This window comes from Ranitomeya imitator, chromosome 6 (assembly GCF_032444005.1).
Source record: "Ranitomeya imitator isolate aRanImi1 chromosome 6, aRanImi1.pri, whole genome shotgun sequence".
NCBI lineage: Eukaryota > Metazoa > Chordata > Amphibia > Anura > Dendrobatidae > Ranitomeya > Ranitomeya imitator.
In genome coordinates, this window is record NC_091287.1 from 565,063,764 (window position 1) to 565,207,942 (window position 144,179).

At 45.5% G+C, this 144,179-nt stretch overlaps 3 protein-coding genes across 3 annotated transcripts; all 3 read right to left on the reverse strand.

The window, feature by feature from the left end:
• Positions 1-4,285: 4,285 nt before the first annotated feature.
• On the reverse strand, positions 4,286-67,123 carry LOC138643204 (zinc finger protein 585A-like). The gene is made up of 6 exons (XM_069732051.1): positions 67,044-67,123; positions 66,902-66,971; positions 62,108-62,205; positions 49,609-49,720; positions 46,638-47,912; positions 4,286-5,525 (listed from the first exon to the last, which is right to left on the reverse strand). The coding sequence occupies exons 2-6, from the start codon at positions 66,930-66,932 to the stop codon at positions 4,345-4,347; spliced, it is 2,697 nt and encodes an 898-aa protein (XP_069588152.1). The 5' UTR covers positions 66,933-66,971; positions 67,044-67,123; the 3' UTR covers positions 4,286-4,344.
• Positions 67,124-92,505: 25,382 nt separating this feature from the next.
• Positions 92,506-103,521, reverse strand: LOC138643506 (repetin-like). The gene is made up of 2 exons (XM_069732405.1): positions 103,437-103,521; positions 92,506-94,328 (listed from the first exon to the last, which is right to left on the reverse strand). Exons 1-2 carry the CDS (start codon positions 103,519-103,521, stop codon positions 92,506-92,508), a joined length of 1,908 nt encoding a protein of 635 aa, XP_069588506.1.
• Positions 103,522-114,419: 10,898 nt separating this feature from the next.
• LOC138643200 (zinc finger protein 84-like) lies at positions 114,420-136,285 on the reverse strand. The gene is made up of 5 exons (XM_069732047.1): positions 136,216-136,285; positions 135,313-135,399; positions 134,924-135,000; positions 118,299-118,413; positions 114,420-117,084 (listed from the first exon to the last, which is right to left on the reverse strand). Exons 2-5 carry the CDS (start codon positions 135,341-135,343, stop codon positions 115,694-115,696), a joined length of 1,614 nt encoding a protein of 537 aa, XP_069588148.1. The 5' UTR covers positions 135,344-135,399; positions 136,216-136,285; the 3' UTR covers positions 114,420-115,693.
• Between the last annotated feature and the right edge of the window lie 7,894 nt (positions 136,286-144,179).

Here is a 144,179-nt window from a genome sequence, read left to right on the forward strand (position 1 = left end):
CATTACCCTGGAGGTCCCTCCCAACGCCAACATTTTATGATCTCCCCCAAACCAAACAGGACCTGAAGGTTTTGCAATGACAGCCAATACGTCTTTTAACTGACCTGAGATATAAGAGAATATCCTCTCCATACAGGTGACCATCCAGCAGCTGTCGATTGTCCACTATAGCTGACAACTTGCTGTATCAGCCACGATCAGTGTTGTCACCGCCCAAATCTGTTTAACCCCTTAGATGCTGCTGTCAATAATGACTACATCATATAAATGGTTAACAGAGTGTGGGGGCTTCCTCTTTATCCAAATTGGTGCCCTCAGACCATGATTGTGTGGTCCTGATGTTTGTGATGGTAATTCATGACCAAATAGCGGCCTTAGAGTCTGACGGCTGTAGTAACCTTTTCAGAAGTTAGCGGCATTAAGACGGTAGAAATACACATTTTCATTTCTGTCATGCCACTTTGCATTAATTCCTGAAAATCACCTGAAGGGTTAATAAACTACCTGACAGCAGTTTTCAATATGTCATGGGGTGCTGTTTATAAAATGGTATAACTTTGGGGGGGGTTTCCCAATATATGGGACCCCTAAAAGTATTTCAAACATGGATAGGTCGCTAAAACATAAATTTTGTAAATTTCCTTGAAAAAATGAAAAATTACTGCTACATTTTTAAACCTCCTATAATGCTAATAAAATAAAAGAACATTTTATAAATGATGCTGATGTAAAGCCGACATGAGATAAATGTTATTTATTAATGTTTTGTTGTGGTATGACTATCTGGATTAAAGGGATAATCATTCAGAGTTTGAAAATTGCTAATTTTTTAACATTTTTCTAAGATTTTTTGATATTTTTTTTCTAAATAAACACAAAACATATTGACCAAAATTTACCATTGTCAAGTATAATGTATCACGAAAAAAACAATCTTAAAATCACTTGGATTTGTTGTAGCGTCCCAGAGTTATTACCACATAAAGTGACACTGGTCAGATTTCAAAAATGTGTCTCGGTCACTAAAGGGTTAAATGAAATCTCTAAATTTGATCCATATCCCATGCCCAGGGCAGACAAATTAATTGACAAACTTTGTAATGCCAGATACATAACAACTCTGGATCTTACCAAGGGTTATTGGCAAATTCCTTTAACCTTCGTCCGGCTGACTAGGTACAATTGTAACTATTCCGTTTTAAAATTGCAATAAATTTTTTCGAAAAGCCGTAGAGGGCTGAAATTTCGTGACATCTCTGCAGTTTTGGTCCAGAATATATTGGCCAAATATCAGTGGAGGTAAATATGAAGGTACAATTGTACTTCTGCAGCCTGTTAACGTTGTGAAATTATGCAGCCTGACGAAGGTTACCAAAGTGGGCCAAGGTAAAAAAACGCTTTTTCGACCCCAGAGGGTTTGTACCAATACAAGAACATACCATTTGGTCTACACAGAGGGACCACAACCTTTTGGAGATTGATGGATTTAATTTTGAGGCTACGTAAGAGTTACCCAGCAGCTCACCTAGATCATGTGGTTGTCGTCAATGCAGACTGGGGAATCCATCTGTGTAAATTGCAAGCCGTACTAGATGTGATCAGTGTGGCAAGTCTCACAATAAATCCAGAAAAATGTGCCTTAAGGCCTGAGGAGGTCAAGTACCTGGGGATTGTAATTGGCAGGAGCTTGATCAAACCTTCTGACTCCATAGCTAGAGTGTAGGGTGCTTGAGACATCATTTGTAGACTGCCTCAGTATATACCAGTATTCACATGTAGATATACAGCTTTAATTCGACCGTAGGAGGCAGGTATGAAGATTCCACAAGAAGGTTTATTTTCCAGCTGAATTCTTGTAGGTATGCACACATCTGGGTAAAGACTTTTCTGACCAGGAACTGCAAACACAAACTATAACTGGAGAAGAGCCATCGTAAAGCATGACTGCTTAGCTGTAAAGTGGGCACTGGAATCTGAAGTATAACCTTTTGGGTAGGAGATGTAAGGCTGTGTGAGATCATGCCCCGCTGATGTGGATAAAACAGAATAAAAAAAAAATACTAGGGCGACAAGGTGGTTTCTCTTGCTGCAAAATGTTTATTTCTACATAGAACATAGACCAGGAAAATGCAAACACTTTTTCATATGCAAATTGCCTCTTCTGAGAAAGAGAGGACTTAAACTCTATAGCGCCACCTGTTGTTGTAGCGATCCTACAAGTCACAATCAACCCTTTAACGAGTCGTGCAATATGATTTACGATAAAAGCCAAATCAGTATCTCAATTCGCAGACACGGTGTTTCGGGCTGTTGGCCCTCATCAGTGCGAAGCATGAGAACTGATTTGGCTAGGTGAGAGGCTCTGGACTGGGGTCTAAGGGGTAACGTTTCTCCTTATGGAGAGTGACATACCATCTCTGGCTTGTCAAGGTAAGGAGGCTTATTCGCCGTGCAATGCTCCTCCAGTTTTTCAAGAATTCATTGTTTGATGACCCAAAATGCCCAGACATTTGGTCTGGAGATACGATACGATACGATACACTTTATTGATCCCGTGGGAAATTATGGTATCACAGCAGCATGACTTAAATCATAAAAATCATAAAGGAATTACATAGTTGACATGACAGTAGAGTTGACAGAAGAACATTATACATTAGAATAGGACATACACAACGAGTGAACTGAAATGTAGAGAAATAAGTAGACATTCACCTTGGTGGTTTAACCCTAGTGTTATTGTTGTACATTCCCATGGCAGTTGGCACAAACGAAGAGGTGGGGGATATGTCGGCTGCTGACAGCGAGGAAACTGGACAGAGTGTGTAACTCTCCAGGAAAATTAAGCTAGGCGAGATCTTAAAAGCCGGGAAGTACTGGTTGATGCTTAGGTGCTGAGCCGTTTTATTCATGGTAGTTCCGGGACGGTTTTTATTGGAGTGATGAGGATTTGATAGTGGGAATCTTCACTCCTACTCCAGTACGGGCTTTGCTGGCGGCTTAGCCAGCTCAGCTAAGAGAGGTTGTCTCATTATAGACACAGAAAAGGCTGAAGGAAAAGCTTCAGAGACACACAGTCTCCGGACTGAGATTGTGTTTCTGCACTGCGGTTAAATGTGCTAGACGCTGAGTTTCTGGAAAGACAAGCCCTATAAGCAGGAGTCAAAAATATAATGTGTTGTTAGCGCCTGGCTGGGCAACGCATTTTCGTGGCTTTATTGTTTGCTGCATTTTGGCTGAAAATTAAAGCCCCACGTTTCCTTTATATGGACTGTTTCCATCTATGTCACGACCATGGTGTCCTACAATGCTCCTAGCATGTTACAATATATATTCCAAATGTAGGAATTGGAGGTGTATATACTGTACGCTCCCCAATATCCGGCCTAGTAGTGAAAGCAGCCGTGGTCTCATCAATCGTCAGCCAATTGTGTAATTGTATTGACGACTGGAGTCGGATGAGTGCTAAAACTCTAATAAGGGCTGTATATTGTAGATATACATTTTTTGGTTATTTTTATATAGAACCTTTTTATGAAAATCTTTTAACAAAGATTGAAGGTATTAATGTACAGCTGAATGGGGATATGACAGCAATATTATGTCTCTGCTGTCTAGCATAAAAGATCAATGGTTGTTTCCTGTTATTTGTACCCGGTGAAAGTGTTAAATCAACTCCGAAATGTGTTGTCAAATAAATGCCAACCTTTTAACATATCATGGATTATCGATTGTTTGGCAATGGCCTTATTACACGTCATATTTTGCTTCCAATTCCTTACTTTTTTACTGTCAACTCTAGATTCTCCTGCAAAGTAGATGGGTGACTCAGTGGTTAGCATTGTTGCTTGCAGTGCTGGGGTCTTGGGTTACAATTTCACCAAGGACATCATCTGCAAAGAGTTTGTATGTTCTCCCCAGATTTGCCTGAGTTTTCTATCAGTGCTGCAGTTTCTTCCCACATTGAATTGAAATTGTGAGCCCCAAATGGGGAAAATAATGACAATGTCTGTACAGCGATGTGAAATTAATGGTGCTATATAAGGGAGTAAAAAAAAAAAAATACAGCAATAAGTAAGGTTGGTAGGGATATTTCAACCTCTGTGCTTACAAAAGTAAACAAGGCTCTTCTTTTCAGCCAAAATAATTTTCTCCGAGAATCCTGGTCTCAGCTGACGTCAGGTGATTATAATTTGGGTATTTGGAAGATCGAGACTATTTCTTCAAAAATATCTTTTGCTTATAGCATTTCCCCAATCCCAAAAAGAATACAGTTTCTTATCAATAAATTATATTTGTTTTAAAATTTATTTGTGAAACATTTCCACACATAGATCAAAGCGGCTATTCTGTGTGACTTTTTTGATGCTTACTAAGACCTGAGCTATCTTTAAAGCATTTTTCACACGCTGAACATGAATACGGCTTGTCTCCTGTGTGAATTCTCTCATGTATAATGAGACCAGATTTATCTGTAAAGCATTTTCCACATAGTGAGCATGAATACGGTTTCTCTCCTTTGTGACTTCTTTCATGTCTAACAAGATTTTGTTTACTTGTAAAGCATTTCCTACAAAGTGAACAGAAGTATGGCTTCTCTCCTGTGTGTGTTCTCTCATGACTAACAAGATTTGATTTACTTACAAAACATTTTCCACATTGTGAACAGGTATATGGCTTCTCTGCTGTGTGGCTTCTCTCATGTATTCTAAGACTAGTTCTATCTGTAAAGCGTTTTCCACATTCTGAACATGAATATGGCTTCGCTCCTGAATGAATTCTGTTGTGAGAAACAAGACAGGACTTTTCTTTAAAACATTTCCCACATAACGGACATGAATATGGCCTCTCTCCAGTGTGAGTTTTCTGATGTGTAATAAGATTAGATTGATTTTTAAAACATTTTCCACATTCTGAACATGAATTTGGCTTCTCTCTTGTGTGAATTTTCTGATGATTAAGAAGAATTGATTTTGTTGAAAAAAGTTTCCCACATTCAGTACATGAATATGGCTTCTCTCCTGTATGCGTTCTCTCATGTACGGAAAGACTTGAATGATATACAAAACGTCTTCCACATATGGAACATGGAAACGGCTTTTCTCCTGTGTGGCTTCTCTCGTGTATACTAAGATTTGTTCTATCTTTAAAGCACATCCCACATTCTGAACATGAATACGGCGTTTCTCCTGTGTGAAGTCTTCCATGTGAAATAAGACTTGTTTTATCTTTATAGCTCTTCCCACATTCTGAACATGAATATGGCTTCTCTCCTGTGTGGATTTTTTGATGTGTAATAAGATTTGACTTCTTGATAAAACACTTACCACATTCAGAACATGAATATGGTTTTTCTCCTGTGTGAATTTTCTGATGTGTGACCAGATTAAATTTATTTAGAAAACATATACCACATTCAGAACATGAATACGGCTTCTCACCTGTATGAATTCTCTCATGTCTAATGAGATCTGATTTAGTTATAAAACATTTCCCACATACTGAACATGGAAACGGCTTCTCCCCTGTGTGGCTTCTCTCATGTATAACAAGACTTGTTCTATTTGTAAAGGACTTTCCACATTCAGCACATGAATATGGATTCTTTTCTGTGTGAATTTTCTTGTGATTAACAAGAATTTTTTGAGTAGTAAAACATTTCCCACATTCAGAACATGAATACGACTTCTTTCCTGTGTGACTTTGCTCATGTATAAGAAGATGTGATTTATCTTTAAAGCATCTCTGACATTTTGAGCAGCTGTACAGTTTCTTCCCTGTGACAATTCTAGGTTCTTCATTATTAGAGGAAATCTCTGTATTGTGAAGTCCTGGATGTACGAGGTTTGCTCCTGAGGAAGGCTGAATGATATCTTCATCTTCTTCTTTATAATTTAGCGATAACACAACGATTTCCTCCGAAATCCTACTGGAAATTTCTGTTAAGATTAAAGATATATTTGTCAAATCTGTTTAAAGTAACAAAGCAAAAATCTGTATTTAAGTGTGAATCATACAGATGATCCCACTAATAATAAATCATAACAAAGCAAAAAAAGTGGAAGTTAATACATAACTTTTAATACTATAAAGTTAGTTAAAAATAGTCACCCAAGTGAACACATAAGACACAGGGGCCACGTCTCAACCATATATAATGGATATCAGAGACTGATGAGCCCTAGACAGGGTAAAAAAGTTACCAACCGTAATTTCGGAACCTATATTTCTGAGACCGGGTTCATGAAAGCTGTGTCAAAGCATCTAAGAGACAACAGCAATCCCCATACACTCAGATACGTATATCAACAATGGACAGTTAAGAACAAGTACTGCATAAAGTGCTAACTGTAACTTTAAGAAAAATAACCGGAACGGTCTCACCAATTCCATCAGGTGGGCACAGGAGCACCGGGTGTTTCTTAATCAGATGTACATCCGGAACAGAAGGAGATGACAATCCCTATGTCAATCCCTATGGGGCTACCGGTAAGCTATCCCCAAAGCTCCTGCCCTTACAAGGGCAGTCCACAGCTAACCCTGTATACATATGCCCTGCACTCTCCCTCTCTTGTCGTCCCGACGCGTTTCTTCCAAGCTCAAGTCATCAGGGGACCTGCTTGTATAAGGAGATAATGCTATGTGCTAGTAGAAGAGGGACAAAAAGTCCTGCCACCCTCTATGCTGTCCTGCAAGGAGTGGACATGGCAAGGGCCATTCTTAAATAGAGACCAAAGTGTGAGACCACGGCTATGTTCGACTTCATCATCATATCTTGGCAATAATAATTTAGGAGTAGGTGGCCTATTCCATAAGTGCTAGATTATATTGTGTATTCTATTCACTTTCTGCGGCACTTATTACACATAACTATAATCTTAAGTTGCGGTACTTTTTGTATTTCACCATATATAGTCTTGTCTAGGCTATTGCGTTATGATTATGTTCTAATAACGCACCATCCGGCACTTAATTTTAACAACTATGTATATAGCTTTTGTCGGACTGCGGTGTCTACATTTTCCGCACCATATTTTCCCCATCTTCTTGGGTTATTTACTATTGTATCCCTTTCATATTGAACACTTCAGCATATGTATACAGGGTTAGCTGTGGACTGCCCTTGTAAGGGCAGGAGCTTTGGGGATAGCTTACCGGTAGCCCCATAGGGATTGACATAGGGATTGCCATCTCCTTCTGTTCCGGATGTACATCTGATTAAGAAACACCCGGTGCTCCTGTGCCCACCTGATGGAATTGGTGAGACCGTTCCTGTTATTTTTCTTAAAGTTACAGTTAGTACTTTATGCAGTACTTGTTCTTAACTGTCCATTGTTGATATACGTATCTGAGTGTATGGGGATTGCTGTTGTCTCTTAAATGCTTTGACACAGCTTTCATGAACCCTGTCTCAGAAATATAGGTTCCGAAATTACGGTCGGTAACTTTTTTACCCTGTCTAGGGCTCATCAGTCTCTGATATCCATTATATATGGTTGAGACGTGGCCCCTGTGTCTTATGTGTTCACTTGGGTGACTATTTCTAACTAACTTTATAGTATTAAAAGTTATATCAAATCTGTTTAAACCATAAAACAGACAAAACTTATAAAACAATCATATTATGGGGATCATCAATTATTGGACAACCACTTATTAATTCCCTCAATATGTGGCGTAAAATAATATATACTTACCTACCAAACTAGCGCTGCTCTTCCAATCTGAGCCATGTTATCCCTTGCCAGTCTCGTGACCGCTGCAAGCATTGAACAGACAGCTGATTGAAAGCAGCCTTCAAAATTACAGTGCCTTGCGAAAGTATTCGGCCCCCTGGAACTTTTCAACCTTTTCCCACATATCAGGCTTCAAACAAAGACACCAAATGTAAGTTGTTGGTGAAGAATCAACAACAAGTGGAACACAATTGTGAAGTTGAACGAAATTTATTGGTTATTTTAAATTTTTGTGGAAATTCAAAAACTGTAAAGTGGGGCGTGCAATATTATTCGGCCCCTTTAATGTAATACTTTGTTGCGCCATACCTTTGCGATTACAGCTGCAAGTTGCTTGAGGTTTGTCTCTATCAGTTCTGTACATGGAGAGCCTGAAATTCTCGCCCATTCTTCCTTGGCAAACAGCTCGAGCTCAGTGAGATTTGATGGAGATCGTTTGTGAACAGCAGTTTTCAGCTCTTTCCACAGATTCTCGATTGGATTGAGGTCTGGACTCTGACTTGGCCATTCTAACACCTGGATACGTTTATTTGTGAACCATTCCATTGTAGATTTTGCTTTATGTTTGGGATCATTGTCTTGTTGGAAGACAAATCTCCGTCCCAGTTTCAGGTCTTTTGCAGACTCCAACAGGTTTTCTTCAAGAATGGTCCTGTATTTGGTTCCATCCATCTTCCCATCAATTTTAACCATCTTCCCTGTCCCTGCTGAAGAAAGCAGGCCCAAACCATGATGCTGCCACCACCATGTTTGACAGTGGGGATGGTGTGTTCAGGGTGATGAGCTGTGTTGCCTTTATGCCAAACATATCGTTTGTCATTGTTGCCATAAAGTTTGATTTTGGTTTCATGTGACCAGAGCACCTTCTTCCACATGTTTGGTGTCTCCCAGGTGGCTTGTTGCAAACGTTAAACAACACTTTTTATGGATATCTCTGAGAAATGGCTTTCTTCTTGCTACTCTTCCATAAAGGCCAGATTTGTGCAGTGTACGACTGATTGTTGTCCTATGGACAGACTGTCCCACCTCAGCTGTAGATCTCTGCAGTTCATCCAGAGTGATCATGGGCCTCTTGGCTGCATCTCTGATCAGTCTTCTCCTTGTTTGAGATGAAAGTTTAGAGGGACGGCCGGGTCTTGGTAGATTTGCAGTGGTATGATGCGCCTTCCATTTCAATATGATCGCTTGCACAGTGCTGCTTGGGATGTTTAAAGTTTTGGAAATCATTTTGTATCCAAATCCAGCTTTAAACTTCTCCACAACAGTATCATGGACCTGCCTGTTGTGTTCCTTGGTCTTCATGATGTTCTCTGTGCTTCACACAGAACCCTGAGACTATCACAGAGCAGGAGCATTTATAAGGAGACTTGATTACACACAGGTGGATTATATTTATCATCATTAGGCATTTAGGACAACACTGGATCATTCAGAGATCCACAATGAACTTCTGGAGTGAGTTTGCTGCACTGAAAGTAAAGGGGCCGAATAATATTGCACGCCCCACTTTTCAGTTTTTGAATTTCCACCCAAAAGTAAAATAACCAATAAATTTCATTCAACTTCACAATTGTGTTCCACTTGTCGTTGATTCGTCACCAAAAATTTACATTTGGTATCTTTATGTTTGAAGCACGATATGTGGGAAAAGGTTGAAAAGTCACAGGGGGCCGAATACTTTTGCAAGGCACTGTACGTCTGAGCAAAAGAAACTGCTCAGACAGTTGTGAAGGCTTCAGCTGCCGATCGTCTGCAGCTATAATGTGACATTGTTAGGGGACACAGCACAGAGTGAAGACGCAGTGCTGATCGAGGCGGTAAGCATACTTTTGTTTTTTTTATTTATACAGCACACTAAGACAAATAATAAAAGGGGCGTCCAAAAGTGAACAACTCCTTTAACTACTCCAGACCAACAAAAGACTTTAAACCTCCAGGAACAATGTGTAAAGTTACAGAGTAAAAATGCCACTGTCAATTCAAATCGCTGTTATGAGCCTCGCCCCCATAAAAATACAAAACAAAAATTTCTAATATATAAATATATTTGTTACAGAGGGGGAAACAAGTTTCCAGACATTAGTGTTCCCATATGGTCATTAAAGAAAAAACAAAAACGCATGACAGTCACATAAAAGTGAAGTCCGAAGTATCACGCAAAAAAAAAAAAAAAAAAAAAAAAAAAAAACTATTACTTGTATAAACAAGCGAGAAAATGTTTTTATTGTTCTTTAACCCCTTCCCGACCTTTGACGCATACGCTGCGTCATGAAAGTCGGTGCCATTCCGACCCATGACGCAGCATATGCGTCATGGAAAGATCGCGTCCCTGCAGGCCGGGTGAAAGGGTTAACTCCCATTTCACCCGATCTGCAGGGACAGGGGGAGTGGTAGTTTAGCCCAGGGGAGGTGGCTTCACCCCCTCGTGGCTACGATCGCTCTGATTGGCTGTTGAAAGTGAAACTGCCAATCAGAGCGATTTGTAATATTTCACCTAAAAAACTGGTGAAATATTACAATCCAGCCATGGCCGATGCTGCAATATCATCGGCCATGGCTGGAAACACTTATGTGCACCCACCCCACCCCTCCGATCGCCCCCCCAGCCCCCCGATCTGTGGTCCGCTCCCCTCCGTCCTGTGCTCCGCTCCCCCGTCCTCCTGTCCGCTTCCCCCGTGCACCAATCACACCCCCCGCGCTCCAATCAAACCCCCCCGCACTCCGATCCCCCCCCCGCACACAGCGACCCCCCCCGTGCTCCGATCCACCCCCCCCCGCACAGCGATCCCCCACCCCGTGCTCCAATCCTCCCCCGTGCTCCAATCCTCCCTCCCGTGTTCCGATCCACCCCCCCCATGCTCCGATCCACCCCCCCGTGCTCCGACGCCCCCCCCGTGCCCTGATCTCCCCCCCCTTATACTTACCTGGCCGCCCGAGGTCCGTCCGTCTTCTTTCCTGCGCGCCGCCATCTTCCAAAATGGCGGGCGCATGTGCAGTGCGCCCGCCGAATCTGCCGGCCGGCAGATTCGTTCCAGAGTGAATTTTGATCACTGAGATATAACCTATCTCAGTGATCAAAATAAAAAAAAATAGTAAATGACCCCCCCCCTGTCACCCCCATAGATAGGGACAATAAAAAAATAAAGAATTTTTTTTTTTTTCACTAAGGTTGGGGTAAGAACTAGGGTTAGGGTTAGGGGTAGGGTTTCGGTATGTGCACACATATTCTGGTCCTATGCGGATTTTTCCGCAGCGGATTTGAAAAATCCACAGTGCTAAACCGCTGCCGATTTATCGTGGATTTACCGCGGTTTTTCTGCGCATTTCACTGCGGTTTTACAATTGCGATTTTCTATTGGAGCAGTTGTAAAACCGCTGCGGAATCCGCAGAAAGAAGTGACATGCTGCGGAATGTAAACCGCTGCGTTTCCGTGCAGTTTTTCCGCAGCATGTGTACAGCGATTTTTGTTTCCCGTAGGTTTACATTGAACTGTAAACTCATGGGAAACTGCTGCGGATCCGCAGCGTTTTCCGCAGCGTGTGCACATACCTTTAGAATTAGGCTATGTGCACACGGTGCGGATTTGGCTGAGGATTCGCAGCAGTGTTCCATCAGGTTTACAGTACCATGTAAACATATGAAAAACCAAATCCGCTGTGCCCATGGTGCGGGAAAATACCACGCGGAAACGCTGCGTTGTATTCTCCGCAGCATGCCAATTCTTTGTGCGGATTCCGCGGCGTTTTACACCTGTTCCTCAATAGGAATCCGCAGGTGAAATCCGCACAAAAAACACTGGAAATCCGCGGAAAATCCGCAGGTAAAACGTAGTGCCTTTTACCCGCGGATTTTTCAAAAATGGTGCTGAAAAATCTCATACGAATCCGCAACGTTGGCACATAGCCTTAGGGTTGGGTTGGAATTAGGGTTGTGGTTAGGGGTGTGTTGGGGTTAGGGGTGTGTTGGGGTTAGGGTTGTGATTAGGGTTATGGCTACAGTTGGGATTAGAGTTAGGGGTGTGTTGGGGTTAGTGTTGGAGGTAGAATTGAGGGGTTTCCACTGTTTAGGCACTTCAGGGGGTCTCCAAACGCAACATGGCGCCACCATTGATTCCAGCCAATCTTGTATTCAAAAATTCAAATGGTGCTCCCTCACTTCCGAACAGTGGTTTACCCCCACATATGGGGTACCGGCATACTCAGGACAAACTGCGCAACAATTACTGGGGTCCAATTTCTCCTGTTACCCTTGAGAAAATAAAAAATTGCTTGCTAAAACATCATTTTTGAGGAAAGAAAAATGATTTTTTATTTTCACGGCTCTGTGTTATGAACTTCTGTGAAGCACTTGGGGGTTCAAAGTGCTCACCTCACATCTAGATAAGTTCCTTTCGGGGTCTAGTTTCCAAAATGGGGACACTTGTGGGGGGTTTCTACTGTTTAGCCACATCAGGGGCTCTGCAAACGCAACGTGATGCCCACAGAGCATTCCATCAAAGTCTGCATTTCAAAACGTCACTACTTCACTTCCGAGCCCCAGCATGTGCCTAAACAGTGGTTTACCCCCACATATGGGGTATCAGCGTACTCAGGAGAAACTGGACAACAACTTTTGGGGTCAAATTTCTCCTGTTACCCTTGGGAAAATAAAAAAATGCGGGCTAAAATTCATTTTTGAGAAAATAATTTTTTTATTTTATTTTCATGGCTCTGCGTTATAAACTTCTGTGAAGCACTGGAGGGTTCAAAGTGCTCACTACACATCTAGATTAGTTCCTTTGGGGGTCTAGTTTCCAAAATGGGGTAATTTGTGGGGGATCTCCAATGTTTAGGCACACAGGGGCTCTCCAAACGCGACATGGTGTCCGCTAATGATTGGAGATAATTTTCCATTTAAAAAGCCAAATGGCGTGCCTTCCCTTCTGAGCCCTGCCGTGCGCCCAAACAGTGGTTTACCCCCACATATGGGGTATCTGCATACTCAGGACAAACTGGACAACAACATTTGTGGTCCAATTTCTCCTATTACCATTGGCAAAATAGGAAATTCCAGGCTAAAAAATCATTTTTGAGAAAAGAAAAATTATTTTTTATTTTCATGGCTCTGCATTATAAACTTCTGTGAAGCACCTGGGGGTTTAAAGTGCTCAGTATGCATCTAGGTAAGTTCCTTGGGGGGTCTAGTTTCCAAAATGGGGTCACTTGTGGGGGAGCTCCATTGCATAGGCACACAGGGGCTCTCCAAATGCGACATGGTGTCCGCTAACAATTGGAGCTAATTTTCCATTCAAAAAGTTAAAAGGCGCACCTTCCCTTCCGAGCCCTGCCGCCGTGTGCCCAAACAGTGGTTTACCCCCACATATGAGGTATCGGCGTACTCGGGAGAAATTGCTCAACAAATTTTAGGATCCATTTTATCCTGTTGCCCATGTGAAAATGAAAAAATTGAGGCGAAAATAAATTTTTTGTGAAAAAAAAGTACTTTTTCATTTTTACGGATCAATTTGTGAAGCACCTGAGGGTTTAAAGTGCTCACTAGGCATCTAGATAAGTTCCTTGGGGGGTCCAGTTTCCAAAATGGGGTCACTTGTGGGGGAGCTCCAATGTTTAAGCACACAGGGTCTCTCCAAACGCGACATGGTGTCCGCTAACTATGGAGATAATTTTTCATTCAAAAAGTCAAATGGCGCTCCTTCCCTTCCGAGCCTTACCATGTGCCCAAACAGCGGTTTACCCCCACATGTGAAGTATCGGTGTACTCAGGAGAAATTGCCAAACAAATTTTAGGATCCATTTTATCCTGTTGTCCATGTGAAAATGAAAAAATTGAGGCTAAAAAACTTTTTTTATGAAAAAAAAGTACTTTTTCATTTTTACGGATCAATTTGTGAAGAATCTGGGGGTTTAAAGGGCTCACTATGCATCTAGATAAGTTCCTTGGGGCGTCTAGTTTCCAAAATGGGGTCACTTGTGGGGGAGCTCCAATTTTTAGGCACACGGGGGCTCTCCAAATGTGACATGGTGTCCGCTAAAGAGTGCAGCCAATTTTTCATTCAAAAAGTCAAATGGCGCTCCTTCCCTTCCAAGCCCTGCCGTGCGCCCAAACAGTGGTTTACCCCCACATATGAGGTATCAGCGTACTCAAGACAAATTGGACAACAACTTACGTGGTTCAGTTTCTCCTTTTACATTGGGAAAATAAAAAAATTGTTGCTGAAAAATCATTTTTGTGACTAAAAAGTTAAATGTTCATTTTTTCCTTCCATGTTGCTTCTGCTGCTGTGAAGCACCTGAAGGGTTAATAAACTTCTTGAATGTGGTTTTGTGCACCTTGAGGGGTGCAGTTTTTAGAATGGTGTCACTTTTGGGTATTTTCAGCCATATAGACCCCTCAAACTGACTTCAAATGTGAGGTGGTCCCTAAAAAAAATGGTTTTGTAAATTTCGTTGTAAAAATGAGAAATCGCTGGTCAAATTTTAACCCTTATAACTTCCTAGCAAAAAAAAATTTTGTTTCCAAAATTGTGCTGATGTAAAGTAGACGTGTGGGAAATGTTATTTATTAACTATTTTGTGTCACATAACTCTCTGGTTTAACAGAATACAAATTCAAAATGTGAAAATTGCGAAATTTTCAAAATTTTCGCCAAATTTCCGTTTTTATCACAAATAAACACAGAATTTATTGACCTAAATTTACCACTAACATGAAGCCCAATATGTCACGAAAAAACAATCTCAGAACCGCTAGGATCCATTGAAGCGTTCCTGAGTTATTACCTCATAAAGGGACACTGGTCAGAATTGCAAAAAACGGCAAGGTCTTTAAGGTCAAAATAGGCTGGGTCATGAAGGGGTTAAAACACAAGTATGAAAGGAGTTCACTTTCCAAGTTCATCATTACCTACCTGCGGAGTCATCAGGAATTCCTTCTTTCCCTTCGTTCATACTCGGTGGATCAATCATCATCTCTTCGGCTTCTTCTTTAACCTCCACTGTTATAATAGTCAGATCTTCCCCCTGATACACCAGGTGTAACAAGTCAGTACAATAAGACAGAAAGATGGAGAAATATAACAGATCAGCATAAGTGCAATGGAAGAGGGCTGGAAATACGTGTCACCCCCTTCTTTAAAGGATTTGTTTTTGGCCGGGTATCACTTATCACCACAACTTCATTGGGACAAAAAGTAAAAGACAGACAAATGGGCATCTATTTACCCAAAACAGGTAATCACATGATCACCTCTGCTACGCCGGTGATTGGCATGGCTTGTAAGCGCTGCACCGCTCCGCTCCTCCCAGGGTCTCACCGTCTCGCTTGGCTGCCTCTTGCAGACCTTCCAGTGCTACTACTACCTCTTATTTCTGAGAGTCCCCACCTGGCTATAGGGAGGCACGGCCGGGCTCTGCAGGAATTGATAATCACGGTGTCCTGCAGAGTTCTGCTTCCCAGGCCTATCCCCTGCCAGCCGGTGGAATATTAGGCAGCTTCTCCCTTCACTCCTTGCCTGAGCTTTGCTCCTCTTGCCATTTGCTATAGAGCTCTGTCATGGTGTTGTATTGGTCTGACCTCATGCTTGTTTAATCATCTTGTCTGATCTCTGGGTTCCTGACCTTGGCTTTGTACTCTGACCCTGTGCTGCCTGACCACGTTTTTGCCTTGGCTGTCTGTACCTTGTGTTCTGCCTCTGATCCCTTCGGTCAGCTGCTGCAGGTCTGGGAAATGTCCTGGTTGGCACCTGGTAGCTACTTGATGGCCAAATCTCTCCTCACCATCAGAGGCTCTAATGAAAGCAGGTAGCTACTTAGTCACCCCCACAATGACTGACAATCCCCTACCTCCACCCCCCACAAAATATACAGTGGGTACGTGAAGTATTCAGACCCCTTTAAAATTTTTCACTTTGTTTCAATGCAGCCATTTGGTAAATTCAAAAAAAGTTTATTTTTCCATCATTAATGTGCACTCTGCTCCCCATCTACACTGAAAAAAAAAAAAAAAAAAAAAGTAGAAATTTTTGCAAATTTATTAAAAAAGAAAAAACCAAATCTCCCATGGTCATAAGTCTTCAGCCCCTTTGCTCAGTATTGAGGAGAAGCCCCTTTTGGGCTAGTGCAGCCATGAGTCTTCTTGGGAATGATGCCACAAGTTTTCCCTCCTGGATTTGGGGATCCTCGGCCATTCTTCCTTGCAGATCCTCTCCAGGTCCATCAGGTTGGATGGTGAACGTTGCTGGACGCCATTTTCAGGTCTCTCCAGAGATGCTCCATTGGGTTTAGGTCCGGGCTCTGGTTGGGTCGGTCAGGAATGGTCACAGAGTTGTTCTGAAGCCGCTCCTTTGTTATTTTAGCTGTGTGCTTAGGGTCATTGAACCTTCCGCCACGGCTGAGGTCCAGAGCCCTCTGGAAGAGGTTTTCATCCAGGATATCTCTGTACTTGGCCGCATTCATGTTTCCTTCAGTGACAACCAGTCGTCCTGTCCCTGCAGCTGAAGAACACCCCCATAGCATGATGCTGCCACCACCATGCTTCACTGTGGGGATTGTATTGGGCAGGTGATGAGCAGTGCCTGGTTTTCTCCACACATACTGCTTAGAATTATCACCAAAAAGGTCTATCCCTGCCTCATCAGGACAGAAAATCATATTTCTCATAGTCTGGGAGTCCTTAATGTGTTTTTTAGCAAACTCTATGCGGCTTTCATGTCTTGCACTGAGGAGAGGCTTCTGTCGGGCCACTCTGCCATAAAGGCCTGACTGGTGGAGGCTGCAGTGATGGTTGACTTTGTGGAACTTTCTCCCATCTCCCTACTGCATCTCTGGAGCTCAGCCACAGTGATCTTGAGGTTCTTCTTTACCTCTCTCACAAGGCTCTTCTCCCACCATTGCTCAGTTTGGCTGGACAGCCAGGTCTAGGAAGACTTCTGGTGGTCCCAAACTTCTTCTATTTAAGGATTATGGAGGCCACTGTGCTCTTAGGAACCTTGAGTGCTGCAGAAATTCTGTGGTAACCTTGGCCAGATCTGTGCCTTGTCACAATTCTGTCTCTGAGCTCCTCGGCCAGTTCCTTTGACCTCATGATTCTCATTTGGTCTGACATGCACTGTGAGCTGTGAGGTCTTATATAGAAAGTGTGCGCTTTTCCTAATCAAGTCCTATCAGTTTATTTACAAAGCTGGACTCCAATGAAGCAGTAGAACCATCTCAAGGAGGATCACAAGGAAATGGACAGCATGGGACCTAAATATGAGTGTCTGAGCAAAGGGTCTGAAGACTTATGACTGATATTTCAGTTTTTCTTTTTTAATATATTTGCAAAAATTTCTACATTTGTTATTTTTCAGTAAAGATGGGGTGCAGAGTGAACATTAATGAGAAAAAAAAATGAACTTTTTTGAATTTACCAAATGGCTGCAATGAAACAAAGAGTGAAAAATTTCCGTACCCACTGTATAGTGCCTTGGAAAAAGTATTTACACCCTGTGAACTTTTCCACTTTTTCCTCATGTTACACGCACAAAGTTAAATGAATTCTATCGGGATAACATAGGGTACTTAGCAACATCATTTTGATTAAAAAAAAAAAAACAAAAAGCGTAAAAACGATTCCACTCTGGTATTAAAGCCTTACCAAATGTCTAATTAGGCAAATGTGGCTAAGGGCGGAGCAGGACCGAGACTCCAAATAATGGACACTCAGTAATGGCGGCCACAAACAATGTCCAGCTCAAAGCAGCAGGTACTTGTGAAGTGTGAAGGAAATGATGCCGGGTTTTCTAAACATTTTACAAATCTAAAGCTGAGAATTGTGAGATGCATTAGTATTCAGCCCCCTGTAGTCTGATGCCCCTTAATGAAATCCTGAGTGACCAATTGTTACGTGTTCATGTCCACGATAAAGATTTGTGTATGTTATCTGGTTTATATTGGAGTGGTGTGCGCATTTACAGCAGCGCTGTCTCTCTTTTTTTAATATTGACATTGCACCCCCATTTAAACAGCGGTGCTCCAGTTGGTCTTTATATATTACAATCACCTCCAGAAGTCACATCATTCGTACATGGAGTCCACCTGAGAGCGATTTCTTCTTATTATCACTCCAACTGTTCTGTGAAAAATGCAAAACGAAAACCAAGGAGCCCAACAGACGGGTCAGGGATAAAGTTAAGAAAAAGAGTGCAGTGTGACGTTTTCACAGTGCGTGCGATCAGATTCTCGCAGCCATTCGCCGCATAACGCCATTGTTTTCGCATGCCGATTCTGCATAAGAAAATAATCGCAGATCTGCACTGTCCCAAAGAATAACACTGGGCCAAGTGCACTGGTGAAATTAATAGGCTCTCGTGAGTGAGCCCCAAGTCGTGCACTCCACAAATCTGGCCTTTATGGAAGACTGGCAAGAAGAAAGCCATAGCAAGTATTGTAGGGTGCACAGCGAGCGTGTGGAAGAAAGGGCTCTGGTCAAAGCAGAACTTTATGGCTAAATGCAAAATGCTGTGCGTTGGAAATCCAACACTGCACATCGTCCCCGTCACACATGGAGGAGACTTTTCTTCAGCAGGGGCAGGGAAGCTGGTCAGAGATGATGGGAAGATGGATGGAGCTAAATACAGGTAAATCCTGGGGAAAACCTGTTAGAGGCTGCAAAAGACCCGAGACTGGGATGTAGGTTCACCTTCCAGCAGAACAATGACCCTAAACATCCTGCCAGAGCTACAATGGAGGGTTCAGGACAGAGCATATTCCTGTGTGAGCGGCCCAGTCACCGACCAAACCCAAATCCCAGAGAATGTGTGACAAGACGTGAAAATTACTGATCACCGACGTCTCCATCCGATGTCACCGAGCGACTGTGCAAAGAGGAAGGGGCAAAATGTCACCTCTAGATGAGAAAATCAGGAGAGACAGACCCCAATAGTAACTGAAGCAAAATGGGGTCCTGCAAAGGTTTGACTTGGGGGCTGAATACAAATGCACGGAACAATGTTCAAATTAATTTTTTCACAATAAATAGAAAACTTCGTATCATTTCCTTTACACATCACAAATACTTGCACTATAAAATTGACAAATTTTATTGATCTGAACACACATTTTATCATTATTGAATACATCTGTGGCTTTATACAGTGCCTTGTAAAAGTATTCGCCCCCCTGGATCTTTTCAACCTTTTCCCACATATCATGCTTCAAACATAAAGATACCAAATGTAAATATTTGGTGAAGAATCAATAACAAGTGGAACACAATTGTGAAGTTGAACGAAATTTATTGGTTATTTAAAATCTTTGTGGAAATTCAAAAACTGAAAAGTGGGGCGTGCAATATTATTCGGCCCCTTTACTTTCAGTGCAGAAGTTCATTGTGGATCTCTGAATGATCCAATGTTGTCCTAAATGCCTAATGATGATACATATAATCCACCTGTGTGTAATCAAGTCTCCATATAAATGCACCTGCTCTGTGATCGTCTCAGGTTCTGTGTGAAGCACAGAGAGCATCATGAAGACCAAGGAACACAACAGGCAGGTCCGTGATACTGTTGTGGAGAAGTTTAAAGCCGGATTTGGATACAAAATGATTTCCAAAACTTTAAACATCCCAAGGAGCACTGTGCAAGCGATCATATTGAGATGGAAGGAGTATCATACCACTGCAAATCTACCAAGACCCGGCCGTCCCTCTAAACTTTCATCTCAGACAAGGAGAAGACTGATCAGAGATGCAGCCAAGAGGCCGATGATCACTCTGGATGAACTGCATAGATCTACAGCTGAGGTGGGACAGTCTGTCCATAGGACAACAATCAGTCGTACACTGTACAAATCTGGCCTTTATGGAAGAGTGGCAAGAAGAAAGCCATTTCTCAAAGATATCCATAAAAAGTGTTGTTAAAGTTTGGAACAAGCCACCTGGGAGACACCAAACATGTGGAAGAAGGTGCTCTGGTCAGATGAAACCAAAATCGAACTTTTTGGCAACAATGCAAAACGATATGTTTGGTGTAAAGGCAACACAGCTCATCACCCTGAACACACCATCCCCACTGTCAAACATGGTGGTGGCAGCATCATGGTTCGGGCCTGCTTTTCTTCAGCAGGGACAGGGAAGATGGATAAAATTGACGGGAAGATGGATGGAGCCAAATACAGGACTATTCTTGAAGAAAACCTGTTGGATTCTGCAAAAGACCTGAGACTGGGACGGAGATTTGTCTTCCAACAAGACAATAATCCCAAACATAAAGCAAAATCTACAATGGAATGGTTCACAAATAAACGTATCCAGGTGTTAGAATGGCCAAGTCACAGTCCAGACCTCAATCCAATGGAGAATCTGTGGAAAGAGCTGAAAACTTCTGTTCACAAACGATCTCCATCAAACCTCACTGAGCTCGAGCTGTTTGCCAAGGAAGAACGGGCAAGAATTTCAGTCTCTGGATGTAAAAAACTGATAGAGACAAACCCCAAGAGACTTGTAATCGCAGCAAAAGGGGCGCAACAAAGTATTAAGGTAAAGGGGACGAATAATATTGCACGCCCCACTTTCCAGTTTTTGAATTTCCTCAAAAATTTAAAATAACCAATAAATTTCGTTCAACTTCACAATTGTGTTCCACTTGTTGTTGATTCTTCACCAAAAATTTACATTTGGCATCTTTATGTTTGAAGCCTGATATGTGGGAAAAGGTTGGAAAGTTCCAGGGGGCCGAATACTTTTGCAATGTACTGTACGTGTGGCCTGCGCTCCCCGTGCTGAGGAGGCCTCTTCCGTCTCGCTTTGGGTATTATATTGTATTGTTTATTACCATTTTATGTAACATTCCAAGAAATATTACGTTTTTACACTTAACCAATGGTCTGCATGCTCCTACTTGTTAGAGCAGGGGTCCCCAACTCCAGGCCTCGAGGGCCGCCAACAGTCAGGTTTTCAGGATTTCTTTAGTATTGCATCGGTGGTAATGTGATCATCTGCACAGGTGATGATTCCAACCCCTGTGCAATACTAAGGAAATCCTGAAAACCTGACTGTTGGCGGCCCTCGAGGCCTGGAGTTGGGGACCACTGTGTTAGAGGATTACAATAATTTATGACACGTACGATTACAAGAACAAAAAACCCCGTCCAGACACTAGAGCTCAGCCCCCTACCTGATGACTCTCCTCTGCACGGTCCGGGGTACACGGAGGACGGGGACTTCTCTCTGGGGGGCTTCTCCTGGATCCATCTGGGGGAGACACAGACACTCAGTGGTGGAGTCCATGGAGACCCGTCTATCACACACTTCTCTCATCACCTCCCGTTCCTCGGTTATCGGGGTCTTATAGCAATGTAGAGCTTCTAAGGCTATGTGCACACGTTGCAGATTTGACTGCGGAATTTTCTGTGCAGATTCTGCATTTCTTAACAAAAAACACAGGTCAGAATCTGCTCCCTTTTTTGGCCTGTGCACATGTTGCAGATTTTTGTGCGGATTTCTTCCTTTTTTTCCCCCTGCAGATTTCTATTATGGAATGTTCCGGCCTTATATATTCAGCACCACAGTGAAGGTCAACTCAAAAGGATTCCTGCGCATAAATGTCTGGGCGCTATGTAATGTATGAGAGGGTTAATAGTCCCCCAATATTTGGTTTTGCGATGATATGATCATTAACATTAAAATATATTAACCATCGCATGCACTGATAAAGCGACTATACGGCAGAGGCTGCGTCATCTGCAGCGGGGGAGGAAGGGGCAATGTAAGAACCACCGGAAAAAGTTTTTATAAATCTCCACTGTACCGATTCCAATGGAAACAGCAGAATGATAATAATGATAATAATAACTATATAGATAACTAGATAAATATAATAAATATAATAATAAATAATAATAATAATGAGTCTGCTCACCTGGCCACTGCATGGATTCCTAAGGTCCAGGAACAGGATAAAGGCAGGGTGGACCCACGGAGAAAACTACGACCGTGTAGTGAAATTTCGCTATTAATGAGCCACTTAATTGTCGTGATTAAGATGCAAGTTGAAGCGCGTTGGTCTCTGTGCTGCGCCGCTGAGCAATGTGCTGTCGAGGGTTCAGTGGCTCATTAATAGCAGGACGGCGCTATTCTCGCTGCAGCCACCGGCCTATTACCGATTCCTCCACCACATCCACAAGCAAGGACTCGTACATTGTGGAAACCAGTAAAAGATGGAACTCCACAACCAGTGATCCGTGCGCTGTGACCAGAGATAAAGATCAAATGGGAGGAAACGTCCCATGTACGAGATCTGATGTCCTGGATGTCGGGAAAACTGGCGCCAAGGAAAGTATCAACCACGGAACGTCCGGAGAAAACTCTGTACGATGAATTCTGCTACACAGAAGATTCCGCCCTACATGACATAACGGGGGCTCAGGACGTCACCGCCTACAAGTCTCCTCTCACCTGGAGATGTGCGAGGCTGACCGGCCTCTATCACGGCGTCCTCGTAACGATCCTGGTGTCCCTCTAGATCCTCCAACTCCTCCATGGAGAGACAGACGGCGACGTCCTGACACAGGAACCTGACAATGATAGTGTCATTACCCAGAATCCTCCACACCACTGACCTCCCACAGGCCCCATGTATCTCCAGTGCCCCCCACACCGCTGACCTCCCACATCCCCCATGTATCTCCAGTGCCCCCACACCGCTGACCTCCCACAGCCCCCATGTATCTCCAGTGCACCCCACACCGCTGACCCCCCACAGCCTCCATGTATCTCAATTGCCCCCCACACCGCTGACCCCCCACAGCCCCATGTATCTCCAGTGCCCCCCACACCGCTGACCCCCCACAGCCTCCATGTATCTCCAGTGCCCCCCACACCGCTGACCTCCCACAGCCTCCATGTATCTCCAGTGCCCCCCACACCGCTGACCTCCCACAGCCCCCATGTATCTCCAGTGCCCCCACACCGCTGACCTCCCACAGCCCCCATGTATCGCCAGTGCCCCCCACACCTCTGACCTCCCACAGCCTCCATGTATCTCCAGTGCCCCCCACACCGCTGACCTCCCACAGCCTCCATGTATCTCCAGTGCCCCCACACCGCTGACCTCCCACAGCCTCCATGTATCTCCAGTGCCCCCCACACCGCTGACCCCCCACAGCCCCCATGTATCTCCAGTGCCCCCCACACCACTGACCTCCCACAGCCTCCATGTATCTCCAGTGCCCCCCACACCGCTGACCTCCCACAGCCTCCATGTATCTCCAGTGCCCCCCACACCGCTGACCCCCCACAGCCCCCATGTATCTCCAGTGCCCCCCACACCGCTGACCCCCCACAGCCCCCATGTATCTCCAGTGCCCCCACACCGCTGACCCCCCACAGCCCCCATGTATCTCCAGTGCCCCCCACACCGCTGACCCCCCACAGCCCCCATGTATCTCCAGTGCCCCCCACACCGCTGACCTCCCACAGCCCCCATGTATCTCCAGTGCCCCCCACACCGCTGACCTCCCACAGCCTCCATGTATCTCCAGTGCCCCCCACACCTCTGACCTCCCACAGCCTCCATGTATCTCCAGTGCCCCCCACACCGCTGACCCCCCACAGCCCCCATGTATCTCCAGTGCCCCCCACAGCCCCCATGTATCTCCAGTGCCCCCCACACCGCTGACCCCCCACAGCCCCCATGTATCTCCAGTGCCCCCCACACCGCTGACCCCCCACAGCCCCCATGTATCTCCAGTGCCCCCCACACCGCTGACCTCCCACAGCCTCCATGTATCTCCAGTGCCCCCCACACCGCTGACCTCCCACAGCCCCCATGTATCTCCAGTGCCCCCCACACCGCTGACCTCCCACAGCCCCCCATGTATCTCCAGTGCCCCCCACACCGCTGACCTCCCACAGCCCCCCATGTATCTCCAGTGCCCCCCACACCGCTGACCCCCCACAGCCCCCATGTATCTCCAGTGCCCCCCACACCGCTGACCTCCCACAGCCTCCATGTATCTCCAGTGCCCCCCACACCGCTGACCTCCCACAGCCCCCCATGTATCTCCAGTGCCCCCCACACCTCTGACCTCCCACAGCCTCCATGTATCTCCAGTGCCCCCCACACCGCTGACCCCCCACAGCCCCCATGTATCTCCAGTGCCCCCCACAGCCCCCATGTATCTCCAGTGCCCCCCACACCGCTGACCCCCCACAGCCCCCATGTATCTCCAGTGCCCCCCACACCGCTGACCTCCCACAGCCCCCATGTATCTCCAGTGCCCCCCACACCGCTGACCTCCCACAGCCTCCATGTATCTCCAGTGCCCCCCACACCGCTGACCTCCCACAGCCCCCATGTATCTCCAGTGCCCCCCACACCGCTGACCCCCCACAGCCCCCATGTATCTCCAGTGCCCCCCACACCGCTGACCTCCCACAGCCCCCATGTATCTCCAGTGCCCCCCACACCGCTGACCTCCCACAGCCCCCATGTATCTCCAGTGCCCCCCACACCGCTGACCTCCCACAGCCCCCCATGTATCTCCAGTGCCCCCCACACCGCTGACCTCCCACAGCCCCCCATGTATCTCCAGTGCCCCCCACACCGCTGACCCCCCACAGCCCCCATGTATCTCCAGTGCCCCCCACACCGCTGACCTCCCACAGCCCCCATGTATCTCCAGTGCCCCCCACACCGCTGACCTCCCACAGCCTCCATGTATCTCCAGTGCCCCCCACACCGCTGACCTCCCACAGCCCCCATGTATCTCCAGTGCCCCCCACACCGCTGACCTCCCACAGCCCCCATGTATCTCCAGTGCCCCCCACACCGCTGACCCCCCACAGCCCCCATGTATCTCCAGTGCCCCCCACACCGCTGACCCCCCACAGCCCCCATGTATCTCCAGTGCCCCCCACACCGCTGACCTCCCACAGCCCCCATGTATCTCCAGTGCCCCCCACACCGCTGACCTCCCACAGCCCCCCATGTATCTCCAGTGCCCCCCACACCGCTGACCCCCCACAGCCTCCATGTATCTCCAGTGCCCCCCACACCGCTGACCTCCCACAGCCTCCATATATCTCCAGTGCCCCCCACACCACTGACCTCCCACAGCCCCCATGTATCTCCAGTGCCCCCCACACCGCTGACCCCCCACAGCCTCCATGTATCTCCAGTGCCCCCCACACCGCTGACCTCCCACAGCCTCCATATATCTCCAGTGCCCCCCACACCACTGACCTCCCACAGCCCCCCATGTATCTCCAGTGCCCCCCACACCGCTGACCCCCCACAGCCTCCATGTATCTCCAGTGCCCCCCACACCGCTGACCTCCCACAGCCTCCATATATCTCCAGTGCCCCCCACACCACTGACCTCCACAGCCTCCATGTATCTCCAGTGCCCCCCACACCGCTGACCTCCCACAGCCTCCACGTATCTCCCGCCATTACCTCTTCCTTCTGCTTCTTCTCTGTAGATTTTTCTGTCTGATTTGCAGCTTGTAGTCTAAACAACTGAAGGACCTGTGATGATGTCATCACCATACGACCAGTCACGTGAGGGGGCGGAGCTCAGCACTGACATTGTAAGTGGTGGATGAAGGAGCTTTGTGGTGACCACGTGACCTGAGGGGGAGGAGCTTGTGCTGTGAGGAGAAATGATGGAGCGGAGGATTCTCTTCACCCTCAGAGAACAAGGACATGCTGGGAGTTGTAGTGTTTAGTTCCTTCCTGGGACGTGCTGGGAGTTGTAGTGTTTAGTTCCTTCCCGGGACGTGCTGGGAGTTGTAGTGTTTAGTTTCTTCCTGGGACATGCTGGGAGTTGTAGTGTTTGGTTCCTTCCTGGGACGTGCTGGGAGTTGTAGTGTTTGGTTCCTTCCTGGGACGTGCTGGGAGTTGTAGTGTTTAGTTCCTTCCTGGGACGTGCTGGGAGTTGTAGTGTTTAGTTCCTTCCTGGGACGTGCTGGGAGTTGTAGTGTTTAGTTCCTTCCCGGGACGTGCTGGGAGTTGTAGTGTTTAGTGTCTTCCTGGGACGTGCTGGGAGTTGTAGTGTTTGGTTCCTTCCTGGGACGTGCTGGGAGTTGTAGTGTTTGGTCCCTTCCTGGGACGTGCTGGGAGTTGTAGTGTTTAGTTCCTTCCGGGGACGTGCTGGGAGTTGTAGTGTTTAGTGTCTTCCTGGGACGTGCTGGGAGTTGTAGTGTTTGGTTCCTTCCTGGGACGTGCTGGGAGTTGTAGTGTTTGGTTCCTTCCGGGGACATGCTGGGAGTTGTAGTGTTTAGTTCCTTCCTGGGACGTGCTGGGAGTTGTAGTGTTTAGTTCCTTCCCGGGACGTGCTGGGAGTTGTAGTGTTTAGTTCCTTCCCGGGACGTGCTGGGAGTTGTAGTGTTTAGTGTCTTCCGGGGACGTGCTGGGAGTTGTAGTGTTTAGTGCCTTCCCGGGACGTGCTGGGAGTTGTAGTGTTTAGTTCCTTCCCGGGACGTGCTGGGAGTTGTAGTGTTTAGTTCCTTCCCGGGACGTGCTGGGAGTTGTAGTGTTTAGTTCCTTCCTGGGACGTGCTGGGAGTTGTAGTGTTTAGTTCCTTCCTGGGACGTGCTGGGAGTTGTAGTGTTTAGTTCCTTCCTGGGACGTGCTGGGAGTTGTAGTGTTTAGTTCCTTCCTGGGACGTGCTGGGAGTTGTAGTGTTTAGTTTCTTCCTGGGACGTGCTGGGAGTTGTAGTGTTTAGTTCCTTCCTGGGACGTGCTGGGAGTTGTAGTGTTTAGTTTCTTCCTGGGACGTGCTGGGAGTTGTAGTGTTTAGTTTCTTCCTGGGACGTGCTGGGAGTTGTAGTGTTTGGTTCCTTCCTGGGACGTGCTGGGAGTTGTAGTGTTTAGTTTCTTCCTGGGACGTGCTGGGAGTTGTAGTGTTTGGTTCCTTCCTGGGACGTGCTGGGAGTTGTAGTGTTTAGTTCCTTCCTGGGACGTGCTGGGAGTTGTAGTGTTTAGTTCCTTCCTGGGACGTGCTGGGAGTTGTAGTGTTTAGTTCCTTCCCGGGACGTGCTGGGAGTTGTAGTGTTTAGTTCCTTCCCGGGACGTGCTGGGAGTTGTAGTGTTTAGTTCCTTCCCGGGACGTGCTGGGAGTTGTAGTGTTTAGTTCCTTCCTGGGACGTGCTGGGAGTTGTAGTGTTTAGTTCCTTCCTGGGACGTGCTGGGAGTTGTAGTGTTTAGTGTCTTCCCGGGACGTGCTGGGAGTTGTAGTGTTTAGTTCCTTCCCGGGACGTGCTGGGAGTTGTAGTGTTTAGTTCCATCCTGGGACGTGCTGGGAGTTGTAGTGTTTAGTTCCATCCTGGGACGTGCTGGGAGTTGTAGTGTTTGGTTCCTTCCTGGGACGTGCTGGGAGTTGTAGTGTTTAGTGTCTTCCCGGGACGTGCTGGGAGTTGTAGTGTTTAGTTCCTTCCCGGGACGTGCTGGGAGTTGTAGTGTTTAGTTCCATCCTGGGACGTGCTGGGAGTTGTAGTGTTTAGTTCCATCCTGGGACGTGCTGGGAGTTGTAGTGTTTAGTGTCTTCCCGGGACGTGCTGGGAGTTGTAGTGTTTAGTCCCTTCCTGGGACGTGCTGGGAGTTGTAGTGTTTGGTTCCTTCCTGGGACGTGTTGGGAGTTGTAGTGTTTAGTTCCATCCTGGGACGTGCTGGGAGTTGTAGTGTTTAGTTCCATCCTGGGACGTGCTGGGAGTTGTAGTGTTTAGTTCCATCCTGGGACGTGCTGGGAGTTGTAGTGTTTGGTTCCTTCCTGGGACGTGCTGGGAGTTGTAGTGTTTAGTTCCTTCCTGGGACGTGCTGGGAGTTGTAGTGTTTAGTTCCATCCTGGGACGTGCTGGGAGTTGTAGTGTTTAGTTCCTTCCCGGGACGTGCTGGGAGTTGTAGTGTTTGGTTCCTTCCCGGGACGTGCTGGGAGTTGTAGTGTTTGGTTTCTTCCTGGGACGTGCTGGGAGTTGTAGTGTTTAGTTCCTTCCTGGGACGTGCTGGGAGTTGTAGTGTTCAGTTCCTTCCCGGGACGTGCTGGGAGTTGTAGTGTTTGGTTTCTTCCTGGGAGATGCTGGGAGTTGTAGTGTTTAGCTCCTTTCTGGGACGTGCTGGGAGTTGTAGTGTTTAGTTCCTTCCTGGGACGTGCTGGGAGTTGTAGTGTTTAGTTTGTCCCTGGGACGTGCTGGGAGTTGTAGTGTTTAGTTCTTTCCTTTATTGTCTCCTGTTATCACATAATATCAGTCTGAACATGATGGGAGTTGTAGTTCTCTTATACAATCTCCCTGTAATGTGTGATCACAGCTCGGACATGCTGGGACTTGTAGTTCCCTCGGTTTGAAGCTTGAACGGCACATGGCTGCATTTGTAGGGCAGCATGTGGCTCAGTGGTTAGCACAGCAGCCTTGCAGCACTGGAGTCCTGGGTTCAAACCCCACCAAGGACAACATCTGCAAGGAGTTTGTATGTTCTTCCCGTTTTTGCGTGGGTTTCCTCTGGGTTCTCTGGTTTCCTCCCACATTCCAAAGACACACTGATAGGGAATTTAGATTGTGAGCCCCAACAGTGACAGTGATGATAATGTGTGCAAACTGTAAAGCGCTGCGGAATATGTTAGCGCTATATAAAGATTATTATTTTCAGCTGGTTCTGCCCCGACCCCTTCGCTCCCAGTGCGGTAACTGGAAATATTGTAAAAAGATGAGAAGCCGAGTCTGATCCTATATGTGCTGCTGGGGTCCGTGCAGCCGCAGATCATCACCGACCTCCAACATCTTGACGGCTTCACTTCCAGCTGCTGTTGTCCTGACCCCGGAGCTCCGCAACCTGCTCCAGGGTCCGCCACCTGCCTCGAGCTCTGCCTCCTGCTTCAGGGTGAGCCACCAGCTACGCAATCCACCCTGAACTTCGCCACCTGCACCGAGTTCTGCCACCAGCTACGCAATCCACCCCGAGCTCCTCCACCTGCTCCAAGGTCCGCCACCAGCTACGCAACCTGTACCGACCTCCCAACATCCTGACAGCTTCACTGCCAGCAGCTCCTGTCCTGACCCCCAAGCTCCACAACCTGCAGTGACCTCTGCCACCTGCTCCATGATCGGCCACCTGCACTGAGCTCCACCACCTGCTCCAAGCGCCGCCTCCTGCCCCCGGGCTCCAGAACCCAGCTCCTAGCTCCACCACCAGCTACAGAGCCCTCACCTACCTCATGACGGCGTCACTGCCATCTGCTCCTGTCCTGACCCCCGAGCTCCACAACCTGCCGTGAGCTCTGCCACCTACTCCAAGATCCGCCACCTGCCCTGAGCTTCACCACCTGCTCCAAGGTCCGCCACGTGCACTGAGCTCCACCACCTGCTCCAAGGGCCGCCACCTGCCCTGGGCTCCACAACCCAGCCCCTAGCTCCACCACCAGCTACAGAACCCTCACCAACATCATGACGGCATCACTGCCAGCTGCTCCTGTCCTGACTCCCGAGCTCCGCAACCTGCTCTATGGGCTACCCTGAGCTCCGCCACCAGCTACGCAATCCGCACCAACCTTCTAAAATCCTGGCAGCTTCACTTCCAGACGCTCCTGGAGCTGGCGGGATGGTGGACCCTGACTGACCCCCTGAACACTGAAGATAACCCACGTCTCCACCGGCTTTGTTTTTCCGATCACAGATTTCATTTCGCAGGTTGTCACTGGACGCCATCGCGAGGATCACACAGAATTACACTGTTCTATGGCCTAATTGTTTCAGAGACAAAAATAGTTGACTCAATTTTATTTTGTGGTGCGGAAACTAATCTGGGGCTTAAATTTGCTGTTTGTCTCTAATTTTCTAGATCTAGAGGAGACTTTAATGACTTCTGACACCGTTCATGCTGCTTATAGAAACGTTGCATCTTTATTTTCTCCTCATTATTGCATTAATAGCTCGTCTATTAAAGCATCGATTTAGGCTATTGAGTCTTCAGTATTTTATCATCTTACAGCAGGGGTGGGGAACCTCAGGCCCCAGGGCCATTTACGGCCCTCGACCTACGATTCAAGGAATAAGACTGTACAGTATCCAAACCTTCCATCTACAGTCATGGCCAAAAGTATTGACACCCCTGCAATTCTGTCAGATAATACTCAGTTTCTTCTTGAAAATGATTGCAATCACAAATTCTTTGGTATTATTATCTTCATTTAATTTGTCTTAAATGAAAAAACACAAAAAGAATTGTCCTAAAGCCAAATTGGATATAATTCCACACCAAACATAAAAAAGAGGGTGGACAAAAGTATTGGCACTGTTCGAAAAATCATGTGATGCTTCTGTAATTAGTGTAATTAACAGCACCTGTAACTTACCTGTGGCACCTAACAGGTGTTGGCAATAACTAAATCACACTTGCAGCCAGTTGACATGGATTAAAGTTGACTCAACCGCTGTCCTGTGTCCTTGTGTACCACATTGAGCATGGAGAAAAGAAAGAAGACCAAAGAACTGTCTGAGGACTTGAGAAACCAAATTGTGAGGAAGCATGAGCAATCTCAAGGCTACAAGTCCACCTCCAAAGACCTGAATGTTCCTGTGTCTACCGTGCGCAGTGTCATCAAGAAGTGTAAAGCCCATGGCACTGTGGCTAACCTCCCTAGATGTGGACGGAAAAGAAAAATTGACAAGAGATTTCAACGCAAGATTGTGCGGATGTTGGATAAAGAACCTCGACTAACATCCAAACAAGTACAAGCTGCCCTGCAGTCCGAGGGTACAACAGTGTCAACCCGTACTATCCGTCGGCGTCTGAATGAAAAGGGACTGTATGGTAGGAGACCCAGGAAGACCCCACTTCTTACCCCGAGACATAAAAAAGCCAGGCTGGAGTTTGCCAAAACTTACCTAAAAAAGCCTAAAACGTTTTGGAAGAATGTTCTCTGGTCAGATGAGACAAAAGTAGAGCTTTTTGGGCAAAGGCATCAACATAGAGTTTACAGGAGAAAAAAAAGAGGCATTCAAAGAAAAGAACACGGTCCCTACAGTCAAACATGGCGGAGGTTCCCTGATGTTTTGGGGTTGCTTTGCTGCCTCTGGCACTGGATTGCTTGACCGTGTGCATGGCATAATGAAGTCTGAAGACTACCAACAAATTTTGCAGCATAATGTAGGGCCCAGTGTGAGAAAGCTGGGTCTCCCTCAGAGGTCATGGGTCTTCCAGCAGGACAATGACCCAAAACACACTTCAAAAAGCACTAGAAAATGGTTTGTGAAAAAGCACTGGAGACTTCTAAGGTGGCCAGCAATGAGTCCAGACCTGAACCCCATAGAACACCTGTGGAGAGATCTAAAAATGGCAGTTTGGAGAAGGCACCCTTCAAATATCAGGGACCTGGAGCAGTTTGCCAAAGAAGAATGGTCTAAAATTCCAGCAGAGCATTGTAAGAAACTCATTGATGGTTACCGGAAGCGGTTGGTCGCAGTTATTTTGGCTAAAGGTTGTGCAACCAAGTATTAGGCTGAGGGTGCCAATACTTTTGTCTGGCCCATTTTTGGAGTTTTGTGTGAAATGATCAATGTTTTGCTTCATTCTATTTTGTGTTTTTTCATTTACGACAAATTAAATGAAGATAATACCAAATAATTTGTGTTTGCAATCATTTTCAGGAAGAAACTGAGTATTATCTGACAGAATTGCAGGGGTGTCAATACTTTTGACCATGACTGTACAATACGCCCGAGTACCACATACAGAAGAACTGCCCATTCGAAAAGCAAAAGAATCATTTTTAGGCAAGTCAGTGTGGTATTAGGCGCTCGGTATTATGAAGCATCTTCCTCTCAAAACCCAAACTTTCTGTCAACAACCTCAACTGAACCAGAACTAATATCAAAATGCAAACTGAACGATTTTGTTGGAAATTTAGATCTGCCCAAGACTAAGGCTGTGCTCTGAGCTACAGCAGTGGAATCTCCTAGCGGACGATGATCCGATTTCTTTGTTCCACAACCATGATAAAGATCTTGTCCAATACTTTTTTTTATGGTGGGCGATCTTCTGGCATGCATTAATAGTTTAATGTAAGCTCGAAAGATAATTCATAATCCAGAGGAATGGAGGCGCTTCATCGATTCGTCCAAAACAAGCCTCAAAGTCGTCCTGCTGCATAATGGCAATGCGCTACCTTCAATTCCAGATGGTTATGCAGTCCACATGAAAGAGGACTGCATAACTCCCATAAGCAGCGCTGGCTTCTCCCCCCTTTTTTTTTACTTTGATGTTGGTTTGTGGCTGACCACCACTGCTGCCGTGCGCGCTGGGTTATGTACGCCATTCTTTCTATGTTTTTTGTGATTGACCCAAGCTGCTGTACACACATACAGCAGCCCTGCACTTGGCTTTGTTTGATTGTACACCTGTGTACAAGCCTGTCTCACCCTTCATCTGTGGTGCTGGTTAGGCAGTGTGGAGGTTGTACCTGAAATGTCTATGTCCAGACCTGGTCGACCTTTATCTGTGCTTGCTTTTTCTGGCGCTGTGGGAGTGATTCAGAAATGCTTCAGGTACAGCTTGCATTTAATGTGGTCTTGCTTTTAATACATTTCGGAAGCCGTAATGGCACAGCGAATATAAAAAACATAGAGTAGGACTGCCCCATTATGAGAATGCCGTGAATTGGCGGGGTGACTCAAAGAATTGATCAATTGTTTGCTAAATGTCTCATTTTGAAATACAGTTAGAAATCAATATGTGCATTTGCACTTTATGTTTTGCATTCCGACCGTTAGCAGCGCTGGCTTCTCCCCTTTTTTACTTTGATCTATTAGTATACCCAAGTCTTTTTCACGCGTGCTGTTTCTTATTTCTATTTCTTCCAATCTATAGATGTAATTTTCATTTTTCTTGCCCTGATGTAGAATCTTGCATTTCTTCCTGTTAAATACCATTCTATTAGTCACTGTACATTGTTCAAGCAGATCTAGATCCTTTGGAATCTTTTCTCTGTCTTCTCTAGTGTTAGCTATCCCTCCTAGCTTTGCATCATCTGTAAATTTGATTAGTTTACCTTTAGTTTCCTTATCTAGATCATTTATAAAAATGTTTAACAACACTGGGGCCAGGACAGAACCCTGTGGTACCCCACTTGAAACAGTCTTCCAATTGGATGTGCAACCATTTGTTAACACTCTTTGAATGCGATCACTGAGCCAGTTATGAATCCACCTAACCGCAGGCTTGTCAATCCCATACGTGGTCATTTTTTCAATAAGGATAGTGTGACATACTTATTCAAATGTTTTGCTGAAGTCGAGATATACTGTAAAACATTTTCCTGATCCATCCAGTCAATGATTCCATCATGGAAGGAAATTAGATCATTCTGTCATGACTTGTTCGCTACAAACCCATCCTGGCTCTGGTTAATTACTGTCATCTTATCCAAGTACTTGCATACATGCTGTTTAATAGTTTGTTCACAGATCTTTTCTGGTATAGAAGTAAGGCTCACTGACCTGTAATTTCCAGGCTCCATCTTCTTTCCTTTTTTGAAGATAGGGACATTTGCCCTTCTCCAATCTTCTGGTACTTCTCCTGTTCTCCAGGATTTTTCAAAGATTCTGGCCAGTAGTCCTGCAATTTCCTCTGCTACCTCTTTCAGTACCCTACCCCGAAACACAGTGTCTGCAAATTGAGATTCTGGTTTGGCTTTTATCCTAAGTCATGTGATAAGACTCGTTAAAGGGTCGACTGACTGTTAGGATTGCTACTTCCAATTGGTGGCACTAGAGTTCTAGTCCTTTTCCTCTCTGAAGAGACAATTTGCATATTTCCCAGAGGAGCATTGCGGCTTTAAGTCTCCTCATCTCGACATGCTTAACATGTCACTCTCCACAAGGAGAAACGATACTTCTTGGTACCCTAGGATGTAATTCATCTGGACCAGAAGGTGTAAATTCATTTCAATTAGCTAAGTGTTCCCACACCATCTTTCCATTTATAGACTTTTATTCCTTCAATAACACCATGAAGATCAATTGATGTTAACATTGCTTTCTTAGGGAACATATGTGCAAAATAGGAAAAGTTTGTTCTTCTCAACATAATTTCTGACCAATTCACCCTTTTCATCATGCAAAAATCCTATAGCATCTTTGCCTTTTCTTGTGCTTTTGACATAACCCCAAATTCTTTTTTTATTGCTTATGGTCTCCCTTGCAAGCCTCACTTCTTTACTGGCTTTGGCTCGTCTAACGCTTGCCCTGCATTCCCTGCAGACAGCATTATATTCTTTAGATATGCTCCCTCTTCAATTTGATCTACATTTTTTTTTCCTTTTTAACAAGTGATTAAGTTCTGTGTTCAACCATCCTGGTCTCTTTAAATGCTTCCAATTGTTCCTTCTTTTCGGGATTGTTACTGATTGTACAGTGAAAATTTCATTTTCTACCCTATTTGAGTCAATTAAAATCTGCCTTTCTGAAGTCCAACCTTAAAGTTTGAGTCCTCGCTGCTCTTTCTCCTCTTGTAATCAAAAATTTGAGGATATTATGATTGCTCCCTCCAAAATTCCCATCCACCTTGACTTCCTCAACCATTTCCTCACTGTTGGTAAGAATTAGCTCCAAGATGGCAGATCCTCTCGTTCTCTCTTCTACCTTTTGAAAGATAAAGTTGTCAGCAAGAGAAGATAAGAATTTTATGGACCCGGTACTTTTGCCTGAGAGATTCCCAACAAATTTTAACCTCATGATTATGATGTCGTATGTCGTACTTTTTTGAGAACAGAGACGTCCGATGAAAAAAAAAAAGTTCATCCATATCTTCAGTCTGTCCAGGTGGCCTATAGTAAACACCTACAATAGTGTCCTTTCTGTTCTTCTCTTCTTGAATTCTTACTCAAACAGTTTATACAAAGCTACCAGTCTCTGAAGCTTGGATCTCTGGAGATGTTTTCCTAACATACAATGCAACACCCTTCTCACTTCGTTAATGCTGTTTCTAATAGATAAGTTGTAGCCTTCAAGGTTTGTGATCCAAGCATGTGTATCACCCCAACAAGCTTCAGTGATGCCTATAACATCATATCTCTCTTCCTGTATTAGCAACTACAATTCTCCTTATTAGTTTCCCATGCTCTGTGCAATTGTATAGACACATTTTAGTTTGTAGTCGGTTTCTCTTGCCCCCCTGTTTAAAATCAGAAGTTGTTTTGTTCTTTATGTCCACTTCTAATAGCAAGATTCTCAAAAGAATTCATTAGCTGCATATTTTTTTCTGGCCATACATTTCCCATCCCATATTGCTCTAGTTTAAAGCTCCCCTGATAAGTGTAGAAAGTAGTCTACCAAATATGTGATAGACGCCTTGCTACACTCAGCAAGAGAGCTTTAAAGGGACACTGTCACCTGAATTTGGAGGGAACAATCTTCAGCCATGGAGGCGGGGTTTTGGTTTTTTTTATTCACCCTTTCCTTACCCGCTGGCTGCATGCTGTCTGCAATATTGGATTGAAGTTCATTCTCTGTCCTCCATAGTACACGCCTGCGCAAGGCAAGATTGCATGCATGTACTATGGAGGACAGAGAATGAACTTCAATCCAATATTGCAGCCAGCATGCAGCTAGCGGGTAAGGAAAGGGCGAATCAAAAACCCCAAAACCCCGCCTCCATGGCTGAAGATTGTTCCCTCCAAATTCAGGTGACAGTGTCCCTTTAATCTAGAGCAAAATGGGATGAGAAATATAAGGCCAGAAAAAAATGTGCAGTTAACATCACCATCTCCAAGCTTTAGCCACAAACCTCTTTCGTTGGGCAGAGAAGATGGTCCTTTCAGTTTCATCTATAAACCTGAAGAGGTTTCTAAATAGGGTTGCAGATTTTCTCAGCACAAAGGAAGTACAGACATCAGAATGGGTACTGAACTGGAAACAGTTTAATCGGATAATCAATCACTGAGGTATCTCGCAATTAGACCCATTTGCCCCACGGGAAAATGCAAAAGTTCAGAAATTTTTCTCCTTAAATCTTGGAAACAGCTCAGCGGCAATAGATGCTTTGTCCCAGATACGGAACATGAGTTTGGCGCATGCTTTTCCTCCAATTCTGGCAATGCTGAGAAAAAATTGAAGTCTCCATCCATGTTCCCATAAACTTTGATTAGCATCACTGACGGTACCAAGATTTTCAGTGAAGTTAGCAAGATGGCTATGCAGAAAATGTACCTTGATGCTCATGTTGCAACCAAACATTACGTAACACTCCAAGATTTTTCAGACAATTTCAGTGTAATTGTATGCTTGTGTATTTCCAAGATAGTCCACAATAAGGTCTTTCAATGATAACCAAGCATTCTTTTAGAGTTCTGACATTGTCGCGATGAAATGTTCATCTTTGAGGAACTGCCGAATCAGTGGACAGTAAAACACACTGGCTTTTGTCTTTTCAAATGACACGCTAAGAGTTGATAAAATGAGAAACTTGAAAGTTTCCTTCAATTTGCAAAACTTTATCAAATGGCTTCATGTGTTCCTACGGGTATTGCCGTTTCCTCTCAAACTCCAAAGACATATTAAATTTAGATTGGGAGCTCCAGTGGGGACAGTGATGTTGTGTACAGTGCTGTGGATTAATGATGATTAGTGTTGAGCGATACCTTCCTGTCACGATTCCCCTGACCGCTGTCACCAATGGGTCAGGATTCACACCGTGACCGTCACCCCTACGTCACGGGTTGGGGTGCTTTAGGCCAACAGACGGCTATCACATGTGCAGGGGGGCTTATCTTAGTTATCCCTCCACTCCACGATGTGATGAAAAACCACACACAAGGCTATTGACCTCTTAGTTTACAGCAGGGGCTTATTCTAGGTATCCCACTGCTTTTCTATATACCACGAACTGCAGGGATTTATGTATATCTCACTTACAGTACCACTTAACACTTGCAGCTCTCTGGCGCCCCCCTTACTCTCAGGTCAGATTAGGTACTGCACCCTGGGTAATTAGTCGCCAGAAAGGCTGCCTGCTATGTACTGGCTATTGGGCACGCTGCAGCGACGCGATAACTACTCCCACTTAGGCAGGATCAATAATTATCAATGCCGCAGTCGCTTCAGCGTAACCCAAAAGTCAGCACACTCTCGCTGCCACCAGCTTCGATTAAACGGGTCCGAAGCTAACCCAACACAGTAGCGTAATTCTCTTCAAGAGACAGGGTACGGTTTTTAGAGCATGGAGAATGAACTAACATATAATAGTATATCCCATTAAAAAATTAGGCAGTGCTTTATCAAAAATATTTTATAAAGCTGTTACAAATGAGACAATTGTAAATATGTACAAGGGTAATTATAACATAAAGGGAATAAATGAGAAAAAGTAACTCACATGTTCAAAGCATGACAGGCAACCATACGTCCCAGCTCATTTGGACGTGTGCAGGGCTCTTCCAGGAGAAGACAAGAAATCAAGCAGAAAATGACTCCTCAGAGCCTGCCAGACACTTAAAGGGACACCTGAATTTGGAGGGAACAATCTTCAGCCATGGAGGCGGGGTTTTTGATTCACCCTTTCCTTACCCGCTGGCTGCATGCTGGCTGCAATATTGGATTGAAGTTCATTCTCTGTCCTCCGTAGTACATGCCTGCACAAGGTAATCTCCAAATTCAGGTGACAGTGTCCCTTTAAAACATTAAGGCTGTGACATCACAGAAAGGCTGGCTTATCCAGACCCTCCTCTCTCTACATTCTGAGTAAACTTTAAACTATTTCCTCTGATTTCTATAACTTCACTACAAAACATGTCAGAGTCCTAACATACTCCTCATTCATCTTGGATTAACGTGAGCATTCTAATGAGATCAAATATGTCCTATCTGGGATACATATTTACAGAGAAAACCCTACTTCTTTACCAGATGGAGTTAGAAGCCCGAGTTTCATGGGATGTGTAGATACACCGAGTGGAAATACGAATATATATTTTCATGTTCCTAACGTAAACATGGTGCATAATATCGTCCAAAAACCAAACAAAGAATATTTCATGAATTTGGAGCCACTTTTCCAGTTTTAACTAGTGCAGGTGGGAGGGGTGAGGGACTTTCTCGTCCGAGCCTGGAATTTATGACCCCAGGGCAATAAAACCCCCTTCTAGCATACAGTCCGTAGCCCTGAGAGAAACAAGGAGTCAGCTAGGGAAGGGGGGGTTTAGCCCACCTCATGAGCTGAAGAGCAACTAAACTTATATGATATTTCATACCATATCGTGACACTTCCGATATCCAGAAGTATCTGTATCGGATTGGATCGGCCGATATCCCAAAAATATCGGATATCACCGATACGGATACCCGATACCAATGCAAGTCAATGGAACACAAATAGCGGAATGTAAATAAGCCTTTTCTGTCCTTCTACATCCTGTTCCGGAGGGGGGGGCGAAGAGTGTGGGAGGTGCGTGGGCGGACACTGTGAGTGTCTGTGGGCGGGGTCTGTGCGGGCCTGCCGTGGCTCTGTGCGGGCTGCCGGGGCTCTGTGCGTGCCTGCCGGGAGCTCTGTGCGGGCTGCCGGGGGCTCTGTGCAGGCCTGCCGGGGCTCTGTGCGGGTCTATCCATATATCTGGCTGCCTTCACACATCAGGTTTTTGCCGTCAGGCACAATCTGGCGAGTTTTGAAAAAAAAACGGATCCGGCGGAAAAGAACGGATCCAGCAGAAAAAACAGATCCATTTTTTTTCACAACTCGCCGGATTGTGCCTGACGGCAAAAACCTGATGTGTGAAGGCAGCCAGATATATGGATAGATACATCTATGTATCTATAGATATATCTATGTATAAATATATCTATAGATATATCCATAGATATATAATACAAAGGCCGATGTTTCTAAGGCTACTTTCACACTTACGTTTTTAGCAATCTGTTTTGGGAAAAACCGGATCCTGCAAATGTGCTCGCAGGATGCGTTTTTTACCCTTAGACTTGTATTAGCGACGGATGGTCACACATCGCGTCCGTCATGGAATGGATCCGTTGTGCTTTGGCGGACCGTCGGCACGAAAAAAACGTTCAAGTGAACTTTTCTTGTCCATCGCATCCACCATTTTCTAGCACGCATGTGCGGCTGAAACCCCGCCCCATCCTCCCCGGACTTCAGAATGGGCAGCATAGTAACATAGTAAGGCCGAAAAAAGACATTTGTCCATCCAGTTCAGCCTATATTCCATCATAATAAATCCCCAGATCTACGTCCTTCTACAGAACCTAATAATTGTATGATACAATATTGTTCTGCTCCAGGAAGACATCCAGGCCTCTCTTGAACCCCTCGACTGAGTTCGCCATCACCACCTCCTCAGGCAAGCAATTCCAGATTCTCACTGCCCTAACAGTAAAGAATCCTCTTCTATGTTGGTGGAAAAACCTTCTCTCCTCCAGACGCAAAGAATGCCCCCTTGTGCCCGTCACCTTCCTTGGTATAAACAGATCCTCAGCGAGATATTTGTATTGTCCCCTTATATACTTATACATGGTTATTAGATCGCCCCTCAGTCGTCTTTTTTCTAGACTAAATAATCCTAATTTCGCTAATCTATCTGGGTATTGTAGTTCTCCCATCCCTTTTATTAATTTTGTTGCCCTCCTTTGTACTCTCTCTAGTTCCATTATATCCTTCCTGAGCACCGGTGCCCAGAACTGGACACAGTACTCCATGTGCGGTCTAACTAGGGATTTGTACAGAGGCAGTATAATGCTCTCATCATGTGTATCCAGACCTCTTTTAATGCACCCCATGATCCGGTTTGCCTTGGCAGCTGCTGCCTGGCACTGGCTGCTCCAGGTAAGTTTATCATTAACTAGGATCCCCAAGTCCTTCTCCCTGTCAGATTTACCCAGTGGTTTCCCATTCAGTGTGTAATGGTGATATTGATTCCTTCTTCCCATGTGTATAACCTTACATTTATCATTGTTAAACCTCATCTGCCACCTTTCAGCCCAAGTTTCCAACTTATCCAGATCCATCTGTAGCAGAATACTATCTTCTCTTGTATTAACTGCTTTACATAGTTTTGTATCATCTGCAAATATCGATATTTTACTGTGTAAACCTTCTACCAGATCATTAATGAATATGTTGAAGAGAACAGGTCCCAATACTGACCCCTGCGGTACCCCACTGGTCACAGCGACCCAGTTAGAGACTATACCATTTATAACCACCCTCTGCTTTCTATCACTAAGCCAGTTACTAACCCATTTACACACATTTTCCCCCAGACCAAGCATTCTCATTTTGTGTACCAACCTCTTGTGCGGCACGGTATCAAACACTTTGGAAAAATCGAGATATACCACGTCCAATGACTCACCGTGGTCCAGCCTATAGCTTACCTCTTCATAAAAACTGATTAGATTGGTTTGACAGGAGCGATTTCTCATAAACCCATGCTGATATGGAGTTAAACAGTTATTCTCATTGAGATAATCCAGAATAACATCCCTCAGAAACCCTTCAAATATTTTACCAACAATAGGTTAGACTTACTGGCCTATAATTTCCAGGTTCACTTTTAGAGCCCTTTTTGAATATTGGCACCACATTTGCTATGCGCCAGTCCTGCGGAACAGACCCTGTCGCTATAGAGTCCCTAAAAATAAGAAATAATGGTTTATCTATTACATTACTTAGTTCTCTTAGTACTCGTGGGTGTATGCCATCCGGACCCGGAGATTTATCCATTTTAATCTTATTTAGCCGGTTTCGCACCTCTTCTTGGGTTAGATTGGTGACCCTTAATATAGGGTTTTCATTGTTTCTTGGGATTTCACCTAGCATTTCATTTTCCACCGTGAATACCGTGGAGAAGAAGGTGTTTAATATGTTAGCTTTTTCCTCGTCATCTACAACCATTCTTTCCTCACTATTTTTTAAGGGGCCTACATTTTCAGTTTTTATTCTTTTACTATTGATATAGTTGAAGAACAGTTTGGGATTAGTTTTACTCTCCTTAGCAATGTGCTTCTCTGTTTCCTTTTTGGCAGCTTTAATTAGTTTTTTAGATAAAGTATTTTTCTCCCTATAGTTTTTTAGAGCTTCAATGGTGCCATCCTGCTTTAGTAGTGCAAATGCTTTCTTTTTACTGTTAATTGCCTGTCTTATTTCTTTGTTTAGCCACATTGGGTTTTTCCTATTTCTAATCCTTTTATTCCCACAAGGTATAAACCGCTTACACTGCCTATTTAGGATGTTCTTAAACATTTCCCATTTATTATCTGTATTCTCATTTCTGAGGATATTGTCCCAGTCTACCAGATTAAGGGCATCTCTAAGCTGGTCAAACTTTGCCTTCCTAAAGTTCAGTGTTTTTTTGACTCCCTGACAAGTCTCCCTAGTGAAAGACAGGTGAAACTGTACAATATTGTGGTCGCTATTTCCTAGATGCCCGACCACCTGCAGATTTGTTATTCTGTCAGGTCTATTAGATAGTATTAGGTCTAAAAGTGCTGCTCCTCTGGTTGGATTCTGCACCAATTGTGAAAGATAATTTTTCTTGGTTATTAGCAGAAACCTGTTGCCTTTATGGGTTTCACAGGTTTCTGTTTCCCAGTTAATATCCGGGTAGTTAAAGTCCCCCATAACCAGGACCTCATTATGGGTTGCAGCTTCATCTATCTGCTTTAGAAGTAGACTTTCCATGGTTTCTGTTATATTTGGGGGTTTGTAACAGACCCCAATGAGAATTTTGTTACCATTTTTCCCTCCATGAATTTCAACCCATATGGACTCGACATCCTCATTCCCTTCGCTAATATCCTCCCTTAAAGTGGACTTTAGACAAGACTTTACATAGAGACAAACCCCTCCTCCTCTCCGATTTTTACGATCCTTTCTAAACAGACTGTAACCCTGTAAGTTAACTGCCCAGTCATAGCTTTCATCTAACCATGTCTCGGTTATTCCCACTATGTCAAAGTTACCTGTAGATATTTCTGCTTCTAGTTCTTCCATCTTGTTTGTCAGGCTTCTGGCGTTTGCGAGCATGCAGTTTAGAGGATTTTGTTTTGTTCCAATCTCCTCGCTGTGGATTGTTTTAGAAATGTTCTTACCTCCCTTCTGAGTATGTTTTCCTGGGTCTTCTTTGTTCAAGTCTAATGTTTTTCTTCCCGTCCCCTCTTCTTCTAGTTTAACGCCCTCCTGATGAGTGTAGCGAGTCTTCTGGCGAATGTGTGATTCCCAGGTTTGTTGAGGTGTAGTCCGTCTCTGGCGAGGAGTCCATCGTACAAGTAATTCACACCGTGGTCCAGGAATCCGAATCCTTGTTGTCTGCACCATCGTCTTAGCCAGTTGTTTGCATCAAGGATCCTGTTCCATCTCCTGGTGCCATGCCCGTCTACTGGAAGGATAGAAGAAAAAAAACTACCTGTGCATCCAGTTCCTTTACTTTCTTGCCCAACTCTTCAAAGTCTTTGCAGATTGTCGGTAGGTCCTTCCTTGCCGTGTCATTGGTGCCAACATGTATCAGAAGAAATGGGTGGACGTCCTTGGAGCTGAAGAGCTTTGGTATCCTATCGGTCACATCCTTGATCATCGCACCTGGAAGGCAGCATACTTCTCTTGCAGTTATGTCCGGTCTGCAGATGGCTGCTTCTGTGCCTCTCAGTAGTGAGTCTCCCACCACCACCACTCTTCGTTGCTTCTTGGCTGTACTTTTTGCTGTCACTTGTTGCTGTGTGCCCTTTTCTTTTTTGCTTGCTGGTATTGCTTCATCCTTAGGTGTGCCATCTTCATCCTCTACAAAGATTTGATATCGGTTCTTCAGTTGTGTGGTTGGTGATTTCTCCATGGTCTTCTTGCTTCTTTTGGTCATATGCTTCCACTCATCTGCTTTTGGAGGTTCTCTGACACTTTTTTCACCTTCTGTGACCAGTAGAGATGCTTCTGTTCTGTCTAGAAAGTCTTCATTCTCTTTGATGAGTTTCAAAGTTGCTATTCTTTCTTCCAGACCCCGCACCTTTTCTTCTAAAAGGGCCACTAGTCTACACTTCTGACAGGTGAAATTGGATTCTTCTTCTGGTCGATCTGTGAACATGTAGCACATGCTGCAGCTCACCATGTAGGTTGTCACATCTGCCATGTTGCTCCTAGATCCTGCTGACTTGCTGTGTGTTTTCCTTCTTGTGTAATCTACTCAGCCAAGCTCTCTTGCAATAATGTCCTACAGGCAAAAATTCTCAGGCTTGAATCCCTGGTTTGGTGATGCTTTCCAAGCAGCTGGTCCCGGCTGTACCCAACGATCTTTTAGCTTAGGGAGACTCTTCGCTTTTCCCAGAAGGCACCTATGCACATATGCGTTGAAAAACTGCATCACCGCCCACGTCGGGGCACAAATTTCACAACGTGCGTCGGTACGTTGGCCCGACGCATAGCGATGGACCCGTACTGACGCAAGTGTGAAAGAAACCTTAATGAGAATTTAATTAAAAAAAAAAAAAAAAAAACAGAGTGGGCTCCCGCACAATTTTTTGTGCCAGAGGGGGAAAGCCGACGGCCGGGGGCCAATATTTGTAGCCTGCTATGAATATCAGCCCGCAGCAGTCTGTGTAGCCTTTACTGGCTATTTAAATAGGGGGACCCCCCAAAAAAATAACGTGGGGTCCCCCTATATTTTATAGCCAGAAAGGCTACGTAGACAGCTGCGGGCCGATATTCATAGCCTAGAGAAGGGCCATGGATATTGCTGCTCCCCCCCCCCCCCCCGTCTACAAATACCAGCCCCCAGCCTCCCCAGAAATGGCGCATCTGTAAGATGCGCCAATTCCGGCACTTAGCCCCTCTCTTCCCTCTACCGTGTAGCAGTAGGATATGGGGTAATAAGGGGTTAATGTCACCTTGCTATTGTAAGGTGACATTAAGCCGGGTTAATAACGGAGAGGCGTCAATAAGACGCCTATCCATTATTAACCCCTTTCTGACCTCGGACGGAATAGTACGTCCGAGGTCAGAAGCCCCGCTTTGATGCGGGCTCCAGCGGTAAGCCCGCATCAAAGCCGGGACATGTCAGCTGTTTTGAACAGCTGACATGTGCCCGTAATGGGCGCGGGCAGAATCATTATGTGCCCGCGCCTATTAACTAGTTAAATGCCGCTGTCAAACACAGACAGCGGCATTTAACTACCGCATCCGGCCGGGCGGCCGGAAATGACGGCATCGCTGCCCCCCGTCACATGATCGGAGGTCGGCGATGTTTCTCCATTGTAACCATAGAGGTCCTTAAGACCTCTATGGTTACTGATCGCCGGTAGCTGTGAGCGCCACCCTGTGGTCGGCGCTCACAGCACACCTGATTTTCTGCTACATAGCAGCGAACAGCAGATCGCTGCTATGTAGCAGAGCCGATCGTGCTGTGCCTGCTTCTAGCCTCCCATGGAGGCTATTGAAGCATAGCAAAAGTTAAAAAAAAAAAAAAAAGTGAAAAAAGTAAAAAAAAAAATATAAAAGTTTAAATCACCCCCCTTTCGCCCCAATCAAAATAAATCAATAAAAAAAAAAATAAAAAAATCAAATCTACACATTTGGTATCGCAGCGTTCAGAATCGCCAGATTAAAAAAAAGCATTAACCTGATCGCTAAATGGCGTAGCGAGAAAAAAATTAGAAACGCCAGAATTACTTTTTTTTGGTCGCCACGACATTGCTTATCTGCACCAAAATTCTCTCATTAAAAACGTCATCTCGGCACGCAAAAAAAAAGCCCTCACCTGACCCCAGATCACGAAAAATGGAGACGCTACGAGTATCGGAAAATGGCGCAATTTTTTTTAGCAAAGTTTGGAATTTTTTTTCACCACTTAGGTAAAAAATAACCTAGTCATGTTTGGTGTCTATGAACTCGTACTGACCTGGAGAATCATAATGGCAGGTCAGTTTTAGCATTTAGTGAACCTAGCAAAAAAGCCAAACAAAAAACAAGTGTGGGACAGCACTTCTTTTGCGATTTCACCGCACTTGGAATTTTTTTCCCGTTTTCTAGTACACGACATGCTAAAACCAATGATGTCGTTCAAAAGTACAACTCGTCCCGCAAAAAATAAGCCCTCACATGGCCAAATTGACGGAAAAATAAAAAAGTTATGGCTCTGGGAAGGAGGGGAGTGAAAAACGAACACGGAAAAATGAAAAATCCCAAGGTCATGAAGGGGTTAATCCAATAGTAATAAAGGGTTAATAAAACACACACATTAGGAAAAAGTATTTTAATATTCTTCATTTAACCATACTTACCCTACTTCAGCGCCTGCAAAAAACTTAAAATAAACCGTATACTACCTGTCCGCCGTAGTCCAATTAATAATGAGTGTCCCACGACGATCTCCCCATAGAACAGTGACATCGGGTGATGTCACTGCTCTATAGGACCCTCAGTGACACACTGACAGGAGACAATGGCTCCTGCAGTGCATCACTGAGGTTACTATAGTTCAAAGTCTCATTTATGGCAATTGCTGCGTGGGAAAATTTCACACAGCAATGCCAAAAGTGAGACTAGGGACTATTTTTTTTTTTTTTACAGAATACAGGAGGTATACAGTGCGGAAGGATACCTTCCTCCCGTCATTGTGTTCCTGGAGCCCCTGGAGAGTGGTCACATCAGCTGATGCTGCCGTTCTCCACGGGAGATCGTCGTGGGACACACGTGGATTTCTGCGGACAGGGAGTATATTGGTTGTTTTTTATTTTAATATTTTTTACAGATGACACTGGCTTCGGGGATCAAAATGACAAGTAATGGTGAGTATGTACTCTATGTTTAATGTACTGTATGTCTGAATGTATAGCCCGTACAGAGCCCCGGCAGCCCGCACAGAGCCCCAGCAGGCATGCACAGAGCCCCCAGCAGGCCCGCACAGAGCCCCGGCAGCACGCACAGAGCCCCCGGCAGAAGGCACAGAGCCTCCGGCAGCCCACACAGAGCCCCCGGCAGTCACGCACAGACCCCCGGCAGGCACGCACAGACCCCCTGGCAGGCACGCACAGAGCCCCCGGCAGGCCCGCACAGAGCCCCCGGCAGGCCCGCACAGACCCCAGGCAGCCCGCACAGAGCCCCGACAGGCCCGCACAGAGCCCCGACAGGTCCGCACAGATGCCCCGGCAGTCCGCACACAGCCCCCGGCAGGCACGTAGACCCCCGCCAGCTCGCACAGAGCCCTGGCAGGCACGCACAGACCCCAGGCAGCCCGCACAGAGCCCCGGCAGGCCCGTACAAAGCCCCGGCAGGTCCGCACAGACCCCCGACAGGTCCGCACAGACCCCCGGCAGGCACGCACAGACCCCCACGGTCACGCACAGACCACGTCCACACACACACACAGACACGCAGTCTCCGCCCACACTTCATTATAGTGCATCATTGCACTATGGGAACTTCCGATTCCGATATCGCAAAAGTATCCGAACTCTGTATCGGAATGCTCAACACTAATGATGATAGATACGCGAGTAAAATAAATAAAGTAAAAATTAAAGCTGTGAGTCCCAGGACATTTCAGCCTCATAGCTTACAAACTAAACAAGGCTCTTTTCTTTATTGCCAAAATAGTTTTCTCCAAGAATCCTGGTCACAGTTGAACTCAGGTAATTATAATTTGGGTGCCTGTAATTTTTTGCTTATCGCATTACCCCCATCCTGAAGACAATAGTTTATTATCAATGTTAATTCTATGAAAAGTTATGATTTATTTGTAAAACATTTCCTCACATGGATCAAAGTTTCTCTACTGTGTGACTTTTTTGATGCTTACCAAGACATGTGCTATCTATAAAGCACTTCCCACATAGTGAACATGAATATGGTTTCTCTCCTCTGTGACGTTTTTCGTGTTTATCAAGACTTTGTTTGCCTGTAAAGCATTTCTGACAAAGTGAACAGGAGTATGGCTTCTCGCCTGTGTGTGTTCTCTCATGACTAATAAGACTTGATTTAACTATGAAACCTTTTCCACAAAGCGAGCAGGAATATGGCTTCTCTCCTGTGTGTGTTCTCTCATGTACAATAAGACCTGTTTTAGTTGTAAAGCATTTTCCACATTCTGAACATAAATACGGCTTCTCTCCGGAATGAACTCTATTGTGCGAAACAAGATCTGCCTTCCCTGTAAAAGACTTCCCACACATTGGACAGGAATAGGGTTTTTCGCCAGTGTGAATTTTCTGATGAATGACAAGATTTGATTTTGTTGTAAAGAATTTCCCACATTCAGTACAAGAATATGGCTTCTCACCTGCATGCGTTTTCTCATGTGCAACAACATTTGAATTATATTTAAAACGTCTTCCACATATTGAACATGGAAACGGCTTTTCTCCTGTGTGGCTTCTCTCATGTCTACTAAGACTTGTTCTATCTTTAAAGCAAATCCCACATTCTGAACATGAATACGGCTTTTCTCCGGTGTGAATTCTTTCATGACAAACAAGACTTGTTTTATCTTTATAGCTCTTCCCACATTCTGAACATGAATATGGCTTCTCTCCTGTGTGGATTTTCTGATGTTTGACCAGATTAACTTTAGTTAGAAAACATTTACCACATTCGTTACATGAAAACGGTTTCTCTCCTGTGTGAATTTTTTGATGTGCGACCAGATTAAACTTACTTACAAAACATTTATCACATGCAGGACATGAATACGGTTTCTCTCCTGTGTGAATTCTCTCATGTCTAACAAGATCAAATATAGTTACAAAACATTTCCCACATACTGGGCATGGAAATGGCTTTTCCCCAGTGTGCCGTCTCTCATGTATAACAAGATTTGTTCTTTTCGTAAAGCACTTTCCACATTCTGCACATGAATATACATTCTTTCCTGTGTGAATTTTCTGATGACTAACAAGATTTGGTTTTGTTGTAAAAAATTTCCCACACTCAGAACATGAATACGACTTCTCTCCTGTGTGACTTTTCTCGTGTGTAAGAAGATGTGATTCATCTGGAAAACACCCCCCACATTTTAAGCAGGTGTACGGTTTCTCCACTGTGAGAATAACTGCAAACTGTGATTGAGCAGGAGACGGTTCTTCTTTTTTAGAAGAATTTTCTGTATTGTGAAGTCCTGGATTTACATTAAGGTTTTCTCCTGAGGAGGGCTGTATGATATCTTCAACTTTACAATTGCGCGATAACAAAAAGATTTCCTTTGAATTTCTACTGAGGGTTTCTGTTAAGATTAAAAGATATATTGGTCTATTTTATGTTTTAGACACATTTGACAAACTTAAAAAAAATCATATTAAGGGTATTCATCTATTATTGGACAACCAATTATTAATTCACTCTATTTGCGGTGTAAAATGAAAATAAAATGTATACATATCTACCGAACCAGTCTTGTGACATAAGCATGTGACCACTGCAAGCAATCTGAAGCTGCCGCTTGGCTGCGACCTTCACAATTACGTCTGAGCAAAAGAAACACTGTTCTGCTAAGACATAATTGTCGAAGATTCAGCAGCTGATTGGCTGCAGCTGTAATGTGACATTAGGGGACACATGGCACGGAGTGGAGAAGCAGCATTGATCTAGGAGAATAAATGTATGCCTATTTTTAAAATTTTTTCCATGTATCACATTGAGACACTTAATATGCCCAATACAGTGGCATGTAAAAGTTCAGGCAAAAGTTCAGGCACTCCTGGTCAAAATTACCATTATTGTGAACAGTTAAGAAAGTTGAAGATCAAAATGACTCAATCCGCCATCAAGTGCCTAACATCTGCAGGTGGAGTGAAGCTGTACGTAGAAGATGTATTTTAATGGTCCTGAGTAGTCATTAAAAACAAAACAAATGAATGACAGTGGCCTAAAAATGAAGCATCATGGATCACAAAAAAATGACTTACTTGAATGCCTGAACGAGAAACTTTTTTTATAGCTCTTAAACTGCATTTATGAAAAACCCGAAAATGTGCTTGGTCAGGAAGAGGAGGAAAATGGGCCGGGCGTGAACTGGTGAAGTAGGAAACAAGCAGTTTTATACATTTAGAGCCAAGTCAGAGGTGGATTCGGTAATAGGACAAGCCCTTCCTTCATACTTCCTTTTCTTACTGAATCCACTCCTTTCTTTGATTAAAAAACTGCACCAAAATGGCCATACTGCAGTGTGATTCCAGCCTTAAGAAGCGGATTCATGGGCATTTAAGGTTCAAGACTTCTGGAAATTGAAGTGAATTGAACTAATATACCTTAATCCCTTCATAAATGTCAAGGTCTCCATTGTTTCTCACCTCTTTTAGCTCTAGCATTAGGGTACCGTCACACAGTGCAATTTTGATCGCTACGACGGCACGATTCGTGACGTTCGAGCGATATAGTTACGAGATCGCAGTGTCTGACACGCTCCTGCGATCAGGGACCCCGCTGAGAATCGTACGTCGTAGCAGATCGTTTGAAACTTTCTTTCGTCGTCTAGTGCCCCGCTGTGGCGGCATGATCGCATGGTGTAACATATATCGTATACGATGTGCGCATAGTAACCAACGGCTTCTACATCGCACATACGTCATGAAATTATCGCTCCAGCGTCTTAGATTGCAAAGTGTGACAGCAGTCTACGACGCTGGAGCGATATTGTTACGATGCTGGAGCGTCACGGATCGTACCGTTGTAGCGATGAAAATTGCACTGTGACGGTACCCTTACTCTAGTTGTCAGTGCATCTATTTTTCCCCAAAAAACTAATCCAAGTGTTCTACATGACGGGTTTCATCTAATATCTGGGAGAGAACTTCTATACGCCTTTACAGCTTCCTTAGATCCAGGACATCACTGTACAAAATGTTACAGTAAAGTAACACCATGGTGGAAGCCACCTTAACTAACGGCAGAGTTCTCTTTCTATGTTCATCATTACCTACCTGCGGAGTCATCAGGAATTTCTTCTTTCCCTTCGTTCATACTCGGTGGATCAATCATCATCTCATCGGCTTCTTCTTTAACCTCCACTTTTATAACAGTCAGATCTTCCCCCTGATACACCAGGTGTAACACGTCAGTACAATATGGCAGAAAGATGGAGAAATCTAACAGATCAGCATAAGTGCAATGGAAGAGGGCTGTAAATGTGTGTCGCCCTGTTCTTTAATGGATTTGTTTCCAGTTGGGAATAACTTACCACCTCGACCTTGTTGGGACAAAATTTAAGAGATTGAATGTGAGGAAAATGTATAATATAAATATCTTGCTAGCCCATGCTGTGGGCTAAACCCCCCCCCCCCCCCCTTCTCTCTCTGGCTCTCTGTTTCAACGTGTGAGTGGAGCTTGTCTTCTCAATGCTCTGCCCTCCCCCCAAGCCAGAAAGGTCTAGTGCGCTGGTAGCGGCACAATTCTCTCTCCAGCTAGAGCCGGTCTGATAGCGTTCTCAAAGCCATGCGGCTCTTTGCTCTGTTATAGCAAGATATTGGGCCAACGATTTAGGCTAGGAAAATAAAAAGTACATATTGTTAACGTCCATCGGCGGATCTATCCGCCACGGTAAACATGGGCTTCTAGTTCCAACAGGTAAAAAGGTACGGATTTCTCTGGAACCGTGTTTCCCACTAGCCTGAATTTAGTATCTATAGAGAGAAAATCTTAATACAAGATGGATGAGGGGTGTGTTATGACTGCCAGATTCTCCAGCGAAAATATGACAATCATAAGAATGGTTGGAGAAAACTTACAGCTGAGGAAAGGGGAGGGCGATCTTAACTCAACCCTTTTAGTGATGTCACGAGCCTGGGGGTTTAAGTCTCTACCCTTATCCCAGCCCGAGTGAGTTTTTTTTTGCCTGAGGACTGGAGCCGTACTATGCATTATGACATCTGGGGTCTGCCTGCAGCATACCTTGTACATATTTCAATTGTCTCTTTTGTAACATCTTTATATGCCTTTTTATAAACACTGCCTTAAAATCTTTTATGGAGTATAATATTTAATATACTAGATTCATTCTTCTGCTCTAAAACGTACCCCAAGTGTTCTGAAGGGAATTACGCTACTGTTTTGGGTTAGCTTCGGACCCGGTTAATCGGAGCTGGTGGCAGCATATCGTGTGCGGGGCCTTTGGGTGTCGTAACAACTGCGGCATTGATAATTATTGTTCCTGCAGCGTGCCCAATAGCCAGTACATAGCAGGCAGCCTTTCTGGCGACTAATTACCCTAGTTGCAGTACCTAATCTGACCTGAGGGTAAGGGGGGCGCCAGAGAGCTGCAAGTTCAAGCGGAACTGTAAAGTGGGATATACATAAACCCCTGCAGTTCGTGGTATATTGAAGAGCAGTGGGATAATTAAAATAAGCCCCTGCTGTAAACTAAGAGGTCCATAGACTTGTGTGTGTTTTTTTTCCATCACATTGTAGCAGTGGAGGGATAACTAAGATAAGCCCCCCTGCACATGTGATAGCCGTCTGTTGGCCTAAGGTCACCCCGATCTGTGACGTGGGGGTGACGGTCACGGTGTGAATCGTGACATTGAAAAAGGAACATCCATGTACCCAAACCGGGGAAACCTATTACCCCATCAACTACTGAAAATTGCCTATCTCCTGGACCCAATTTTTTTGCTTGCTAAAACTTTTTTCTTGACATTACGAATGAAGAATGAAAAATAAAACAAACCATAAATTATTAGTATTCTCTCAACTGATGACATTTTTCTTCCTAATAAAAACCATACCGTACTGTGCAGAAGTTTTAGGCAGGTGTGGAACAAAATGCTACATAGTATAAAGCTTCATACATAGTATAGTGTTCGTAGTTTGGCAATTGATAAAAATAAACTAAGTGAATGAACAAAAGAGTAATATAAATCTCCTCACTATTTGGTTACCACTTGTCATCTCATTCGTCAGTATTGCGTTACCGTCCATCACTTTCGTCACTTCTTCTCATCACTTGTACACAGTTTATGAAGGAACTCGGCAGGAGGTTATTCCAAACATCTTGGAAAGCCAACCCCATATCTTCTGTGCATGAAGTTTGTGCAGATCCTTCTATCTCCTAATGTGATACAGACAGACGGAATGATGTGAGATCAGGACTCTGACGCTGGATCATCACTTTCAAGACTCCATGCTCTTTTTACACGGACGATTGTTCTTAATGACATTGGCTGGATGTTGGGAGTCGTTGTCCTGCGGCATGGTTAATTTGGAGCCAATAAGACGCCTCCCTGATGGTATAATGGCCACCAAGCAATTGATAACGTCCTGACAGTAGACACATTAGTCAGCCAAGGAATCCTTCAAAATCAGAAGACATCCAGAAGTGCCATCAGCAATTAGCGAGTCCCATCTACAATCATTTACTGTTCGGAAAAGTTGTCTTCATAGAAGAATTGCAGCCAAAAACTCCAAGCCTTCCCAAAAACTCCAAGCCTTCTACATGGAAACAAGGAAGAGCGTCTCAATTATACACGAAAACATAGGAACTGGGGAGCAGAAAATGTCAGCAGATGCCCTTGACTTAAACATCAAAATATGAATTCTCGAAGGGCGGCACACTATTGAAGGTCTGTAGGAAAAGTGACGCAGGTAGATGGTCACTTGCTATTCAAATGGAGTCGGGAATTTATTTAAGATTTATAGTGTCCTCAATACAGGCAGATACATACCCATCATGTAATACCATCAAGGAGCAGTATGATTGGCTCCAAATTTATTCTACATCCGGACAAGACTCAAAACATCCTGCCAAAGGTATTAAGAACGAGGAGACCTGGATGTGATCATCCGGCCCTTAAAGCCCTTATCTAACATCATTCTCTCTGTGGTCATATGAAGAGACAGAAGATCTGCACAGGCCTCCCACAGAGAAGATCTGGGCTCGGTTCTCCAAGATGTTTAGAACAACTTCCTGCCGAGTTCCGTCAAACTGTGCAAGAGGCGACGAACGGTCACCAGATACTGATGATGATGATGGCGGCGACGGGCGTTCCCCAGATACTGATTATGGACCACCCAAAAGTTGATTTTCCAAAAATCTCATGACCGCATCTTCGAGAGAGGGATCCACCCCATCACTGTACAGGAAGTCAAGAGCTAAAAATAAAAGCCAACTCTTACTTCCTCTCTAGTTGTTTCCAAGTAGTAAAGAAGTAGTCACCCAATTGTATTACCACCATCATTCTTGTTATTTATCCAATTCTTCACCGTGAGGAGAGAAAAAAAAAAAAAGTGGGAGAGAACTCCACACACCACAAGCCAGGAGGAGGGATTACATAGGGGTGGTGTCATGGATTTATGGAAAAATCAAATTACAGGTAAGTTACCATTTTTCTAATCACCCATGACAGCACCCAAGTGAGGATAAACAAACACCCCTTGATGTCTTACTTGTGTAGGAAAGATCCAAAGAATAAACCAGTTAAACCAAAAGCGCTTAAAAGGGCTGGTCTGAAATACAAATTAATTATCCTAAATCTCTATTTAATGCCGTAATTAAACTATTTTGTTATATGCTTGAATTAATAACACTCCAGCCTTCCCTAACCACACTAACTGCTTCCCGCCCATTTTCTTTTTGATGACGCTTCATTTGAGAATCCCAGTGAAAGCTAGCATACTCAAATGGAGCGTCACCAGGGGGCAGAGACTGCAGTCAATGCTTCAGGGGCTGGGCTAGCCCCTGCGTGATGTGTACTGTGCGATGTGCACAATGACAGCGCACTCTCTCGCAGTGTCAGAATTGCCGCCCCCGCAAGTGGCGGCACTGGTCTCTGCTAGCTGGGTAATTGTCTTAAGATACATAATGACAGTGCACTTTGTTTTAGGTTCACTACTGCTGATCTGAGACAGTGAGAGAGAGCGTGCTGTCATTGTGCATAACGGCCTAGCCCCCAAAATAAGCAATAACTCAAACTATAAATACAATAGTATATGTACTAGCGGCGCTTGTGAGATGGATGGAGGTAGCTGCGGGTAGTGCTCCTCACCACACCGAGGAGAAGGGGAGAAACTATGAAACAAAAAACTGTGTATTACAGTATTTGTACCTGCGCTTAGCCTAATAGGATACTATAGTACACAGACACGATAGGTAATTACCTTGTGGGTGGAAAAACAGTAGTGAGTCCGTCTAGGGCATGTATAACGAGACTGAGATAGCCGGTGTGCAGGGACTGTCATATGGTAAGCCACAGGGAGGAAGTTAGGTGAAATGGCACTAAAGAAGTCCGCAACTTGTTGGTAGTAGTAGCAAATGGAAGCGTTGCACTTAGCTCAATTGAGCGTTATAGTTGAGAAGCGTTGTACTTAGCTCAATTGGGCGTTGTAGTTGAGATGTCCTCAGGCGGCTAATGCAGGCGCCGTCCCGGCCGGTGACGGACGCTCGCGCGGCCTGTGTAGAGTCCTGTACGATGCTGTGCAGGACCTGCGGTGACGTTCGGGTCACGTGCTAAGGAGTCACGTGGTGCCCTGGATGATGCTACGGTGCGCTGTGGGAGCCAAACCAACGCGTTTTGGAAAAAACTTCGGTTTCCTTCATCACCAATTGAGCTAAGTACAACGCTTCTCAACTATAACGCTATAACGCTAAATTGAGCTAAGTGCAACGCTTCCATTTGCTACTACTACCAACAAGTTGCGGACTTCTTTAGTGCCATTTCACCTAACTTCCTCCCTGTGGCTTACCATATGACAGTCCCTGCACACCGGCTATCTCAGTCTCGTTATACATGCCCTAGACGGACTCACTACTGTTTTTCCACCCACAAGGTAATTACCTATCGTGTCTGTGTACTATAGTATCCTATTAGGCTAAGCGCAGGTACAAATACTGTAATACATAGTTTTTTGTTTCATAATAACTCAAACTAGTTACAACCAGAACTTTTTTTTTTTCCTTTTTGGGTGAGGACCTACATTTATGGGCCTTCCTTATCTATATTCTTGCTAATATTCTCAGATTGGAATTATGCAGAAGGAGACTAGATCGATTCCCAACAACAAGAGAATCTTGGAGACGGACACCTTAGAGACTCCAGCACTGGACTAAATAAAAGAAACCCCGGACATCTAGAACTGTAGTAAAAAGAAGAATTTAATTAGATTTTTAATTACATATGAACCGGTAATAAAACATAGTATGGTAATGGAAGCAGAAGTCAATTGATCCAAGAAGCTGGTGAGCCTCACAAGACCCAGAGTAGGGTGTCAGGGCAAACAACTGCACTTTATCAAAAATTAATCCAAATATTTTTGACGCTCTTATGTTGAAATAAAGCCCCTTCGAGGTCAGTATCTGAACCTTCCAAAAAGTACCCAAGGGATTTTACCCCCAATTTCACCATTCTGTAGGTGCACACATTAGGGAACGAGCATAATATTTCCTCCCAAGAAAATTGTACTAATTTAAAATAACCATATGTCATACAACTAGAAGACTAGACCGGGACATTGATGGCTTACCTACATGATACCGACAAGTCTGACCTGCGATTCCAGGCTGGCATTTAGAATAGTGTCACCAGACTAAGAGCTCATGTCCATCTGACCAGCCCAGGCTAAGAAGACTGAGGGGGAAACTGATGGTTTACCAACTGAAATGAAGCACTCCCACTATTATCCTCTTAGTATATTGCTATCATGTTACACAGCACTGTGTACTTAGAATTGCTCATTTTTGCTTTTCTAACCAGTTAATTCTTCTCTTTTCCATTAGGTCTATGACATCACATGATTCATAACTGACGAGCTGAATCCTTCTAATCTATGTAGAAATGGGAGGTTGCAGTCACTGCAAAAGTCTAAGGCAGCGGGAGGAGCGAAGCAGATGAGTGAGGAGTCGAATAGGGCGAGGATTTATGCAAGGGCAAGATACTTCCTACACTGAGCAGAGAAAAGAAGAATTATCTGGGTAGAAAGGCAAAATGAGCAATAGTGAGTACACAGTGCTGTATAATATGATGGTTGCAATATGACAGTATTAAGAGGATAAAAACTTAATATCGACAAGTCCGTTTTCACTCCAGACTAGGGGGGATTAATTGGACTTACAATGGGTTCATTCGTCTTTGTGCAACCATATTCATCTTACAGCTCCAAATTGGAGGATAAACTGGGACAGAGATCGTTTTTTAGCTTTAATGACTGTATACTTGGAAGAATGACTGGGCATGCAATGGCTTCATTTCACGTAGCACCATATGCACATCCAAGTAGGAGGGATACACTGGACATTTGAAGGACTTAGACTTTCTGCAAGACTACATTTTACATAGTAACATAGTAACATAGTTAGTAAGGCCGAAAAAAGACATTTGTCCATCCAGTTCAGCCTATATTACATCATAATAAATCCCCAGATCTACGTCCTTCTACAGAACCTAATAATTGTATGATACAATATTGTTCTGCTCCAGGAAGACATCCAGGCCTCTCTTGAACCCCTCGACTGAGTTCGCCATCACCACCTCCTCAGGCAAGCAATTCCAGATTCTCACTGCCCTAACAGTAAAGAATCCTCTTCTATGTTGGTGGAAAAACCTTCTCTCCTCCAGACGCAAAGAATGCCCCCTTGTGCCCGTCACCTTCCTTGGTATAAACAGATCCTCAGCGAGATATTTGTATTGTCCCCTTATATACTTATACATGGTTATTAGATCGCCCCTCAGTCGTCTTTTTTCTAGACTAAATAATCCTAATTTCGCTAATCTATCTGGGTATTGTAGTTCTCCCATCCCCTTTATTAATTTTGTTGCCCTCCTTTGTACTCTCTCTAGTTCCATTATATCCTTCCTGAGCACCGGTGCCCAAAACTGGACACAGTACTCCATGTGCGGTCTAACTAGGGATTTGTACAGAGGCAGTATAATGCTCTCATCATGTGTATCCAGACCTCTTTTAATGCACCCCATGATCCTGTTTGCCTTGGCAGCTGCTGCCTGGCACTGGCTGCTCCAGGTAAGTTTATCATTAACTAGGATCCCCAAGTCCTTCTCCCTGTCAGATTTACCCAGTGGTTTCCCGTTCAGTGTGTAATGGTGATATTGATTCCTTCTTCCCATGTGTATAACCTTACATTTATCATTGTTAAACCTCATCTGCCACCTTTCAGCCCAAGTTTCCAACTTATCCAGATCCATCTGTAGCAGAATACTATCTTCTCTTGTATTAACTGCTTTACATAGTTTTGTATCATCTGCAAATATCGATATTTTACTGTGTAAACCTTCTACCAGATCATTAATGAATATGTTGAAGAGAACAGGTCCCAATACCGACCCCTGCGGTCCCCACTGGTCACAGCGACCCAGTTAGAGACTATACCATTTATAACCACTCTCTGCTTTCTATCACTAAGCCAGTTACTAACCCATTTACACACATTTTCCCCCAGACCAAGCATTCTCATTTTGTGTACCAACCTCTTGTGCGGCACGGTATCAAACGCTTTGGAAAAATCGAGATATACCACGTCCAATGACTCACCGTGGTCCAGTCTATAGCTTACCTCTTCATAAAAACTGATTAGATTGGTTTGACAGGAGCGATTTCTCATAAACCCATGCTGATATGGAGTTAAACAGTTATTCTCATTGAGATAATCCAGAATAACATCCCTCAGAAACCCTTCAAATATTTTACCAACAATAGGTTAGACTTACTGGCCTATAATTTCCAGGTTCACTTTTAGAGCCCTTTTTGAATATTGGCACCACATTTGCTATGCGCCAGTCCTACGGAACAGACCCTGTCGCTATAGAGTCCCTAAAAATAAGAAATAATGGTTTATCTATTACATTACTTAGTTCTCTTAGTACTCGTGGGTGTATGCCATCCGGACCCGGAGATTTATCTATTTTAATCTTATTTAGCCGGTTTCGCACCTCTTCTTGGGTTAGATTGGTGACCCTTAATATAGGGTTTTCATTGTTTCTTGGGATTTCACCTAGCATTTCATTTTCCACCGTGAATACCGTGGAGAAGAAGGTGTTTAATATGTTAGCTTTTTCCTCGTCATCTACAACCATTCTTTCCTCACTATTTTTTAAGGGGCCTACATTTTCAGTTTTTATTCTTTTACTATTGATATAGTTGAAGAACAGTTTGGGATTAGTTTTACTCTCCTTAGCAATGTGCTTCTCTGTTTCCTTTTTGGCAGCTTTAATTAGTTTTTTAGATAAAGTATTTTTCTCCCTATAGTTTTTTAGAGCTTCAATGGTGCCATCCTGCTTAAGTAGTGCAAATGCTTTCTTTTTACTGTTAATTGCCTGTCTTACTTCTTTGTTTAGCCACATTGGGTTTTTCCTATTTCTAGTCCTTTTATTCCCACAAGGTATAAACCGCTTACAGTGCCTATTTAGGATGTTCTTAAACATTTCCCATTTATTATCTGTATTCTTATTTCTGAGGATATTGTCCCAGTCTACCAGATTAAGGGCATCTCTAAGCTGTTCAAACTTTGCCTTCCTAAAGTTCAGTGTTTTTGTGACTCCCTGACAAGTCCCCCTAGTGAAAGACAGGTGAAACTGCACAATATTGTGGTCGCTATTTCCTAAATGCCCGACCACCTGCAGATTTGTTATTCTGTCAGGTCTATTAGATAGTATTAGGTCTAAAAGTGCTGCTCCTCTGGTTGGATTCTGCACCAATTGTGAAAGATAATTTTTCTTGGTTATTAGCAGAAACCTGTTGCCTTTATGGGTTTCACAGGTTTCTGTTTCCCAGTTAATATCCGGGTAGTTAAAGTCCCCCATAACCAGGACCTCATTATGGGTTGCAGCTTCATCTATCTGCTTTAGAAGTAGACTTTCTATGCTTTCTGTTATATTTGGGGGTTTGTAACAGACCCCAATGAGAATTTTGTTACCATTTTTCCCTCCATGAATTTCGACCCATATGGACTCGACATCCTCATTCCCTTCGCTAATATCCTCCCTTAAAGTGGACTTTAGACAAGACTTTACATAGAGACAAACCCCTCCTCCTCTCCGATTTGTACGATCCTTTCTAAACAGACTGTAACCCTGTAAGTTAACTGCCCAGTCATAGCTTTCATCTAACCATGTCTCAGTTATTCCCACTATGTCAAAGTTATTGTGGATACAACGGACTGCCTCCCTTTATAGAACCAAAAAGTCCACAATTATCATCTGGAATTCATCCTTCTCCAAGGAGCATCGGGCCACAAGAAAAAAAGCTAATCAAGTCTTACGTTGTAAAGCAAAATGCCAGAAATCATGTTGTGAGGTAGTATGGTCATCTGGAATGGCTTCTAACAGTCTTGAAGGATTTCCCAGAGGAGCTCAGCACTTGTTGGCTGCTTTGCCTTCACTCTGCGTCCAACTCATCCCTATCCATCTCCAATGGCTAGAGGTCGGGTAATTGTGGAGACCATGACATGTGAGGCAGCCTCCATCCTTCTCATTCCTAGTCACAAAACCTTACATTATCTGTAGGTATTTTGGGTCATTGTCCTGTTGCAACACCAATGATGGTCCTACAAAGCGTAGACTAAACAAGATGGTGGTCATTGCAGAATGCCTCCAGCAAAGCACGCCTCGCCTCCATGCTTTACGGTGGGCACCACACCTGTAGAAACCATACACTCATCCTTTCTGCATCTCACAAAGAAACGGTGGTTGGTACCAAAAATCTAAAATATTAACTAAGACCACAATACAGATTTCCACTGGTCGTCCTTTTCTTATTCGTGTGTGATCCTCAGTGGTGGCACCTCTGCAGAAATTGGCCAACATGGGTGGATTCTCTCAGTCTCCTCTAGACAGAGCTGATATTCCGCTGTGTAAACTTGATGACTGCATCAGATAAGAGGGCTGTTATCTGAGGTTCTAACAACTAGAGGTTTGCGAGACTGGCAACTCTGATGAACTCATCCTCTGCAGCAAAGATAATGCTGTCTTACCGTATATACTCGAGTATAAGCCGAGATTTTCAGCCCAAATTTTTGGGCTGAAAGTGCCCCTCTCGGCTTATACTCGAGTCACGGTTGCGGTGGGGTCGGCGGGGGAGGGCGCTGAGGCATACTTACCTAGTCCCAGCGATCCTGGCGCTCCCCCTGCCGTCCCACGGTCTTCGGTGCTGCAGTTCTTCCTCTATCAGCGGTCACGTGGGACCGCTCATTAGAGAAATGAATAAGCGGCTCCACCTCCCATAGGGGTGGAGCCGCCTATTCATTTCTCTAATCAGCGGTGCCGGTGACCGCTGATAGAGGAAGAGGCTGCGGCACAGAAGACCGTGGGACGGCAGGGGGAGCCGGACGTCGAGACCACGTAAGTATGTAATATTCACCTGTCCGCGTTCCAGCCGCCGGGCACCGCTCCATCTTCCCGGCGTCTATCTGCGCTGTGACTGTTCAGGTCAGAGGGCGCGATGATGCATATAGTGTGTGCGGCGCCCTCTGCCTGATCAGTCAGAGCGGAGAGACACCGGAACCGGACGCTGCAATCAAGAAAGGTGAGTATGACTTTTTTTTTTTTTATTGCAGCAGCAGCGGCACAGATTTATACCGAACATCTATGGGGCACAATGAACGGTGCAGAGCACTATATGGGGCAGATATGGAGCAATATGAACGGTGCAGAGCACTATATGGGGCAGATATGGAGCAATATGAACAGTGCAGAGCACTATATGGGGCAGATATGGGGAAATATGAACAGTGCAGAGCACTATATGGGGCAGATATGGGGAATATGAACGGTGCAGAGCACTATATGGGGCACAGCTATGGGGAAATAATAAACATGCAGAGCACTATATGGCACAGCTATGGGGAAATAATGATCTATTTTTATTTTTGAAATTCACCGGTAAATGCTGCATTTCCACCCTAGGCTTATACTCGAGTCAATAAGTTTTCCCAGGTTTTTGTGGCAAAATTAGGGGGGGGGGTCGGCTTATACTCGGGTCGGCTTATACTCGAGTATATACGGTACTTTCCTGGGTCGGTCCTCAGGTGACAGTTTCAGCATAGCAATTCATGTTTTTCATGACTGCACTTCAAGGGTCTATCAATTTTCCTGAATGACTATCATTCACGTCTTAAGTGATGATGGACTATCATTTCTCTTTGCTTATCTGAGTGTCTCTTTCCATATTCTAGCCTTAAATATCAGAACTGTATGGACGTGCACCAACAATGGACTGCCGGCATCCCTACATGCTGCGTCTCTCTCCCGGCGGGTGGTGACCTGGTGTCCATCCGAAGCCAAGCCTAGCCCGACTATCAGGGGCTCTAGTGAAGAGTCAGGTGCTCACCTAGTCATTTCCCTCCAGGCTCTCCACGGACCACGGCATAGTGGTTCTACCACACCCGTTACACACTATATAGATATGTACCCGCAGTGCCTCTGAAAAACACACCCGATAATAGCAAACACTTTCTGAAGGCCGATAAGTCCACAAATACACTCTTGACGACCTGACCCATTCATTGGAAGCTATTCTATGTGACAACCTGTGAAGCTGCCGAGAGGATGCCAAAGGGGCTTCAACCAGTCCCCACAGTAACAGGGGGTACTGAGAGGTAACTGATATTCTGCTTTGTCTCACATGTATTTCTTTACTCCTCATTTTCTCTCGTGGTTTTTATGCCTTTAGTCTGAATCAACAATGTGCACATTCTAATAAAAAAAAAAAAAAAAGAAAACTACTGAATGAGGCGGCTGATGGATGGAGTGCTCAGCCAGAGCTGCCGCCGGGCACACATGAATTGGCCAATTTATACACCAAGCATGCTCAAGTTTTCATACTTTCTAGAGCAGTAATGCAATTAATACTTCATATATTTCCTGCTCTCGTGCTATAGCGTTACAGAGTGCGGCTTTATTCGTTGGTTATTTAGGGTTCATAAACATTTTTATTTAGAAAAAAAACAAATCAAAACATAAAAGCCATCCCACCAGCGGAAGGTGACGGTCCTACACTGTCTAATATTAAAACCTTACCTTGTCTGAGACATCAGTGTGAATAAGGGAAGACAAAGGACTGGGTCCCAGAGTTCGGGACCACCCCAAATATGGTCACCTTGCCACTGGTGGGATTGATTTTATACTTTCTCATTATAAACAGTGTTTAGTAAGAACTCGATATTTAAAGGCACTTTTGCCTTTTACTTCTTTAGTTACAGCAGGGTGTATGCTCATTTTGTTTCCTGTAGGTTTTGTCATATATAAGGTGATCCGTCCCAGTTCTTTTGCTTTATGTTGTTCGATTTTGTCTCCGTGTATTACTAAGCTTTGTAACTTTCATTTTAAAGCGTAAAACTTCATTACATTTTCTTTTTGTATGATCTGAACTTACAATCCATCGCCTTTCATACAGTGTTCTAACCCTCATCTACTGGAAACCACCAATCATTTATTACGACAGGACCAAAAGACCCCCGTACAGAAGTTATTTAGCTCCATCTACCTGCTGATTCCCCGGGACGTTGTGATTCTCCTCTGCACGGTCCGGGGTACACTGAGGACGAGGACATCTCTCTGGGGGGCTTCTTCTCCTGGATCCATCTGTGGGAGACACAGACACTCAGTGGTGGAGTCCATGACAGGCTGGAGATCCATCTATCACACACTTCTCTCATCGCCTCCTGTTCCTGGGTTATCGGGGGTCTTATAACTATAATGAGCTTCTAAAACTATAAGCTCATGCAGTCAGCCCCGCACTGATTTGACGATTGCTTCAAAAAGAGGATAATTAGTAACCGGCAATTGTATTTTCCCGAACCATGAGAGCAACGTACCGAGAGAAAGAGTATCAGAGTATCCACATCCAGGAACAACAAACCTACAGAAATAAAAGGGTGGAACCTTTCCGTATGCCTCAGTGTGTTTACACCGCATAAAAGGTAGCCGCATCAATTAAAAGACATATCAGTGGCTGCCGGACACGTAGTTGATGGGAGGTATGTATCCTGGAAGTTATTGTCCTCTGTGATGTAAACCTGGAGTAATGCTCTAGTATACATAGTATTAAGAGGCGTGGTAGGGCATCCGGGCCAGGTTTATGGGCAGCCGGAGAGATGGGTGGGTCCGGCTGCCCACATACCCCACTCCTGGGTGTGGATCACGTTGTGAAATGGTTCCCGTTTGTCTCACATGGTCTGTGTGTGGAGGTAAGAAGGCCTCCTATGTGATTTCTCCAGACTAAACTGGTATACTGGATGCTATCCAGCCTGAGTGTCCCAGACTGTCCCTAAAGTGCTGTGATTGGAACAGTTTACTTTCTTTTACCTCCACTGAATGGCCGGTTATTTCCTTTGCTTGTGGCTCGATTTATGTGGACTGAAATAAACCAGCCAGACATGTAAATAGAAACGGTTCCTGTGATGCCCCATCCCGCTCCTAAGTAAGTTGCATCGCCACAAAATATATATTTTATAAACAATATACACACAAACTTCTCTCTTCACCAAATATTTGTTTTATATATGGTTATTATACATACAGTTGTCTGAAAGTTTTCGCCTCTTCCTGATTTCCTATAAATTTTGCATGTTTCTCACACTTAAATGTTTTCAATCACCAAACAAATGTAAATATTAGACAAAGATAACAGAAGGAATCGCAAAATGCAGTTTATACATGAAGGCATCTATAATATAACGCTGGGAGCGTCACTCTGTCCGAAGCCTCTATAGACTGCGCAGGCGCAAGCGCCGGCGCAGTCTGGGCCTCACAGAGTGACGCTCCCGGGAGATCGCGGTGTGCGTTCACACTGAACGCACACCGCGATTTTCAACAGAGAAGCAGGGACCGCCAGGAGGGTGAGTATCGCCTATATTCACCTGTCCCCGTTCCATCGCTGAGCGCCGCCATCTTCCCGGTCTTCGGCCTGTGTCCTTCAGTTCAGAGGGCGCGGTGACGCGCTTAATGTGCGCCGGCGCCGCCCTCTGACTGAACAGTCACAGCCAGGAGACCGGGAAGATGGCGGCGCCCAGCGATGGAACGGGGACAGGTGAATATAGTAAGTGCTGGGGGGGCCTGAGCTGGCGGCGATACCGGCACCTGACCCCCACAGCGCACCGGTGTCCCCGCCTGCTCAGGCCCCCCAGCACTCGGCGCCGAGCGGGTCAGAGGCAGTATGGGGACGCAGGATGGAGCAGCACATAAGGATGGGGACGCAGGATGGAGCAGCACATCAGGATGGGGACGCAGGATGGAGCAGCACATAACAGGATGGGGACGCAGGATGGAGCAGCACATAACAGGATGGGGACGCAGGATGGAGCAGCACATAAGGATGGGGACGCAGGATGGAGCAGCACATAAGGATGGGGACGCAGGATGGAGCAGCACATAAGGATGGGGACGCAGGATGGAGCAGTGCATCACAGGATGGGGACGCAGGATGCAGCAGCACATAAGGATGGGGACGCAGGATGGAGCAGCACATAAGGATGGGGACGCAGGATGGAGCAGCACATAAGGATGGGGACGCAGGATGGGGACGCAGGATGGAGCAGCACATAAGGATGGGGACGCAGGATGGGGACGCAGGATGGAGCAGCACATAAGGATGGGGACGCAGGATGGAGCAGCAGGATGGAGCAGCACATACCAGGATGGAGACCATATACCAATATAAATGCTCGCCACCCGGGCGTAGAACGGGTTCAATAGCTAGTTTATCATAAAGGGAAAAAGAAATCCAAACCTACAGAGTCCTGTGTGGAAAAGTGATTGCCCCTAAACCTAACAACGGGTTGGGCCGCTCTTAGATGTAACAACTGCAATCAAGTGTTTGCGATAACGGGCATTGAGGTTTTTTTTACATCGCTCTGGAGGAAATTTGGCCGCTCATCTTTATAGAATTGTTGTAACTCAGCCACACTGGAGGTTTCCGAGCATGAACCGCCTTGTTAAGGTCACAGCATCTTATATCGGATTAAGGTCAGGACTTTAACTGGGTCACTCCAAAGTCTTCATTTTGTTTTTCTTAAGCCATTCAGAGGTGGACTTGCTGGTGGGTTCTGGATCATTGTCCTGGTGCATAACCCAAGTCCGCTTCAGCTTGAGGTCACGAACAGACGGCCGGAAATTCTCCTTCAGGATTTTTTGGTAGACAGCAGGATTCATGGCTCCATTTACCACACCAAGTCTTTCATGTCCTTATACAGAAAAACAGCCCCAGACCATCACATTACTACCATCATATTTTACTGTTGGTATGATGTTCCTTTTCTGAAATGCTGTGTTACTTCTAAGCCAGATGTAATGGGACATACTCCTTCCAAAAAGTTCATCTTTTGTCTCGTCAGTCCACAGAGTATTCTACCAAAAGTCTTGGGGATCATCAAGATGTTTTCTGGCAAAACGGATACGAGCCTTTATGTTCTTATTGCTCAGCAGTAGCTCTCTGCAGCCATTTTTGCCCTGTTTCTTATGGTGGAGTCATGAACACTGACCTTAACTGAGGCAAGTGAGGCCTGCAGTTTTTTGGTTGTTGTTGTTGTGGAGTCTTTTGTGACTTCTTGGATGAGTCGTCGTTGTGCTATTGGGGTCATTTTGGTTGCTTTTTCATTCCTGGGAAGGTTCACCACTGTCCCATATTTTCGCCATTTGTGGATAATGACTCTCACTGTGGATCGCTGGTGTCTCAAAGCTTTAGAAATGGCTTTAGAACCTTTTCCAGACCAATAGATCTCTTACTTTGTTTCTCATTTATTCCAGAATTTCTTTGGATTTCAGCATGATGTCTAGCTTTAGAGGAACTTTTGGTCTACTTCACTTTGTCAGACAGATCCTATTTAAGTGATTTCTAGATTGACAACAGGTGTGACAGCAATCAGGCCTTTGTGTGGCTAGGGAATGTAACCTCAGCTTCCCAAAGATCTGGTAACCTACAGTTAATGTATGTTTTAGGCAACCACTTTTTCACACAGGGCCTTGTAGGTTTGGATTTCGTTTTCCTTTAATAATAAAGACCTCCAATTGTAAACGGAATTTTGTGTTTTCTTCTGTTATCTTTGTCTAATATTTAAATTTGTTTGGTGATATAAAATATTTAACCCCTTAACGACCGTCGATATGTTTTTTCACAGCGACAGCTAAAGGTACTTATTCCTCAGGGCCGCCTTTTTAGCGGTGCTGAGAAATAAATGTATAGCACCCCCCCAGAGTCGGAATTTCTCCGGGTTCTTAGCTTTTTTAGATTCTGACTCTTTACCTTCTTCCGATCATGCATTTCAAACACGGAAGCGGACGATTAACTGTACTCGTGTGTCTCCGGCCCCCCGGAGACTGCGGAACGGCCCCTCCGGCCCCCCAGAGACTGCGGAACGGCCCCCCAGAGACTGCGGAACGGCCCCCCAGAGACTGCGGAACGGCCCCCCAGAGACTGCGGAACGGCCCCCCAGAGACTGCGGAACGGCCCCCCAGAGACTGCGGAACGGCCCCCCAGAGACTGCGGAACGGCCCCTCCGTCCCCCCAGAGACTGCGGAACGGCCCCTCCGTCCCCCCAGAGACTGCGGAACGGCCCCTCCGTCCCCCCAGAGACTGCGGAACGGCCCCTCCGTCCCCCCAGAGACTGCGGAACGGCCCCTCCGGCCCCCCAGAGACTGCGGAACGGCCCCTCCGGCCCCCCAGAGACTGCGGAACGGCCCCTCCGGCCCCCCAGAGACTGCGGAACGGCCCCTCCGGCCCCCCAGAGACTGCGGAACGGCCCCTCCGGCCCCCCAGAGACTGCGGAACGGCCCCTCCGGCCCCCCAGAGACTGCGGAACGGCCCCTCCGGCCCCCCAGAGACTGCGGAACGGCCCCTCCGGCCCCCCCAGAGACTGCGGAACGGCCCCTCCGGCCCCCCCAGAGACTGCGGAACGGCCCCTCCGGCCCCCCAGAGACTGCGGAACGGCCCCTCCGGCCCCCCAGAGACAATGGAACGGCCCCTCCGGCCCCCTGGATCTATGCCCTCTGCTCCCGGGAGATGCCTCCTGTCTGCTCTTCCCGTCCCCTCACCCGCGGGGTCCCAGGTCTCCTCTTCCGGGGGCGGAGGCACCTGCACTTATCTCTGCGGGTTTCCTGCTCCCGGCGGCGGATTCTCGGTGCCCTCAGGGTGAAGGGAAATAAACCCCAGGACCCACAATCCCCAGCACTGGGTTTTCTGATGTTCTGATCGGCTCCACCAGGAAATACATGAACAGTTCCAGGAATCCTGCGGCGCAGAAGATTCCGCCCTACAGGACACATCCTACAGGTCTCCTCTCACCTGGAGATGTGCGGGGCTGCCCGGCCTCCATCACGGCTCCTCCAGATCCCACACACCGACGGCCTGACACCTAAGAGGAACCGACAGTGAGCGCGTCATTACCCAGAATCCTCCACACCGCTCACCTCCCGCCATCTCTCACCTCCGCTTCTTCGCTGTAGATTTTATTCCCTGATCTGTAGCTTTTATTGAAATTAGCTGAAGGACCTGTGATGATGTCATCAGAATGCGACCAGTCACGTGAGGGGGCGGAGCTCAGCAATGACGTTATAAGTGGATGAAGGACCTTTGTGGTGACCATGTGACCTGAGGGGGAGGAGCTATGGAGAGTGGGAGTGATGGAGAATGCTGGGAGTTGTAGTGTTTAGTTCCTTCCCGGGACGTGCTGGGAGTTGTAGTGTTTAGTTCCTTCCTGGGACGTGCTGGGAGTTGTAGTGTTTAGTTCCTTCCTGGGACGTGCTGGGAGTTGTAGTGTTTAGTTCCTTCCCGGGACGTGCTGGGAGTTGTAGTGTTTGGTTCCTTCCGGGGACGTGCTGGGAGTTGTAGTGTTTAGTTCCTTCCTGGGACGTGCTGGGAGTTGTAGTGTTTGGTTCCTTCCGGGGACGTGCTGGGAGTTGTAGTGTTTGGTTCCTTCCTGGGACGTGCTGGGAGTTGTAGTGTTTGGTTCCTTCCGGGGACGTGCTGGGAGTTGTAGTGTTTTGTTCCTTCCTGGGACGTGCTGGGAGTTGTAGTGTTTGGTTCCTTCCCGGGACGTGCTGGGAGTTGTAGTGTTTAGTTCCTTCCGGGGACGTGCTGGGAGTTGTAGTGTTTAGTTCCTTCCTGGGATGTGCTGGGAGTTGTAGTGTTTAGTTCCTTCCTGGGACGTGCTGGGAGTTGTAGTGTTTAGTTCCTTCCCGGGACGTGCTGGGAGTTGTAGTGTTTGGTTCCTTCCCGGGACGTGCTGGGAGTTGTAGTGTTTAGTGTTTTTCGGGGACGTGCTGGGAGTTGTAGTGTTTAGTTCCTTCGTGGGACGTGCTGGGAGTTGTAGTGTTTAGTTCCTTCCTGGGACGTGCTGGGAGTTGTAGTGTTTAGTAACTAGTCTTCCTGGGACGTGCTGGGAGTTGTAGTGTTTAGTAACTAGTCTTCCTGGGACGTGCTGGGAGTTGTAGTGTTTGGCTCCTTCCTGGGAGGTGCTGGGAGTTGTAGTGTTTGGTTCCTTCCCGGGACGTGCTGGGAGTTGTAGTGTTTAGTTCTTTCCTTTATTGTCTCCTATTATCACATATCAGCCTGAACATGCTGGGAGTTGTAGTTCTCCCTGTAATGTGTGATCACAGCTCGGACATGCTGGCTGCAGTAGTAGCTGCTTCTGCCCCATTGCTCCCAGTGCGGTGTTTTCTGTGTGGTTCCAGTACACACCAGGGACATAGACCTGAGTGTAACAGAACGTGGGTGGAATCAGGGTGAGACGTGCAGGACGCCGGCGTCACAGGAGCACCGTGGAGATCTGAGCCTTCACAGTCCACGGAACCAGCGCCTGTGAGACAGCGACGTGTGAGGAACTGGTAACAAAGGACCCGACATGTGCAGCGCTGGTCGGGACGGGGTTAAGTGCCACCTCTATTACAGTGTTGGTAAATCCCTCTGAGAACAATGTTCCATTGGCTTCATCCTCGGAATGGTAACTCCAGGATTATTGGCTGGTAAGGAGATATACAGGTCCTTCTCAAAAAATTAGCATATAGTGTAAAATTTCATTATTTACCATAATGTAATGATTACAATTAAACTTTCATATATTATAGATTCATTATCCACCAACTGAAATTTGTCAGGTCTTTTATTGTTTTAATACTGATGATTTTGGCATACAACTCCTGATAACCCAAAAAACCTGTCTCAATAAATTAGCATATCAAGAAAAGGTTCTCTAAACGACCTATTACCCTAATCTTCTGAATCAACTAATTAACTCTAAACACATGCAAAAGATACCTGAGGCTTATATAAACTCCCTGCCGGGTTCATTACTCAAAACCCCATCATGGGTAAGACTAGCGACCTGACAGATGTCAAGAAGGCCATCATTGACACCCTCAAGCAAGAGGGTAAGACCCAGAAAGAAATTTCTCAACAAATAGGCTGTTCCCAGAGTGCTGTATCAAGGCACCTCGATGGTAAGTCTGTTGGAAGGAAACAATGTGGCAGAAAACGCTGTACAACGAGAAGAGGAGACCGGACCCTGAGGAAGATTGTGGAGAAGGACCGATTCCAGACCTTGGGGAACCTGAGGAAGCAGTGGACTGAGTCTGGTGTGGAAACATCCAGAGCCACCGTGCACAGGCGTGTGCAGGAAATGGGCTACAGGTGCCGCATTCCCCAGGTAAAGCCACTTTTGAACCATAAACAGCGGCAGAGGCGCCTGACCTGGGCTACAGAGAAGCAGCACTGGACTGTTGCTAAGTGGTCCCAAGTACTTTTTTCTGATGAAAGCAAATTTTGCATGTCATTCGGAAATCAAGGTGCCAGAGTCTGGAGGAAGACTGGGGAGAAGGAAATGCCAAAATGCCTGAAGTCCAGTGTCAAGTACCCACAGTCAGTGATGGTGTGGGGTGCCATGTCAGCTGCTGGTGTTGGTCCACTGTGTTTCATCAAGGGCAGGGTCAATGCAGCTAGCTATCAGGAGATTTTGGAGCACTTCATGCTTCCATCGGCTGAAATGCTTTATGGAGATGAAGATTTCATTTTTCAGCACGACCTGGCACCTGCTCACAGTGCCAAAACCACTGGTAAATGGTTTACTGACCATGGTATTACTGTGCTCAATTGGCCTGCCAACTCTCCTGACCTGAACCCCATAGAGAATCTGTGGGATATTGTGAAGAGAAAGTTGAGAGACGCAAGACCCAACACTCTGGATGAGCTTAAGGCCGCTATTGAAGCATCCTGGGCCTCCATAACATCTCAGCAGTGTCACAGGCTGATTGCCTCCATGCCACGCCGCATTGAAGCAGTCATTTCTGCCAAAGGATTCCCCACCAAGTATTGAGTGCATAACTGAACATTATTATTTGATGGTTTTTTTGTTTGTTATTAAAAAACACTTTTATTTGATTGGATGGGTGAAATATGCTAATTTATTGAGACAGTTTTTGGGTTATCAGGAGTTATATGCCAAAATCATCAGTATTAAAACAATAAAAGACCTGACAAATTTCAGTTGGTGGATAATGAATCTATAATATATGAAAGTTTAATTGTAATCATTACATTATGGTAAATAATGAAATTTAACACTATATGCTAATTTTTTGACAAGGACCTGTACATATATGTCAGGAGCACGTTCTACAGGGAGGTGATAAATAATCGCGCAGTTTCGGGGAATGATTTCTATTGGATGAACAGTAGTGTGACTCCTATCACCTAAGATCTAGGTGCACTCTGAGGATTATTGGGGGAAAGGTCACGGTGCACTGACCTATGGTGAAACCATCAATAAGGCTGCTTTCACACATCAGGTTTTGTGTTTCAGGCTAAATCCGGCTCTCGGGGGGGGAAAAACCGAAAGCGGGAAAAAATAAAAACCGGATCCGTTTTTCCCCCCATTGACTTGTATTAGCGCCGGATGGCCCAGCGTTCCGGAAAATACTAAAACCCTATGTGACATATTTGTCTATACCTATGCCTATGGTAGATTTTACCTATGCCTATGGTAGATTTTTTTAGTCATATTTGTCTGTATCTATGCCTATGTATTTGTCTATACCAATGGTGGATTTTTTACAGTGTGCGGGAAATCCGCGATTCCGCAAAATTAATGAACATGTTTTTTTTTGCGGAAAAAAATCGCAACATTTGCACAAGTTTTGCGGATTTACATTGAAATGATTGGGAACCATATGTAAGCGTTTTTTTCACGTTTTTACTGAACGTGTGCACATAGCCTTACAACTCCCTTCTCTGTGTACTTGAACTGAGAGAGGGAGGGGGATGTTTTGAGTGAGATAATATTAAGGCTAGGTTCTCATTTCGTTTTCGGGTGAGCGCTAACAGACAGCGTTGCACGGCGAAATTAACGCCGTGCAATGTGTCCGTTAGCGCTCCCATTGCCAGCAATGTTAAAGCGCGTTGCTAGTGCGTGCCATTTTCGGCACGCGCTAGCGATGTGCCGTTCTTTTGTGGCGCGCCTCGGACGCTGCTTGCAGCTAGCGCTAGCGGGGACGTTTAACGCGACCCCTAAAAAGACATTGCATTAGCGCAATCCGCTAGCGCTTAGCGCTAAACGGATTGCCGTAACGCAATGAGAACCTATCCGCCTAATATTGTCTACCATGAGATAGTTTATAAACCTTCCTCTCACACATCCAGTACCCAGCAACCACAGAATGCAGATAAGTGGACATGCTAGCTGGGGCATATCTGAGGTCAAGCTGCAACACCAGGCTCTCCCATCATCACTTTGGTAAGTATTACGAATAACGGTTTTAAGCTCCGTTTTTTTTATTGGAATTAGTTCATATTAGTACAACAACATTATCTTCCAAGTTTCATTAGGATCTTTTTAGGGATTCAGTCGTTATGCGCCATTTTCTGCCATACCTATGCCTACAGTGTTATCATGGTTGGAAACGGAAAAACGGTTTTGACCTCCAGTTTTTTTATTGGAATTAGTTCATATTAGTACAACAACGTTATCTTCCAAGTTTCATTAGGATCTTTTTAGGGATTCAGTCGTTATGCGCCATATTCTGCCATACCTATATCTATGGTAGTTTTTTTTTCTAAAGTTGAATTTTTTTAATCTATTTTTTCTTTCCACTTCACTCTATTTAAAAATAAATTAGCGGAGGTTAAACTTTAATTGCGTTTTCAACAAGGCAAACCCATACATTTCTATATATATACTGGACCCGTTGAAGCACATACCGTGCGAAACGGCCGTCGTCCACACTCCACCTCCGCACCCTCCTGCAGACCTGATGTCCTAACGGATGTTTTATATATTTTTCTCCAATAAAGAGCACGATTACACAGCTTGAAAAGGGTGAGTGCCGCACTGTGTTCTTTTCTTGTTTCATTTAATTTACTGTGGATTGCTTATCAGTGCAGAGCACCGCACACTCAGAGCAGTCGTGCCACCTGTGTGTTTTTCGGATATCCTTCAAAGAGTCAAGGTCCATACTGATTTGTGCTTCTCTAGTGCCGTCCACTGTTCATTCTGTGTCTTGGTTGTAAAATTTCTATATAGTAACTTTGAATTGGAAATAAACACTGAATCCCTGAGAAGATCTTGATGCAACTCTGAAAATAAGTTTGTCATTAATATGAACTTTTTCCAGCAAGAAAAACAAAGCTTAAAAATGTAATTCTGTTTTCAACAATGTTAATTCATACATTCCTATATAATAACTTTACATTTCAAATAAACAGTGAATCCCTAAGTTTATCTTTCTCGAAAATTTTTGCCTTAGGCCGGCGTCACACTAGCGTGTTTTACGGACGTATGAGCGGTGCAGAAAATACGGATTGCATACGGTACAATGATTCTCTATGGCCCAGCTCCTATCTGCCGTATTTTACTGATCCGTATTATACGGTCTTCTACGGCCGTAGAAAATCGCAGCATGCTGCGTTTGTCACCGTATTGCGCAAAAAATACGCCAATGAAAGTCTATGGGGGCCAGAAAAATACGGATTACACACGGACCAGCAGTGTGACTTGCGAGAAATACACAGCGGTGTTAGAGAGAAAAGCCGGTAATTCAGTGCGGTGTACAGTAAAATCACACTGACAGCTTACAGTAGAATAGGTAGAATAAATGTGGACACATAGACTAGGTATATATATATATATATATATATATATATATATATATATATATATATATATATATATATATATATATATATATATATATATATATATATACCTATTCTGTCAGTGAGACACATATATGTATATATATTATTATTTCATACAGCGCGAGATCGCAAAAGCCGGCAATTGAATTACCGGCTTTAAAGGGAACCTGTCACCTGAATTTGGCGGGACTGGTTTTGGGTCATATGGGCGGAGTTTTTGGGTGTTTGATTCACCCTTTCCTTACCCGCTGGCTGCATGCTGGCTGCAATATTGGATTGAAGTTCATTCTCTGTCCTCCATAGTACGCGCCTGCACAAGGCAAGATTGCTTTGCGCAGGCGTGTACTATGGAGGACAGAGAATGAACTTCAATCCAATATTGCAGCCAGCATGCAGCCAGCGGGTAAGGAAAGGGTGAATCAAACACCCAAAAACTCCGCCCATATGACCCAAAACCAGTCCCGCCAAATTCAGGTGACAGAGTCCCTTTAAAGCTATCTCCTTCCTAAACCCGACATGATATGAGACATGGTTACATACAGTAAACCATCTCATATCCCCCTTTTTTTTTGCATATTCCACACTACTAATGTTAGTGGTGTGTCTATGCAAAATTTGGGCTTTCTAGCTATTAAAGGGTTACATGGCGGAAAAAATTGGCGTGGGCTCCCGCGCAATTTTCTCCGGCAGAGTAGCCAGTGACTGAGGGCAGATATTAATAGCCTGGAGAGGGTCCATGGTTATTGCCCCCCCCCCCTAGCTAAAAACATCTGCCCCCAGCCACCCCAGAAAAGGCACATCTGGAAGATGCGCCTATTCTGGCACTTGGCAACTCTCTTCCTATTCCTGTGTAGCGGTGGGATATGGGGTAATGAAGGGTTAATGCCACCTTGCTATTGTAAGGTGACATTAAGCCAAATTAATAATGGAGAGGCATCAATTATGACACCTATCCATTATTAATCCAATACTAGTAAAGGGTTAAAAAAAACAAACACATTATTAAAAAGTATTTTAATGAAATAAAAACAAAGGTTGTTGTAATATTTTATTCTACGCTCAATCCTTCTGAAGACCCTCGCTGTTTAACAAATAAAAAATAATAAACCAACAATATACATACCTTCCGAAGATCTGTAACGTCCCACGATGTAAATCCATCTGAGGGGTTAAAATATTTTACAGCCAGGAGCTCTGCTAATGCAGCGGTGCTCTTGGCTGCAAAACCCCGGGGAATGAAGGTAGAGTAGGTCAATGACCTATATTTACCTTCATTTGCGGTGAGGCGCCCTCTGCTGGTTGTTCCTTGAGAGTGCGAACTTTCCTAGAAAGCTCCCAGGCTCGAGTTCATATGAGGGCGCCCTCTGCTGGTTGTCCTCATATGAACTCGAGCCTGGGAGCTTTCTAGGAAAGTTCCCACGCTCGAGGAACAACCAGCAGAGGGCACCTCACCGCAAATGAAGGTAAATATACAGTGCCTACAAGTAGTATTCAACCCCCTGCAGATTTAGCAGGTTTACACATTTGGAATTAACTTGGCATTGTGACATTTGGACTGTAGATCAGCCTGGAAGTGTGAAATGCACTGCAGCAAAAAAGAATGTTATTTCTTTGTTTATTTTTTTTTTTAAATTGTGAAAAGTCTTTTCAGAGGGTCATTTATTATTCAACCCCTCAACCCACCAGAATTCTGTTTGGTTCCCCTAAAGTATTAAGAAGTAGTTCAGGCACAAAGAACAATGAGCTTCACATGTTTGGATTAATTATCTCTTTTTCCTGCCTTTTCTGACTATTTAAGACCCTCCCCAAACTTGTGAACAGCACTCATACATGGTCAACATGGGAAAGACAAAGGATCATTCCAAGGCCATCAGAGACAAGATCGTGGAGGGTCACAAGGCTGGCAAGGAGTACAAAACCCTTTCCAAGGAGTTGGGCCTACCTGTTTCCACTGTTGGGAGCATCATCCGGAAGTGGAAGGCTTATGGAACTACTGTTAGCCTTCCACGGCCTGGACAGCCTTTGAAAGTTTCCTCCCGTTCCGAGGCCAGGCTTGTCCGAAGAGTCAAGGCTAACCCAAGGACAACAAGGAAGGAGCTCCGGGAAGATCTCATGGCAGTGGGGACATTGGTTTCAGTCAATACCATAAGTAACGTACTCCACCGCAATGGTCTCCGTTCCAGACGAGCCCGTAAGGTACCTTTACTTTCAAAGCGTCATGTCAAGGCTCGTCTACAGTTTGCTCATGATCACTTGGAGGACTCTGAGACTGACTGGTTCAAGGTTCTCTGGTCTGATGAGACCAAGATCGAGATCTTTGGTGCCAACCACACACGTGATGTTTGGAGACTGGATGGCACTGCATACGACCCCAAGAATACCATCCCTACAGTCAAGCATGGTGGTGGCAGCATCATGCTGTGGGGCTGTTTCTCAGCCAAGGGGCCTGGCCATCTGGTCTGGATCCATGGGAAGATGGATAGCACAGCCTACCTGGAGATTTTGGCCAAGAACCTCAACTCCTCCATCAAGGATCTTAAGATGGGTCGTCATTTCATCTTCCAACAAGACAACGACTGTTGTGAATTCTGTGGCAGAGCTCCCTCCTGTGGTCACAAGTGGTACTTCTGCTGATTCTCTCTGTGAGCTTCCGTTGGTGGAGGGAAGTGGTACTGCGGCTTCTGAGTTTCCTCCCTCAGGTGATATGGTGAGGTCGTTAGGTGCTGCTCTACTTAACTCCACCTAGTGCTTTGATCCTGGCTTCCTGTCAATGTTCCAGTATTGGACTTGTTTTCCTCCTGGATCGCTCCTGTGGCCTGCTGCTCTGCATAGCTAAGTTTTCCTTTGCTATTTTGTTTGTTTTTTTTTTTTCTGTCCAGCTTGTCAATTTGTTTTTTTCTGCTTGCTGGATGCTCTGGGACGCAGAGGGTGTACCTCCGTGCCGTTAGTTCGGTACGGAGGGTCTTTTTGCCCCCTTTGCATGGTTTTTGTAGGGTTTTGTGTTGACCGCAAAGTTACCTTTCCTATCCTCGCTCTGTTCAGAAAGTCGGGCCTCACTTTGCTAAATCTATTTCATCTCTACGTTTGTCTTTTCATCTTAACTCACAGTCATTATATGTGGGGGGCTGCCTTTTCCTTTGGGGTATTTCTCTGAGGCAAGGTAGGCTTATTTTCTATCTTCAGGCTAGCTAGTTTCTCAGGCCGTGCCGAGTTGCATAGGGAGCGTTAGGCGCAATCCACGGCTGCCTCTAGTGTTTGTTGGAGAGGATCAGGGATTGCGGTCAACAGAGTTCCCACGTCTCAGAGCTCGTTCTATGTTTTTGGGTTATTGTCAGATCACTGTATGTGCTCTGACCTCTATGTCCACTGTGGTACTGAATTGCCTAGTCATAACAAACGACCCAAAGCACACAGCCAAGCAAACCAAGGCCTGGTTCAAGAGGCAAAAAATCAAGGTGTTGCAGTGGCCTAGTCAGTCTCCTGACCTTAACCCAATTGAAAACTTGTGGAAGGAGCTCAAGATTAAAGTCCACATGAGACACCCAAAGAACCTAGATAACTTGGAGAAGATCTGCATGGAGGAGTGGGCCAAGATAACTCTAGAGACCTGTGCCGGCCTGATCAAGTCTTATAAAAGACGATTATTAGCTGTAATTGCAAACAAAGGTTATTCCACAAAATATTAAACCTAGGGGTTGAATAATAATTGACCCACACTTTTATGTTTAAAATTTATAAAAATTTAACCTAGCAACAAAACTTTTTGGTTTGTAAGATTTATGCATCTGTTAATAAATCCTGCTCTTGTTTGAAGTTTGAAGGCTCTAACTTATTTGCATCTTATTAAACCTGCTAAATCTGCAGGGGGTTGAATACTACTTGTAGGCACTGTAGGTCATTGACCTACTTTACCTTCATTCCCCGGGGTTTTGCAGCCAAGAGCACCGCTGCATTAGCAGAGCTCCTGGCTGTAAAATATTTTAACCCCTTCAGATGGATTTACATCGTGGGATGTTACAGATGTTCGGAAAGTATGTATATTGTTGGTTTATTTTTTTTTTTCTTTGTTACAGAGCGAGGGTCTTCAGATGGATTGAGTGTAGAATAATATATTACAACAACCTTTGTTTTTATTTCATTAAAATACTTTTTAATAATGCGTTTTTTTTTTAACCCTTTACTAGTATTGGATTAATAATGGATAGGTGTCATAATTGACGCCTCTCCATTATTAATTTGGCTTAATGTCACCTTACAACAGCAAGGTGACATTAACCCTTCATTACCCCATATCCCACCGCTACATGGGAATGGGAAGAGAGTGGCCAAGTGCCAGAATAGGCGCATCTTCCAGATGTGCCTTTTCTGGGGTGGCTGGGGGCAGATGGTTTTAGCCAGGGGGGGGCCAATAACCATGGACCCTCTCCAGGCTATTAATATCTGCCCTCAGTCACTGGCTTTACTACTCTGGCGGAGAAAATTGTGTGGGAGCCCATGCCAATTTTATCCGCCATTTAACCCTTTAATAGCTAGAACGCCCAAATTTTGCATATATACACTACTAACAGTAGTGTGGAATATGCAAAAAAAATGGGGATATGAGAGTTTACTGTATGTCTCATATCATGTCGGGTTTGGGAAGGAGATAGCAAAAGCCGGCAATTGAATTACCGGCTTTAAAGCTATCTCGCGCTGTATGAAATATTAATATATATATATATATACATATATGTGTCTACTGACATATATATATATATATATATATATATATATATATATATATATACACACATATTACAGTATATATGTTTTGTTTTTTTGTTTTTTTAACACATGGATCCCTTGTATATCCTTGTACGTTGGTTTTGCAAGCCTGCGAGAAAAACACGCAGTATGGATGCCATACGGATCACATACGGAGGATGCCATGCGCAAAACACGCTGACACACTCTGCCTACGGAGGAGCTACGGACCACTATTTTGGGGACTTTTCAGCGTATTACGGCCGTAATATACGGACCGTATTATCTTAAGCTGAGTGTGACGCCGGCCTAAAGCTCTGTTTTTCTTGCTGGAAAAAGTTCATATTAATGACAAAATTATTTTCAAAGTTTCATCAAGATCTTCTTAGGGATTCAGTGTTTATTTCAAATGTAAAGTTACTATATAGAAATGTATGGGTTTGCCTTGTTGAAAACGCAATTAAAGTTTAACCTCCGCTAATTTATTTTTAAATAGAGTGAAGTGGAAAGGAAAAATAGATTCAAAAAATTCAACTTTAGAAAAAAAAACTACCATAGATATAGGTATAGCAAAATATGGCGCATAAAGACTGAATCCTTAAAAAGATCCTAATGAAACTTGGAAGATAACGTCGTTGTACTAATATGAACATATTCCAATAAAAAAAACGGAGCTCAAAACCATTTTTCCGTTTCCAACCATGATAACACACTAGGCATAGGTATGGCAGAAAATGGCGCATAACGACTGAATCCCTAAAAAGATCCTAATGAAACTTGGAAGATAACGTTGTTGTACTAATATGAACATATTCCAATAAAAAAAACGGAGCTCAAAACCGTTTTTCCGTTTCCAACCGTGATAACACACTAACATAGTAACATAGTAAGGCCGAAAAAAGACATTTGTCCATCCAGTTCAGCCTATATTCCATCATAATAAATACCCAGATCTACGTCCTTCTACAGAACCTAATAATTGTATGATACAATATTGTTCTGCTCCAGGAAGACATCCAGGCCTCTCTTGAACCCCTCGACTGAGTTCGCCATCACCACCTCCTCAGGCAAGCAATTCCAGATTCTCACTGCCCTAACAGTAAAGAATCCTCTTCTATGTTGGTGGAAAAACCTTCTCTCCTCCAGACGCAAAGAATGCCCCCTTGTGCCCGTCACCTTCCTTGGTATAAACAGATCCTCAGCGAGATATTTGTATTGTCCCCTTATATACTTATACATGGTTATTAGATCGCCCCTCAGTCGTCTTTTTTCTAGACTAAATAATCCTAATTTCGCTAATCTATCTGGGTATTGTAGTTCTCCCATCCCCTTTATTAATTTTGTTGCCCTCCTTTGTACTCTCTCTAGTTCCATTATATCCTTCCTGAGCACCGGTGCCCAAAACTGGACACAGTACTCCATGTGCGGTCTAACTAGGGATTTGTACAGAGGCAGTATAATGCTCTCATCATGTGTATCCAGACCTCTTTTAATGCACCCCATGATCCTGTTTGCCTTGGCAGCTGCTGCCTGGCACTGGCTGCTCCAGGTAAGTTTATCATTAACTAGGATCCCCAAGTCCTTCTCCCTGTCAGATTTACCCAGTGGTTTCCCGTTCAGTGTGTAATGGTGATATTGATTCCTTCTTCCCATGTGTATAACCTTACATTTATCATTGTTAAACCTCATCTGCCACCTTTCAGCCCAAGTTTCCAACTTATCCAGATCCATCTGTAGCAGAATACTATCTTCTCTTGTATTAACTGCTTTACATAGTTTTGTATCCTCTGCAAATATCGATATTTTACTGTGTAAACCTTCTACCAGATCATTAATGAATATGTTGAAGAGAACAGGTCCCAATACTGACCCCTGCGGTACCCCACTGGTCACAGCGACCCAGTTAGAGACTATACCATTTATAACCACCCTCTGCTTTCTATCACTAAGCCAGTTACTAACCCATTTACACACATTTTCCCCCAGACCAAGCATTCTCATTTTGTGTACCAACCTCTTGTGCGGCACGGTATCAAACGCTTTGGAAAAATCGAGATATACCACGTCCAATGACTCACCGTGGTCCAGCCTATAGCTTACCTCTTCATAAAAACTGATTAGATTGGTTTGACAGGAGCGATTTCTCATAAACCCATGCTGATATGGAGTTAAACAGTTATTCTCATTGAGATAATCCAGAATAACATCCCTCAGAAACCCTTCAAATATTTTACCAACAATAGAGGTTAGACTTACTGGCCTATAATTTCCAGGTTCACTTTTAGAGCCCTTTTTGAATATTGGCACCACATTTGCTATGCGCCAATCCTGCGGAACAGACCCTGTCGCTATAGAGTCACTAAAAATAAGAAATAATGGTTTATCTATTACATTACTTAGTTCTCTTAGTACTCGTGGGTGTATGCCATCCGGACCCGGAGATTTATCTATTTTAATCTTATTTAGCCGGTTCCGCACCTCTTCTTGGGTTAGATTGGTGACCCTTAATATAGGGTTTTCATTGTTTCTTGGGATTTCACCTAGCATTTCATTTTCCACCGTGAATACCGTGGAGAAGAAGGTGTTTAATATGTTAGCTTTTTCCTCGTCATCTACAACCATTCTTTCCTCACTATTTTTTAAGGGGCCTACATTTTCAGTTTTTATTCTTTTACTATTGATATAGTTGAAGAACAGTTTGGGATTAGTTTTACTCTCCTTAGCAATGTGCTTCTCTGTTTCCTTTTTGGCAGCTTTAATTAGTTTTTTAGATAAAGTATTTTTCTCCCTATAGTTTTTTAGAGCTTCAATGGTGCCATCCTGCTTTAGTAGTGCAAATGCTTTCTTTTTACTGTTAATTGCCTGTCTTACTTCTTTGTTTAGCCACATTGGGTTTTTCCTATTTCTATTCCTTTTATTCCCACAAGGTATAAACCGCTTACACTGCCTATTTAGGATGTTCTTAAACATTTCCCATTTATTATCTGTATTCTTATTTCTGAGGATATTGTCCCAGTCTACCAGATTAAGGGCATCTCTAAGCTGTTCAAACTTTGCCTTCCTAAAGTTCAATGTTTTTGTGACTCCCTGACAAGTCCCCCTAGTGAAAGACAGGTGAAACTGCACAATATTGTGGTCGCTATTTCCTAAATGCCCAACCACCTGCAGATTTGTTATTCTGTCAGGTCTATTAGATAGTATTAGGTCTAAAAGTGCTGCTCCTCTGGTTGCATTCTGCACCAATTGTGAAAGATAATTTTTCTTGGTTATTAGCAGAAACCTGTTGCCTTTATGGGTTTCACAGGTTTCTGTTTCCCAGTTAATATCCGGGTAGTTAAAGTCCCCCATAACCAGGACCTCATTATGGGTTGCAGCTTCATCTATCTGCTTTAGAAGTAGACTTTCCATGGTTTCTGTTATATTTGGGGGTTTGTAACAGACCCCAATGAGAATTTTGTTACCATTTTTCCCTCCATGAATTTCGACCCATATGGACTCGACATCCTCATTCCCTTCGCTAATATCCTCCCTTAAAGTGGACTTTAGACAAGACTTTACATAGAGACAAACCCCTCCTCCTCTCCGATTTTTACGATCCTTTCTAAACAGACTGTAACCCTGTAAGTTAACTGCCCAGTCATAGCTTTCATCTAACCATGTCTCGGTTATTCCCACTATGTCAAAGTTACCTGTAGATATTTCTGCTTCTAGTTCTTCCATCTTGTTTGTCAGGCTTCTGGCGTTTGCGAGCATGCAGTTTAGAGGATTTTGTTTTGTTCCAATCTCCTCACTGTGGATTGCTTTAGAAATGTTCTTACCTCCCTTCTGAGTATGTTTTCCTGGGTCTTCTTTGTTCAAGTCTAATGTTTTTCTTCCCGTCCCCTCTTCTTCTAGTTTAACGCCCTCCTGATGAGTGTAGCGAGTCTTCTGGCGAATGTGTGTTTCCCAGGTTTGTTGAGGTGTAGTCCGTCTCTGGCGAGGAGTCCATCGTACAAGTAATTCACACCGTGGTCCAGGAATCCGAATCCTTGTTGTCTGCACCATCGTCTTAGCCAGTTGTTTGCATCAAGGATCCTGTTCCATCTCCTGGTGCCATGCCCGTCTACTGGAAGGATAGAAGAAAAAACTACCTGTGCATCCAGTTCCTTTACTTTCTTCCCCAACTCTTCAAAGTCCTTGCAGATTGTCGGTAGGTCCTTCCTTGCCGTGTCATTGGTGCCAACATGTATCAGAAGAAATGGGTGGACGTCCTTGGAGCTGAAGAGCTTTGGTATCCTATCGGTCACATCCTTGATCATCGCACCTGGAAGGCAGCATACTTCTCTTGCAGTTATGTCCGGTCTGCAGATGGCTGCTTCTGTGCCTCTCAGTAGTGAGTCTCCCACCACCACCACTCTTCGTTGCTTCTTGGCTGTACTTTTTGCTGTCACTTGTTGCTGTGTGCCCTTTTCTTTTTTGCTTGCTGGTATTGCTTCATTCTTAGGTGTGCCATCTTCATCCTCTACAAAGATTTGATATCGGTTCTTCAGTTGTGTGGTTGGTGATTTCTCCATGGTCTTCTTGCTTCTTTTGGTCACATGCTTCCACTCATCTGCTTTTGGAGGTTCTCTGACACTTTTTTCACCTTCTGTGACCAGTAGAGATGCTTCTGTTCTGTCTAGAAAGTCTTCATTCTCTTTGATGAGTTTCAAAGTTGCTATTCTTTCTTCCAGACCCCGCACCTTTTCTTCTAAAAGGGCCACTAGTCTACACTTCTGACAGGTGAAATTTAATTCTTCTTCTGGTCGATCTGTGAACATGTAGCACATGCTGCAGCTCACCATGTAGGTTGTCACATCTGCCATGTTGCTCCTAGATCCTGCTGACTTGCTGTGTGTTTTCCTTCTTGTGTAATCTACTCAGCCAAGCTCTCTTGCAATAATGTCCTACAGGCAAAAATTTTGGTGATGCTTTCGAAGCAGCTGGTCCCGGCTGTACCCAACGATCTTCTAGCTTAGGGAGACTTCGCTTCTCCCAGAAGGCACCTGGAATATGCAAATTAGCCTCCTGAAGCTTGAATCCCTGGTTTTCATAGGCATAGGTATGGCAGAAAATGGCGCATAACGACTGAATCCCTAAAAAGATCCTAATGAAACTTGGAAGATAACGTTGTTGTACTAATATGAACATATTCCAATAAAAAAAAACGGAGCTTAAAACCGTTTTTCCGTTTCCAACCATGATAACACTGTACGCATAGGTATGGCAGAATATGGCGCATAACGACTGAATCCCTAAAAAGATCCTAATGAAACTTGGAAGATAACGTTGTTGTACTAATATGAACATATTCCAATAAAAAAACGGATCTCAAAACCGTTTTTCCGTTTCCAACCGTGATAACACACTAGGCATAGGTATGGCAGAAAATGGCGCATAACGACTGAATCCCTAAAAAGATCCTAATGAAACTTGGAAGATAACGTTGTTGTACTAATATGAACATATTCCAATAAAAAAAACGGAGCTCAAAACCGTTTTTCCGTTTCCAACCGTGATAACACACTAGGCATAGGTATGGCAGAAAATGGCGCATAACGACTGAATCCCTAAAAAGATCCTAATGAAACTTGGAAGATAACGTTGTTGTACTAATATGAACATATTCCAATAAAAAAAACGGAGCTCAAAACCGTTTTTCCGTTTCCAACCATGATAACACTGTAGGCATAGGTATGGCAGAAAATGGCGCATAACGACTGAATCCCTAAAAAGATCCTAATGAAACTTGGAAGATAACGTTGTTGTATTAATATAAACATATTCCAATAAAAAAAACGGAGCTCAAAACCGTTATTCCGTTTCCAAAAAATTTGACCCCTACATTCATGTATTGCAACTTTATGTCAAATAAATACATATGTAAATAAATTGGTTACTCCGCTTCAAATGGAGTGAAGTGGAAAGGAAAACTAAATTAAGAAAATGAAACGGTAAAAAAAAATCTAAAATAGGCAGAGATGAATACGACTAAAATATCTACCATAGGCATAGGTAAATTTGCCACATAGGGTTTTAGTATGCACCCAGCGTTCCTTCCGATTTGATGCAAGATCCGGCGTACACTCGATTGCGGCGTCTGGAAAAAATGTCTACTGTAACGTTTTTTTGTCTCCGGCGAAAAAGCCTGAAGCGCCGGATTTGCTAGAATTGGAAGTCTATGGGAGCCGGAAGGTGCCGGATGCAGAAAATGGCGGATCCGGTGACCTGATCCGTTTTTTTTAAACTGAGCATGCTGCAATTTTTATTTATCCAATAATCTAGATAGGCTAGCCGGATCCGTCAAAAAAACGGATCAGTCGCATCAGTTTTTCACAATCTGCGCCGGATCCAGTTTTTCCAACATTCGCCGGATTTAGTCTGAAACAAAAAACCTGATGTGTGAAAGTAGCCTAAGAGGGAAAACACAAGAGAGAGCGAGGACTATAGGATCCTACACTATAACATAGGGAGTGTTCTGGATAGAATAATATAACACTACCAGACCGCAAATGGTTAAACCTCCTCATTGTCTTCTCTGTAGCGTCTGGTATCTTGGATATTGCTGGAAAACAGCTGACGCAACTGATGTGGCAGAACCTAATCGGCCCTTTGGATATTGATGATTGGCCAGCGCGAATGCACTTCAGAGGGAAGGGGCGGAGTAATCTCTATATATTATCCTATAACATTTCTAAACACTTTTTTCGGTGATTCCTATGTATCTCCGTTCATGCCGCACCCACACACACAAATAATACACCATTTGAAAGGTAAACTTGCCCCCTTCAGCAAGAAAATAGCCAAACAAACCACACATCCACGATGTGATCACAAAATACAGTTTAAACATTAATTTTCATAAAGCTGCAGTAAGGAAAAATGACCTGCAGGTGGCACCACACTACCCCAAAGCATACTACCACAAAGCTGAAACAAATCCTAACATTTGCCTTGGGGGCTTTCCAGCTTGTCGAACTCCTTTCCCAGCCAATATCAGACAGGAACATATAAAATATTTGCTACATATGTGGAAGTAGAATAAAAGTTAAACTTTACCTGTTTAAGACTTCAGCTTTAAAACTGAAGATATAAATGAATGCAGCCTAAAAGGGATGGGACAGGTTCTGAACCATCAGAGTTTCCGTATTATTGGACAGTCATTGAAAAGTCTTATCTTCCTTCTAAGGTTGCAGCTTATTGGTGACCTGGAGTCACCTCTGGTTCCAAGTAAAAAACTGCAGCATTGACGTAACTCAGACTGTACATTGTTTCCCGATGGGAGAGACTGGTGGAAACAATGTTGCAAAAATAACAAATAAATAAATAGACTACACAAATGTTATTCAGTACGTTATTGTTGAAAACTGTTTTTTTTTCCACTTAGTGCAGAGTGTGTCAATTAAAAACATGCAAAAGTTTTTTTTTTTTGTTCTAAAGTTGTATTCCAAGAATTATATTTTATGTTCTATCTAAGTGGCTTGATTATTTTATCATAATAAAGATTAAAAGCCTGATGTTACCATTTTACCACAGTAAATGTATAATTTAAACATGATCCGTGTATGAGGAAGTCGGAGTCAGAGTCGGTGTAATGGAAATTGAGGAGTCGGAGGTTTGGCTTACCGACTCCACAGCCCTGGCTACAATGTATGGATCTTGATTGAATTGTTTGTGCTAGTGAGCTCTTTGGATTGAGGGCAAAGTGCAATAATAAAGGATTCCAATATCTATATATCGCTGAAGGGTTTAGCTGTGCGAGAAGTATAAGGATACGCACTGGGATCATATAAGATTTGGTGTGGACCAGCAATATCTGAGGGCAAGTGCAAAATGGAGGATTCAAAAATAAATGCATTGTGGAAATATTGAAGCGTAGGAGGAATATACACTGCTCAAAAAAATAAAGGGAACACTAAAATCCCACATCCTAGATATCACTGAATGAAATATTCCAGTTGTAAATCTTTATTCATTATATAGTGGAATTTGTTGAGAACAACAAAACCTAAAAATGATCAATGTAAGGCCGACCTCACACTAGTGAGTTTTACGGACGTATGAGCGGTGCAGAAAATACGGATTGCACACGGTACAATGCTTCTCTATGCCCCTGCTCCTATCAGCCGTATTTTACTGATCCGTATTATACGGTCTTCTACGGCCGTAGAAAATCGCAGCATGCTGCGTTTGTCACCGTATTGCGCAAAAAATACGCCAATGAAAGTCTATGGGGGCCAGAAAAATACGGATTACACACGGACCAGCAGTGTGACTTGCGAGAAATACACAGCGGTGTTCTATAGAAAAGCTGGCAATTCAGTGCGGTGTACAGTAAAATCACACTGACGGCTTACAATAGAATAGGTAGAATAAATGTGTACACATAGAATAGGTATATATATATATATATATATGTCAGTGAGACACATATATGTATATATATTAATATTTCATAAAGCGCTAGATAGCTTAAAAGCCGGTAATTCAATTGCCGGCTTCTCCTTTCTCCTTTCCAAACCCGACATGATATGAGACATGGTTACATACAGTAAACCATCTCATAGCCCTTTTTTTTTGCATATTCCACACTACTGTTAGTAGTGTGTATGTGCAAAATTTGGGCGCCCCAGCCACCCCAGAAAAGGCACATCTGGAAAATGCGCCTATTCTGGCACTTGGCCACTCTCTTCCCACTCCCCTGTAGCAGTGGGATATGGGGTAATGAAGGGTTAATGCCACCTTGCTATTGTAAGGTGACATTAAGCCAGATTAATAATGGAGAGGCGTCAATTATGACACCTATCCATTATTAATCCAATAGTAGGAAATGGTTAAAAAACACACATTATTACAAAGTATTTTAATGAAATAAATACACAGGTTTTGGTAATATTTTATTATACTGGTAATCCACCTGAAAACCCTCGTTCTGTAAGGTAAAATAAAACAACAATATCTCATACCTTCTGTCGTTCTGTCACGTCCCATGATGTAAATCCATCTGAAGGGATTAACTAATTTTACAAGCAGAAGCTCTGCTAATGCAGCTGTGCTCCTGCCTGTAAAACCCCAGCGAATGAATGGAATGTATGTCAATGACCTGTAGTTACCTTCAGTCGCAGTGATGCAAAAAAAAAAAAGGGATATGAGATGGTTTACTGTATGTAAACCATGTCTCATATCATGTCGGGTTTGTGAAGGAGATAGGAAAAGCCGGCAATTGAATTACCGCCTTTTAAGCTATCTAGCGCTGTATGAGATATATATGTATATATATATCTCACTGACATATATATATATATATATATATATGACAGTATATATGTTTTTACGATTTTTTGAGCACATGGATCTATTGTATGTCCGTATGTCGGTTTTGCAAGCCTGCGAGAAAATCGCGCAGTACGGATGCCATACGTATTACATACGGAGGATGCCATGCGCAAAATACGCTGACACACCCTGCCTACGGATGACATACGGACCACTATTTTGGGGACTTTTCTGCGTATTACGGCTGTAAATAACGGACCGTATTTTTATACGCTGAGTGTGAGGCCGGCCTAAATCACAACTAATATCCCATGGAGGTCTGGAGTTGGAATGATGCTCAAAATCAAAGTGGAAAATGAAGTTACAGGCTTATCCAACTTCAGTGGAAATGCCTCAAGACAAGGAAATGATGCTCAGTAGTGTGTGTGGCCTCTACGTGCCTGTATGACCTCCCTACAACGCCTGGGCATGCTCCTGATGAGGCGGCGGATGGTCTCCTGAGGGCTCTCCCAGACCTGGACTAAAGCATCAGCCAACTCCTGGACAGTCTGTAGTGCAACGTGACGGTGGATGGTGCGAGACATGATGTCCCAGATGTGCTCAATCGGATTCAGGTCTGGGGAACGGGCGGGCCAGTCCATAGCTTCAATGCCTTCATCTTGCAGGAACTGCTAACACACTCCAGCCACATGATGTCTGGCATTGTCCTGCATTAGGAGGAACCCAGGGCCAACCACACCAGCATATGGTCTCACAAGGGGTCTGAGGATCTCATCTCGGTACCTAATGGCAGTCAGGCTACCTCTGGTGAGCACATGGAGGGCTGTGCGGCCCCCCAAAGAAATGCCACCCCACACCATTACTGACCCACTGCCAAACCGGTCATGCTGAAGGATGTTGCAGGCAGCAAATCGTTCTCCACGGCGTCTCCAGACTCTGTCACATGTGCTCAGTGTGAACCTGCTTTCATCTGTGAAGATCAAAGGGTGCCAGTGGCGAATTTGCCAATCCTGGTGTTCTGTGGCAAATGCCAATCGTCCTGCATGGTGTTGGGCTGTGAGCACAACCCCCATCTGTGGACGTCAGGCACTCAGACATCCTCATGGAGTCGGTTTCTAACCGTTTGTACAGACACATGCACATTTGTGGCCTGCTGGAGGTCATTTTGCAGGGCTCTGGCAGTAATCCTCCTGTTCCTCCTTGCACAAAGGCTAAGGTAGCGGTCCTGCTGCTGGGTTGTTGCCTTCCTACAGCCCCCTCCACATCTCCTGGTGTAGTGGCCTGTCTCCTGGTAGCACCTCCAGCCTCTGGACACTATGCTGACAGACACAGCAAACTTTCTTTCCACAGCTCGCACTGATGTGCCTTCCTGGATGTGCTGCACTACCTGAGCCACTTGTGTGGGTTGTAGAGTCCGTCAGGTTACCTCTGGCGAGCACATGGAGGGCTGTGCGGCCCCCCAAAGAAATGCCACCCCACGCCATTACTGAAACTGGTCATTCTGAAGGATGTTGCAGGCAGCAGATCGCTCTCCACGGCGTCTTCTTACTCTGTCACGTCTGTCACATTTGCTCAGTGTGAACCTGCTCTCATCCATGAAGAGCACAGAGCGCGAGTGGCGAATTTGCCAATCCTGGTGTTCTGTGGCAAATGCCAAAAATCCTGCACGGTGTTGGGCTGTGAACACAACCCCCATCTGTGGAGGTCGGGCACTCAGACCATCCTCATGAAGTCGGTTTCTAACTGTTTGTGCAGACACGTGCACATTTGTGGCCTGCTGGAGGTCATTTTGCAGGGCTCTGGCAGTGCTCCTCCTTGCACAAAGGCTATGGTAGCGGTCCTGCTGCTGGCTTGTTGCCCTCCTACAGCCCCCTCCACTTCTAGTGTACTGGCCTGTCTCCTGGTAGCGCCTCCAGCCTCTGGACACGGACACTATGCGGACAGACACAGCAAACCTTGCCACAGCTCACACTGATGTGCCATCCTGGATGAGCTGCACTACCTGAGCTGCTTGTGTGGCTTATAGAGTCCGTCTCATGCTACCACGAGTGTGAAAGCACAACCAACATTCAAAAGTGACCAAAACATCAGCCAGAAAGCTTTGGTACAGAGATGTGGTCTGTGGTCCCCACCTGCAGAACCGCTCCTTTGAGTGTGTCTTGATAATTGCCAATAATTTCCATCTCTCTATTCCATTTGCACAACAGCATGTGAAATTGATTGTCAAACAGTGTTGCTTCCTAAGTGGACAGTTTGATTTCGCAGAAGTTTGATTTACTTGGAGTTATATTCTGTTGTTTAAGTGTTCTCTTTATTTTTTTGAGCAGTGTATAAGTGTCTGTGATCACTCGTTCGGCCTTGTCTCCGTTATCTGACGTCCGTCTGTGTCTCTGTTATCGTCCGGCCTTCTCTACATTATCTGTTGTCCAGCCACGTCTCCGTTATTTGTCATCTGGCCTAGTCTCCATTAGCTGACATCCGGCCATGTCTCCTGTGAAGACACTGGGGTCTGCGGGCGCCCAGGTCTGCTAGTCAAAACTGCATGTGCCAGGGTTCATTCCACCGCTGCCCGCTTTCCTTTTAACATGGGCAGAATGCTACTCAGACAACACAGGGCGAGGGTAAAACTGTGCGGCAATGCTTTATTGAACCACCAAACATGCAGAAAACAGAATAGTCCCAGCAAAATACCCCAAGATGGTGCACATTACAGAGTCTCACCCTTCCCCTGACTCGCCGGGATAATGGCACCTATTACTTCAGAGCTACGAGGGTCGACTACCCCACCTGTGGCACGCATACAGAGAGGAGGTAACGACAAGCGTAGGAGGATGAGAGCTCATTTAGATACAAGGCCAGTTAACCCAAGGATCACAACCTGGCTTCTCCGAACTTTTCTATGGAGCCAGGCGACCGGCGGGTCCCAATCCTGGCTTTCTCCAAACGTATCCATGGTACAGCAATGGCCAATGGAGCAGATCTGTATTCTTCCACCCGAGGCAGAGGTCCCCTAGGTTGTTTCCTGTAGAATGATAGATCCATGTCTCTCGTGATGGAGCCATGATGTATTGGCAGCAGTCCTGTAAGGTCCCTTGGATGTTTGGATAAATTGGCTGAATCTCGGCATATAAGCTCTTTTTATACTTAACAAGTGTCCATCAGTATTGACATAAAGGGTAAGAATGAAGATGAGATCAAGTAGCAATAGTTGATTATTTAATCTACATAGTTACATAGTTTTTCCTCCTCTGTTTTCAAAGTCACCAAACTATCTGGTCGGCCTACGAAATGCATAATTAGAATATCAGTAAACATCACTAGTCATCAAGGATAAGAGTACAGCATGTTATATGAAATGTCAATATTACAGGCTTACACATGCAAAAGTCTGTTTTCTTGACCAACACAAATTCAAAAGCCAGCGTACACATAACAGTCTATTCTTGGTTTGCTAAAAAAATAGTTGTCTAGTTAATTAAGATACAATGCTGTGTTTCCACATCTCCTTTATCTGAAATCCGGCCTTGTCTCCGTTATATTACGTCCGGCTGTGTCTCCGTTATTAATCATCAGGTTGTGTCTCCGTTATGTAGCACCGACTTTGTCTCTGTTATGAGTTGTCCGGTCTTGTGTCCATTATCGGTCGTCTAGCCTCAGTTATCTGACGTCCGGTTGTGTCTCTATTATTAGTCATCCATTCGTGTCTCCTTTATCTGTCATCCGGCCGTGTCTCCGTTATGTCTTCCAGCTTTGTCTGTTCTCATTCTTCGGCCTTGTCTCTTATCTGTCGTCCGGCTGTGTCTCCGTTATCTGTCGTCCGGCTGTGTCTCCGTTATCTGTCGTCCGGCTGTGTCTTCGTTATCAGTCGTCTGACCGTGTTTCCATTATCTGTCGTCCGGTTGTGTCTCTGTTATCAGTCGTCCGGCCGCATCTCCGTTATCTGTCTTCCGGCCGCGTCTCCATTATCTGTCGTCCGACCGTGTCTCAGTTACTAGTGATGAGCGAGTGTACTCGTTGCTCGGGTTTGCCCGAGCACGCTCGTGTGATCTCTGAGTATTTGTTAGTGTTTGGGGATTAAGTTTTCATCACCTCGGCTAAATGATTTACATCTGTTAGCCAGCATAAGTACATATGGGGGTTGCCTGGTTGCCAGGGAATTCCCACATGTAATGAAACTGTCTAGTAGTCGCAAATAATTCAGCTGCTGCAAGGAAAGCTAAGGCTATGTGCACACGCAATGCAGAAACGCTGCAGATCTGCAATTGATTTATAGTACAATGTAAATCAATGAGGAAAAAAAAGAAAAGCTGTGTGCACGTTGCGGAAAATCCGTTGTGGAAACGCTGCGGTTTAAAAGAAGTAGCATGTCACTTATTTTTTGTGGATCTGCAGCGTTTTTGTACCCATTCCATTATAGATATCCACAGGAGTAAAATATGCAGCGAAAAAAAACGCACAAAAAACGCTGCGGATCCGCACAAAAAACGCGACAAATCCGCAGCTGTGTTTTCTGCCAGGAGGCAAAATCCGCACCAGAAATTCCTAAGGCTAATCCGCAAAGTGTGCACATAGCCTTAATCTCCAAGCAGTCATAAATACTCGGAGACCACCTGAGCGTGCTCGGGAAAACCCGAAGCAACGACTACACTCGCTCATCACTATCAGTTACCAGTTGTCCGGCTGTGTCTCTTAACTGTTGCCCGGCCGTGTCTCCGTTATCTGTCATCCAGCCGTGTCTGTTATTAGTTGTCCGGCCGTGTCTCTGTTATCAGTCGTCCAGCCTTGTCTCCATTATCTGAAGTCCAGCCTTGTCTCCGTTATCTTATGTCCGGCTGTGTCTCAGTTATTAGTCATCCGGCTGTGTCTCCATTATGTGTCGTCCGACCTTGTCTCCGTTATGAGTTGTCCGGCCTTGTGTCCATTATCTGTTGTCTAACCTTGTCTCGGTTATCTGACTTCCGGCTGTGTCTCCATTATTAGTTGTCTGGCTGTGTCTCCTTTATCTGTCGTCCTGTCGTGTTTCCGTTATGTCATCCGGCTGTGTCTCTTATCCGTCATCCGGCCGTGTCTCCGATATCAGTTGTCCGGCCGTGTCTCCCTTATCTCTTGTCCGGTATTGCCTCCATTATATGACATCCGGCCTTGTCTCCGTTATCAGTCATCCAGCCGTGTCTGTTATCTGTCGTCCGGCCGTGTCTCAGTTACCAGTCGTCCGGCTTTGTCTCCGTTATGTCATCTGGCCATGTCTCTGTTATCAGTCGTCCAGCCGTGTCTCTGTTATCAGTCAACCGGCCGTGTCTCTGTTATCAGTTGTCTCTGTTATCAGTCATCCGGCCGTGTCTCTGTTATCAGTCATCCGGCCGTGTCTCTGTTATCAGTTGTCTGGCCTTGTCTCCATTATCTGAAGTCCGGCCTTGTCTCTGTTATCAGCCATTCGGTCGTTTGTTATGTTGTCTGGCCATTTCTCTATTATATTGTCTGGCCGTATCTCTGTTATGTTGTCTGGCCGTGTCCCCGTTTTGTTGTCTGGTCGTGTCCCCGTTTTGTTGTCTGGCCGTGTCTCCGTTATGCTGTCTGGCCGTTTCTTTGTTATGCTGTCTGGCCGTTTCTCCGTTATGTTCTCTAGCCGTGTCTGTTTTGTTGTCTGGCTGTGTCTCCGTTATCTGTCGTCTGGCCTTGTCTCCTTTATCTGAAGTCCGGCCGTGTCTCTGTTATCTGTCATTCGGTCATTTGTCCATTTTTCCATTATGTTGTCTGGCCATTTCTCTGTTTTGTTGTCTGGCCTTTTCTCTGTTATGTTGTCTGACCATGTCTCCGTTATGTTGTCTGGCCGTGTCTCCATTTTGTTGTCTGGCCGTGTCTCCGTTATGCTGTCTGGCCGTGTCTCCGTTATGTTGTCTGGCCGTGTCTCCATTTTGTTGTCTGGCCGTGTCTCCGTTATGCTGTCTGGCCTTTTCTCCGTTATGTTGTCTGGCCGTGTTTCCATTTTGTTGTCTGGCCGGGTCTCCGTTATGCTGTCTGGCCGTGTCTCCGTTATGTTGTCTGGCCGTGTCTCCATTTTGTTGTCTGGCCGGGTCTCCGTTATGCTGTCTGGCCTTTTCTCCGTTATGTTGTCTGGCCGTGTTTCCATTTTGTTGTCTGGCCGGGTCTCCGTTATGCTGTCTGGCCGTGTCTCCGTTATGTTGTCTGGCCGTGTCTCCATTTTGTTGTCTGGCCGTGTCTCCGTTATGCTGTCTGGCCGTGTCTCCGTTATGTTGTCTGGCCGTGTCTCCATTTTGTTGTCTGGCCGTGTCTCCGTTATGCTGTCTGGCCTTTTCTCCGTTATGTTGTCTGGCCGTGTTTCCATTTTGTTGTCTGGCCGGGTCTCCGTTATGCTGTCTGGCCGTGTCTCCGTTATGTTGTCTGGCCGTGTCTCCATTTTGTTGTCTGGCCGGGTCTCCGTTATGCTGTCTGGCCTTTTCTCCGTTATGTTGTCTGGCCGTGTTTCCATTTTGTTGTCTGGCCGGGTCTCCGTTATGCTGTCTGGCCGTGTCTCCGTTATGTTGTCTGGCCGTGTCTCCATTTTGTTGTCTGGCCGGGTCTCCGTTATGCTGTCTGGCCTTTTCTCCGTTATGTTGTCTGGCCGTGTCTCCATTTTGTTGTCTGGCCGTGTCTCCGTTATGCTGTCTGGCCTTTTCTCCGTTATGTTGTCTGGCCGTGTTTCCATTTTGTTGTCTGGCCGGGTCTCCGTTATGCTGTCTGGCCGTGTCTCCGTTATGTTGTCTGGCCGTGTCTCCATTTTGTTGTCTGGCCGTGTCTCCGTTATGCTGTCTGGCCTTTTCTCCGTTATGTTGTCTGGCCGTGTTTCCATTTTGTTGTCTGGCCGGGTCTCCGTTATGCTGTCTGGCCGTGTCTCCGTTATGTTGTCTGGCCGTGTCTCCATTTTGTTGTCTGGCCGGGTCTCCGTTATGCTGTCTGGCCTTTTCTCCGTTATGTTGTCTGGCCGTGTTTCCATTTTGTTGTCTGGCCGGGTCTCCGTTATGCTGTCTGGCCGTGTCTCCGTTATGTTGTCTGGCCGTGTCTCCATTTTGTTGTCTGGCCGGGTCTCCGTTATGCTGTCTGGCCTTTTCTCCGTTATGTTGTCTGGCCGTGTCTCCATTTTGTTGTCTGGCCGTGTCTCCGTTATGCTGTCTGGCCTTTTCTCCGTTATGTTGTCTGGCCGTGTCTCCATTTTGTTGTCTGGTCGTGTCTCCGTTATGCTGTCTGGCCTTTTCTCCGTTATGTTGTCTGGTCGTGTCTCTGTTATGTTGTCTGGCCGTTTCTCCGTTATGTTGTCTGACCGTTTCTCCATTTTGTTGTCTGGCCGTGTCTCCGTTATGCTGTCTGGCCTTTTCTCCGTTATGTTGTCTGGTCGTGTCTCTGTTATGTTGTCTGGCCGTTTCTCCGTTATGTTGTCTGACCGTTTCTCCATTATGTTGTCTGACCGTTTCTCCATTATGTTGTCTGGCCGTGTCTCCGTTATGCTGTCTGGCCGTTTCACCGTTATGCTGTCTGGCTGTGTCTTTCTTATCTGTTTTTCAGCAATATTAATTCTTATTCCTCCATTTGTTGCTGAAGATTCTGGCATTAGTGTACATGCACTTTATGTATCTCTCTGTGCCTCTAATCCTTCTTAGTATTTTGACTGTCCTAACCCCTCTCTCCATGCCACCCGTCTTTTTGCAGGTCCTCACTGGACACCGTCACGAGGATCACACAGAATTATCTGCAGTTTAGCAGCCTAGTGGCGGCACCAGGTCTCAGGCTGCTCTCTCCTCAGAGCCTGCCCTTCACATCTGCCATGGCAGCTATCTTGCTTGTGGATATATGGTTTTCCTATCGCCACGACAGCACCCCTACGAGAGAGGGGATCCGCCCACCTTCCGGACAGGAACCTACAGGATTTAAAGGGGCGGTCCCCCTCACCACTCCAGTTTGGGTTCCTGTCCGGACGGCGGGAGCCTGCAGGATCAGCAGTCTTACCCGGGCCTCCATGCGGTGTCTTTTAGGAACGGCGGAATCGGGGGCTCGGAAGCAGCGTCGGGGGTGTCCTGCGTGCAGACCCCCCCTCGTCTGGCCATGAGGAGACACGTCCCAGGAGTCGGGCAGTGCCGTCCTGGTCCGCGGTTGAGCGCGGTGTGCAGCGTCCACACCGGCACTCGTGAACCCGGAAGTAGTTGGTACGCTTCCGGGGTAAGCCGGGGGAGGAGCGCTGCAGCGCTGTAAAAGAGCGACGCCTAGGATAGGAGGCGCGCAACCATGTCCTCAGTAGGGGACGCCGAGCACCCTCATGGAGAGGTAACGGAACAGCGCAGTAAAAGCTGTAGCGGCCGCTCAAGGAGAAGCAGCAGCAGCGTGGTACGGGGGCAGCAGCGTCCGAGCGCCCCAGCGTCACATTTGGATCCTACTCCTCCAGAACGGGTATTCACAGGATCAGCCTTATGGTGAGTGTTAAATCAGACACCTGGTGCTGATATGGTCTGTTATTTGTGCTTTGTTTTAGGGAAAAAAGACCACAAAATCTAAGCACAAGCAATGTGCTCTATGTGTCAGGCGTGCATATCTCAGACCTTAGAAGAGGAAGCTCCCCTTCGGTCATCAGACCTTAGAGCGGTCATCAGGGAAGAAATTAGCTATTCCCTTAGAGGCAGCCGCCAGGAAAGGTTGGGCAGGGACATATCGCCAGGATCTAGCCTGTCCCTGCAAGAAGGGGAATGTTCCCGCTCCTCATCTCCATCCTCCTCAGATGAAGAGGGAAGGCCTTGTTTCTCGGTGGACAACATGGACATGTTAGTTAAAGGAGTCCGAGCTATCATGGGTGTTGCAGAGAGCAAGGAACCAAGGTCCGCACAGGACATAATGTTTGCGGGCTTGTGCCAGAGGAGTCGTAAGGCGTTCCCGGTGGTGGATACGGTTAAGACTCTTATAAAAAGAGAATGGGATAAGCAGGATAAGGGTTTCCTTCCGTCATCAACTAAAAGAAGGTATCCCTTTGAAGATAATGAGCTGGCAGAGTGGATGAAAGTCCCGAAAGTGGATACAGCGGTGGCTTCTACATCTAAAGCCGGTACCTTGCCGCTGGAGGACGTGGGCCTTCTGAAAGATCCATCAGATAGGAAGGCGGACATGTTTTTGAGGAAAGTATGGGAATCAACTGCAGGGGCGTTCAAACCTGCTATCTCTAGCACGTGTACGGCTAGATCCGTCATGGTGTGGATATCCCAACTGGAAGAACAGCTGAAGTCCAAGGTGCCCAGAGACAAGATGTTGAACTCACTTTCGCAAATACGTGAAGGGGTGGCGTATTTAGCGGACGCGTCAGTGGATTCTTTAAAATTGGCGGCAAGATCAGCAGGTCTCTCAAATGCTGCTCGCCGAGCCCTATGGCTTAAGACCTGGAAAGGGGATGCCCAGGCGAAAGCTAAACTGTGTACAATACCGTGTAGGGGTGAGTACCTGTTTGGCCCGGTATTGGATGATATCCTAGCTAAGGCTGAGGATAGGAAGAAAGGTTTTCCTAAAGCTTTCAATCCTACCTTTAGGAATACCTTCAGGAGACGCTTCCAATACCGAAGACCTTACCACAACCGAGACTGGGAACCATCAGACCCAAAAAAGAAAGGTTCGGACTTTAACGCTTCGTCATCTTCCTCAAGAAGAAGAAGAAACTATCGTTAATAGATCTTCCAGTAGGGGGCAGGTTAAAATACTTCCATGCTCAGTGGGCCAAAATAACTTCGAGCAATTGGGTTCTAGGTATAATCAATTCAGGGTTAAAATTAGAGTTCCGGGAAAGACCTTCTGAATTTTATATCTTAACTGCCCCTGATTCCTTAGACCAACAAAAGGCCCTTGAAAAAGAGGTCCAAATGCTAAGACGGAAGAAAGTCATAGTGGAGGTTCCAAAGCATCAACAGGGGAAAGGGTTCTATTCCCCTTTATTTTTAATCTCCAAGCCAGATGGATCCTTTAGAACCATCATAAACTTACGGAGATTAAACAAACATCTAGAGTATCATGCCTTTAAGATGGAATCTATTGAAACGGCAACTAATCTTCTCTTTCCCAGATGTTATATGACAGTCCTGGATTTAAAAGATGCGTATTACCATCTGCCCATTCACCAGGATCATCAACAATTCCTCAGAATGGCGGTGCGCTTAAACGACCAGGTCGGACACTTTCAGTTTGCTGCAATGCCCTTTGGTCTATCTATGGCACCGAGGGTGTTTACTAAAGTCATGGCAGAAGTAATGCCCTATGTCAGAGAACAGGATACGTTAGGCTACGTTCACACTAGTGTTGTGCGCCGCTGCGTCGGCGACGCGACGCACAATGCACCGAAAAACGCGTGCAAACGCACGCAAAAACGCTGCGTTTTGCGACGCGTGCGTCGTTTTTTGACGAAAATCGGACGCAAGAAAAATGCAACTTGTTGCGTTTTCTTGGTCCGACGCTAGCGTCAAAAAAGACGCACGTGTCGGAAAACGCAACAAGCAAAAACGCATGCGTCCCCCATATTAAACATAGGGGCGCATGACGCGTGCGTTGCCGCTGCGTCGCCCGACGCTAGCGCGACGCACACTAGCCGAACGCTAGTGTGAACGTAGCCTAAATTATACCCTACTTGGATGACTTCCTGGTAGTAGGAAATTCCTTTGACCAGTGTAGTACTCGCCTAAATCATGTCATATCTTCCTTACAGGACTTGGGTTGGATAGTCAATATGGAGAAGTCAAGACTCGACCCATCAACAACTCAGACTTTCCTAGGTATTCTGCTGGATTCGGAAGTGCAACAATGTTTCCTTCCGGAGGAGAAAAAGCAGAGGGTTGTGCACAAAGTCAGTACGGTAACAAGGAAGCCAGATCTGACTTTAAGAGACGCTATGTCCCTTCTGGGATCTCTAACGTCCTGCATACCAGCCGTCCAGTGGGCTCAATTCCACACTCGAGTGTTACAGGCCCAAGTCTTGGATACAGAGAGAAGTCTTCAAGGGCAATTAGGCGGAAGACTCAGGCTGTCCACCGCCACTCTACACAGTCTGAGATGGTGGTTAAACAGAAGACATTTAGGGAAAGGAGTACGCTGGAGTGTAGTACCAGACAACACGGTCACAACCGATGCCAGTCCAATAGGTAGGGGAGCTCACATAGGAGATGTTTGGACTCAAGGGCAATGGTCTCTCTTAGAGGCTCAAGAGTCCTCAAATTGGAAAGAGCTCACAGCAGTAAAGAAGGCCTTACTCAGGTTGCTTCCATCTCTGCAGGATTCACATGTAAGAGTCCAGACAGACAACACAACAGTAGTGGCGTATCTCAACCATCAAGGGGGTACAAGGTCAAGATCCCTAATGAACACCGCCACAGACATACTCGAAATAGCCGAAGCCCACTTTCGCTCTCTATCAGCTGTGCACATTCGGGGAGAGCTCAACACAGAGGCAGATTACCTCAGCCGTCATTCTCTACGTCAGGGAGAATGGGTTCTAGATCGACAGGTGTTCAGACAGATAGTGGACCTGTGGGGATTGCCCGTTATCGTTCTATTCGCAACGAGAGAGAACAGGCAGACCAGGAAGTTCGCTTCTCTTCGGGTGGCGGACAAGCCCTGTATAATAGACTCCCTTCAAATACATTGGAATTTTCCTCTGGCTTACGTGTTCCCTCCAATGTATCTAATCCCGATAGTCCTCAGGAAGATCAGGGAGGACAGGGCGAGAGTGATACTGATTGCCCCCTTTTGGCCCAGGAGGGCATGGTTCTCGTTACTCAGGGCAATGTCTGTGTCCGACCCCTGGGTACTGCCGACCAGCCCGGAGCTTCTTTCTCAGGGTCCATTCCGTTACCCCAATGTGGAATCCCTGCATCTGACGGCGTGGAATTTGAGAGGGAGTTATTGAGGAGAAGAGGGTTTTCAGAGGCTCTCATATCTACCCTTTTAAATAGCCGGAAAGAAGTTACCACTAAAATCTATGCTAAAACTTGGAAAAAGTTCCTTGCCTTCTACCAAAATCCCTTTTCTGGCAAGGTCCCAATTCCGGCTATTCTGGAGTTTTTACAGAGGGGCCGAGAATTGGGCTTGGCGGTAAATACCCTTAGAGTCCAAGTATCAGCTTTGGGAGCGTTATATAACAGTGATGTGGCGGGAAATAGATGGGTTTCCCGATTTATCAGGGCCACTGAACGTAGTAACCCAGTATATATTCCTAGATTACCACCATGGGATCTAAATTTGGTCTTAGACGCCTTAACAGAACCCCCCTTTGAGCCATTAGATTCTGTCTCCATAAAAAATTTAACCTTAAAAACAGCCTTCCTAGTAGCCCTGACCTCAGCTAGGAGAGTGAGTGACTTACAAGCTTTGTCGATAGACCCTCCTTATTTAATGGTCTTTCAGGACAGGGTAGTGTTAAAACCTGATCCAGCATACCTACCAAAAGTAGCTTCCAAATTTCATAGAAGTCAGGAAATAATTTTACCATCTTTCTGTGACAATCCGAATTCAGCTGATGAGCAGAAATATCACATGTTAGATGTCAGAAGAACTCTATTAGAGTACCTACACAAAACAGAACCATGGAGGCAGAGTAGGGCTCTGTTTGTTTCCTTTCAGAATCCAAGGAAAGGGGCGAGTGTAACTAAAGCGTCTATCGCCAGATGGATAAGAGATGCCATATATCTTGCTTATACTGCTAAAGGCCAGACACCACCAGATGGCATCAGGGCCCACTCCACTCGAGCCATGGCCTCATCCTGGGCGGAAAGAGCGGACGTCTCCATAGACGTAATATGTAGGGCGGCAACTTGGACATCTCCTTCCACCTTTTATAGACATTATCGTCTTGACTTATCTTCAGAGGCCAATTTAGTTTTTGGCCGTACAGTACTTAGTGCTGTAGTCCCTCCCAGGTGATTGATCTTTGAAAATCTCTCGTAGGGGTGCTGTCGTGGCGATAGGAAAACCGGTTTTTACGTACCGGTAATAGGATTTTACGGAGCCACGACAGCACCCGCACATTCCCCCCCGTAGTTATTCACTGGTTTCTGCACCCTTTGGGGAAAGTGTGCTTGTTAAAAATCACTCTTTAGAAGGTGATGGTATTTAGTAATGTTTAAGTATATATGTTTATGTACTAACTCAATGGCGGTGTCCCTTATACTCTGAAACACAAACTGGAGTGGTGAGGGGGACCGCCCCTTTAAATCCTGTAGGTTCCTGTCCGGAAGGTGGGCGGATCCCCTCTCTCGTAGGGGTGCTGTCGTGGCTCCGTAAAATCCTATTACCGGTACGTAAAAACCGGTTTTACTCTGGGTTCTAAATTCACCCAAATATTTCTGTTAACAGATAAAGCGGTTTTTTTTTGTGAGCACTGAAGTATTGTGATGTCCCTCTACTGAAGACTGTAAACCTGGTTTGGATCTCTACCATCTAAGAGAGATTAGGGTCATATTTATGGTACTGTTTGATAAGACGCCGCTCACACTCGGCACAGTGAGGTCCAATTGTCAAATTTGAGCACCTGGGGGGGGATCATGCAGATCCCACCGCTGCCACCAGTTTGTCAAGAAGATGCAACTCTGCTGCCTAGTAGTCAGAACAATTACATAATTTACTGATGAGTGATGGACAAGGCTGTGGCTGCTTCCACTACTAAACAAGTTATTGGGGAACCTGCAGTGAGCATTTGGTATATACACCTCCTATTCCAACGCATGGAATATATATAATATATATATACCTCTGATATGATCACTGCCAGTTGCACAATAACACAAGAACTACTGTCACGAGTGTGTCACGTCCTCCTGGGAGATCTGACGTCAAAACATCACTACGTATTGTGAATCGCAGCTCTTGCATTTAGCCGGTGTATTTGTGTTCCACATTAAATGGATTTGGTTTCCTTTCGTGCTGAAGAGGTTAACCCTTTCTATGCTGTCAGCAACTTGCAGCTCCATTTTTAGCTGCTTCTGATCTGGTCATTACCTCTCCCTATAAAACTGGCCGGACACTTTGATTTCTGCCTTGCCAGTGAAAGCTTTGCTTCCTAGCTCCTTGGGGACACTGTTCTGAATAGACCATTGTTGCTACTGGATGTTGTTGCACGCTGTTTTTGTCTGTATGCTTTCCTCATTGTCCTAATACCATTTGTGGGTACATTCTTATTGCTCCCTATATACCTCTCTACCTTTTGGTGAACGTTTGTTTGCGGTTATCCCTGTTTTTTCTTTGTGTCTTGTTTACCTTATATTTCTGTCTCATGCCTCATGGGGTCGGGGAGGGGACAGAGAAGGGTTTAAAGGGAACCTGTCACCTGAATTTGGCGGGACTGGTTTTGGGTCATATGGGCGGAGTTTTTGGGTGTTTGATTCACCCTTTCCTTACCCGCTGGCTGCATGCTGGCTGCAATATTGGATTGAAGTTCATTCTCTGTCCTCCATAGTACACGCCTGCGCAAGGAAAGATTGCCTTGTGCAGGCATGTACTACGGAGGACAGAGAATGAACTTCAATCCAATATTGCAGCCAGCATGCAGCCAGCGGGTAAGGAAAGGGTGAATCAAACACCCGAAAACTCCGCCACTATGACCCAAAACCAGTCCCGCCAAATTCAGGTGACAGAGTCCCTTTAACAGGAGCATTGTAAGGTCGGAGACTCAGGCCTCTACCTTCAAGAGTACCCCCGAGACAAGGATAGTTAGGGTCCCAGTTCAAGTTTGAGGCCCCCCCGCTTTACTTAAGACCATCACTGAATAACAAATACTCGCTGCCATCACCAATTGTTTATACAGGCTGATTTACTGCAACGGACACCCATTACAGGTATCATGTGGTTTCAGGGGTGCGGTTTATAGAGCAAGAGGAACAGCTATTAAATTGTATATATTTAATCCAGAAAGATATCCAGTATTTATAAAAAAAATATATACAAAGATGATACAAAAGGGGAACTAAACAATTACAAAAAATTATGAAGAGAACTACTAAACCTGATGTTGTAGGAACGGCTCTTACCATCATGTTTGCTCTTACCTTCGCAATTTTACCTTTTGATAAAGATGAAATATAGCAGGTATAGCGTCATATATCGGATTAATATTAAGTAGAGGGGTTCTATCGGCCATATGGTGATGTGAGTGAATACGTTATGTTCGTCCTTTCACTACAACACCTAATATATATCTCGCATAAATATCGGATTGATGCAATCCCCAATATTCATAGTCCATTACTTCATCACATATGGCTTTTACAAAGCATTCATTAGTCACGCTCTCCAGTCTCTCTCCAGTCACCGGGTGACTATATTCAGTAACTGTCCTTTGTCATTGCACATAGATCTTTCCCCATACCCGGGGTTACCGCTCAGGAGCTCCTGCTCGACAGACTGACTCCTTGGCTGTCCAAGGTCCTCAACAGGACGGCGTCTTTCTCAGTGTAGGGCCATCCCAGGCTCTGCACACACAATGTGGCCTGTCCGGGTGCTATTCAGGACGTTCAACCAACACCCAGGCCACCAGGTCCAAAACCCCTCCACGTGCTATTCAGGGAGATAGCACTCCCAACACATAGGCTTTTCCAGGACCTCGTACATGGGCCATACAGATCCAAACCCTCTCCATCCTGTGACCAAACCCTGGTCACATTATGTAGCTTGTAACCACACCCACAGGTGAGGTATGGATCACATGGGCTGGTCACGTGATCCTGACATCACTGTGTGTCCTCAAACACCATTACTTCCCGCAGGAAAAGGGTACAGTGAACACCCTCACCCAGAGGTGAGGTATGTGGGTAGCCAGACCCTCCCATCTCTCATAGTTACCCGCAATCCAGATCCAGATGCACTAAACGACATCTTAGTGCTCATGTGCACCAAAGACAAAATACTCCGGGTTGCATTGCAGGGAGCAGCTTCCCATATCAAGTGAGGCTTATAGCGCAGAAGACCTCCTCCTCTACGACACATACCGGCCATTCACCACAAAGCCAGTCACTGTCTCACTATCTCCATTACGCCTCCATGCGTGTCCTAGGGAGCACATACAGCACCCCTTAGCTGTAACAGGGGTCACTGCATCACATATCCCCCCTCTGTTTAATCCTGTGGGGTTCAACATTTGTCACACATCAGGGGTCCCGAGACAGGTCACGCATGCCACTTTGCCCTACCCATCGAGATGGCTTTCCTGGTCAGGTTTGAGCATAGTCCGTCACGGTCACTAGACTCTTTTTAGCCACCACGTCTCTCCAGCACACCTCTTTTCCAGACCTCTCTCTCCACGACCACCTGCAATGGTTAGTGTGGCCGTGAGACTTACAGTCGAGGCTACTGTCTGGTCGGAGTTTGTCCCTTTGTCACTATAATAGCTACAAGGTCTCCCGCCTAGGCCACTCAGCACCGAGCTAACCGAGGAGTCACTATTTCTAACTCTTCCGTCAGGCCACCTTCGGTTGTCTGTTAGCAATCTCTCATATTGTCTTTGTTACACAGAGTAGTCATTCAATTTATTTTCAGGCTAGGTGATTCCACTCCTTTGTTTGTCCATATTTTGGGTCGGAAGTAGCCGCCATCTTATTCGCCTTTCCTGTAGCTGTTTATTAACTTGCAGTCTCTCAAGTCTCAGCTGTTCTACCTCTTAGGTACGCCATGCGATATTCCAGGAGCATGCGGATATTCTTAAGGCTCTCAGTTGATCTGACAATGAAGAATGGAACCATCCCATCTTCACCCTCTACTTGGGCTTCGTCATTAGCTGGAACCCTAACTCTCCAAGTAAACCCAAAGAGAAAGTATTACTGCACAAGAGCTGCACACCATCAAATAAATAAGTACCAAAAAATAAGCATAGACTGATTTTATTCACGGATCAAAACATACAACAGATAATAAAAACATAATTAAAAACATGAAAACAACATCATGAACACACAGGAAATGCATATGATGACTCAGTATAATAAGCTAACCCAAAGAAGACCAATGGCTCATGGGGTGTTGCGCAAAAATCTATAATACCAGAAGGACAGTGCAGGAATTGGCTCGTATGGCCGCTGCTACAGACCAGAACGAGCAGAAAATAACAAACGCACAACAACGTCCAAGGCAAAGAGCAGCAACCAGCCAAGAAGGACACATACAGGGTAGCCTATACAAAATAGTACAACTGAGACACAGCATATGAACAGGAGAAACCTCCCATATATATACCACCTGGTGACGTGATGCCCCACGCGTATCGCCCGGAACCCTAACTCTCGTCACACCGGATTTACTCACAATTTCCTCCATCACTTTTCCAAGTCTCCCAATGACTTTTGCCACCAGATCCTTGGGTACTTGGACTATGTCTTCCACCAAGCCCAGCCGACTTTGAGCTCTCCTTGCACGCTCCAAACGTCGAGCAGCTTCCTTATTCCTCAAAATGATCCTCTGTTTTCTGCGGAGGCAGTGTAGGTGCACGTCACTCAGGCCCGCCACCCGTTTCACTGTGACGTCCCTAGTCGGTAGTATGACCAACTGCTGAGTCTCTGGGGCCCAGTACACTCTACACGCCTCTATTGCCTTTCTAAAGGTCTCATGCACATCCTCACTGGTACATGCTTCTCTTATTTCTTTAGGTACGCCTATCATGCATTTGAAGAGCGAAGTCCCATTCTCTTCATGGACTGACGACTCCCGCCTTACCACAGACCTTTCCATCAGGACATCTTCCCTGACCGGGCGATTGTCCTGTTCTGCTCCTAGCGCGAACTCTTCCTCAGCTTTTTCTTCTGCTTGAGCCTTTGTCAAGATGGACAGTGGAAGCTCCTCTGCCAGGCAGCGACGCTCCTCCTCTTTCTGGAGAAGCTCCTGCTGATGCTTCTCATGGGCCATTCTGTATCTTGAGCACCTCCATATCTTTCATTATGGCCTTTTTCATGGTTTGACACGCTGACAGGTATCGTCTTAACTCAGAGACTTCCTTCTCCAGCTCGTTCACTCTGTGCACAACCGCTTGTCTCAGGACTCTTTCTTGTTCGACCGACTCTTTAAGCAGCTCTATCTCGCTTCTCCCATCCTCTGGATTGGTGGAGCATCCATCACTTGAGGTATTTACTTCGGGCCCCACGTCTTTGGTGGCCTCCTTCACTTCTGCACCCTAGAACTCAGCACTGTAAGCGTCACCCCTCTCTTGGGTATCTGAGTACCCCCGCTCTTCCACATCAGGTACTATAGGACCTTCACCATACTCCGCTATTTCATCCCTCTGTCACCGCAGACGTAGGTCTACCACAGGTCAGTTCCTCATGACCTCCATGGATTCTCACTCCACCAGCGCTCTCCAGGTTTTCCTTTCCTTTTTTCATTTCTTCACAGGGTGCAACGGGTTTAACTTCTTTACACGCTTTACGTCTCCGGCGACGGGAGATAGTCTTGCCATTTGTACCAGAGTCAGCCTTACTGCACTCTTTTGCTTTCGTCATCGTCTGAATGAGAGTCATCACCACACGATCGGTCATCCGGGAACAAGCAGTCCCCCCTTAAACAGGTCACCTTCAGCCTGTGGAGTCCTATCATTGCCATGTCAGTGCTTCAGACAGCATAATATCACACCCCACAGCACGGTCAACCCTCCAGTTGCTTTCTAATCGGGTGTCTGCTCCACAGGATTTATTTCCCACATCTCTAAGTCATCTTGGGGTTCACGTCAAGTGACATGTCCATAAGTTGGGCAGACGCACCCTTCCCACTGGTCAACCCAACGTCTGACTTGTCAACTTTAGGAGTTATTAATGCTTTAAGGTACGCACCCCCATCAGCTGAGAGCCCTGCATCCTCCTGCTGTAGAGGAGCTCCCCTCTACCACAAGTCTGAGTATGACCTAGAGTCCCAGCCTATTATCACCGGACAGGTTAAGTTTGGGACTATATCTACATCATGAAATGCAATATCCCTTGCCGTCTCGAGGGTCACCCTGGCCACTGGATAGTCCTTAGTGACCCCATGGATGCAGATAACCCCGATCTTCCTATTTGGCACTACCCATCCGCTGGGTGCAACCCTCACCAGAGTCACCGAGCTCCCAGAATCGACCAGCCCAAATATCTCTTCTGCGTTCATCAGCATGGCACACCTACATAGACTCTTGCCGGGTGGGTAGTTCATATAGCAGACTGGACACACATAATTCATTTGCCCTGGGCAACAGTTCGTCTGCGGCAACCCTTCGGGATGCTCCGCCCCCTTTTGGGAAACTACCATTCCCCAGGACTCCATCCCTTTTTGGGCAACTAACCCTGTTCGGGTTACTGCCCCCTTTTGGGCAACCATCCCTGTTCGGGTTACTGCCCCCTTTTGGGACACCACTGTTGTGAATTCTGTTATCGAATTCCCTCCTGTGGTCATGAATGGTACTTCGGCGAGTTCTGTCCATGGACTCCCTCTGGTGGCTGTGAGTGGAGCTGCTGGTTCTGAGGTTCCTTCCACAGGTGACTTAGTTTATTCTTTGGCTGGCTGCTCTATTTAACTCCACTCAGATCGTTACTCCATTGCCAGCTGTCAATGTTCTTGTACTGGTTCAGTTTGCTCTTGGATCTTTCTGGTGACCTGTCTACTCCAGCAGAAGCTAAGTCCCTGCTAGTTAATTATTTGTTCATTGTTTTCTTGTCCAGCTTGCTATCATGATTTTGCCTTGCTAGCTGGAAGCTCTGGGATGCAGAGTGGCACCTCCGCACCGTGAGTCGGTGCGGGGGTCTTTTTGCACACTCTGCGTGGTCTTTTTGCAGTTTTTGTGCTGACCGCAAAGATACCTTTCCTATCCTCAGTCTGTTTAGTAAGTCTGGCCTCCTTTGCTGAAACCTGTTTCATTTGTGTTTGTGACTTTCATCTTAACTCACAGTCAATATATGTGGGGGGCTGCCTTTTCCTTTGGGGAATTTCTGAGGCAAGGTAGGCTTTATTTTCTATCTTTAGGGTTAGTTAGCTCTTAGGCTGTGAAGAGGCGTCTAGGTCGTGTTAGGTACGCTCCACGGCTATTTCTAGTGTGTGTGATAGGATTAGGGGTTGCGGTCAGCAGAGCTCCCACTTCCCAGAGCTTGTCCTGTATGAGTTTAACCATCAGGTCGTTCCGGGTGCTCCTAACCACCAGGTCCATAAAACACCACCCTCTCCCTGGGGAACACCCCATGGACTCCCCATGGTACTTGGGCAGCACGGTGGCTTAGTGGTTAGCACTATAGCCTTGCAGCGCTGGAGTCCTGGGTTCAAACCCCACCAAGGACAACATCTGCAAAGAGTTTGTATGTTCTCTCCATGTTTGCGTGGGTTTCCTCCCACATTCCAAAAATATACTGGTTGGGAATTTAGATTGTGAGCCTCATTGGGGACAGCAATGATAAGGTCTGTAAAGCGCTGCGGAATATGTTAGCGCTATATAAAAATAAAGATTATTACTCTCAGGCACCAGTTAGCACAGTACAGCACTATGTCGTACAGCAGGGCGTTTTACCTGCGTATTCTGCAGAATCCACGCGGAAAAATCCGCAACGTGTGCCCATACCCTTAGACTCGGCCAGTGGAAGAGCAGCACAAGGATTTGGTGAGGATTCATGGGGTTAAGACAGATTTCGTCTATTGGACAAGACCCCTCTACTGTAATCAGAAAAACGGGGCACTCATTACCCTGAATGGTTTATTTCATCAGCAATTAAAGTTATTCTAATGACGTCAATCTTGTGTAATCATAGCTTTACGCCATGCCATTTTATTTTTGTACTAACTGAATATATAATCATTTATTTAAAAAAAAAAAACATATCACAATGTAGTGTTTTAATGTTTTTAATTATTTTCTACCGGCGCTGCCAGCCGTCCTCTTTGTCTCTGCACGGTGACACTAAACATCATTCTCCCCCTTTTCTAAACAGCCAGAAAGGGGAGGAGATACATCACCCACGGAGCAGACCCCGCCCACATTTACTGCAGTCATAAGGCGAGCAAGCATTACACTTCGTTTTCATGGCAAATTCCAGCAGCTCCTCTTTCTAGTGTTAAACGTTAAAAATATCAAACCTTTATTTTTCATTTTTATACGATAAAAAAATTGGTTAAATCAAATATTTTTTCAGTTGTTACAGAAAAACTGTTTTTGATGATATTCCCTTTAAAAGTACAATTAATATGTATGGGGGAAAAAAAAGGAGAAAAGAGAACACACAACATCTGTCAGGTCTGATACACAAGGTATTAAACAAGAATTCATACTCCTTTAACTTTTCCACGTTTTCATGTTACACCCACAAGTTTAAATGTGTATAATAAGGGCATTTGTATTCAAGCCCAAACCACCCCAATCAGTATTTTCTACAACTACCTGACATTGCCATCTCCGTGTGCGGTTCCACCATTACTCCAAAGCAACATGCCCGCTGCCTTGGGGTCATCCTTGATTCTGACCTTTCATTCACCCCCTACATCCGATCACTGGCTCGCTCTTCTTACCTGCATCTCAAAAACATTTCTAGAATTCGCCCTTTTCTTAATTTCGACTCTGCAAAAACTCTGACTGTTTCACTTATTCATTCTCGTCTGGACTATTGTAACTCTCTACTAATCGGTCTCCCTCTTGCAAAACTCTCCCCGCTCCAATCTGTCCTGAATGCTGCAGCCAGGATCATATTCCTCACCAACCGTTACACCGATGCCTCTACCCTGTGCCAGTCATTACACTGGCTACCCATCCACTCCAGAATCCAGTACAAAACTACTACCCTCATCCACAAAGCACTCCATGGCTCAGCACCACCCTACATCTCCTCCCTGGTATCAGTCTACCACCCTACCCGTGCCCTCCGCTCCGCTAATGACCTCAGGTTAGCATCCTCAATAATCAGAACCTCCCACTCCCGTCTCCAAGACTTTACACGTGCTGCGCCGATTCTTTGGAATGCACTACCTAGGTTAATACGATTAATCCCCAATCCCCACAGTTTTAAGCGTGCCCTAAAAACTCATTTGTTCAGACTGGCCTACCGCCTCAATGCATTAACCTAACGATCCCTGTGTGGCCTATTTATAATAAAAAAAAAAAAAAAAGGTTCCTCGCATCATGTTCTCATACACTTTATGCAGTATTAGCCCTCTGTGTCTGTACTGCTACATACTTAGGCAGGTAACTGGTTCATGCAGCTTTACATGAACACCTGAGCCTTACACTATGGCCGGTCCGAATAACTAAAGCAATTGTTACCATCCACCTCTCGTGTCTCCCCTTTTCCTCATAGTTTGTAGCTTGCGAGCAGCAGGGCCCTCACTCCTCCTGGTATCTGTTTTGAACTGTATTTCTGTTATGCTGTAATGTTTATTGTCTGTACAAGTCCCCTCTATAATTTGTAAAGCGCTGCGGAATATGTTGGCGCTATATAAATAAAATTATTATTATTATTTATTATTAACTACCTTTCACTGCATTAACTGATGCCAGTCTTATGGGGTCTGTCTGTCTCCCTCCCATCTTTCCCTGCTACAGTCTTATGGGGTCTGTTTCTCTCCCATCTTTCCCTGCTAGTCTTATGGGGTCTGTCTCCCTCCCAGCTTTCCCTGCTACAGTCTTATGGGGTCTGTCTCTCCCCCTCTCCCATCTTTCCCTGCTACAGTCTTTTGGGGTCTGTCTCTCCCCCTCCCATCTTTCCCTGCTACAGTCTTATGGGGTCTGTCTCTCCCCCTCTCCCATCTTTCTCTGCTACAGTCCTTTGGGGTCTGTCTCTCTCCCTCCCATCTTTCCCTGCTACAGTCTTTTGGGGTCTGTCTCTCCCCCTCCCATCTTTCCCTGCTACAGTCTTTTGGGGTCTGTCTCTCCCATCTTTCCCTGCTACAGTCTTTTGGGGTCTGTCTCTCCCCCTCTCCCATCTTTCTCTGCTACAGTCCTTTGGGGTCTGTCTCTCTCCCTCCCATCTTTCCCTGCTGCAGTCTTTTGGGGTCTGTCTCTCCCATCTTTCCCTGCTAGTCTTTTGGGGTCTGTCTCTCTCCCTCCCATCTTTCCCTGCTACAGTCTTTTGGGGTCTGTCTCTCTCCCTCCCATCTTTCCCTGCTACAGTCTTATGGGGTCTGTCTCTCCCCCTCTCCCATCTTTCTCTGCTAGTCTTTTGGGGTCTGTCTCTCTCTCCCATCTTTCCCTGCTACAGTCTTTTGGGGTCTGTCTCTCCCTCCCATCTTTCTCTGCAGTCTTTTGGGGTCTGTCTCTCCAGCTTTGTACATCTAGAGGTGACATTTTTCCCCTTCTTCTTTGCCCCCTCGCTCATTGAGATTGGAGACGTCTGTGATCAGTAATTTTCACGTCTTGTCACAGATTCTCTCTGAATTTGGGTCTGGATGGTGACTGGGCCGCTCACACACAGGAATATGACCTGATCTAAACCCTCCGTTGTAGCTCTGGCAGAATGTTGAGAGTCGTTGTCCTGCTGGTAGAACCTACGTCCCCCCTTCTTCTTGCAGCCTCTAACAGGTTTTCCTGAAGGATTGCCCTATATTTATCTTCATAAATGTTACCATCAACTCTGATCAGCTTCCTTGCCCCTGCTGAAGAAAAGCTTCCCCACAGCAGGATGCTGCCACCACCATGTGTGACAGTGGGGATGGTGTTTTCAGGGTGATGTCCAGTGTTAGTTTTCCATCAAACAACATTTTTCATTTAGCCCGAAAAGTTCTACTTTGGTTTTATCTGACCAGAGCCTTCTAGACATGTTCACTGTGTTCCCTACATAAGACTCCTTATGGCTTTCACAAATGTCATTCTTCTTCCCACTCTTCCATAAAGGCCTTAATGGTGGGGTCTACGACTAATACAACTGTCCTGTGGACAGATTCTCCTCCCAGCTGCTCCTTCACAGTGACCATGGGCCTCATGGCTTCTTCTCTAATCAGTGCTCTCCTTGATTAGGATGTCCGGTTAGGTGGACGGCCATGACTCGGCAGACCTGCAAGTCGGGCCATACTCTTTCCATTTTTGGATGATGGATTGAACAGTGTTGGGTGATATGTTAGACCTTGGGAAGTTGTTTTATAACCTAATCCTGGTGGATGCCATATACTAATTATGTGACTTCTAGAGGGAACTGGTCACTCAGGATTTGATTTAGGGGTATCCGTGTGCAGGGGGGAAACAAATGCACATCACAAATTCAGATTTTTTGAGAATTTAGAAAACCAAGTTCCTTTACACTTTATAAATACTTGCTACTTTGTGTTGGTGTATCACATAAAATTTCAATAAAATATATTAAAATTTGTGGTGTGAAAAAAATGTTGAAAAGTTCACTGGGTATGAATACTTTTGAAAGGCGCTGTACATATACTTGCTCAAAAGATTTTCATAAAAAGCTTCTAAATAAAAAAAAAAAGTGTACATGGTATGTGAAATCAATAACTTGGAAAAGGAATTGAATGTGATTTTCAGGAATGAAACGATTGTCAGATCGATAACATTTAGCGGTCAAGGATCCCAAAGTGCGGTCAATATTGGAATACGAAGAAGTGACAACCAATGTAAGGAAAGCGAGTATCAGAAGAAACAAATGGTTGAAGAAATAAATCAGTGCGACAAATGAGAAGTAACGGGTCGCACCCCTGAAATTACAAGGAGGCATGAATAAAACTTGTGAATTTTTGGTACCGTAATAAAAAAAATAAAGTAACTGAAAATCTTTAGCGCAAAGAAAATGTTTCCAGTTTATTAAGAAGCCACAACTGAACAGAACCTTTGATTAGCTTTTAGAATCTAACTTAGAGATGTCTGTAGAGCGGCTCAGTATTGTGCAGCCCCTGCAAATCGAGTAGCTTTTTGGATATTTGCAGAATGTTGAAAATTACTTTTATACGCAGCGCGTATCACAATCTGATCATTTTAAAAAATAACAGGGCTTTCTGTTCATTAATAGTTAATCATCTTTCCCGGGTTCAGGTTTAATCTTGCCAATGTCTTTTATAACAATCTTATGGAGAAGTCTTCCAGGAGCCACCATCGTGATGTGGAGGATAAAAGGATGATCAGCCCAAATGTCAACACGTTGTGTATGAGTATTGACCATACAGTGGAATGTAAAAGTTTTGGCACCCCTGCTGAAAATTACTGAAAATTAAAGACTAAATGATTTCTAAAAGGCTTAAATTTAAAGATGACACTTTGTGCCTAAAATTCAATAAAGGAAAAGTAATTCTTTTCCCCCCATTTTACAAAATGAAAATGGACTGACAAAAAAAGTTTGGGCACCCTTGGAGATTTGTGAGCTCAGATGACTTCGACCAAAGTTTCAGACCTTGCTTAGCCTGTTAGGGTTATGGCTTGTTTACCATCATCGTTAGGAAAGGCCGGGTGATGCAAATTTCCCAGCTTTATAAAAACCCAGCCTCCTCTAACCTTGAAGATGGTGGAGGCCCACAAAGTAGGAGAAGGCTATAAGAAGATAGCAAAGCGTTGTCCTTTACGCAGTTCAAAATGTAGTTAAGAAATGGCAGTTACCAAGAACAGTGGAGATAAAGATAAGATCTGGAAGACCAAACAAAATGTCAGTGAGAGATGCTCGTAGGATTGCTAGAGAGTCAAATCAGAATCCCGGTTTGACCTTCAGAAAGATTTAGCAGACTCTGGAGTTGTGGTACATTGTTCTACTGTGCAGAGACACTTGCACAAATATGGCCTTCATGGTAGAGTCAATCAGAAGAAAACCTCTCCTGTGTCCTCACCATAAAATTCAGAGTCATAAGTACGTAAAAGAACATCTAAACAAGTCTGATGCAATTTTGAAAAATGTCCTGTGGATTGAACTCTGTGACCACAATGATCACAGGTATGTGTGGAGACAAAAGGCACAAATTCGAAGGAAAAGAACATCTCACCAGCCATTAATCATGGGGTGATACGGCGCCTGCTCCATACTCCCCTCCAGTCACCGCTCACACAGGGTTAATGCCAGCGGTAACGGACCACATTATGCACTCCGTTACCGCTGCAATTAACCCTGTGTGTCCCCAACTTTTTACTATTGATGTTGCCTATGCAGCATCAATAGTAAAAAGATATAATGTTAAAAATAATAAAAAAAAACCTGCTATTCTCACCATCCGTTGTCCGCCGAGCCGCGCGCGGCCTCCGCCATCTTCCGTTCCCAGAGATGCATTACGAAATTACCCAGAAGACTTAACGGTCTCGCTAGACCGCTAAGTCATCTGGGTAATTTCGCAATGCATCCTGGGAACGGAAGATGGCGGCAGCCGCGTGAGTATCGCCAGAGCTTCGCTGGATCCCGGCAGGTGAGTATATAACTATTTTTTATTTTAAATATATATATATTTTTTTTTTAACAGGGATATGGTGCCCACACTGCTGTATACTACGTGGGCTGTGTTAGATACCGCGTGGCTGGGCAATATACTACCTGGTCAGTGTTCGACACTGCGTGGGCTGTGCTATATTATGTGGCCAGTGTTAGATACTGTGTGGGCAGTGTTATATATTACGTGGCCTGTGTTATATACTGCGTGGGCTGTGTTATATACTGTTTGGCCTGTGTTATATATTGTGTGGCCTGTATTAACGCATCGGGTATTCTACAATATGTATTTATATAGCAGCCATAGTATATAGCACAGGCCACGTATTTGTCTGCTATATACATGGCTCCTATATACTACGTCACCTGTGCTATATACTATGTGGCTGCTATATACATACATAAATACATATTCTAGAATACCCGATGCGTTAGAATCGGGCCACCATCTAGTATATATAATATACCGTATATAGTCGAGTATAAGCCGACCCGAGTTTAAGCAGAGACCCCTAATTTTGCCACAAAAAACTGGGAAAACTTAATGACTCAAGTATAAGCCTAGGGTGGAAAATGCAGCAGCTACCGGTGAATTTTAAAAATAAAAATAGATACCAATAAAAGTAAAATTAATTGAGACATCAGTAGGTTAAGTGTTTTTGAATATCCATATTGAATCAGGAGCCCCATATAATGCTCCATAAAGTTTATGATGGCCCCATAAGATGCTCCATAGACACATTTGCAATTTAATGCTGCACAAATATTGATCATGGCCCCATTAAGACACTTGCCCCATATAATGCTGCACAAACGTTATGGCCCCATAAGATGCTCCATACAGACACTTGGCCCATTTGCTGTTGCTGCAATAAAAAAAAAAAAAAAAAATCACATACTCACCTCTCCGTCGCTCAGGCCCCCGGCACTTTCAATATTCACCTGCTCCTCGTTCCGGCGCCGCTCCATCTTCGGCGTCTTCTGCACTGACGTTCAGGCAGAGGGCGCGCACTAACCACGTCACCGGGCCCTCTGACCTGAGCATCACTGCAGAAGACAGAGCGGCGCCCAGAACGAGGAGCAGGTGAATAACGCGCAGCGCTCCCCTCCCCGTTATGCTCACCTGCTCCTGGCGCTGTCCCTGCATGTCTGTTCCCTGGCGTCGGCAGCTTCTTCCTGTACTGAGCGGTCACCGTTAACGCTCATTACAGTAATGAATATGCGGCTCCACCTCTATGGGAGGTGGAGCCGCATATTCATTACTGTAATGAGTGGTACCATGTGACCACTCAGTACAGGAAGAAGCTGTCAGTGCCGGAGAAAAGACATGCAAGGACCGCACCAGGAGCAGGTGAGCATAACTAGACAGCCCCCGCTCCCGTGCTGACCCCGGGTATGACTCGAGTATAAGCCGAAAGGGGGACTTTCAGCCCCCCAAAAAATGGGCTGAAAATCTCGGCTTATACTCGAGTATATACGGTATACATTAAATATTATATTAAATATATTATTGTATATACTAAATATATAGATTAAAATACATATATATTTTTTATTTTCCCATGTGTCATCTGTAACTTTAGGCCTTTTAGGGATCATTTAATCTTCAACTTACTTAAATGTTTACAATAACAGTAATTTTAACCAGGGGTGCACAAACTTTTACATGCCACTGTAATATCTTAATTTGAATCTAAAGTTTGGTTGCTGAAGGTCTTAATAGTTTTCTTATCCGTAAGCATGGTTTTTTGTTATTTTTATAATAGAAAACTTCTGAATATCTTTTCAGCCAATTGTAAGCATTAGTACTCAGCTGAATAGGGGATGTGATTGTAATATCACGACTGCTACTTAGAATTAAAAGGTCAATGGTTGGTTGCTGCTGTTTCTATCTGAAAAAGTTAGATCAACTCCGAAATGCGTTGTCAAACTTAAATCTTTCACTGTATTTCGAATTATTGATCATTTGGAGGCGACAATGGCCTTTTGCTTCCAATTTCTTACATTTTGACTGGCTCCAGTTTCTCAGTGTAATGATTTTATGAATACCGCACAGTTGCTCAGGGGTTAGCAATGTAGTTTTACAGCGCTGAGGTCCTGGGTTAAAAAAAAAAAAAAAAAAAAAAAATCACACAAGGACATCTGCAAGGAGTTAATAAGTTCTTTGGTTTTGTAGGTTTCGTATAAGTATCGCGGTTTCCTCTCACACTCTAAAGACATATCAGATTTAGATTGTGAGCCCCAGTGGGGACAGTGATGTGTGCAGTGCTGGCGATTAATGGTGCTATGCAGGCGAGTAAAAGAAATAAGGTAAAAGATGAACAAAGCTGTGAGCTCCAGAGGGGACATTTCAGCCTCATTGCCTACAAACTAAACAAGGCTCTTTTCTTTTTTTTGTGAAGAAAATAATTTTCTCCAAGAATCCTGGTCACATCTGAACTCGGGTAACTATAATTTGGGTGTTTGTGAGATCGAGACTAATTTTAACTAAAATATAATTTGCTCATCCGAAAAAGAACAGGTTTCTTATAAATGTGAACTCTAAAAAGTTAGGATTTATTTGTAAAATATTTCCAAGCATAGATCACAGCGGCTTCTCTACCGTGTGACTTTTTTGATGCTTTCTAAGACCTGAATCATCTGTAAAGCATTTCCCACATAGTGAACATGAATACGGTTTCTCCTTATGACGTGTTTCATGTTTAACAAGACTTTGTTTACCTGTAAAACATTTCCCACAAAATGAACATGAATACGGCTTCTCTCCTGTGTGTGTTCTCTCATGACTAAGAAGACTCGATTTAACTATGAAACCTTTTCCACATACTGAGCAGGAATAAGGCTTCTCTCCAGTGTGTGTTCTCTCATGTACAATAAGAGTTGTTTTGTTTGTAAAGCATTTTCCACATTCTGAACATGAATATGGTTTCTCTCCTGAATGAACTCTATTGTGCGAAACAAGATTTGCCTTCCCTTTAAAAGACTTCCCACACAGTGGACATGAATACGGTTTTTCTCCAGTGTGAATTTTCCGATGAATGACAAGATTTGATTTTGTTTTAAAACATTTCCCACATTCAGTACATGAATACGGCTTCTCTCCTGTATGTGTTCTCGCATGCGCAACAACGTTTGAATTATATTTAAAACGTCTTCCACATATTGAACATGGAAACGGCTTTTCTCCTGTGTGGCTTCTCTCATGTATACCAAGACTAATTCTATCTTTAAAGCTCATCCCACATTCTGAACATGAATATGGTTTCTCTCCTGTATGAATTCTTTCATGTGACGCAAGACTTGTTCTATCTTTATAGCACTTTCCACATTCAGAACATGAATATGGCTTCTCTCCTGTGTGAATTTTCTGATGTGCGACCAGATTAACTTTACTTATAAAACATTTACCACATTCGGAACATGAAAACGGTCTTTCTCCTGTGTGAATTTTCTGATGAGCGACCAGATTAAACTTACTTACAAAACATTTCCCACATTCAGAACATGAATACGGCTTCTCTCCTGTGTGAGTTCTCTCATGTTTAACTAGATTATATTTCGTTATAAAACATTTCCCACATACTGAGCATGGAAATGGCTTTTCCCCTGTGTGGTATCTCTCATGTATAACAAGATTGGTTCTTTTTGTAAAGCTCTTTCCACATTCGGCACAAGAATAAAGATTCTCGCCTGTGTGAATTTTCTGATGACTAACAAGATTTGATTTTGTTGTAAAAAATTTCCCACAATCAGAACATGAATGTGACTTCTCTCCTGTGTGACTTTTCTTGTGTGTAAGAAGTTGCGATTTTTCTGGAAAGTACCTTCCACATTTTGAGCAGGTGTACTCTTTCTTCCTTGGGAGAGTTCTTGCAGTCTGTGATTGAGCAGAACGTTCATTATTAGAGGACTTTTTTGTACCGTGAAGACCTGAGGAGGGCTGCATGATATCTTCATCTTCTACTTTATAATTTCCTGATAACACAAAAGTTTTCCTGTGAATTTCTACTGGGGGATTCTGTTAAGATTAAAAGATATAATTTGTCAAATCTGTCTAAATCATAAAATAGACAATCGTATAAGCAATTGCGTGAAGGGGATTATCTATTATTGGACAACCTCATTTATTTCAAATATATGTGGTGTAAAATTAAAACATAAAAAATGGATATTTACCTGCCGAAACAACGCTGCACCTCCACTGTGAGCCATGTTATCCCTTGCCAGTTGTCACGCTCACGCCCTGACTGGTGGGCGTGAGCTCGGGGGGTTTGTGGCCCCACTGTGCCACAAACCAGACTACCCTGGAAGGGGCGTGACTATGACAGCTGCCTGGGTTTTCACTTGAGCCTCTGATGGTGAGGACAGGCTTGTGCAGCAGGCAGCTGCCAGGTGCTACTCCAGGGTGGTGTCTGGCTGTGGCTGCTGATCCCACTTGGGAGACAGGAACACCAGGATTGGTGCGGGCATTAGGCAGGACTGGCAGAAGAGCACGGCTGGAACACAGACGAGTAGGCTGGCACGGCTGAGACAGGGCTGGCAGAGACACGGCGGAGAACTCAGGGCTGGCAGAGACACGGCAGGAAACAGGACTGGCTAGGACATCAGGAACACAGGACTGGAAGGCAGGGCAGGAACGGCAGGACTGGCAGGAACACAGGATTGGGAGGCACTGCAGAGAACACAGGACTGGAAGGCAGGGCAGGACTGGCAGGAACACAGGATACACAGGACTGGTTGATGTGGTGTATGAATCAGGCTGCACTCAGATGACACCTGAGTGCAGTCCTATTGTGAGTGTGATGAAGGAACAGGTAGAGACCTGTACACACAGAAGATGCAGGTACGGAAACAAGCCAGAAGGAAAAGAGAATGAAGGAACAGGTAGGGACCTGTTCACACAGGAGGTGCAGGAAAGGAAACAAGCAGAAAGGAATGAGGTATGAAGAAACAGGTAGGGACCTGTTCACACAGGAGGACCAAGTAAGTCTATAGGTCGGTGCAGCCATTTCCCCAAAAAGACTATTGCCACGTGTTCGCCATGTCGGGTTTCTGGGAAAGAACTTCTATACGCCTTTACAGCTTCCTTAGGTCCAGGACATCACGACACAAAACGTTACAGTAAAGTAACACCATGGTGGAAGCCACCTTAACTAACGGCAGAGTTCTCCATGTTCATCATTACCTACCTGCGGAGTCATCATCAGAAATTCCTTCTTTCCCTTCGTTCATACTCGGTGGATCAATCATCATCTCATCGGCTTCTTCTTTAATCTCCACTTTAATAATAGTCAGATCTTCCTCCTGATACACCAGGTGTAACACGTCAGTACAATATGGCAGAAATATGGAGAAATCTAACAGATCAGCGTAAGTGTATTGGAAGAGGGCTGGAAATGTGTGTTGTCAAACTTTTCTTTAAAGCATTTGTTTCCAGCCGGGAATAACTTACCACCTCGACCTCATTGGGACAATATTTAAGAGATTGAAAAAAATGGACATCCATGTATCCAAACCGGGGAAACATTTTACCCCATCGATGACTGAAAACTTCCTACCGCCTGTGCAAAAGTGGTTTCCCTTAGGCTGGTTTCACATTTGCGTTTTTTTGCCGCTACGTTTTAGCGCAAAAAAAAACCACATGCGTTTTTTTCCCTATACTTCACATTAAAAACGCATGCGTTTTTTTGCATGCGTTTTGCCGCCGCATGCGTCTTTTGTATGCATGCGTTGTGTTGCAGAAATGCAACATGCAGTAATTTTTAGCGGCGTTTTTTTGTGGCAAAAAAACTTATTGCTGTCTATGTAAATGCATGCGTTTTTAAGCATGTGTTTGGTTGCGTTAAAAACGCATGCATTTTTATAAAAAAAAAAAAACAAGAAAACACACTGATAAGCCACTCTACACCATAAAATTGATAAAGGGATCCTACCCCTAACCCTTGGGATCCTAACCCTAAGGATTAGGGTTAGGATCCCTTAGGGTTAGGGTTAAGATCCCTTAGGGTTAGGGCAAGGGTTAGGGGTAGGGTTAAGATCCCTTAGGGTTAGGGTAAGGGTTAGGATTCCTAGGGTTACTAGGGATCCAAACCCTAACCCTAACTATTTCTGTTCATAGTGGCTTTTCTTGTTGATTTTGATGATTGGCAGCTGTCACACACTTCTCATCATGCGTTTAAAAAATGCAAACGCATGAAAAAACGCATGTAAACGCGTCAAAACGCCGCGTTTGTAATAAAACATGCAAAAACGCATGCGTCTAAAAAACGCAGCGTTTTACCGCGTTTATATGCGTTTTTTTTCACCACATGCGTTTGCGTTTAAAACGCTGCGTTTTTAAACGCAAATGTGAAACCAGCCTTAGAAAGATTTTTCTCGACATTATGAAAGAATGACACAAACTATTGCATTTTTCTTCCTAATATAACATACTGTACTGTGCAGATGTGTAAAAATGCTGCACAGTAAGAAAAAAAAGCCCATACTTAGAAGTGTTTGTATTTTATTGAAAAAAAAATAAACTATTACCGGTAAGTTAATGAACAAAAGTGAGATATAAATGCCCTCGGTATTTTAAGACCGCCAGTCTTCATCGGTTCTTCTCATCGCCTGCACACAGTTTCTGAAGGAACTCCGCAGGAGAGCCATCCCCGGATCTTTTGTGTATGAGGCTTGTGCGGATCCTTCGGTCTTTTCAGATGATCCCAAACAGACCGGATAATGTGACATCAGAGCTCTGTGGGGCCGGATCATCACTTACAGGATTCGTTTTTCTTTACATAGGAAGATTCTTCTTAATTATATTGCCTTGATGTTCTTGGTCGTTGTCCGGCTGCAGACTGAACTTGGACCCAACCAGATGCCTCCATGATGGTATTGCATGATGGACACCAAGAAATTGGCCATGCTCAGGAAAATAAAACACATTGGTCGGCCAAAGAACCATTCAAAATCAGAAGATGTCCGGCAATTCCATGTGCAATTGGGGAGTCCCATCTTCTATTTGGAGAAGTTGTCTTCAGGGAAGAATTGCAGATAAAAAGTCCAAATCTTCTACATGGCAACAAGGCTGAGTGACGCAACTCTGCACAAAAACATAGGCACTGGGGAGCCGAAAAATGACAGCAGGTACCCTTGACCAAAGCATCAAAATATCAATTCAGTTGTTGCAGAAGTCAGTATGTTCCCGAAGGGTGGCACATGAACGAGGGTCAGCAGGAGAAGGGACGCAGGTGGAAAGTCCTGCAAGCTTGTGGGCTGCTTTTCAGCAAATGGAGTTGGGAATTTCTTCAAAATTTAGTTTTTTTCAATCCAGACAGATACATTCCCATCATGTAATATCATCAAGGAGGCATTCGATTGGCTCAAAATGTATTCTGCAGCCGCATAACGACCCCAAACATCCAGCCAATATAATTAAGAATGAGGAGACTTAGAAGTTATCATCCGGCTGCACAGAGTTCTGATCTCACATCATCCAGGCTGTCTGGGGTCACATGAAGAGACAAGGTCGAAGCTCAGATGGTCTTTGTCTAAGGGCATTTTCGTCTTTTGCTACAGGAGTTTAACATGGACGGACTTCAATCAATCCATCGCCTCTTCCGCTGATAGCAGACTTGCCTTTCTAGGACTCCGAAAGGAAAACTAACTGGACCTTTCTTTAAATGGCCTCGTTCGGTTTACGAGTTTTAGGACAGTGTCCACAACTCGCGAGACGTCCAGGATATTTGGCTTTTGGGCGAAATTTCAGGATGATCCTAAAATGGACTCCAACCTTTTCAGGTGAACTGAATGTGACAGTCTCTAAACGTTTGATGTCCAACTGCACAATGTTTCAGTACCTTTTTTGCACAACAAGGAGCTTAACGGCAAAATTCACAACAGCTGTTTGATCCATGAATCTCGGGGTTCAATTAGAATTGGCATTAAACAGTCCTCATCATGCAGGTCACATGTTGACATCATGACACCAAGATGACACTTAATTGATGAACAAGACCTACCTCACATTGTGAGGCTTCAGGTAGGATGTTCTCGGAGATAAGTAGACGCTAAGCTTAGAGTGTCATCAGAAGGGTGCAACAAGGATACAGAGACTGGGATAGTCACAGAAAGGCAGAGAAGTGGACGTCCTCTGCTACATCCCACACGGATAGTCGCTTCATTGTGAACAATGTCCGGGCACAACTCCAGGCCCATGTAAGGGAGGAGAGAGGCGCCCAAGTGTCACATCAGACAATTCAAAACAGTTTACATCAGCGTGGTCTGTGTGCTAGATGTCCTGCAAGGTACCGGACTACACCACCAGGCACAGGCGTCAACTAGGCTGGATGAGGGACCAGTGGGCCTCAGTGCTGTTCACTGATGAAAAAGTCGATTTACGCTGAGCAGAAACGATGGTCACCAAGGATGATTGAGACATCAAGTAGAGCGCTATGCACAGCCGCTGTTGTCTCCAGATGAGCCTTTGATGGCGTTACAGCGTGGGAAGAGGAGTCTAGTCAATACAGAACTGCCTTACACTTTGCGAATAACTTGAATAATATTAGTCCAGTCATTGTGCCTCAGCATGAGCAACGCAGGCCTAATTTCATCTTCATGGACGACAATACTACAGCTCATCGAGGTCCCATCATTAGGGAATGGCTGCTGGAGAATGGGGGACCTCACATGGAGTGGCCTGCTCTTTCACCGGACCTGAATCCCATAGAAAACCTATGGGGGATCAGCCGAGTCGCTGTGTAGAGGTTCAGAACTCTGTAACCCAGAACCTCAATGACCTGAGGGCCGCCCTTCAAGAAAAGTAGGATGCCATGCCTCCGCAGGCAATAACGTCACTTGTTAACAGCATGAGATGTCGTTGTCAAGCTGTTATTGATGCTCAAGGCCACAAGACATTATTGAGTTGGGTTTTTTTTAGGCGGGCATGTGTGGGCTGGAACAGGACAGTGAGGCTATTGGCGAAGTAAACGCAAATCACCAAAGGTCACAGCCGGCCATAGGCCAGGGCATGAGGTGGAGGAATACATCAAGCCTAGTGGCAGAGACAGCAGATCAACGCAAGATGGAAAGACAAGATCAAGACGTGATGGCAAGCCAAACTCGAGGCCGCTGCCACCACATCAACAAAACATAAGCCTATAGGCCAAACACAAAAGATGAGGCAGTAGGTACTGGAGGCACCATATCTACATTTCTCAAAGCTCATGTCACTATTCCAGTGCCTGGGAAAACAAGGTGTAAAGATGTGAAACCAGAATATGTTACACCTTAGGTTCCTCATGTACATCGTTACTCTGAAGACAGCTATACACTCTGTTGGCCGCTTCATCAAGTCGGCACCGGTAATGGCTGCCAACAGTCCTGAAGTTGTTCGCAGAGGTGCTCAGCCCTTGTCGGCTGCTTTGCCTTCACTCATCATTCAACTCATCCCAAAACATCTTCATTGGGTTTTGGTCCGGTGACTGAAGGCCGTGTCATCTGATGCAGCCTCCATCCCTCTCCGTCTTGGTCACTCAGCACTCTCATTGCCCGGAGGCATTTTGGGTCATTGTCCTGTTTCACAAATGGCGGTCTCATGGAGTGCAAACTGGATGGCACGTCGATCACTGCAGAATGCTGTAGTAACCATGCCGGGGAAGTGTGCCCAGAACTTGTGATAAATCACCTACAGCAGCTATGGGGAATCTTTTTTCCTGCCAAGGGCCATTTGTTATGATAGGCAATTCAGTACCACAATGGACATAGCGGTCAGAGCACATACAGTGATCTGACAATAACCCAAAATCATAGAACGAGCTCTGAGACGTGGGAACTCTGCAGACCGCAATCCCTAATCCTCTCCAAACAACACTAGAGGCAGCCGTGGATTGCGCCTAACTCTGCCTATGCAACTCGACACAGCCTGAGAAACTAACTAGCCTGAAGATAGAAAATAAGCCTACCTTGCCTCAGAGAAATACCCCAAAGGAAAAGGCAGCCCCCACATATAATGACTGTGAGTAAGATGAAAAGACAAACGTAGGGATGAAATAGATTCAGCAAAGTGAGGCCCGACTTTCTTAACAGAGCGAGGATAGGAAAGATAACTTTGCGGTCTACACAAAACCCTAAAGGAAACCACGCAAAGGGGGCAAAAAGACCCTCTGTACCGAACTAACGGCACGGAGGTACACCCTTTGCGTCCCAGAGCTTCCAGCAAAACAATTAGACAAGCTGGACAGAAAAAATAGCAAACAAATAGCAAAGAAGAACTTAGCTATGCAGAGCAGCAGGCCACAGGAATGATCCAGGGAAAAACAAGTCCAACACTGGAACATTGACAGGAAGCATGGATCAAAGCATTAGGTGGAGTTAAGTAGAGAAGCACCTAACGACCTCACCACATCACCTGAGGTAGGAAACTCAGAAGCCGCAATACCACTTTCCTCCACCAACAGAAGCTCACAGAATCAGCCGAAGTACCACTTGTGACCACAGGAGGGAGCTCTGCCACAGAATTCACAACAGTACCCCCCCCTTGAGGAGGGGTCACCGAACCCTCACCAGACCCCCAGGCCGACCAGGATGAGCCACATGAAAGGCACGAACAAGATCGGGAGCATGGACATCAGAGGCAAAGACCCAGGAATTATCTTCCTGAGCATAACCCTTCCACTTAACCAGATACTGGAGTTTCCGCCTTGAAACACGAGAATCCAAAATCTTCTCCACAATATACTCCAACTCCCCCTCCACCAAAACCGGGGCAGGAGGGTCAACAGATGGAACCATAGGTGCCACGTATCTCCGCAACAATGACCTATGGAATACATTATGTATGGAAAAGGAATCTGGAAGGGTCAGACGAAAAGACACAGGATTAAGAACCTCAGAAATCCTATACGGACCAATGAAACGAGGTTTAAACTTAGGAGAGGAAACCTTCATAGGAATATGACGAGAAGATAACCAAACCAGATCCCCAACACGAAGTTGGGGACCCACACAGCGTCTGCGATTAGCAAAACGTTGAGCCCTCTCCTGGGACAAGGTCAAATTGTCCACTACATGAGTCCAAATCTGCTGCAACCTGTCCACCACAGTATCCACACCAGGACAGTCCGAAGACTCAACCTGTCCTGAAGAGAAACGAGGATGGAACCCAGAGTTGCAGAAAAATGGCGAAACCAAGGTAGCCGAGCTGACCCAATTATTAAGGGCGAACTCAGCCAAAGGCAAAAAGGACACCCAGTCATCCGGATCAGCAGAAACAAAACATCTCAGATATGTTTCCAAGGTCTGATTGAATCGTTCGGTCTGGCCATTAGTCTGAGGATGGAAAGCCGAGGAAAAAGACAAGTCAATGCCCATCCTACCACAAAAGGCTCGCCAAAACCTCGAAACAAACTGGGAACCTCTGTCAGAAACGATGTTCTCTGGAATACCATGTAAACGAACCACATGCTGGAAGAACAATGGCACCAAATCAGAGGAGGAAGGCAATTTAGACAAGGGTACCAGATGGACCATCTTAGAAAAGCGATCACAGACCACCCAAATGACTGACATCTTTTGAGAAACGGGAAGATCTGAAATAAAATCCATAGAGATATGTGTCCAAGGTCTCTTCGGGACCGGCAAGGGCAAAAGCAACCCACTGGCACGAGAACAGCAGGGCTTAGCCCGAGCACAAATCCCACAGGACTGCACAAAAGTACGCACATCCCGCGACAGAGATGGCCACCAAAAGGATCTAGCCACTAACTCTCTGGTACCAAAGATTCCAGGATGACCAGCCAACACCGAACAATGAACCTCAGAGATAACTTTATTCGTCCACCTATCAGGGACAAACAGTTTCTCCGCTGGGCAACGATCAGGTTTATTAGCCTGAAATTTTTGCAGCACCCGCCGCAAATCAGGGGAGATGGCAGACACAATTACTCCCTCTTTGAGAATACCCGCCGGCTCAGACAAACCCGGAGAGTCGGGCACAAAACTCCTAGACAGGGCATCCGCCTTCACATTTTTAGAGCCCGGAAGGTACGAAATCACAAAGTCAAAACGGGCAAAAAACAGCGACCAACGAGCCTGTCTAGGATTCAACCGCTTGGCAGACTCGAGATAAGTCAAGTTCTTATGATCAGTCAATACCACCACGCGATGCTTAGCTCCTTCAAGCCAATGACACCACTCCTCGAATGCCCACTTCATGGCCAGCAACTCTCGGTTGCCCACATCATAATTTCGCTCAGCAGGCGAAAACTTCCTGGAAAAAAAAGCGCATGGTTTCATCACTGAGCAATCAGAACCTCTCTGCGACAAAACAGCCCCTGCTCCAATCTCAGAAGCATCAACCTCGACCTGGAACGCAAGAAAAACATCTGGTTGACACAACACAGGGGCAGAAGAAAAACGACGCTTCAACTCTTGAAAAGCTTCCACAGCAGCAGAAGACCAATTGACCACATCAGCACCCTTCTTGGTCAAATCGGTCAACGGTTTAGCAATACTAGAAAAATTGCAGATGAAGCGACGATAAAAATTAGCAAAGCCCAGGAACTTTTGCAGACTTTTCAGAGATGTCGGCTGAGTCCAATCATGGATGGCTTGGACCTTAACAGGGTCCATCTCGATAGTAGAAGGGGAAAAGATGAACCCCAAAAATGAAACCTTCTGAACACCAAAGAGACACTTTGATCCCTTCACAAACAAAGAATTAGCACGCAGGACCTGAAAAACCGTTCTGACCTGCTTCACATGAGACTCCCAATCATCCGAGAAGATCAAAATGTCATCCAAGTACACAATCAGGAATTTATCCAGGTACTCTCGGAAGATGTCATGCATAAAGGACTGAAACACAGATGGAGCATTGGCAAGTCCGAACGGCATCACTAGATACTCAAAATGACCCTCGGGCGTATTAAATGCAGTTTTCCATTCATCTCCTCGCCTGATTCGCACCAGATTATACGCACCACGAAGATCTATCTTGGTGAACCAACTAGCCCCCTTAATCCGAGCAAACAAATCAGATAACAATGGCAAGGGGTACTGAAATTTAACAGTGATCTTATTAAGAAGGCGGTAATCTATACAAGGTCTCAGCGAACCATCCTTCTTGGCTACAAAAAAGAACCCTGCTCCTAATGGCGACGATGACGGGCGAATATGCCCCTTCTCCAGGGATTCCTTCACATAACTGCGCATAGCGGTATGCTCAGGCACGGATAAATTAAACAGTCGACCTTTTGGGAATTTACTACCAGGAATCAAATTGATAGCACAATCACAATCCCTGTGCGGAGGTAGGGTATCGGACTTAGGCTCATCAAATACATCCCGGTAATCAGACAAGAACTCTGGGACCTCAGAAGGGGTGATGACGAAATTGACAGAAATGGGACATCACCATGTACCCCCTGACAACCCCAGCTGGACACCGACATGGATTTCCAATCTAATACTGGATTATGGACTTGTAGCCATGGCAACCCCAACACGACCACATCATGCAGATTATGAAACACCAGAAAGCGAATAACCTCCTGATGAGCAGGAGCCATGCACATGGTCAGCTGGGCCCAGTATTGAGGTTTATTCTTGGCCAAAGGCGTAGCATCAATTCCTCTCAATGGAATAGGACACTGCAAGGGCTCCAAGAAAAACCCACAACGCTTAGCATATTCCAAGTCCATCAAATTCAGGGCAGCGCCTGAATCCACAAATGCCGTGACAGAATACGATGACAAAGAGCAGATCAAGGTAACGGACAGAAGAAATTTTGACTGTACCGTACCAATGGTGGCAGACCTAGCGGACCGCTTAGTGCGCTTAGGACAATCAGAGATAGCATGAGTGGAATCACCACAGTAGAAACACAGCCCATTCAGACGTCTGTGTTCTTGCCGTTCAACTCTGGTCAAAGTCCTATCGAACTGCATAGGCTCAGGTTTAATCTCAGGTAATACCGCCAAATGGTGCACAGATTTACGCTCACGCAAGCGTCGACCGATCTGAATGGCCAAAGACATAGATTCATTCAGACCAGCAGGCATAGGAAATCCCACCATGACATCCTTAAGGGCTTCAGAGAGACCCTTTCTGAAAATCGCTGCGAGCGCACATTCATTCCATTGAGTGAGTACGGACCACTTTCTAAATTTCTGACAATATATCTCTATCTCATCCTGACCCTGACACAGAGCCAGCAAATTTTTCTCTGCCTGATCCACTGAATTAGGTTCATCGTACAGCAATCCGAGCGCCAGGAAAAACGCATCAATATTACTTAATGCAGGATCTCCTGGCGCAAGGGAAAATGCCCAGTCTTGAGGGTCGCCACGTAATAAAGAAATAATAATTTTCACTTGTTGAGCTGGGTCACCAGAGGAGCGGGGTTTCAGAGCCAGAAATAGTTTACAATTATTTTTAAAATTCAAAAACTTAGCTCTATCTCCAAAAAACAAATCAGGAATAGGAATTCTTGGTTCTAACATAGGCTTCTGAACCACCAAATCTTGAATCTTTTGTACATTTATAACGAGATTATCCATTGAAGAGCACAGACCCTGAATGTCCATGTCCACACCTGTGTCCAGAATCACCCAAATGTCTAGGGGAAAAAAAAGGCAAAACACAGTGCAAAGAAAAAAAAATGGTCTCAGAACTTCTTTTTTCCCTCTATTGAGAATCATTAGTACTTTTGGCTTCCTGTACTGTTATGAAAGGCAATTCAGTACCACAATGGACATAGCGGTCAGAGCACATACAGTGATCTGACAATAACCCAAAATCATAGAACGAGCTCTGAGACGTGGGAACTCTGCAGACCGCAATCCCTAATCCTCTCCAAACAACACTAGAGGCAGCCGTGGATTGCGCCTAACTCTTCCTATGCAACTCGGCACAGCCTGAGAAACTAGCTAGCCTGAAGATAGAAAATAAGCCTACCTTGCCTCAGAGAAATACCCCAAAGGAAAAGGCAGCCCCCCACATATAATGACTGTGAGTAAGATGAAAAGACAAACGTAGGGATGAAATAGATTCAGCAAAGTGAGGCCCGACTTTCTTAACAGAGCAAGGATAGAAAAGATAACTTTGCGGTCTACACAAAACCCTAAAGAAAACCACGCAAAAGGGGCAAAAAGACCCTCCGTACCGAACTAACGGCACGGAGGTACACCCTTTGCATCCCAGAGCTTCCAGCAAAACAATTAGACAAGCTGGACAGAAAAAATAGCAAACAAATAGCAAAGAAGAACTTAGCTATGCAGAGCAGCAGGCCACAGGAATGATCCAGGGAAAAACAAGTCCAACACTGGAACATTGACAGGAAGCCAGGATCAAAGCATTAGGTGGAGTTAAGTAGAGCAGTACCTAACGACCTCACCAGATCACCTGAGGGAGGAAACTCAGAAGCCGCAGTACACTTTCCTCCACCAACAGAAACTCACAGAGAGAATCAGCCGAAGTACCACTTGTGACCACAGGAGGGAGCTCTGCCACAGAATTCACAACAGCCATTTGCATATTTTAACCATCTTTTGGGTACTATACAAATTACGAACAAACTCAGCCCACAAAGTACATCCTTACTCTGGCACTGGTCTAAGAACTAGTAAAAGAAAAAACAAGCTGTAGCAAGGACATTATCTTTCTTTTGCATGCGCCTCAGCGCTCAGTAGTGAACATTGTGCGCATGCTCACAGGGCAAGAACAAGTGACTGGGCCAGCAGATATCAAAATAAGCTGCTAGCCCAAGTACTGAGGTCCCCAGGGATCTGCGGTTCCCCCAACCCTGACCTAGAGTGTCACCAGCAAAGCTCCCTCAACCATCACACGCCTCCCTGCCAGGCCTTATATTGGCACCACACATGAAACAATAAGCGCACCTTTTATGCGTCTTACAAAGATATGGCGGCTGGTACCAAAAATGTTAGAGCAACAATACAGATTTCCACTGCTCTAATGCAACAAAAGGACAGGACAAGTCTCTTTTTATTCCTCAGTAGTGTTTTCTGTGCAGCAATTCATCCACAAAAGGGTGGCTTTATTGATGTCTATGCATAATGTTTGAGGGCCATTATCTGAGGGGCGAACAGTTTGCGGTTTCTGAGGTTGGTAACTGATGAACTTATCCTCTGCAGCAGATGTAATTTCTTTCCTGGGTAAGTCTTCATGAGAGAGACAGTTTGCTCATAGCAATTGATAGTTTCCATGACTTTAGTTGAGGATACCTTTAAGGTTCTAGCCTGCACTATGAATACCATTGCTGGAAAGAAAGTAGGTGTTAGCCCTACCGGTAATTGGTTTTCCAGGAGTTTATCATCACAGCATCATCAGGAGGTTGTCATTCATATCTTTGATAGGGACAGGAACACACAAGAGGTCAAGAGGCCCCTTCCTCCACCACCCACATTGATTTTTCAAGTACCACATCAGGATGGATGCAACTCTATTTTATTCTATTTTCCTTCTACATACATTAACGTCACATATTAGGCTGGTTTCACACCAGCATTCGGCAGGGCTGCGGATGAAAGCCTTCTTCCTCCGTTAAGACCCAACCACTGCCGCACCTCTTCCTTCAGCTCCGCCTACATCTGCATGCTTCCCTTATCTTTAACACTAGGTACGCAGGGACGTACGATGTATGCGGATGCCTCCGCATGCGTCGTTTTGGCGCTGCACCGACCGCAAAAAAATACAACATGTTGCGTTTGACACAGTTCAGCGCATCGTCAAAAAGACGCATGTGGAGGCATCGGCATACATCCGCATGGCATTCATACCCAATGTTAAAGACAGGGTATGCAGGACGCATGCAGATGTAGGCGGAGCTGAAGGAAGAGGTGTGGCAGTGGGTGGGGCTTAATGGAAGAAGAAGGCTGCCATCCGCAGCCCTGCCCAACGCAAGTCTGAAACCAGCCTTACATAGGAATTCAAGGGAGGGAATGTAATTGGTGCGGTCATGATGGACTCCTGGAAAACCTATTTTTTCCCCAAAACTGTAAGAACCGATTGGGGTCTATTCGCCAGTCTTTTGTGGATTCCAAGTATTAGAGGGCTACTCTTGACGCCTAGAGAATGAAATGACCCTTCTTGACTATTTTTAAGATCCTGGCAGACAGAAGGCAAGACTACCCCTTGGCTCATACGAAAAGATGTTACTAGTTTTGGTAGGAAAGCAGGATCTAACCTGAGGATAACGCAAGTCATCTAAGATCCTTTAGGTATGGGCTTTTTATGGACAACACCTGTATTTCCCTAATCCATCTGGCCATTGTTATGGCAACCAGGAATGCAGTTTTAAGGGAGAGATTTAATATCTGAATCTTCCAGTTCATAAGATGATCTACATAATACATTTAAGACTGTTTGTCCCATGCAGGGATGTAGGCTTTAGCCGTGGGTCTTATTCTGCCTGTGGCCCTCACGAACCGTTCAATCCATGGATGTCCTGCTCGTGTTTAGTCCATAAATCACTCAGAGCCGAGATCTGCACTTTCAGGATGCTGGGTCTTAGGCCTTTATCAAATCCTACTTAGAGGAACTGTACTACTTTGGGAATATCAGGCCTAGAAAAATTTTTCATTGTCGCCTCAGGATATTGTGCATAGAATTTTCTCCATATTTTTGTAAATATTGCCGATGTTACCGATTTCCTGCTTTTTGTATCGTTGTTATGACAGAGACTGGGACGCCTTGAGACTTCAAGATCTGCTGCTCAGGATCCAGGATCCAACTGTAGGAGATTCACACTGGGATGGTGTATTGGTCCCTGAACCCGTAGATCGCGCCATTCTGGAAGCATGATGGGATCTTTTATTCCCATCCTTCTCAGTAAGGGGAACCAGCTTCTTCTGGGCCAAAATAGTAATAATACGATCACCTTGGCTTGATCCTCCTGTATCTTCCTCAGCACTGCTGGAATTAGGGGAAATGCATATGCCAGGTCCATATTCCATTTTTGAGATAAAGCGTCTACCCTTGTCAGCCTGTCTTCATGATGGGAGAGAAAATGATTTCTGTTTTTGAATTTTTTCCTGTATCGAACAGGTCCACCTTGGGAGAACCCAATCGGTGTATTATGAGCTGGAACTCTTCCCAGTTCAGCTCCCATTCTGACCGCTGAACTGCTTTCCGGCTGGGAATGTCCGCTACCACATTCTGAGACCCATCAGATGTACTGAGGTTACAGTTGGCACCGTTTCCTCTGCCCATAGGAAGATCTTCCGTGCTTCCGCCTGTAGAAGGCTGTGTCTTGGACCCTCATTATGTTTGAGGAAGGCCACTGTTGTAATATTCTCATACAGGATTCTGATGTGCTGGTTTCTTAGACCTGGTCCACATCACTTTAACGTTTCCCAGACTGCCTGAAGCTCTGAGGATGGACGACCCGGGAAGATCTGATTTTTTCCAGATACTCTGTATGAACCGATCCTGCCGCTTGTGTCTGTGGTGACTGACATGAATGGGGACAGTCTCCACATAATCCCCTTCTTCAGGTTAGTTATGGACGTCCACCAGACTAATGACTTTTTTGTAATTGCTGATAATCTGATAATCTTCTCGTCTAGTCCATCAGTCTTCCTATTCCAGGTTATCAGGACCTGATGTTGTAAAATTGACTCCACCGGACCCCTGGTATAGAAGCAGCCATCAGTCCCAAAGTCCTCAGCCTCTTTGATGGAAACCTGGGATCTCCCTCTTAAGGATGTAGCCTTGTGCCTGAGTTCTGTCTCCTCTCTGGCAGGAAGGATATCTGCGCATTTACCGAGTCCAAGAGAATTCCTAGGAAGACCTTCCCTCTTCCTGGAACAAGATCTGATTTTTTTTTCCAGCTTATGATCCTTCCCAAGTTGTTTAATACTAAGATGGTTGATGTTAAACTGGTCCTTAGTTGCTGGGGTGCTCTGTCCAGTATGTGGACAACTTCCCGTTGATGGCAATCAACATTACTATTTTTTCTTTGATCAATGGAACAGTAGATCTTATAGACTCCTTCTTCAATTTCTTCTACTCATTTGTTTAGAGACTTTAGGTTTATTATTGTGCGATAATTCCACCCGGGTTTCTTTACTGAGAACAGACTCGAATAGTATCGCAGAAACCATTCTGACTCTGGTACTGGAACCACTGCTCCCGAATCCACCAACATTTTTACTTCCACCAGTAGCCTTCTTGTGACCTGGGGGGACTGGATAGTCGTTAGCTGGAATCTTCCCTGAGAAATCTGCATAAATTGTAGCCTGCCATTGTCTGACGTATCCATAGGTTCTTGGATAGCTCTGTCCAGGCTGTGAGAAGGTTTTTGGAGTCTTCCCCCCACTCTTTTGGCGTCATTGTCTACCCAAGCTATTTGCTGACCTGGGAAATGTATTCCTTCCTTTATCTCCCTTCGGGTAGCTCCAACTACCGGTCTTCCCTTTACCTTTATATTCCAGTAACTGATGGGCGTGAGGAAACGCCTTTTTCTCGTCCGATGCCCTTCCTGACATGTCATCTAGTACCGAATCCAAACATTCGCAGGCCAAAAAAGGGATGTTACACAAATTGTTTTTAGGGTGACAATCCCCTGACCACGTCTTTAGCCAGACTGCCCGCCTACCCCTGTTGGCGAGTGCCCTCTTCCTTGCGCCAGATCTAATGGACTCTGCTGAGGCATCCGCCATGAATCCTGTTGCCATTTTAAGTAACGGCATAGATTCCAGGATCTCATCTCTGGATTTATTCTTCCTTCCAACTCTTCTATCCAAATCATCATGGATCTTGCCACAAAGATTGATGCTATATTAGCCTTAATTATGGCTGCAGAGGACTCCCATGTTTTTATGAGAAGACCATCTGCCTTTCTTTCCATCGGATCGTTCAGGCATGAATCCTCAAAGTGGATAGCCGTCATCTTTGCTACACTAGCTATAGGCATATCGACTTTAGGGATTTCTTCGCGTAATTTTATCTCCTCAGACTCAAAAGGGTAGACAGGACCTGAAACTCCTGGGAATTGTCAGTCGCTTTTCCACGTCCTCCAGGATCATAGCTTTCATATTACTATTAGCAGGGAATACTCTGTTCATACAGCTCTCAAACCTCCCAACATTTCATCCTGTATTGAGGGGGGCTGGAGTTTATCCCCTCCTTCATAGTATCTGACAGCTGATAGAAGTATGTCATTATCATCCCAAGAGTAATATTTATTTTTCTTTTTGGGTGGAATTGCAACAAATTCTTCCTTTTCCTCCTGTTCAGGGTCAGTGTAACCTGAGAATCCAGTTCAGTGGAGGCTTCTCCCATCTCGGTCTTTTTGCCTGGGAGCCACCCGGGAGGATTGTGGGGTGAGACTAAGTCTGTAACAGAATTTTGAACCTATTATGGTCCTTCTATATTGGCCATAAAAGATGGATGTTCTTCTGTAGCCACCGTGGGAATACACTCTGCACATAGCGGTTTCCCATAGGTGTCCGGCAGTTGAGCATTACACATGGAGCAACGCTTTCTTTTTAAATGCGGATGTCGTCTTGGACTTTTTAGGGGCTTCCTTGTCTTATAAAAGGAAAAAAGGATCGTACTATGAATACACCTCAGGTGGCGGACAGTGTGCGAGAACCCCCCCCCCCCCCCCGGATAACTCTCTCGTACCAGGGGATCAGACCGGCTGGTGGTTTGGCATCCATAGGAACCTCAGCTCCGCTCTGCACATAATTTAAATAGTATTGTCTCACTAGTCTTCCATCTAAATAGTCAAAAAGGTCGACCCCCTTTAAATTTAGCATTCGATGCCTTTATTTCAAATTCCCAGAAGTGTTTTTCACGCTGGAACACACACCGGGCACTAGAGGTCTGCGCATCATCCCTCTGTAACCGGAAATGTTGTTTTCAGTCATCAGCGCACACAGGAGCTGCGCGCAGGGATGGACAGCATGAGCCAATATCCACGCCAGGAGCCACCACCCGACTGTAAAGTCTGAGGGACGCCCTTAGATCAGCAGGGTGTCGGAAGAGGAGAGATGCAAGGACCCCATCCCGATCCTCCTGCAGATGTGAGTACACCTCTTCTGTGTCCGTGGTGGAGGAGGGGTCTTATCCTCTTGTGTGTTCCTGTCCCTATCACGGATATGAAGGACGAGCTTCTGATGGTGTCATCAGGAGGGACGCCCTGGAAATTAACTTTATGCCTTCTGGCAGAGTTTAATGTTTCCGTCATGGGGGTGTCACCCGTGGGGGGATTCAGTCACAATCTAGATTCCTTCTCTGTATTCTTGGGCACGGCTCGCTTCCCGATCACCCAACAAATGAGAAGAACGCTTCTTCATGGGGTGAAATAAACTCTTGGTTTACCCAAAAGCTCCTAGTCCTCATCAGAGCATTGTCCTGTGTAAACAGGAGCTCTGCTGCCGAGAGTAATGGCTGCTTACTCCTACAGAAGGACGGACTAGTGATAATCCGATTGGACAGGCCGACCGCATATTAAATGACCGCCAACCGAAAAACCCGCAACCAATCAATGACCAATAAATGTGGCGCACTGGCAGGAGAAGCGGCAGCCTCAGGTATGAACCTCCTCTTCTTCCTACATGACGCCATCAGTCTCTGTTCTCTTTGTTGTTTCCTTTATGTTTTTCGGTTTTGTGTTAATTTCTTACTAATCTCTGCAACTTTCATATTAAAGTGTAAAACTTTATTACATTTTCTCCTTGTATGTTAAAACTTACAATCCATCACATTTCCCAGAGTCCAAGCCTCATGTCCTGAAACCACCAATAATCTATGAATCTAAGTACGACGACAAAACATCCCCGTACAAATCATAGAGCTCAGCTCCTACCTGATGACTCTCCTCTGCACGGTCCGGGGAACACGGAGGATGGGGACTTCTCTCTGAAGGGCTTCTCCTGGATCCATCTGGGGGAGACACAGACACTAAGTGGTGGAGTCCATGGAGACCCGTCTATCACAGACTTCTCTCATCACCTCCTGTTCCTGGGTTATCGGGGTCTTATAACAACGTAGAGCTTGTAAATGCTGCAGGATCGTACAGGCAGCACCACAGCGAAGGTCAACTCAGAACATGCCGCTGCAGTGATGTACGGGGTGTAATTTACCAGACGACCAATAATCCCATCACTTGAAACATAAGAACAATTCCAGGAATCCTACTACATGGAAGATTCTGCCGGGGGCTCAGGACGTCACCGCCTACAAGTCTCCTCTCACCTGGTGATGTGCGGGGCTGACCGGCCTCCATCACGGCGTCCTCGTAACGATCAGGGCGTCCTCGAGATTCCCACCGACAGCGACGTCCTGTCACCAAATAGAAACCGGACAAAGAGAGCGTCATTACCCAGAATCCTCCACACCGCTGACCTCCCACAGCCCCCATGTATCTCCAGTGCCCCCCACACCGCTGACCTCCCACAGCCTCCATGTATCTCCAGTGCCCCCCACACCGCTGACCTCCCACAGCCCCCATGTATCTCCAGTGCCCCCCACACCGCTGACCTCCCACAGCCTCCATGTATCTCCAGTGCCCCCCACACCGCTGACCTCCCACAGCCCCCATGTATCTCCAGTGCCCCCCACACCGCTGACCTCCCACAGCCTCCATGTATCTCCAGTGCCCCCCACACCGCTGACCTCCCACAGCCTCCATGTATCTCCAGTGCCCCCCACACCACTGACCTCCCACAGCCTCCATGTATCTCCAGTGCCCCCCACACCGCCGACCTCCCACAGCCCCCATGTATCTCCAGTGCCCCCCACACCGCTGACCTCCCACAGCCTCCATGTATCTCCAGTGCCCCCCACACCACTGACCTCCCACAGCCCCCATGTATCTCCAGTGCCCCCCACACCACTGACCTCCCACAGCCCCCATGTATCTCCAGTGCCCCCCACACCACTGACCTCCCACAGCCCCCATGTATCTCCAGTGCCCCCCACACCGCTGACCTCCCACAGCCTCCATGTATCTCCAGTGCCCCCCACACCACTGACCTCCCACAGCCCCCATGTATCTCCAGTGCCCCCCACACCGCTGACCTCCCACAGCCTCCATGTATCTCCAGTGCCCCCCACACCACTGACCTCCCACAGCCCCCATGTATCTCCCGCCATTACCTCTTCTCTTTGTAGACTTTCCCGTCTGATTTTCAGCTTATCATCTAGGAGTGAAGGACCTGTGATGATGTCATCACCATGCGACCAGTCACGTGAGGGGGAGGAGCTTGTGCTGTGAGGAGAAATGATGGAGCGGAGGATTCTCTTCACCCTCAGAGAACAAGGACGTGCTGGGAGTTGTAGTGTTTAGTGTCTTCCTGGGACGTGCTGGGAGTTGTAGTGTTTGGTTCTTTCCTGGGACGTGCTGGGAGTTGTAGTGTTTGGTGCCTTCCTGGGACGTGCTGGGAGTTGTAGTGTTTGGTTCCTTCCTGGGACGTGCTGGGAGTTGTAGTGTTTAGTTCCTTCCTGGGACGTGCTGGGAGTTGTAGTGTTTGGTTCCTTCCTGGGACGTGCTGGGAGTTGTAGTGTTTAGTGCCTTCCCGGGATGTGCTGGGAGTTGTAGTGTTTGGTGCCTTCCTGGGACGTGCTGGGAGTTGTAGTGTTTAGTTCCTTCCCGGGACGTGCTGGGAGTTGTAGTGTTTAGTTCCTTCCCGGGACGTGCTGGGAGTTGTAGTGTTTGGTTCCTTCCTGGGACGTGCTGGGAGTTGTAGTGTTTAGTGCCTTCCTGGGACATGCTGGCAGTTGTAGTGTTTAGTGCCTTCCGGGGACGTGCTGGGAGTTGTAGTGTTTAGTTCCTTCCTGGGACGTGCTGGGAGTTGTAGTGTTTAGTGTCTTCCTGGGACGTGCTGGGAGTTGTAGTGTTTAGTGCCTTCCTGGGACGTGCTGGGAGTTGTAGTGTTTAGTGTCTTCCTGGGACGTGCTGGGAGTTGTAGTGTTTGGTTCCTTCCTGGGACGTGCTGGGAGTTGTAGTGTTTAGTTCCTTCCTGGGACGTGCTGGGAGTTGTAGTGTTTAGTTCCTTCCTGGGACGTGCTGGGAGTTGTAGTGTTTAGTGCCTTCCTGGGACGTGCTGGGAGTTGTAGTGTTTAGTGTCTTCCGGGGACGTGCTGGGAGTTGTAGTGTTTAGTGTCTTCCGGGGACGTGCTGGGAGTTGTAGTGTTTAGTTCCTTCCTGGGACGTGCTGGGAGTTGTAGTGTTTAGTTCCTTCCCGGGACGTGCTGGGAGTTGTAGTGTTTGGTCCCTTCCTGGGACGTGCTGGGAGTTGTAGTGTTTGGTTCCTTCCCGGGACGTGCTGGGAGTTGTAGTGTTTAGTTCCTTCCTGGGACGTGCTGGGAGTTGTAGTGTTTGGTTCCTTCCTGGGACGTGCTGGGAGTTGTAGTGTTTAGTGCCTTCTGGTGACGTGCTGGGAGTTGTAGTGTTTAGTTCCTTCCCGGGACGTGCTGGGAGTTGTAGTGTTTAGTGCCTTCCTGGGACATGCTGGGAGTTGTAGTGTTTCGTTCCTTCCTGGGATGTGCTGGGAGTTGTAGTGTTTAGTTCCTTCCCGGGACGTGCTGGGAGTTGTAGTGTTTAGTTCCTTCCTGGGACGTGCTGGGAGTTGTAGTGTTTGGTTCCTTCCCGGGACGTGCTGGGAGTTGTAGTGTTTAGTTCCTTCCTGGGACGTGCTGGGAGTTGTAGTGTTTAGTTCCTTCCTGGGACGTGCTGGGAGTTGTAGTGTTTAGTGCCTTCCTGGGACGTGCTGGGAGTTGTAGTGTTTAGTTCCTTCCCGAGACGTGCTGGGAGTTGTAGTGTTTAGTGTCTTCCTGGGACTTGCTGGGAGTTGTAGTGTTTAGTTCCTTCCTGGGACGTGCTGGGAGTTGTAGTGTTTAGTTCCTTCCTGGGACGTGCTGGCAGTTGTAGTGTTTAGTTCCTTCCTGGGACGTGCTGGGAGTTGTAGTGTTTAGTGCCTTCCTGGGACGTGCTGGGAGTTGTAGTGTTTAGTTCCTTCCCGAGACGTGCTGGGAGTTGTAGTGTTTAGTGTCTTCCTGGGACTTGCTGGGAGTTGTAGTGTTTAGTTCCTTCCTGGGACGTGCTGGGAGTTGTAGTGTTTAGTTCCATCCTGGGACGTGCTGGGAGTTGTAGTGTTTAGTTCCTTCCCGGGACGTGCTGGGAGTTGTAGTGTTTAGTTCCTTCCTGGGACGTGCTGGGAGTTGTAGTGTTTAGTTCCTTCCTGGGACATGCTGGGAGTTGTAGTGTTTAGTTTATTCCTGAACATGCTGGGAGTTTTAGTTCTCTTATACTTTCTCCCTGTAATATGTGATCACAGCTCAGACATGCTGGGACTTGTAGTTCCCTCGTTTTGAAGCTGTAGCGGTACATGGCTGCATTAGTAGCTGGTTCTGCTCCGACCCCTTCGCTCCCAGTGCGGTAACTGGAAATTTTGAGATGAGAAGCCGAGTCTGATCCTATATGTGCGTCCGGGGTCCGAGCAGCCGCAGATCATCACCGACCTCCATCATCCTGACATCTGCTCCTGCCCAGACCACCAAGCTCCACCACCTGCACTGACCGCCGCAATCTTATCCAGAGTCCGCCACCTGCCCCGAGCTCCACCACCTGCACTGAGCTCCGCCACCTGCCCCGAGCTCCGCCACCTGCCCCGAGCTCCGCCACCTCCCCTGAGCTCCACCACCTGCACTGACCGCCGCAATCTGATCCAGGGTCCGCCACCTGCACTGAGCTCCACCACCTGCCGCAAGGTCTGCTACCTGCCCGAGGTCCGCCACCTGTTCCAAGAACCTCCACCTGCTCTGAGCTCTGCCACCTGCCCTGGGTTCCGCCACCTGCCCCGAGGCCCGACACCTACACTGAGGTCCACCACCAGCTCGGAGGTCTGACACCTGTTCCAAGAACCTCCACCTGCCCTGGGCTCCACCACCTTCTCCAAGGTCTGCTACCTGCCTCAAGCTCCACCACAAGCTCTGCCACCTGCTTCAAGGTCCACCACCAGCTATGCAACCCATACCGACCTCCCAATATTTTGACGGCTTCACTGCCAACTGCTCCTGTCCAGTCCTCAGAGCTCCACAACCTGCACTAGAGTCTGCCACCTGCCCCGATCTCCACCACCTGCTCCAGGGTTCTCCACCTGCTCCGGGCTCCGCCACCTTCCCCCCGAGCTACTCCACCTTTCCCCGAGCTCTGCCCCTTGCACTGAGCTCAGCCACCTGCCCCGAGCTCTGCCACCTTCCCCCTGAGCTCTTCCTCTGAGCTCCGCCACCTGCACTGACCTCGCAATCTGTTCCAGGGTCCGCTACTTGCCCCAGGGTCTGCCACCTTCCCCAGAGTCTGCCACCTGCCCCGAGTTCCGCCACCTGCCTTGAGCTCCGCCACCTCCCCTGAGCTCCGACCACCTGCACTGTGCTCCGCAACCTGCACTGTGCTCCGCAACCTGCACTGTGCTCCGCAACCTGCACTGTGCTCCGCAACCTGCACTGTGCTCCGCCACCTGCACTGAGCTCTGCAATTTGCCCTGAGGTCCGCCACCTGCCCTGAGCTCCGCCACCTGCACTGAGCCCTGCAACCTGCACCGAGCTCTGCAACTTGCCGAGGTCAGCCACCTGCACTGAGCTCTGCGCAACCTGCACTGAGCTCCGCCACCTGTCCAGAGGTCCGACACCCAAACCGAGCACCGCAACCTGCTCCAAGGTCCGCCACCTGCCTCAAGCTCCACCACAAGCTCCGCAACCTTCACTGAGCTCCGCCACGTGCTCCAAGGTCCGCCACCACCTACGCAACCCATACCAACCTCCCAACATTTTGACGGCTTCGCTGCCAACTGCTCCTGTCCCGACCCCGGAGCTCCACAACCTGCACTAGATTCTGCCACCTGCCCCGATCTCCACCACCTTCTCCAGGGTTCGCCACCTGCCCCGAGCTCCGCCACCTGCTCCAGGCTCTGCCACCTTCCCCCAAGATCCGCCACTTTCACTGAGCTCCGCCACCTTCCCCCTGAGCTCTGCCACCTTCCCCTGAGCTCTGCCACCTGCTCCAGGGTCCGCCACCTGCACTGAGCTCCTACTCCAGGATCCGCCACCTGCATTGAGCTCTGCCCCGAGCTCCGCCACCTTCTGCAAGGTCCGCTACGTGCCCTGAGCTCTGCACCCTGCACTGAGCTCCACAACCTGCTCCAAGATCTGCCACCTCCCCTGAGCTCTGCAACTCGCCACAAGCTATAAAACTCTTCCTGCGCTCCGCAGCAGTAAAGATTCAATAGTCTCACTGCTCTTACAGTAAGGAATCACTGTCTGTGATTATGACTAATTCTTGTTCCCATCGAAGCCTTAAGTGTAAAATGACCATTGTACAGATCTCTATCCGTCTCCTCATATATTTACATTGTAGTAAGATCTCCCCCCTAAGCCTTCTCTTTTTCCAACCTGAATAACCCCGAGTTTAATAATCCGTCTTCATAGTCCACCCATTCCCTTAATAACCTTATCGCTCTTCTCTGCACCCGCTCTAGGTCAGCTCTGGAGTCCAAAATTGTACACAGTATTCTAAGTGTGACCGCACTAGTGATTTCTATACAGGAAAAACTGTTCTTATCATCAGCATCTGCCTCTTTTAACGCATTCCTTACTTTATTTGCCTTGGCTGGACAAAACTGTTGGTAGACCATTTTGTCTGAAGCATGTGATGCTCGTTCACACTCACCTTTGGCAAGTAACAGGTGCGGGCAAAATGAAAATCAAACCTGAAACCAGATAAAGTGGAGAAGTTGCCACAATCTTTACATTGTGTGTTTGTATATGGCACTAAGCATGGAGAACAGAAAGAGGAGAAGAGAACTGTCTGAGGGCTTGAGAACAAAAATTGTAAAAAAATATCTACAATCTCAAGGTTTCAAGTCCATCTCCAGAGATCGGGATGTTCCTTTGTCCATGGTGCCCAGCACAATCAAGAAGTTTACAACCCATGCTGCTGTAGTTAATCTCACTGGACACGGACGGCAGAGAAAAATTGACAAAGGATTGCAAAGCAGGATAGACCGGATGGTGGATAAGCAGCCCCAATCAAGTGCCAAAGAAATCCAAGCTGTCCTCCAGGCTCAGGCCGGAACAGTGACAGCGCGAACTATCTGTCCACATGTGAATTAAATGAAACGTTATGGCAGGAGACCCAGGAGGATCCCACTGCTGACACAGAGACAAAAAGCTAGACTGCAGTTTGCCAAAATGTTTGAGTAAGCCCAAATCCTTTGGGAAAGCGTCTTGTGGACAGATGAAACCAAGATGCAGCTTTTTGATAAAGCACATCATTCTACTGTTTACCAAAAACAGAATGAGGCCTTAAAAAGAAAAACACAGTACCTACAGTCAGATATGGTGGAAAAGATGTTTCTCTGGCACTGGGTGCCTTGACTGTGTGCAATAGTAGAGTAGTTATTAGTGTGCACACTGTCGGAGGGCGAGGTGCTAGTGAAATGGCCTGTTTAAGCCCACGTTAATCCCATATGACGTACTATCCCGTCAAGGTGCCCTGGGACTTAATTCCCAGTGACGGGATAGTACGTCATATGCGATCGGCCGTGCTTACGGGGGGAGCGCGGCCGATCGCGGCCGGGTGTCAGCTGCCTATCGCAGCTGACATCCGGCACTATGTGCCAGGAGCGGTCACGGACCCTCCCTTAGACCCCCGCAGCAACTTGATGTGATTCCCTTAGACCCCCGCAGCAACGCGATGTGATTCCCTTAGACCCCCGCAGCAACGCGATGTGATTCCCTTAGACCCCCGCAGCAACGCGATGTGATCGCGTTGCTGCGAGGTTCTCCTACCTTCCTCCCTGCAGCAAGGCCCGGATCCAAAATGGCCGCGACATCCGGGTCCTGCAGGGAGGGAGGTGGCTTACCAAGTGCCTGCTCAGAGCAGGCACTGTGAAGCCTGCAGCCCTGTAAGTCAGATCGCTGATCTGACAGAGTGCTATGCAAACTGTCAGATCAGCGATCTGTGATGTCCCCCCTGGGACAAAGTAAAAAAAAAATAGAAAAAAAAAAATTCCTAAATAAAGAAAAAAAAAATATTCCCATAAGTACATTTCTTTATCTAAATAAAAAACAAACAATAAAAGTACATATATTTAGTATCGCCGCGTCCGTAACGACCCGACCTATAAAACTGGCCCACTAGTTAACCCCTTCAGTAAACACCGTAAGAAAAAAAAAACGAAGCAAAAAACAACGCTTTATTATCATACCGCCGAACAAAAAGTGGAATAACACGCGATCAAAAAGACGGATATAAATAACCATGGTACCGCTGAAAACGTCATCTTGTCCCGCAAAAAACGACCCGCCATACAGCATCATCAGCAAAAAAATAAAAAAGTTATAGTCCTCAGAATAAAGCGATGCCAAAATAATTATTTTTTCTATAAAATAGTTTTTATCATATAAAAGTGCCAAAACATAAAAAAATGATATAAATGAGGTGTTGCTGTAATCGTACTGACCCGAAGAATAAAACTGCTTCATCAATTTTACCAAACGCGGAACGGTATAAACTCCTCCCCTAAAAGAAATTCATGGATAGCTGGTTTTTGGTCATTCTGCCTCACAAAAATCGGGATAAAAAGCGATCAAAAACTGTCACGTGTCAGAAAATGTTACCAATAAAAACGTCAACTCGTCCCGCAAAAAACAAGACCTCACATGACTCTGTGGACCAAAATATGGAAAAATTATAGCTCTCAATATGTGGAGACGCAAAAAGTTTTTTGCTATAAAAAGTGTCTTTCAGTGTGTGACGGCTGCCAATCATAAAAATCCGCTAAAAAACCCGCTATAACAGTAAATCAAACCCCCCTTCATCACCCCCTTAGTTAGGGAAAAATAATAAAATTTAAAAAAATGTATTTATTTCCATTTTCCCATTAGGGTTAGGGCTAGGGTTAGAGTTAGGGCTAGAGCGAGGGATAGGGCTAGGGTTATTGCTAGGGTTAGGGTTTGGATTACATTTACGGTTGGGAATAGGGTTTGGATTAGGGTTAGGTGTGTGTCAGGGTTAGAGGTGTGGTTAGGGTTACTGTTGGGATTAGGGTTAGGGGTGTGTTTGGATTAGGGTTTCAGTTATAATTGGGGGGTCTCCACTGTTTAGGCACATCAGGGGCTCTCCAAACGCGACATGGCGTCCGATCTCAATTCCAGCCAATTCTGTGTTGAAAAAGTAAAACAGGGCTCCTTCCCTTCCGAGCTCTCCTGTGTGCCTAAACAGGGGTTTACCCCAACATATGGGGTATCAGCGTACTCAGGACAAATTGGACAACAACTTTTGGGGTCCAATTTATCCTGTTACCCTTGTGAAAATACAAAACTGGGGGCTAAAAAAATCATTTTTGTGAAAAAAAATAATTTTTATTTTCACGGCTCTGCGTTATAAACTGTAGTGAAACACTTGGGGGTTCAAAGTGCTCACCACACATCTAGATAAGTTCCTTAGGGGGTCTGCTTTCCAAAATGGTGTCACTTGTGGGGGATTTTAATATTTAGGCACATCAGGGGCTCTCCAAACGCGACATGGCGTCCCAGCTCAATTCCAGTCAATTTTGCATTGAAAAGTCAAAGGGCGCTCCTTCGCTTCCGAGCTCTGCCATGCGCCCAAACAGTGGTTTACCCCCACATATGCGGTATCGGGGTACTCAGGACAAATTGTACAACAACTCTTGGACTCCAATTTCTCCTGTTACTCTTGGTAAAATAAAACAAATTGGAGCTGAAGTAAATTTTTTGTGAAAAAAGGTTAAATGTTCATTTTTATTTAAAAATTCCTGTAAAACACCTGAAGGGTTAATAAACTTCTTGGTTTTGAACACCTTGAGGGGTGCAGTTTTTAGAATGGTGTCACACTTGGTTATTTTCTATCATATAGACCCCTCAAAATGACTTCAAATGTGATGTGGTCCCTAAAAAATATTGGTGTTGTAAAAATGAGAAATTGCTGGTCAACTTACATAGTAACATACATAGTAACATAGTAAGGCCGAAAAAAGACATTTGTCCATCCAGTTCAGCCTATATTCCATCATAATAAATCCCCAGATCTACGTCCTTCT

Excerpts from the sequence above, each read along its gene's own strand:
- LOC138643204 (XM_069732051.1), bottom strand. The coding sequence starts at position 66,932 with ATGGAGGCCGGGCAGCCCCGCACATCTCCAG. Across the intron at positions 49,721-62,107 it reads ACGTCCCGGGGAATCAGCAG|GGGGAAGATCTGACTGTTAT; the intron begins GTAGATGGAGCT and ends CTGGTGTATCAG. Across the intron at positions 47,913-49,608 it reads AATTCCTGATGACTCCGCAG|AAACCCTCAGTAGAAATTCA; the intron begins GTAGGTAATGAT and ends TAATCTTAACAG.
- LOC138643506 (XM_069732405.1), bottom strand. The coding sequence starts at position 103,521 with ATGGTTCCATTCTTCATTGTCAGATCAACTGAGAGCCTTAAGAATATC. Across the intron at positions 94,329-103,436 it reads TCGCATGGCGTACCTAAGAG|ATAAGAAAGACACAGCCAGA; the intron begins GTAGAACAGCTG and ends GCTGAAAAACAG.
- LOC138643200 (XM_069732047.1), bottom strand. The coding sequence starts at position 135,343 with ATGGAGGCCGGTCAGCCCCGCACATCACCAG. Across the intron at positions 118,414-134,923 it reads GTGCAGAGGAGAGTCATCAG|GAGGAAGATCTGACTATTAT; the intron begins GTAGGAGCTGAG and ends CTGGTGTATCAG. Across the intron at positions 117,085-118,298 it reads TTCTGATGATGACTCCGCAG|GAAATTATAAAGTAGAAGAT; the intron begins GTAGGTAATGAT and ends TTGTGTTATCAG.